Source organism: Lepidochelys kempii, chromosome 11 (assembly GCF_965140265.1).
Source record: "Lepidochelys kempii isolate rLepKem1 chromosome 11, rLepKem1.hap2, whole genome shotgun sequence".
NCBI classification, from domain to species: domain Eukaryota; kingdom Metazoa; phylum Chordata; order Testudines; family Cheloniidae; genus Lepidochelys; species Lepidochelys kempii.
The window spans coordinates 47,661,872-47,784,709 of NC_133266.1; the positions used below are offsets into that span (position 1 = coordinate 47,661,872).

The 122,838-nt window shown below is 39.5% G+C and overlaps 1 protein-coding gene across 4 annotated transcripts; it reads right to left on the bottom strand.

The window, feature by feature from the left end:
* Positions 1–2,738: 2,738 nt before the first annotated feature.
* NCKAP1 (NCK associated protein 1) lies at positions 2,739–115,345 on the bottom strand. Of its 4 annotated transcripts, none has more exons than XM_073306094.1 (32): positions 115,076–115,345; positions 91,852–91,869; positions 90,532–90,642; positions 77,251–77,337; positions 76,956–77,012; positions 73,397–73,539; positions 73,217–73,307; positions 72,036–72,173; positions 70,951–70,999; positions 68,845–69,001; positions 67,099–67,155; positions 62,153–62,249; positions 61,873–61,979; positions 58,998–59,130; positions 54,866–54,947; positions 52,923–52,981; positions 45,544–45,689; positions 40,895–41,027; positions 37,172–37,291; positions 34,398–34,537; positions 32,967–33,098; positions 29,759–29,977; positions 29,244–29,374; positions 28,729–28,826; positions 24,303–24,396; positions 22,496–22,578; positions 21,916–21,996; positions 13,477–13,570; positions 11,729–11,845; positions 8,141–8,250; positions 4,258–4,347; positions 2,739–3,678 (listed from the first exon to the last, which is right to left on the bottom strand). In XM_073306094.1, the coding sequence occupies exons 1-32, from the start codon at positions 115,181–115,183 to the stop codon at positions 3,562–3,564; spliced, it is 3,399 nt and encodes a 1,132-aa protein (XP_073162195.1). In that variant the 5' UTR covers positions 115,184–115,345; the 3' UTR covers positions 2,739–3,561. The 4 variants fall into 4 exon arrangements, with proteins under 4 accessions (XP_073162195.1, XP_073162194.1, XP_073162197.1 ...); XM_073306093.1 differs by having other exon boundaries at positions 77,251–77,343; XM_073306096.1 differs by lacking the exon at positions 91,852–91,869.
* Between the last annotated feature and the right edge of the window lie 7,493 nt (positions 115,346–122,838).

Genomic DNA, 122,838 nt, shown 5'->3' on the forward strand with positions numbered 1-122,838 from the left:
AGCCAGTAATGTTTTCACCCAGGATGCACCTGTGGTTCTTGAGTGTGCCTTCTGGAACAGTCTGGCTACAGGCCATGTAAGAGTCTCTGATGCGGCATTTAATCCCCCTTGCCAGAGAATACTTTGGAGGTTTAGTCCCTTTGCACTGAATAAAAACATGAACAGAAAATCTCATAGCCGCTGTGCAATTCAGCTGCATTAACATTGCTGACTTTGTGCCATAATTTGTCAAAGAAGGTTGTTTGCATTGAAAGAGCAATTTACCTTGTTTATAAAAGGCCGTGGAGTTTGGAGCCATCCACGACAGTTTGTGTATAGACAGCTTATGTTGCACACATGATTGTCACACATGCTTTGAAACAAAGAAGTTGCAGTCATGGACTCAAATGTGATTGTAACAGCTTGAAGCACCAGAACTGATTTATCAACCTTCGATGTGCCTATTCTGTTTTTAGAAATCTGGCCAAGGGAATAATTGATTAGAATTTATGCAGTTCTTGCAGAGAGTATTTGTTGTAGGACACACATCTGGTTGGCTCAAGGACTAGAATGCTAGACCATCCTAGAGTAATTCTAGTAGTGTTGAATACTTGGTCTCCTGCAATTGAAGCCTCTTTCCTTACATCAAAGGCCTAACTTGTGGCAAAAATATTTTTTTAGATGAAGGGCATTTAGATGAAATCACATTTACTGCCACTGCTTAAATCATCTCTTTCAGTCAACACTTTCCTTTCAATTTCCAAACTATCCAGTTGAACCATTCTATTTCTTGAAGCAGGAGTCATCCTTGGCTATGTTCATGTCTGAGTGGCGGAAATAATGGCGTTTTTATTGCCATTGCTATCTAGAATTTCTTTGGTGGTTGGGCCATTGTGATGTAATGACGACAATTGATTACGTTTCCTTCCTTATTTTCAGGATCATCCTCCCTAATGTTGGTCTAACTAATAATATGGGAAGGTCTTTTGAACATATTTTCTTTGGTAGGAAGAGGTTTTTGCTTTGTTCCTTTGTGGTACTCTGTCCCACTTGATGTCTGTTCAGCACATTCCTTGCATTCTGTTGAAGTATTCAGGGTGCAGTGATGGGATGATGCTCCTTCATGCCCAAGTCCCCTTTCCTTCACATTGCGAAGTTCAGTGGGCAGGGGAGCATGCTTTCAGTGTTTACTTATTCTCAGCAGTGGTTGGGAAAGTGGTCTTACATGTGGCGAGCCTTCCAGTCTTGGACTAATAATGCTGCCTTGCTGGGTTTGTGAGGTACTGAGGCAGTGTGGTGAGGGAGGTGTGCTCATAGAGAGTGCTCCATCAAGAGTCACAGTCAAGCTGTAAACACCAGAATACTGCCCCGAGGGTCAGACGTTGGCAAGTCTAGCACAGAATGCAAGCTTGTTACCTGCCAAAAAAAAAATTAAAATTTTCAGTAATTTTATGTCTGAGCATTTGCAGCTGGCAGGTGTGTAGGAGAGCCGCTAGAAAGGGTGTGGCCAAACCAGGTATGACTTCTTGGCAGGAAAATTCAGCTACCTCTGTTTACACTGGAGAAGGGACATGTGCAGTAGTTAGGACTAGTGAATGTTAGGATTTAAAATACCATCAACACAGATAAGTTGCCAAAAGACCAGCAGAGAATTGACTAATTATCAAAGCAACCATTAAACATGCAAAATTCCCCTCCCCCACCACCCCATACACAGCTAGGCTACTTCCTTAGCAGATTTTGACAGCAAAGCTTGAGACATCCAGGACCTGTTAATTGAAAGATGGGAGCCCTTTTACCACAAATATACTGTACTTCAACCAAGAGCTATTTAAATTAATATTAGAACACAGAATTTTGATGTCTTAAAACTAGGGTATTTAACCAATAAGTTGCATCAGATCTCCCATCTAACTTCTTCATAAACCAATTAACTTATCTAACATTATGATACTATATAAGCAATATAAAAAGCAACATTTTTATTTCCCTACTTTTAAAAATAGATTGAATAAGTAATCAATATGGATGTAATGAGCGACCTCCTCATTATTTCTATTTCACCCCATTGGCTTGTTTTCCTTTAGACAGAAGAAACCATTGTAACCCATGAGCACACAACAGCTCTTTGATCACAGCAAAAGTTACCAGTGTGTACATAAGTTGTGTCCAAGAACAGGGGCCCTATACAATGTCCAGAGTCAGAGCTGTTGAGAACCACAATCTTTATGGTGCTGATCAAAGAGCAAACCATCTGGTCAGCTTTCAGACTAAATGAGCCAACTCTATCCTGCATGCCAATTTGCATGACTGACAAAAACAGATCTATTATATATCTGTCTTGTTCTGTAATGTTTGATGTCATGGTTTTAGCAGCATTCTCTTAAATTCTACAATTATTTTAATTTTTACTCTTTCTTTCCCTCTATAGATGCAACGGGTGTTGGTATGCACCAGAGATACACTTTTCTTGTTGTACCTTGTAAAATGAAAAGTTGAAGGTCAGTGGCATTCAACTGAGGTTTCAGGTGTTTTTAAAAATTCCTTCCTCTGAAGTTTTTATAGGTTATCTACTCTACCGTAGAGCTCTACACAAAGCTGAATATTAAAAAGTCTTAATCCTTCCAAGTGAAGGGATGATATTTAATCAATTGAGAATGGAAAAGCAATGCACAAGATCCGTGTTAAAACTTGTTGTGCTAGGATAAATTAAGATTTTAATTGTAATTTTACATTAAAAATAATTCACCAACATGTAATACAGTCTAGTGTTTATTGTATGTTATGGAAGGTACACTGGAATTTCAAAAATTTAAAACATATAAAAAGTGGTTAAGGGCTAACATTTTTTTATCAACACCTGATAAATGTGTAAGAACGTTTATTATACAGCAGGGTACAATGGTAGTGTTAATGCCAACAGGGCACCATGAAAGTTAGTCTAAAATTTTTTCCCACTTTGCTTTATACAAACAACATCACTTTGCCTCTGTTTAAGAAGATCGGGAGAGGATTGCTGTCTAAGGATAAGCAGTCCTAGAACATTTTTAATGTTATTTAGTGTCCTAGTACTTAGATTAGTGAATGTTTCAAAAACATAAAGGAAAGTAGAAATGTTGTAATTACTTCACAGAAATGCACATCCAATTCTTGTTTTCAATAAGAACAATAGGTACAGATTATAACTTTCCCTATATGAAATAATTTACACACAGAGGAAAACTAGAACACTATCTAAAATAATCACTAAATACATTTTTCTTCTTGGAAATAAACAAGCAATTATGGTTTTGCATGATCAAATATCAAAAACATAGCAGAAGTAGTGTTTTTCTTTTAAAGATAACCGATACTCTAAAAATAAAAAAAGGAGTATTTTCCATGTGTGTGCAACCTAAAATCAACCAAGCTCATATTGTAGTACAACCATATTAAGAAACCACGGATCAGAAATACAACCTTATGGAAGAAAGTTTATAATCCACAAAACTGTTGGCCAGGCCATAAAGTAAAATAGCTCCACAGTTTACAGGTAAAACTGAGGCAACATAGATGCGTGCTAAGTCTTCAGTCAGTCGATATTTATGTAGAGGCTGTGACACTTTGTTTGTAGACAGCATGGTATGCATTTCTCAGCAAGACATAAGGGAAACAAGACTCCAAAAGATCCATGGTCAGGAACGGAGACTCCTGCACAATCTGAAAAACACCAAAGATGTATCAAGATTCTCTAATGTTCAATGATGAGAATCATCTACATCATTTGATTAATACCAGCCTGCGCCACAACAGCATTTATATTTCTTCGGCTGAAAAGGGAAATACTGCAGCGTGTTCATCCCACAGTCCTTTCAAGTACAACGTTTAAGCAAACATACAAAGCTTTTTAAAGCTAGTTGCAAATATTTCAAACAGGCTTGTGACACTAAAATAAATGCTCAGAGCAGATGTCTCATGGGTTATCCTCACAGTTTAATTTGCACTAATTTACTGTGACATCAATATAGAGCTGTATCCGTTAATCAATTGTGAAAATTACTTGAATACTACTATAACTTTTTCTGGCATTTGTTGACAACACAGAGAAAGATAATACTCAATAGTAAAAGAATTGTGCAGAGGGACGGGAGAAAAAAATCAAAAGGACTTCAGTTCTTCATGTCATTCTATTGTCATGATGTCAAAAAGTATTTCTATTGGTTGATGAGTTACAACAGCAAGGGTGTCTGTCAAAAAGGCCTTTGTTGTTAGGAATAAACAATGAGCATGAGAACTTACCATGTCTAGCAGTAAATAAACAGATTCTCTGTTCCTTGTAGTAGTTTTGTCCGTCTCCTGACCAATTTTCAGTAGACTAGATGATGCAAGCTACAAAAAATTATTAAAAAACGATAAACATTTTAAAATATATATCATATCATTTTTGTGCTCTACTTTAAGTTGATCAATTTTTGCTACTTTTGTTAAGTTTCTTTTAACTAATCTCCCTAACCAGTGTAGTTATTAGTACAACAGAATACATAATGGAAAGGAAGTACCATAACTACATTACAAGCATGCTTTCTGCATATTGTGTTTTGCTCTGCTAGGCATGTGCCTTTTTTGTAGAAATCAAATGTGATTAGCAGTGCTTGACATGCGTATTTGAGGGGAGAAAAAACAAGATTATTGCACAGAATTTCCAGGTGAAATCCTCGCTTTCATGAAGTCAGCAGTTTTGTCACTGACCAATTTTTTCCTTCCAATATGTATGCACGTTTACTTACTCTTCTTGCATGATCAATACAAATAATTTTTTTAAAATTTATCATTCCATATCCTGGTCCTGATGTGGTGGAGAGAGAAAAAAAAGTATCAAATGCTCAAATTCTAATACTACATATAATTAAAGAAATGCATACATTATTATTTTATGACAATGGCAGGTTAAAGTGTAGGCAAACCAAACTACTTGTTTCTGCGATAAAGGCCCAGATACAGCAAAAATCAAAGCCCCCGCTTAAGTCTTTGCAGGATCAGGGTCACAGACTTCAACAAAATATTTTGATCCGAAATGAACTGTTAACTTTATTGTCATGAACTGTAGAATACACAAATAAGAAATAAATTTGTTCAACTTCCAGAAGCAGAATTTTCAAGATTAGTACATGCCAATGAAGCAACAGCCCCATGCCTAAATATCTGCTCACAAATCTAAATTTCTGATTTGGAAATTTTCACTTTAAAATATTCCTGAAGACTGAATCACTGTCCGTTACAAAAAAAGAGTTTAATAATTTGCCAAAAGAAAAAAAAATAAGTCTATTTTTAATCTAAGGTGATAGTATTCACATTTCAAAAAATCTTTTAGAACATTCCCATATTTAATTTCAATGGGCAGGAGCAATTAGGTTATCTAGTACATTCCTTTATCAGAAGATAATTATTTCCCACAGTATATTTTCTTGAGCTCCAGGCCTTCTCAAGCTAACTGTGAAAAAAAAAATTCTTTAAAGAAATTGGAAGACACCAAGTTGAATAAAGTAAAGTCAGTGACTACAGTACTTTAATTACAGTCTGAGCAGTCAAAGAAAACACATGTACCATCTAGATCACATGATCAAAAATGAAATTCTTGCAGCAAAAATGTTTTTATATCACATGAAACTGCACTGTTTTCCTTTGCTTGTCAAGCACATACAATTTGACATGACCATTTTTCATGTTTTGCTACAAGCAGCTGCGGCAGACAATATCCGCTCATGAGGTCAATGGGTTAAGATGCTTTTTTTCCTTCCATAAAGTAACAATGCATTACCAGAAGTGAGAATTTTGCAAAAAGTACTGCCTACTGTACCTCTCTAACTATTAAAGATAAAGACAGATTCCCGCCTCCCCACATTCACACAAAAATATGTTTAATATGCCCAAGTAAGGTTGTCATTTCTGTCCACATTTCTTAAAGTTGGCCACCCAAAAACAAAGGCACTCAAAATCACTGGCTATTTTTGAAAATTTAGACCAGACTATCTACTTGGCCGTCTGTTATTTTAACCGTATGTACCCCTGAAGTACTGAGAGCCAATTTTTAAGTTAAATTTCTATTTTAAAAACACAATGAAGTATGCTAAAACCCAAAACCATAAACCACAGATTTATGTATTTGACAAGTTACAAAGATCTGATCCTAAAGCAGATAAGTGTTGGAGACAGATTTTTGAGCATGATGGCGAGTCAGGTCATTCCAGATTAATCTAGATATACTAAGCCAAAACATTACATATCACAGATATGACCTGGATCTCCAGTTCACACTGAAGGCACCACTAATTCTCTTACACAAGTTTTCTTGGCTGTCTAGAGCCCTATACTCCACCTAATGGCTACTGCACAAACAGAACTTCAATGTCAAAAGTACAATCCAAGAGATACACCAAGTCAGCTAAGGTTACTTGTTATGACAGACTAACATATAATAAACTAAAAGTACAATATATCTTGTGGAAAATCTCTTGGAGCTTCATAAGGATATAAACATTGATTTCACATACACTATACTTAACTGTTTCCGATCTTGCATTACAATCTAGAAGATCATGTACTCTATTTTTAATATATATATACACACACACACACACGTAATTACAGTATATATACACACACACTACAAAAATGCTACATGCGTTTCAGGCTCAAGTTTAACTTTCATGTAATAGCATATCAACTGACCGATGTTTAACCACCTCTTGTAATATCACACATTTAATCTATACACATCTAAGTCTTTGTACTATTCATTTGCATTCTGTGTATCAAAATTAAGACAATTTATAACCAGTTTAAATATAAATGAGAGTAAAATAGTTCCTTAAAATTACATTTTCAATCTGAATTTTGAAAGTATCTGCAGACCACTAAATCAGAGATTAATTTCTTAAGAATAAAGTACAACTATCCACTCTTGACACAAAGTTTAAGAAAAAGGATAGATCTTCAAGAAATCCTTATGGACTAACAAAGCTGGGCAAATAACTGATGTTTTGGTTTGGCCAGCAAACTGAAAAAGTCAGGAAGATAATTAGGTTTAGTTCTAAAAATGTCAGCAAATTGGAAAAGTCCATTTCAGGGTCAGCAAACATACACCCATATACGTCTGAGTACCTTTATAACCTTTGGCCCAGAGGTTACAGGCTTTGCCCAGGATGTGGAACTCCCAGGTTTGAATCCCCACTCTAGAGCAGGGACTTGAAGTCAGGTCTTTCCCTCAAGCTATAGGCTATTCTAGAGCAGGTTGCTCTCAATCTCTCCTGTTGAAACTGCTCCACTTTGTACAAATTTTTAAATAGTCACTGGCCAAAGAGAGTGATGACGATGAGTCTATAGCCTAGTTATTAAGGCACCCACCTGGGAGGTAAGAGATGTAGATTCAAATCCCTCCTCTGAATCAGGCAAAAAGATTAACCTATAGCCTGGTGGTTAGGATGCTCACCTGGGAGGCGGGAAATCTGATTTAAAGCCGCTGCTCCAGAGTGGAGATTCAAACCTGGGTCACCTGCATCCCAGTGCCCTATGCACTTGACTAAAGTTAATAAAGGGGGGCAGGGCGCACGCACACACTCACTCTGCTGACTCTGAAAAACCTTTTTCCAACCAGAACTATTGAGTTGAATTAGCAAATGGTTTCAGATCCACCGAAATGGTATTTTTTGGTGAGTAAACCATTCACCCAAAAAATGTCACCCAGCTCTAACGATTAACCAACTGATTGTGTCCCCATATCTGATTTTCTCCAATTGAAAATGAAAACTGTGAAAACACTACTGCGGATAATTTAGCCTTTTTCTCTTTAGCTTAAGACCAAAGGGAAAATAACTACCAATACTAGACAAAGTACACATATATTGTTATTTCAGAAGCAAACGGATATTGCAGATCAATTGAAGTCATTTCTATTAAAATCTTTATAAATGTTATGGCAACGAAGATTAATGTAGCACTCTATACTATGCATGGGGAATACCACAGTAATATCGGTTTGCAAAGGCAAAATGTTGAGGATTTTAATGGTGACCACTGTACATCTAAAAGCTAAGTCTGAGTTGCAACAGAGGTTTAGGGTTTTGCTTTGGTTTTTTAGGCTGATTTTTGTAGCAGTCAACCCTGGTTATCAAATTGTACATACAGCCAAAAATTCTTTAAGACGGTCTTCAATGCTTCCCTTGTGGATGGTAAATAGGGCTGCAGCAATCTGGTTGATAGCTTTTGCCAGGCAATGTATGTTGTTGCAGTGCCCTAAACAAAAACACAGACATGTTATTATTTCAGCAACACTTCTCAAAACCAAATGATTCTTTGAATGTTTTAGCTGACAGGAACATAATTCGTAACTGCAACAGGGTCAAGGTTTTGCAGTGAACTAACTTGAAATGTGCTAGCAATTGTGGTGAGTGCTTTGGATCTCCGGGCCACATTCAGTAAAAAGCTTACAAAGGAAACATGTTTAGAATTAATACAATGAAATGCACTATTATATTTTACTCCCATATTGCAGGTAAGTCGCATGTAACATACTAAAAATAACAGAGGTTTATCACAACAGAGGCCCGTCTTATGCAGCCATTGCAAGGGTCATTAAAAATCACAAGGTGAGATGATTTCAGGTGTTTAAAATATTATATGGATTGAACAGGAGATCATATACATAATCAAAAATTCAAATCCCCTCCCTCCTAAGGGCTATGATTGGGAAAGATCCCAGAGACTCTTGGAATGAAGGGAACAGCTATGTTTTGGAAAAATACTTTCAATTCTGTAAAAATGAAAGATTTTGTAATTAGCTGGGTATATGGACATGTACACACAGGTGTCTTTCAGGTTCAATGAGCACAGGATTTATTCATTTTCCATGTGGTGGTTGTGGGGCAAAAGAGATCTCTTGAATAAAGCAGGGGAAGGACCTCCATTCTAAATCTGGATTTTACACACATCTGGAGAGGAGACCGGTCCAGGATAGGGTGTAAAACAGACTGTCCTCTAAAACTTTGTCAGTAATTCTCTGATAGGTGAACACTAGTAACAGCTTTTGGAGTGAACAGTTTGCATGTCATACCCAAGAGAGATTGCCTCTTCTCTGACTTGAGTGAAATAAGTGAAGAGGCTGTATGGTAGACAGGGAAGGAGAATCTGACTGTGAAACTGGCATGAATGATCTCTGCTCATCTGTCAGCGGGTGACTGGACCAAGTTTTAAGGGAAAACTAATCTCTGGCAATTAGCTTGAGATTTGGCTAACTGTCAAGATCTCAGTCTTCTGTTAGCAGGAGCAAATATGAAGGTTACTTGGGGTCTGACTCTCTGCCAGGAGACATAGAAGGAGCCCTTGGTCTTGGATAAACAAATGGCAGGCACTCAGATATGGCCAGAATATCTTGAAGTCTGTACTTTTGAGATAACATTTTCCCTCTCTTTTCCTTGGCTTGGGAACTGAAGCTAGTTCAACTTTTTAGATGGCCATATCCAGGATCTTGCCAGAGTTTAATGACACTAAAAGGAGCACAGCACGAATGAGATTGAATATATAGCTTACATCCAAAGCCAGATGCTACACTTCCGGATTGTAGAACACAGAAGGGGAAAAAGTGATAAAAGAAGGGACAAAAGCCATCTAAAAAGCATTGTGTCCTGCTTTTAGCTTTGACTAACTCAGACGTAGTCACCCAAGAAAAGGAAGCCCTTATATCCAAGGCAGGCCATGGAGGCAGAGTCCCTCTCTTCAAGGACTGCTTGTCCACCAGGTAAAGGAGATTTGTCCCCCTGACAAAAATAACTCTTTTTTGTTCAGCCTCGAGACTGAGGCATCCACCTGAGCCTATAGCAAATTCGATGCATTTATCCTTCTGCTCTTGTACAGTCAGTGGCAAGTCCCGATATAGACTTTTTTGTGCGCTGGGTAGGATCACTTAAAGGGTCTGGGAAAGTTCATGCACTTCTAGCTTTCCCCACTTTAAAGGGTTCCTCTTCGGGCCATCAGCTTCACCTGACTCCTTGTCAGAGCTACAAAATGGAGGAGTCAGACTGCCACTGGAAGAAAAATTGGTGATAGAGGGTATTTTCTAGTGCAATTTATTTATCAAAATGTACACAAGTCCTGTTCATCTTGGAGAAGTGATCAAAACTACATACAAGCCACTCCACTTACAGAGACTGCAGCTAAGACAGACAGGCCTGTCACCATGACTCAGTTCCCTTCTTTGGTTCTTGATCTGTCTCTTCTCTTTTAGGAGATTTTCTGGTCCTCCCTCCTGCCTGTGCTCTGAACATTTAATCTGGGGAAAGTTTCTAGCCCTTAGTGGTTTTGAAAAAAGCCTCCCAAAATGGAAAGCAATGCACTTTTGTCTTTCCAAATCTGCAGATAACCCTCAGAGCTATTGCTTCAGGCTATGAATCGTTCCCCCTATTCATCTAAATAAAATGTTCACATTTAAGTTTGTCATTAGGCTACACTTAATTTCTGTTCATTACAGATAATCCCAGAAAAGATGGATTTATGTGCAGAGCTCAGACTATTACTCTAGGCTTACTATCTAAAAGTTACAGTGTACATACCTATACACCTTGACGATGAAAGAAAATATGTCCCTATCAAGGAAGTTAACATTGTTGAATTAAACAGAATCTTGAAATATAAATTTCTACAAAAATGTGTGTACACACAGTAATACAAGGCAATTGCAATCTTAGTCTGCACACTTAATCGTTGTACTGCACAAGTGACCAGCTATGCCCACAAAGATCTGAAACATGGGATCTTGTGCATCTAAATTATTACATAATATATTTTCTTTAATTTGAAATTCAAAGCTTTAGAAATTTGGGGCTTTCTCCTGCTGCTTCTACTAATTCTGGGAAAGCTGGGGAAGGAAATGATTGACAAGCTAGATGTCCTATGTTAATTAAGCTTTGTCCTGTGCAGGATATAGAGCAGATTCTGGTAAAGACAAAGAAAGAAAACTTAGTGGGTCAAGTGAATGGACACAGACTCCACATATTCCTATTGAAAAGTGATTTGTGTGTGTTTTGGAGCAGTTTTGACAATTTTTTCTATTAAACTTAGTTTGAAAGAGTTAAACATTTTTTTTGTGGATTACAAACAAAGAATTTCCTTGAGGCAAAGATCTTTATCTTTTAATAAGAAAGGAAAGTAGCAAAAATTCCTTAGACGATGATTCTACTTACAATTCATTCCTTCTAGATTTAAAAAAAAAAATTTTTTTTTTAGTAGCTGAGATATTAAACCATTAAGGCATATGAATAGGCACAAATCCAATGTAGCAGTAATAAATTAACAGTTACTAAAACAACACATATGCTAATCAATATAAATTCTTAGACTAATCAAAATGGAAAATATGTTTTAGGTCATCTGCTTTGTGTGCGAGTTAAACGTTAACTCCTAAAGTGCATATTTTAGAACTGCATCTAGTCTTCAAAATTTCAAGTGGATTATATTCATTTTTAATACATCATGTTTCAAAACAAGATTAAGGTAAATGATTTTAAAAATTTCTAATCATGTTTCTGTTGTGATTTAGATTCAGTTCAACCTGACTGTTAGAGCCATCCACCATAAAGCATATGATAATAAAATAAATACATTTTGCTATTCCAAAGAGCAAGCATTTGAGAAAAAAACGCTTAAAAGATTAATAATCAAGGTATTTCAACAAGAACATATTCAGACCAAAAATGTACCACCACCAAATAAATAATACCTTCAATGGCAGGGCTATATTGAGACATCACGTTACTGGCCAAAGTTGGCAAGGACACTGCCACAAAGACCATGAGAAGGCAGGCAATTTTATATTCTTCTTCTGGACTAATATTTTCTGAAAATAAGAAGAAAATTCTTCAATTTAAAAGCTACTCTGAGATTTATCCCATGACAACGGAGCAGAAAGTTGCCTTTTTGGTCTGTCGTAATTCATGTCACATTTTCTGAAATATTATTGCCACCACCTTTAATGAGACTATAAAGTTAAAAAAGTCAAGTAGTGAATTGCAGTATCTAGCACACTATTAAAGGCCAGCATGTATTGACTAAGTGATGATAGTAAAAAGAAAAAGGAGGACCTGTGGCACCTCAGAGACTAACCAATTTATTTGAGCATAAGCTACAGCTCACTTCACTGGATGCACTCGATGCATTGTTAGTCTCTAAGATGCCACAAGTACTCCTTTTCTTTTTGCGAATACAGACTAACACGGCTGCTACTCTGAAACCTGATGATAGTAAGTCACTCCATCCAACTGCAGAAACAGATGGGAATTAAAATACAAGACCCCAACACCAAAAGGAATGAGCTAAAATAAAATGCTATGTCCTGTTCACACAATTTAACTCCTTCATAGTTACTGGGGTAGGTTGTACTAAAACTACCAAGGGAAGAGAGATCGGAATCACACAAACTTTAAATAATATTTACTAATGACATTTTAAAAAGCCATTCAGGCTGTTTGAACCCAATATGTGATTTAATATTAAAATAATAGTGATAAATGTCTTCAGGAACTTAAACGTATTTTTGCCCACCTCAAAGCTACCCCTACTAAGAAAATGGAAAAAAGTAACTTTCGGTATGATCTCTAACGGTCCATGCTCTATAGACATCCAGCCAATAGCAAGAACAAAGCAAATAAGATGTATTCATAGATTTGTGTTACCACAGTCATCTACTTTTTCTTTTGAAGGGAATAATCAAAGTGTTTAATAAGAAACATAGGGAACAAAATGAATATCTGCCGAACAGCTTTAAGAATTTCATTTATTTTTATGCCTCTAAAAGGATATTTATTGTGAGTCAAAAAAATGGGAAAACTGGAAGGATTTGCAATGGCCCTTTAAAACAAATGTAACAATTTCAGATTCTATGGCAACTTGTCTTGGATGCTTTCACAGGCATAATTTAAAATGCTTTCCTTTGTCTGCTTTCATGTTAATGTTTTGCATAAAACACAACCTTCATATATTTCATAATATTGGTTTGTTAACTGCTTCTTAAAATCTGACATTTTTAAACATTCATAGTAGAGAGGAAAGGATTTAATAGTTACTGTGCATCAGAAAATAGACTATTTGCCTTCTGTTATCCTCAACACACAACCCAGTATCTTCCTCTCCTTAAATGAATCCAGTTTTTCCCAAAGGCATTACATTCACCCACCTTTCACCTATTATCCATTTCTAGAGCAGTTTCCCCAATGCAGCTGGCTCACAAAACTCCAGGCTACATATCAGTGCATTTTATGCAGCATGCATAGCAAATGCTTAAGTTCCAAATGAAAATTCACCTGGCAATATACGTGGCTCATCTGAGGCAATACAGAAGAGCCAGTAATCCACCAACAGCTCTTTGCTTACTACTGCAAATATCTGCACGTGTTTCTGGATTTTTTTAACATCAAAAAGAGTCAGAGTGCATTGCTAAATATACTTTTGAAAGATTATATGACTTGTTACCTGATTTTTGGGAAGAGAGTGCTACAACCAAGGCAGGATCAATCTCACATGGCAATCCAGCAGCAGATGACAGCTCATATACATTCATTGCCACCTGAGACACAGAACAGTAATTATTACAAGGTGAAAAACACCAAATGTTCTCTAAAAATCTCATTTCTGAACACAGCTGTACTGAAATGTTTAAACTGCAGAGTTTGAGAACACTAGGGATTTCAGTCTCTGAAATATGATAAAGAACCTTTGGATTTGTATTATGTCTAACCTACAATGAACAGCTGGTTCAGCACTTGGTTTGCTAGGAGGTTATCATTTCTTGCTGTCAAGGCAAACAAGGTTTTTGTAACTTTCCTCAACTGCCTCCAGCACAAACATCTTAGCATCCAGTTAGCTCTTCTAACTGAAAGGAAAGATGCAGAAAGTAAAGCTAACAAAGATGTAAGCAATCAGATCAGACGTGTCAAACAATGTTTTAAAAGTATTTTAACAAAAACACAGCCAATTAAGACCATATGTTGATGCAGTGTTACCAATTAAATGCACAAGAGTGAGGAAAAAAGTTAATGGTCCTATAATAATGCTAAATTAGGTGAACATTTTCAAAGTGACAAGGGATTTTGGGTACCCAACCTACGACATCTTATAAGGGTCCTTATTTTCAGAGAATGAGTATTCAGAACTTTCTGAAAAATTAGGTCCACATAAGGTGTCTCAAGTTAGGAACCCAAAATTCAATAGTTACTTTTGAAAAATCTTAGTCTTAGAATGCTGTACATCCTATATATTTTATATTTAAATTAGTGATTCACAACTTTGTTTTTGTTGAACACCCCTGTGGGACAGATTGAAAGGTAAACACCCAGGTTCCATACTCTTTTACATCATATTCTGAAACATTTGCCTTTTTTCCTGTTCATTCTCTCTCTCATTCTTTAAAACCCCTTTAAAAATATATTTATTACCCTTCACAACTCTTGTACAATAGCTAATTTTTAATCATGGAGGCCAAGAACCTAACAAGATTAAAAAAAGAATTAGATTTTTATATGCTGAATGAGACTATTCACAATTAAACTTTTATTTTTTTTTAAAGTATTTTTTTCCTCAGAAAGACACATTTTCATTCTTCTGGCTTAAGCCAAACAATAGCCAATGTGGGAAGAAACTCCCCCTTTGGGCTGGCTACTCCATAAATGCCCACTACAGAGTTCCTGGCACCCTGCTCTGAAGCATCTGGTACTAGTTATAGAGGCCACTGGACCAGATGGGCTTCTGGTCTGATCCAGTGTGAAAGTATCCAGTCTCCCAGGAGAGATTGCATATTTTTCTTAGAAGCTCAACCACTTCATTTTCAGGTACTTTCAGAACTTCTGCAAGTAAACAATCCTGCTCTTATTAGTTTGTTCCCCTCTCATTTATCTACCTGTTCCAGCACCACCTCTTTTGATATTTCAACGTCTGGAAGTACACCTCATCTTTATTTCCTAAAACGAGAAAGCATCTTCCTAACATGCTCTGTTGTGAAGGTTGATACAAAGAAATCATTTAGCTTCATTGCAATGTCCCTTATCTTTTTAATTGCCCGTCTACGCTGGTGGTTGAGTAGGCCAAACATTTTTCTCAGGAGCTTCCTGCTTTTAATATCTGTTTAATGCATTTCATATTGTTTTTGTGTCATTCAGTATTTGCTCTTCTAATTATCTTCTAGCCTTCCTCATTTTTAACCTTACATATTACTTGCCATAAGTAGTTTATGCTCCTTTTATTGGCTTCACGAGGAGGGCTGGATCTCCATTTTCTGAGACCTACCTCTGGTTTGAATAACCTTTTGAACCTTGCCATAAAACCATGTTATTTTTTCCTTGCCTTCCTTTTTGTTGTTGTTTATTGGTATACATACCTTTTGACATTTCTGCTGTAAGCCACCTTTTTAAAAAAAAATCTGGTGCTGTAAGGTTTGACATCACAGGATTTACTTATGGTTTACTGGATTTGTACAGTTTGAAGGAAGGCGATAAAGTGGCACAAATACCTTTCATTACAAGCAGATGTATTAATAAAGTACACAGATTTGGCAAAGTTACCCTATAAAGTGGCCACCTTTTACAGTGCTCCTTAAATCTTAAACACACTTAAGCTGTAAAGCTTCTTCTCACTGACCACAAGTGTTTATCTTTACCCTTAATTGATACTAGTTTGGTTAGATAAACAATACTTTGTGCTTCTTCAGCTAACAGACACAGGGTTCTGCAGTGAAGTTTCCTGCTACAGCGAACTCCTATAAATCATACTTTCCTTTTCTCATATTCATATAGGAATGACATGTGTGAGAAAACCACACCCAGTTTATTCTTCTAATGATGAAATGTCTATGGCTGAACATTCAGTTAACAGAGTACATCATTTATAAACACCTAGAGGATAATAGGGTTAATAAGGAATAGCAAACTTTGATTTCTCAAAAACAAATCTTGCCAAACCAACCTAATTTCCTTTTTTGACAGGGTTACTGGCCTAACAGATTGGATGGAAGGGGGCCGATAACATTTGATTTTTAGTGAGGCTTTTGATACAGTCCCACATGATACTCCCTAAGTAAACTAGCGAAATGCAGTCTAGATGAAATCGCTATAAGGTGGGTGCACAACTGGTGGAAAGACCAAACTCAGAGTAGTTATCAATGATCTACTTTCAAACCAGGATGGCACGTCTAGTGGAGTTCCACAGGTGTTGGTCCTGGGTCCAGCATTGTTCAATTACATTTTCATTAATGACTTGGGTAATGGCATGGAGAGTATGTTTCTAAAATGGGCAGATGACCCCAAGCTGGGAGGAGTTGCAAGCTTTTGGAGAGCAGAATTAGAATTCAAAACAATTTTGACAAACTGGATAACCGGTCTTAAATTAGCAAGATGAAAGTCAATAAAAGTAAGTGCAAAATACTTCACTTAAGGAAAAAATCAAGTGCACAACCACACAATGTGAAGTAACTGGTTAGTGGTAACTGCTGAAAAGGATCTGGGGGTTATCACAAATTGAATGAGTCAACAGTATGAGACAGTTTAAAAAAAAGGCTAATATTCTAGGGCATATGTAAGACACAGGAGGCAACTGTCCTGCTCTACTTGGCACTGGTGAGGCCTCAGCTGAAGTACTGCGTCCAACTCTGGGTGCCACGCTTTAGGAAAGATGTGGACAAACTTGACAGAGCCTGGAGGAGAGCAGGTTTAGAAAAACTGACCTATGAGGAAAGGTTACAACTGAACATGTTTAATATTGAGAAAAGACGACTGACAGGAAATCTGATAAGAGTCTTCAAGTATGTTAAGGGTTGTCATAAAGAGAATGGCAATCAATTGTTCTCCATGTCCACTGAAGGTAGGACAAGAAGAAATGGGCTTAATCTGCAGCAAGGGAGATTTATGTTAGATAGTAGGAAAAACTTGCTAATTATAAAGGATAGTTAAGCTCTGGAATAGGCTTCCAAGGCAGACTATGGAATCCCCATAACTCAGTGGTCCCCAAACTTTTCAGGATCACGCCCCCATCCCATATCTGTCCGCACCCCCACCCAGCCAGGGACACAGCTCCAGGGTTGAAGGAGGGACATGGACGAGGTAAGGCAGCCGAGGCTTGGGCCACAACTGGGGTCAGGGCTGGCATCCGGGGCAGGGCCAGGAACGGAGCTGGGTGGTGCTCCCTCCCCACCCTCCATGGGGGCTGGCCCAGGACCCAGCAGTGCCCCCTCCCAACCCCGCAAATGGTCTTCCGCACCCCCTTTAGGGGGCACACCTCACAATTTGGGCACCTCTGCCATAAATGGAGATTTTTAAAAGCAGGTCAGACCAACACCTGTCAGGGACAGTCTAGTTTTACGAGGTCCTGCCTCAGCAGAGGAGGCTGGGACTTGACTTCTAGAGTTCTTTCCAGTCCTCCATTTCTATGATTTCCCCTTGCTACATTCAAGAAAGGCATACGTTGTACATACCCTTTTTTGAAGGGTCAAATGGAAGAAACAGTTACTAACCTTTCCATAACTGTTGTTCTTCAGGATGTGTTGCAAAGGTGTATGTGAGCTCCAATGCATAGTTTCCGAGTTTTATACTTAGCAGTATTTGTTGGGGCGGCAGGAGTGCCCTCTGCTGCCTCACACTGTGCACAGGCATAGAGCGGAGCTGCCCCTGATCCTCCTCAGTTCCTTCCCACCGGAAAGACTGACAGAGAGGGGACAGAGGGCAGGTCATGGAATGGATATGTGCACCACATCTCTAAGAACAAAAGTTACGGAAAGGTTAGTAAGCGTTTCTTATTCTTTAAGTGATTGCACGTTCATGCCACTGTAGGTGATTCACAAGCAATCCAAACTGGAGGTGGGCTTGGAGTCTATCTGAATACGGATCGGAAGATCAGTCGTCCAAATCTGGCATCGTCTTTAGACTGGAGGGAGATTGAGTAGTGAGAGGCAAACATATGACATGACGACCAGGTTGCCACTTTGCAAATGTCTAATATGGGGCGTGGGCCAGAAAGGCTGGAGAAGCTGCTTTGGACCTAGTTGAATGACCCAACAGTATCTGGAAGCATCACATTAGTCAACTGGTAACATAACCAAATTCAACTGGATATCCAAGATGAGCTCCTTTGACTCAGGATACTTGGCAGCCTTTCATTCTGTCCACAAACGTGATGAACAGCTGTGTCGAAGACCTAAAATGTTTAGTCTGGTTCAGATAAAAAGATGGAGTTCTTCTAACCTCTAGAGCATGGAGCCTCTCCTCACCTTTATGACCAAGTTTTGGAGAAAAAGGCTAGTAAGATGATCTCTTGGTTAATATGAAAACTGGAAGCCACCTTAGTAAGAAACTTTGGGTGAGGATGAAGGTAAACTTTGTGTGGAAAACTGTATATGGAGGATCTGATATTAATGCCCTCAGTTCCCCCAATCTCCTGGCTAACGAAACAGCCATCAAAAATGCCACCTCCTAGAGCAATGGGGAGAAGGTCACTAGAGGCTCAAAGGCGGAGGAGTCATCAACTTTGCTAAGACTAGAATCAAGATAGTCATGGGGGAACAGGATACTGAACCTACGGAAATAGTCTGAGGAGAGACCAGAGGATTGCAACCATGAAGACTGTTACACAGTGATGGTCAGGCTATGTAGCGAGCCACAGAGTCCAGCCTGCACAGCTGTTCTAGAAACAACTCTCTTCCACTACAGCCTGAAATTATTGTTTAATATAATCTGGGAGCTTGCCCTTAAAACATCACAAATGTATCCCACAGGGTAAAATTGTAGCGCCCCAACAGAGCTTGATGGTTCGCAGTATGAAGCCATAACCTCCTGTGGAATAAAGTTTCCTTCTGAACAAGTCTAGTTTCTTAGAAGCCTCCTGGGGTTGGCGGGCGGGGGGGAGAACAGTGCCTGGTGACCCATTTGCTGCAAGTGCCAGGGAAGATACTACCAAGAAGTCAGGAAGGGGGATGACTGTAAAAATGTTTAAATCCTTAAGAGGATACACAGTACATTCTCTCCACTCCTTTTGCAATAGGTGGCAGGGACAATGGGGTCTCCCAAAGAACCTTAGTAGGATCTAGAACAGCCTTGTTAACAGGCAGAGCTATCCTTAATGGAACCACTGGTATTAAAATGTCCACAAGCCCAAGGGACTTTTCCTCTGGATGGATGGCCAAAGCCAAAGCTATCATTCTCAACAACTCCTGCTGGACTTTGTGGTCATTCAGTGGTGGGGAAATTGGATCCACCAAAACAGCCTCATCGGGGATAAGGAAGAAGATACCAATGGCTCTTGGGGTTGATCCTTTTCCAACTCTTCTTGGGGTAGCTCCTGAGAAGGGTCCTGTCCCTGCCTGGTGCTGGGGCCAGTACATAGGGTGGACTGCTTATAACATCAATATTCTTCTCAACCAGCCGAGGAAGCAGGTTGGGAAGGAGATGGGGATGCTCCTGATTGAGGGGGAATCCCCACAAGTTCCATAAAGGCTGCTGATATGGCTTTAGCCCCCAACTGTGCACAGACCAGGGTTCCTTGAAGTATGCACCCTGCTGGAATTGAAGCTGAAAACAGGGTGGGTAGGCACACACAGAGGTTACTGGACATGTCCAGGCTGAGACACACATAAAACGCACTTCAGAATCCAAAGAAGAATCTGATTCTTCAGACCATGCAGGTCTGCCCCCAATCAGTACCGGTGAGGTAGAGTCAGATTCTGGTGAAGAGGATACCTGTGAAATCATCTGCAGCTTTCCCTAGATGGTACCATTTTTAATCTGTATCCTAATTGTTGAATCTGACGGTCCCACAATGGTGTGGCTCTGAAGCTGTGACCATTGGTGCTGATGCTAAGAGAATCTTGAAGTGCCAGGGAAGATAGTACCAAGAGATTCAACAACTCTCTTTCAGCCACAAACTCCTCAGCTGTAAATGGTACCAGGAAAACATTCTGATTTTATGGCACCGGAATCTGATGCGACAATGATGAACCTGGCATACCGGGAGTCAGTCTCACTGGGCCTGAACTAGGCTTTGGAGTCAACAAACTCCCATTTTGAGGCTTGCTCCACGAAGTGTCTTCTTTTTGAGTGCATCTCCGAGTACTTGGTAGAGCTCGAATCTCTTCGCCTCCAATCTTGAGGTGCCCAGTACAGAGTGCTTAGATGACTTGCAGTACCCTCTTCTTGGCATTGGTGAAATTGATCCATCTCTCAATTCTGTCAAAGCTGGAGGAGCACTGTTGACTGATGCAGAAGAGCTCGATACCCAAACTGAAGAAGAAGGTTCCGATGGAAAGTACTTAAGTTTAGCTGCCCTATCCTTTTTGGATCAGGGCTTAAACCCCTTACAGATACTGCACCTGTCACTAATGTGAGCCTTCCCCAAGCACATAAGACAGCCGGGGTGCAGGATACTAACTGGCATTGGTGTACCACAAGAGTATTAGGACTCGAAGCTCAGAGAACGAGGCGTAACTCTGGTTCTCTGACATAACACTGACATTGGTGCCCAGATGGGAGCTGGTGTCAAACAATCATTTTTCTTCTTTTAAAATAAATACTAAAATAAGTTAAACCACACAATTTACTCTAACACAAATTCTTAGTACAATATCTACGACGAGCTGAAGTCAGGACTTGCACAGGCATGAATGGCACCTCCAAAAACCATCACAGGGAACAGGAAGGACTGAGGGGGGTGGAGTGGCTTTGCCTTTTATGCCTGTGTGCAGTGCGTGAGACAGCAGAGGCTTCGTGCCACTCCAATGGTACAGCTAAGGGAAAAACTCTCACAATTGTGTGCTGGAGCACTCACACACCTACAGTGGAATGGACATGTGCAATCACTCAAAGGACAGGCATCTCTTATACCAGAGCAGTCCATATGTACTTCAAGTCTGGTATGCGGCCTCTCACAATAGCCCCTATCAGGTCCTTAAGGGGAGAATATCCCCTATAATGAGCAGTCAATTGTGCAATGTGATAAATTTGAGGTACTCTGACCCTGCTCATGCCTTGAAGTATGAGAGTTAATTATGCCTGTTATAGAAAAATAAACAAGTATCTTTGGTCAATATTATCCAGCTCCTTTTTATATCTAGCTATAGTACCGGACTTATCCCCTTGTCCAATAAATTAGCATAAAAAGCAGGGATTTATCAGTTTTCACTATACCCTACATAAGCTCATACTTCAATTAACCTTCTGTCTAACTCTTCCCTTTTCAGGGCTAAATAATCCTCATTTTTGCACTTCTCTCTCGTACACATAATCCCATAAGTTCAAGCCATTTTTTAGCCCTTCTCTGGGACTTTTCAATTACAGCTACATTTTTAAAGTGAGGAAACCAAGCTAAATGTAGTTCCCCAAATGATGCCATATCATTTGCCAAATAGCACAATAGGCTTTGTACTTTTTTATCCTTTTAAATAGATCAAACATCCTCCTTGCTTTGACATTCCCCCAGTTTGTGGCAGCAATCTTCAAACTGTTGACAACTTCACAGCTTCCTGTCAACTCGAAATTCAGACTATTTTACTAATGTATTTATTCATTTGCCCTTTGGCTTCTATCCCCTAATGTGTTTAAACCAAAAGAAGTTTCCGCCTTTTACTAGCCAAAAGAACTTCGTGTCATCAACAAGTTGCATCAACAAATCATTACTAAAACAGGAATGGTCCTTTTTCTGCTGCTTAACCAATTTAAATCCTTAATGAAACTTCGCTTTTTAACCCTTTGTTATATACTTCCATAAAGTCTTATATGTGACCCTTATTATCAAAAACTTGGAACACTAAGAGGTTACATAAACACAATAGCATAAATTCACAGTATATTCTTTGTTTCTGGATTTTTCATATCAAGTTAATGATTTTGCCCAATATTTTTAAGCCATAAAAATGACTCTCTCAACCAAAAACATTACCTTCATGTCAGTCTCCCTTGGAATGTGATCCTTAAAGTCTTCAATTGAACTTACAAGGAAAGGAATGTGGTAGGATAAGACCTAAGAGACAAACAAATATGCAACTAGAAAATTCTTTCAATAAAAATAATCTTAGACACTAACTTATTATGGATTTACTTTACTTTGTCATGCGTTATTTTATGCATATCAGATAGTTTATTAATCTATGAGAGAGTTGGAGGCATAATATATTCAAAATTGAGCCTAGCATTTACCAAGCGGACAAGCGCTTTTAGACCTTATTAAAGTTGAAAAACACATGCTGACACACTGTCAAAACTATCGTACAGATTCTAACAGCAGCAGCAAAATGGTTTTGAACAGTACCCAATGAATTCTCTGAAAATGCCTATTTCATCTTGCAGAACTGGGAATCTTGGGTTCAGTATGTTTCTGCACATACGCATTTTACCCACAAGGCAATTTATTTTAAGTTTAGTTTTATTTTTAAAAACACAAGACACCTGAATGCTGAGACATTTAAATATAATATTCATTCATCTTAACGTCATGCAGAATAAATTTAGTTATTTCTTACATCTCTAAGTGCTTCCTGTGCCAATGACCGAAAAGACAAGATTACGCCAATAATGGTCATCCTCTTCAGAACACTGTCAACAGCTGAATTAGAAGAAAAATAGTGAACTAGAACAGCATTTCCCAAACTTGGAGTTCTAACCCAAAATGGAGGTCACAAGGCTATTGCAAGGGGATTGTGAGATCAGCTAGTTCCTTGCTTTCAGAGCTGGGCAGCTGGAGAGCAGTGGCTGTTGGCCGGGCACTCAGCTCTGAAGGCTGTGCAAAAGTAAGGGTGGCAACACCCTACCACGTGACCCTGACTTCTGCACTGCTGCTGGCAGTGACACTGCCTTCAGAGCTGGGTGGCTGGCGAGTTGAGGCTGCTGGCTGGGTACCTAGCTCTGAAGGCAGAGCTACCACCAGCAGCAGCACAGAAGTGAGGGTGGCATAGTATAGTTGCTTAGCTCTGTAGGGATCCGCACTGATGCCGTGAAAGCTATGTCCAGTACCAAAAAGGAAAGGGGATCATCACATTCTGAAATATTTTCAAAGGGCGGCCCAGCAAAAAAATATTTAAGAACCCCCTGAACTAGAATATATCCCAAGATTTACAAAACAAGCCTTTTCAAACATTTTACCCCAAATTAATATCAGTAGGAAAATATAGAAACAACTGGAAAGTAGGTGACATTCTAACAAAGGCATAAATCACAAGAACTAAAATACACCTGACAATTGTTTTTCGTATGTAGCTGATATTTGTATCTGGCAATAAATGTATAAACTCCTATTGACTACTTCAAAAGAATGAGCTTGTTTACACACAGATGTCAATGTCTGGATGTAAACACTCTTCTCTGCATAGTTTAAAATGCCCTAAACACCCCTGTTTTTCTAAAGGAGTGGTGTGGAGAAAGTGAATAAGGAAAAGTTATTTACTTGTTCCCATAATATAAGAACTAGGGGCCACCAAATGAAATTAATGGGTAGCAGGTTTAAAACAAATAAAAGGAAGTTCTTCTTCACTCAGCGCACAGTCAACCTGTGGAACTCCTTGCCTGAGGAGATTGTGAAGGCTAAGACTATAACAGGATTTAAAAGAGAACTGGATAAATTCCTGGAGGTTAAGTCCATTAATGGCTATTAGCCAGCACAGTTAGGGAAAGTTGTCCCTAGCCTCTGTTTGTTAAAGGGTGGAGATGGATGGCAGGAGAGAGATCACTTGATCATTACCTGTTAGGTTCACTCCCTCTGGGGCACCGGGCATTGGCCACTGTCGGTAGACAGGATGCTGGGCTGGATGGACCTTTGGTCTGACCCAGTATGGCCATTCTTATGTTCTTAAGGATGCAGCAATATACCATGATGGAATCCTATTTGAAACAGGTGCATCCACAAAACTCTTTTCAAGTTCTACTCTGTATGCATGTACTTCTACATGCCTGTACTCTGAAGAATTATATTTATGGCTATTAGATGTGACACTTGGATGACAAGATCTGTTTCAATGCATGACAGGTCCCCATCCTTGACAGAAAGGCATCATATTTTTGCACCCCCCGACACTCCAGCTTTTCATGGTCATATCCAAGTGTTTATGCACTAATTTACACTGAAATCTCATTTTGTTTACACATGAACAAGCCAGATAATTTTTAAAATTTAATCAGTTCACATACATTATGAGGAAACTCTAGTGAATGAAATGTACATTTTAACGTTCATGTACATTAAAATCAGAGGATATTTTTCACAATGTTGTTTTATTTATGCAGACAAGTGCAGGGACAAAAAGAAAAAGGAAAAGAATATTGTTAGTTACCCACATGATAATCTTTTAAAGAGTGCTGCCATCTGGTCTGGTTTGTCAAAGCTGGTCCTCATTTGTGTTAGTACTTCAACATTCTCCACCACAAGTTTCTAAAGAGAAGCAAGACCTCAGGTCAGCTGTTCGTTAAAAAGATAGGTGCGTGCTTTAGGACATTTCAATCTGGCAAGCAGGAAATCAAGCTCATGAAATCCAGATGTTCCCACTATCTTTCTTCTGAAGGAACTACAGGGTTATTCTGGTAAATCCTGATTGTACACCAAATAGAGCTCAGAATGACCAAGAGAGGAAGAAAAACTGCTGATAGGAAGTTGGGGGTTGGACTAGATGACCTTTTGGGGTCCCTTCCAACCCTGATATTCTATGATTCTGATATTCTATGATTTCAGAAGAATGTGCACTTTCACAACGTGAGTTTAATGATCTTAGAGTAAAACTTCACAAAATAAACCTTGTATAAAGACGCACACTACTAATTATATTTAACGTCAATAATATTCTAATTATTCACATCTCAATAGCTTTTTTCTTAGAGCCGCCCACTCCCTTGCTCTTTTCACAAGATGTATGCTTTGGTGACAGTTGGACTGCAGTCAATTTAGGAAGCCTCCTTAACTGGAAAGAAATGTTTCTCACAAATTTTGACTGCTTCACATTTTAGTATAAAACAAGAGAGTTTATTTTTTTAAAATAATCTGGTCCTCATAAATTATTCAAACGTTAAGTAACGGTGCAGCTTTCCTAAGATTATTTTCTTTGACTCCGATCACAAAACAGAGTATTAAAGAAAAAGGAATATGAAATTGTTTATTTAAATCCATGCAATTTAGTCTCAAGCAGTAAGTCAACTTTAAAAGAAAGACAGAATTCTTCTGCATGTCAAACACATTTTGGCTAAAACAATACGTAAAGGAAGTGTTTTTCTTTGATCCTTAAATAAACACATATGAGCTAGAGATCTCTGTAGCAAGTAAGTGTAATAATTATTCTCCAAATATATAAATTATAAGGGAGCTGAAGGACTATGAAGCTGCATAACCATAGCTACAAATCTGAACCTGTTGGATCCAACAAGGCATTTTTGGTACCACCTGGTAAGACACTTATGCTACCTCAAGTCCTCCACCACAAGCAAGAAGTGGTTATTTTATTCTTATAAAAAGGGAAGCTACAATAAATGAATGATAATCCATTCGGATGTTTATCTTTAGAGACAGAATATTGTCTTACACGTTAATTGAGCTTCTTACGGAGAGGCCAACCTCCATGTATCTCTGCACACTGCTAAGTGGAGGAAAGATTATGCCTACTTCTCCCTAGACACCACACACTAACTTTTTAAGAGTCCATTTGGTGCTTTATGCCCCTGAAAATATGGCCAAAGCTGGAACATACATAAAGAAAATGGGAGAAGAAAACAGGAACACAGAAGAAGGGGACACTCTGGATTAGAAGAGAATAAGCAGTCTCAGAATAGCGAACATGGAAAACAAGTGTCCTATTGGTGCAAACTTCTGCCAATACAGATCAGCTACTGAGTAGCAGTAAGCCACAGCCTAAAACATGAGGGGGAAAATGATACCTCATTAACAGGAGTACACAGAACTATAAAAACTTTTGACTTTTCATCTGTACTCTAAAGAGAAGATGAACTCCATGATTCTACAACCAAAGCAGGCTCATGAAGAGACTGCAAGTTGTATCCAAGCACATTTGGGGAAGGGAGATGTAAGGCTCAAGTAGTGACTTTTCCCAAACATCTTACAAGAGGCCTTATAAGTCTTCAAATGATGTAAGAAACAGGGTGAAACATTAATTGGTAAGCATGGAAATTCAACAACAGATTAAAATAATAATGTAAACACTGAAACAATGAGACACAAATACCATAGTATTACTATATGCAACTTGACAAAATTGTTACCCATCCCAAACTACCTGGCAATGTTGTTCCACTGCGGACTTCAACTAGCACCAACAACTGGGTACTACAAACTTAAAGGTGTTTGTGAAGGCCATGCCCCCATGCCCTCAGGCCTGCCTAGGGACTCTGGGCTCCCCTCCTCCATACTGGAGGCAGGAAAAATAACAGAAGGGAACCTGCCTCAGTGTCTTGCAGCTTGTATACTCCTTAACCATGCAATACTGTGCCCAGGACCAATGTTCAAATAGCCAATGGGTTACAGGGACCTCAAATGGATCCCTTATAATCTACCAACTGCATTGTAACTGCCGAAGTTGCGACAATGGGAAGGTAAACACCGAAACCACCCTGGAAGTCTTCCAGATGGAAGGTGAAAACCCATACAGGTCCTTTTCCAATTCTGCCATCTGGGTAAAATCCCATAATTGGCGATCAGCCTACCTCTAGGCATCATAAAAGATCTAGTATACCAGTTCAAGGATGGGAAGGGTAAGTCTGAAACGGAGCCTCAAATGGCTACTCAGCTAGGCAACAAGCAGTAGCCACTTCAGTTCCTCAGATAGGAACTAATATGTTGCCAACTTCACTAACCATTAGTAACAGCAATGGCTCCAATGCCCTGAACCAGCATGAGATACCCTATCCTTCTCCCCAAGCCATGCATCATGAAGAGGTGAAAAGGAGAGAAGTACCCCACACACATGCCAAAGAACAGTCTGAATCAGTGGCATCCCAGCACTCCAGGTGACACCCCCAGGGGGGTTCAACCAGTCACACACACACACACAGTTTAGGGAAATGGGAAAGCTTGCAATATCTCTTCCTAACTTCATATTTTCAAGGGTATCATACATCGTAGCAATTCAATGTCACTGAAATTCACAATAATGAAGGAAAATGCATATGACAGAGGAGAGAGAATGAATGAGAATATATATAGATGTGCACACACTTTAAAAGGGTTATGGTATTCTGAAAGGATTTTTTCAAGGACAAATGTAATGGGAAATCAAAAATTCTCAAAGAGCTTAAGCTGTTTGTTTTTAAAAACAGTAAGTCAGCATCCATCATCAGGCAATATGTTCCAAATAAATGCAAACCCATCACTAAAGTGGGAAAAAAAACCTGAGTGGGACTCAATATGTTTACTAACTTGCTACTAAGTCCATACATTACAATATTAGAGGGTTTAACAACATGAATAGCACAGATTTCATAGCCCACAGTCTATTTGCATAAACCAGCCACTGTCTGGCAAAAATATCAGAATAATCTTATTAGATATTTTTAAATGTTCACCTAACAAGAGTTAGTATAAATATGTATTAAATGTACCTTTCCACTATCAGTGTTAATTTTTGTGAATTTGATTGCATATGTAAGAAACTCCTTGAATACTCACTTATAGTGTTAATTTCCATTCAACTTTTGCAGAGCACCACACTAGATTTATTGCCTTTGCTTCAGCAGCAGATGCACCCTCCCCTTTTAATCCTCTCTCTCCTCTTTGCCTTGCTGTGGGGTGGGAGCACTGACCACCTGCAGCAGCACCTCTACCCTGGCACCACAATACTAACACTAGTTGTGGAAGGGAGGGCCGGAGAACAAAGCCCACCATGCATTCACTCCTGCAGTACTGGCTCCTGTCCCAAAGGGTTGTACCTGGCTCCTGCTCTAGGCATAACAACAAGGCGCAAAAGGTTGCAATGCTGTTCAGGTTTGCCCTGGCAGCCTGTGTGCCAGATCACAATGCCAGGAGCGTGGAGCCAGGCCCAGACCCATGGGACAGGTGCTACCACTGCAAGGGTTTCTGTGGATGTAATTATTCCCATGAATCCTGACTAAAGCTGCCCTGGCTTGTATAGTAAAATGGTAACAAGAGGTCTTATTTTTTAAAAATAGAATCTTTCAAGTTGTACTTAAGATCACTTGGGTCTTAACATTCAGTTGGAAAACACCGTAATAATGCAGTCCCAAAGCACTCAAACTATGCAAATCTCTGAGGACAACTTGCATTTGAGCAGGTATTTCATCGACTTGAACAAAACTCAGCATCTATTTTAAAGGAAAACCATTCAAACTGGAAAGGATAATTCTTTCAGTCAAAAGAAAGATTGACTGAATTCTTTAGGTCAAAATTCTTTAGGTCAAAAAATTAAAGACCTAAAAATAGCAAAGCAGAAAATAAAGCCTACTTGAAATTAAGTGCAAAGTGAGCAAGATATGCTAATATAGCAGCAAATTCATAATGTTAATTGAAAGGAAAAGGCTCTTAGAAATGTGGTGTTTTGGAGTAGTCCAACCACTGAGAGAATATGATACAGAGACATGCTCAAGTGTACTATGTGTTCACAGATGATGGATACGAATGAGAAAAAAAATCCCATCTGTTTTCAGTTTTAGTGCGGTATGGTAATACTCAGTGAATAACATGCAAAGCATAGCTCTTGGGCACTATAAATAAAATGTGCCTAGGGAAAAAAAATCAAAATATCATTACCTTAAGTTCAGCAACCTGTGAGGAAATGTGCCACATAAGACTTTCACTTAAGAACTTCATGCCATATGGTCCTAGTAGTTCTGAGAGGGCCCTCATTTCTAAGGAAGAAAAAACAATTGTCTTTATGTTGACATTTATTTTGTCATGATTTAACAACCATAATGCATGTCGCAATACCATTCTATCAGAGCAATCTCAAAACTGGATACAGGGTAAAGCTTAAGTTATAACAACACTGGGGTAGTAAGTTCACTTACTACATTTACTTACAACAAATCACATTTGTCAAATCACATAGCCAGTAATTGTTTCAGCAAGAACAAGAAAAAATTTGGTACTTTTCCCCCTGGGTAGCTAGGAGAGAAAACATGAGAAAGGCAAAATTCTTCTGTATAATAGAATATTTCTCTAAAAACAGGACTGGTATTCCACAATCTCTCTAAAAATCTTAGTCTCCAGCACATGAAAAACAGCCCTCACAAGCAACATCTAGAACCATGTCATAAAACGTTTACCTGATATGTCGGAGTATTCTTCAGCATTAAACGTCAACTCATTTTCTGTGGGCAAGTTCACAAATGCCTTCATTGCTGGGAAATATGCTATATGTCCATTGCTGACTTGCCTTAGTAAGGTTTCCAAATACCTTAACAGAAAAAAAAAGTCACGTAAAAATATTAGTTCAATGAGAATGATACCATGCTACACATAATATTTACAAAGTTTCATTGTTCTGCAAGGGTGAAAGTCATCCTTGTGCAGAAGTCCTATTTCAATGGCTTAACTGTGCCTAGACCTTGTCCTGCCTTCTGCAACCAGAAGAATTTCACCTTCAGTGAGTTTTTAGACTGTCTTTTAAACAGCTATTGGGAGAAACAGTAAATCTGTCTTGTTTGAAACTTGCAAATTTGCAAGTGTTCATGCTATACATAATCCCAATTTCCTAATGCAGGCTATTCAGTTTAATTAGATTTTAAGTGTATTTAAACGTAAAAAAAAGAGCTCACAATAGATGTTAATACATTCTTACCAATTTGTGTACAGACTGGTAATAGTTGGCTCCCCATGACTATCCAAATGCTGGGTTTGCTGAAGAAGAACATTGTTAAATACTCTTGTTATGTCAATCTGCACATAATTTTCTATTGATTGGAGTACTGTCATGTAGGCTCTTACACTCGTTAACAGCTCTGAAGGTTTTGCAATCTCTTGTGTTGCTTGATTATACATAGTCATTCCAACAATTGACCTTTTAAAGAGAAAAGAGTTACCTTTGTACTTTAATGAAATTAAGCAATAGTTAATTCTTCCTGCCTGTATAAAGGATTGGGATTCAAACTTTTAGCTGAATATCTCAATGAGATCTAAAACATGATAGCAGCACTTTTCAAAAAAAGAAATCAGCAGGAATACTGTACTCGTAATACATGTTCTCAGATACAATTGCATGGGAATTCTTAACACAAACACTTAGTGAACACTATGAAGACACCCAGGGAAGTATGGTCTATCATCAAGTGAATGACCCATGAACTAGAAGATTTAAACCACAAGTAATTTGGTAAAGAAAACACTTTAAAAGGCTCCCAAAATACATCTGCAGGAGAGAAACTAGCTGTAATTATCTACCACATAAACACATACTTGGGCTTAAAAGGAAGCACCAGCCAGTTAATCTATAACCATTCTCAGGAGCACCATTTAGGACAAATTCTTTGTACAAAGGTGCTGTTATAGTTTATGTCCATTTCTATATATTTTTAAAGGGTTTAAAATAAAATTTATCATTAAAATAAGCACAAAAGGAAATTTAAGTAACAATAAAATTCAAAGTAAAAGAATTAACTCATGCTGGGGCCTCAGATCAGCTTTTGATCTAATTTACATGCACTGCAAAACAAAGACAACCTAGCATATTAAGAATGGACAATTTAATTTCCTGAATCAAAACATAATGTATTATGTTAGAAATGGAGTCCTAGTAAAGTGCAGTATTGTTTTCAAGACTAGAACATATCTATAATTAGTCTGTCAAATCTAATTTTAATTGTCTCATTTAATGGATCTTCTACTACTTCTCTTAGAAAACTATTACCACAGCTCACTGTTAGGAAGTTTTTCCTGATATTCATTTTTTAAAACAGATTAAAAGATACCACTTCTACATAAGGAAGTGTTAGCCTACTGGGCTCCCTTCAACTGTGTTAGCATTCACTATTTTAGTTCTCAGGACTTCTCAATGGATTCTGCATAAGCATTTCTTGGTTATAGGATTTTAGCCACAAAAGTGATTTTTATGTCCTACTAAATTGTCTGAAAAAACACACAACACTTAAATAGTGCCTTCTGTCCGTAGATCTCAGAATGCTTTATATAAGGAAACGATTCTGTCTCATATTCCATGACTTTCCGGGACCTCTGTGACTTCTTCTGTGGCAGGTCTGCAGCAGCTATCATCTCAGGGCTGCCAGAAGAGCAGCCGCCAGGGGGTGGGGGGAAGGCAGCACACCAGAACTGCTGACTGTAAATTCACGGGCTTTTGTGAATTTTTGTTTATTGCCTTCAACCTGACCCTGATTTTTACTGAAAATACCCATGACAGAAATGTAACCTTAATCATTATCCCTAATTTACAGACAGGGAAACTGCGGTAAAACTTGATTTGCCCAAATTTACACATTAAGTCAACAATACTAGTCATGAACCATATATCAGACTGATTCACAGTTCCATGCTGAACCCTCTAGAGGGCAGCTGTCTGCTTAGACCCTGATCCTTCTCCACTCCCATTGACTTTAATGGGCATAAAATGTGCTCAGTACCTCAAAGGATTAGGCTTTTATATAGTAAATAGAGTCAGAGAGCTTGAAAAGTAATTCAGTATTTTGGTAGTCATTGTAGACTTAAAGATTATAATTACTCACTCAAGTTTGTGTTCATAGTGATACACGTTATGAAGGCAAGACAAGAAGAGCTGGGCATGAAATGACTATTTTAGCAGAATTGAAGTTTATTTAAAACCAAATGCAATATTTTTGTTTTGAAGCAAGTGACATTTATTGTTGAAATGTTTTACTATATATTTTTAACAAGTTTGCCTCTGATGCAATCTTTCTTATTTCAGGAAGTTTTACATTACAAAATAAAGCTGGCATAGCAATATAAGCAATAGTTCAATCACAAAAAGAAATATACAAGCTTAAAGTAGTAAAAACTAACATGTTTATATAGGATAGGAAATCAACCCTTGGAATAAAGAAACTGCAGGCCTCTGGAAGAAATACCACTTAACATCAAAAACAGAAAAAAATGAAGACTCTGCAGTCCCATTTCTAACTTGGGGCTGCCCTGAGTACCCCCTCAAAACCATCAGTCAGCATTTTTGTGGACTTACTACCCACCCACAGGCAAAAAATAAAATTACAGAGAGCACTGTGATTTAGGGTCTTAAACCCAGGACTTCATGAAAAGTCAACAATTTTTACCCTTTATGTCACCAGCACTTCCCAGTGTATCAAAAGAATGTTCTAGACAAAAGTGTCCTCAAACCATGTCCTGATCAATAGAGACCCCCTAAAACCTTATGTGAAATACAGAAGATATAGTTAGAATCTCTACCAAAGCTTACCGCCAGCCTGATTAACAGGGATGGCTCTTACAATGAGAAATTCTCACAAGAGGTTGAAATTTTCCTTTTACTGCACCCACTTACTACAGGGAAAAGCCAAGCCAAGAACCCACCTAGTTGCGCATCAAGCAACCATTACACCAGCACACAGCACTTATTTTAAAAAGGAAATGTAAGAAAGTTTCCTTTTAGGCTCCTTGCCAGGTCCTGAGTTCATATTTCTAAGTCCCCCCTCCAAACAAACACCAGAAACAAGGTTCAGCACTGCAGGGATGTGCCACTGTGAAGAGAATCTCTGTACTATTAGGATTTGTAGTCATGGACTCCTATGAAGAATATGGAACTAAGAACTCAGAATCTGGGAGGTAAGTGGAGGAAATTTATTTTCAAATATTTTGTTTTAAATATAATTTAAATTTCAAAAATGTTGTATGCCTATATATGTATTCCAATTGATTTGGAATCTTGGTTCTCAGAATTTGCTATTTTAAAGCTTTGCAGTTCTTTGTTAAAAGCAGTCTTGTGAAATAGATACAATATTTTTTGTTCTAACATTAAAAATAATTCATTTTCCTTGGAGAAGTAAAAATTTAATTTGGCCGTCACTTACTTGGTAAAACGGATTTCCAGGTGAGATGTTAAGTACTCCCTTGGGGTAAATGTATGTTCCCAGACAACCATGTTTGGTACGTAATTGATTGAGAAGCAGAGCTCAGAGAGTGCAGTGTGCAGTTTGTCCAGGCTTAAATAAAAATTGACACATATTACATAAGAAATTACAAAAGTTTTTCAAAAAAACACAAGCATACATTATTACTGGGGAGTGTTACTGACAATTTTTCTGTAAGTAAGATCAACTAGTTCTGCCCTTTAAAAACAAGTTACCAGTGTGCACTAATCATATGAGGAGGCTTTTCACACCTAGTTAATTTAAAATCAAATTTTGGGAGAAAACTGGCTAATGCAGGATGCTACGGTGGTGTGTTGCTCTATACTGTGCAGAAGAGAAAGACTGTTGCACAGTTCACCAAAATGAAAAATTTCTTTAGGAGGTTTCTTAACTTACGTTTTGTAACCCAACAATCACTTCAAGAGACTATATGTCTTTTAATAACTGGAAGTTATTAAAAAATTCTTAAGATTAAAACTAACTAACTAGACAAATTCTAAGTAAGCCTTCTCCCTCAACCCCTCCACTCATTTAAGGTCAGGCTTGACAAAGCCCTGGCTGGGATGATTTAATTGGGGATGGGTCCTGCTTTTGAGCAGGGGGTTGGACTAGATGACCTCCTGAGGTCCCTTCCAACCCTGATATTCTATGATTCTATGCCAGCCACCTGATGCCCCATTGTTGACTGTGGCAGCAAGCTTTCCTTCACAAAGTGCACACACATACTCAGGACTTCCAACTGTAATGGTAAGCACTATTACTTACTTTCCATCGTTTCCCCTCATCCTGGTATTTTTGTCCCCTTTACCATATGCACTCCTCTCTTGCTGTGTTCCTATCTCATTGCTTTTCTAATAGTTTTCAACCCCTCATGGCAGCTGCTATTCAGAGAAGTTTACCTGACAAGTCTGGGGTTCAAAGGATGGAAGGAGACCAACACGCTTGGTAAGTGTCTCAAGCTCACTTTATTTAGCTCTTCAGGAAATCAGATGGTAGTTTGGTGGCAATGTGCAACTGACACTGCTCTCCTGCCCCACAGACTAGCCAAAATTCTGAGTGGGGCAGAACTACCAGGTGGGATTGTGCTGCCCAGGAGAGAGAATGCTGAAGGGGCAGATTAAAGGATGTGTAAGCCCCACCTTCTCCACACAGCCAATGGGGGGCGGGGGGAAGACGACAGACAGACAGACAGACAGACACAGACTCCCTTCCCTTTATTTACATGGCTGTAAATTTACTCAAAAAAATGAAAATTGAATTACTAGTCCTAAAATTAACCATGTAAATCAACACAAAGAAAATATCAATGTTTACACAAAATGATTGGGGAGAATGCAGGAGGAGAAAGTAATGGCATGAGAACGTGCTTACTTGGTCACCACCAATCTGTTTTTCCTCATGCTTTCTACTCCCGGTTTCTCCCTCTCTGGTTCCCCTTTCTTTCCGGTCTGTTTTTTTGACTTTTTGTTCACTGCTTGACTGATTGTTTTGGCACAATGCTTTGGCAGCAGCTAAAAGAGGATGAAAAAAAATCTTAGACACTATTAGATTAAAAATAAAGCTATGGTTCAGGTGGAGTTTTCAATCACAAAGAAATGCACACTTTACATATTGTTTAGTTGAGTATACAATTCCAGCTTAGGAAAGTTCTCCACCCCATCCTCATTCACTTTCAAGATATGCCCAAAAGGAAAAACTGATTAGGAATACAGCTATGAAAATGATCTCAGAGTGATTAAACACTTAGAGAAATAAACAGAAGAGGATAAATGCCATAGAGTAATTTGATATATATGAAAAAAATCTGTGTGTATTTATATAAAGAGATGGGAAAATAACTTGTTTTGGTTCACTAGCATTTCTGAAAAAAATTTTAAAAAAATCAAGGGTCAAGCAAAATGAAAATTAAAAAAATAATTGAATCAGAAAGTCAACAAAAAATTCATTTCTGGTGAAGAAAATATTTTGTTTGACCTGGGCTAGATTCACAAAACAGCCAAAGGAGGAAGTGGTGATGATGGTGCCACCTCCCTTATAATGTACAGCAATGTACAGCCCAGTGCTTAGGGCACCCACCAGGGTGTGGGAGATACCACATTAATTCACCCCTTCTGCCTGACGTAGAGAAGGGCTCTGAAGTTGGGTCTCCCACCTCTCAGGAGAGTGAGTTTAAGTCCCAGAAAAAGTATATTTTGGCTATCAAATTCATGAATAGTTTTGGGTTGACCTAAGCGGTGCTTTTCAGTGAATAAATTATTATTAGTCAAAAAAATTTCACCCAGCTCTATTTGTATATAGATGTGCACACAACCGCAAGTTTCTTGATGGGCTCTGTAGATTTCCCAGATGTATCATGAACTATTAACCAATGCTAAATAAACAGCAGCTAGTGTACACACTAAAAAATAAAGTAAATTTTCAAGACACTTAGCACAGGGCTGTGGAAAATTTTAGGTTGCAACCAACCTGTAACATAGCATAATCTTATTCCTAGTAGATTTCAATCTGTTTTTTCTCATGCTTTCTACTCCCGGTTTCTCCCTCTCTGGTTCCCCTTTCTTTCAGGTCTGTTTTTTTGACCAAAGATTAGATATTTGCTTTTCATGTTATTTATTTCCCCATCACCACCAAAACCCTCTTCACCAAAGTGCTGGCCTTACCTTTCCCACATTAGGCACCTCTTCCTAATCAAATCTTTGACCAAATAATCTCTTCTCTCTTCCTATACTTCCTAAATATAGTCCATCAAAATTACTTGCCAAATTCAGATTCTCCCAATCTTAGAGCACCTTCCTTCCCCAATCAACAAAGCAACAGCCCGACAACCCTTCCATATCTAAACCTATCCCTGATCTTGACACCCCTAAGTCTATATTATACACAATTTGCAATACTGGTCTCAAGTTTGGTGAATTACTCAAAACAAACTGCTATCCATGTAAAGATGTGTTGTCAGTCAAGTTTTTGGAAATAAAGGTGTGACATGGTTTGAGTGTCAATTATGCCATTACTTCCTGTTCTTAATGGTGATTTTTAAAAATTCCCTTCCTTCTCATTACTCATTGCCTCCCAAACCTCCACTATCGATCCCCACCTTTGGAAAGCCTCTCTGCAACTTTTACTATTAACACTTTCTCTCCGCCACCACAATGAACAAAGACCACACAACAGCCTTTTAAGCAACACCAATCCTATTGTGGCAGCATAAGTCCTCTTTTTGCATAAATCACAGTTTATAAATAGAGCCCTACCAAATTCGTGGCCGTGAAAAACGTGTCCCAGACTGTGAAATCTGGTCTTTTGCATACTTTTATCCTATTCTATGAAGACTTCCTGGGGAGAGACCAGCATTTCTCAAACGGGGGGTTCAGACCCAAAAGAGGGTCGCACGGTTATTAGAAGGGGGTTGTGGTATTGCCACCCTTACTTCTGCACTGCCTTCAGAGCTGGGTGGCCGGAGAGCGGTGGCTGCTGGCCAGGCGCCCAGCTCTGAAGGCAGCACCTTGCCAGCAACAGCGCAGAAGTAAGGGTGGCAATACCCTGCGATGACACCCTTGCTTCTGCATTGCTACCTTCAGAGCTGGGCAGCCGGACAGTGCCGGCTGCTGGTCAAGGGCCCGTCTCTGAAAGCAGTGGTGCAGAAGCAAGGGTAACAATACCATCCTTACTTCTGTGCTGCTGCTGGTGGTATCGCTGCCCTCAGAGCTAGGCTCCCGGCCAGCAGCTGCTGCTCTCTGGACGCCCAGCTCTGAAGGCAGCGCCGCCGCCACCAGCAGTGCAGAAATAAGTGTGGCAATACCGTGACACCCCCTCCCGGCCCGAATAACCCTGCAACACCCCACCACGACCACCCCTCTTTTGGGGCAGGACCCCTACAGTTACAACCCTGGGAAATTTCAGATATCATTATTTGAAATCATGAAATTTACACTTTTTAAAATCCTATGGCTGCGAAACTGACAAAAATGGACCATGAATTTGGTAGGGTTTAATTCAATACTTAAGCATAATCACAGCTGAAAAATAATGATGGATAATATTTATTTTAAATCCAACATTTACAGTGTATGTGGAACTGAACTACAAGCTTCTCAGAACTGCCTCAAATGAATAAAACCTATTTATAACACAAAATTAATTCTCACCTGGTCACTCAGCGTACACTGTTCTGTGCAAATATCTGTGATAAGATTTCGAGCCTGCTTAGCCATTTCATCCAAGAACATGTTACACAAGGAAAGACTGCGATCTCCAATATGATGTCGCTATCAAAAAAAAAGAAAATAGAAAAAAAAATTGTTTTCCAAATTTCTGCCAATCCTATAATATACCTGCAACAGATCTATGTACTGCAAATAGAGGAGTTAGGACTAAATTCCTGGTCTTTTAGCTCCAAAAATAAAACTTCCATCACTTGAGCTAAGGGAGATATTCCCTAGCTGCTGCAATAGTAACACAACCCTTATCTTCTCCTCGACCGGCTAGCCACTAGAGGGCAGTGATTCCCCGGTACGTGCTACGCATGAATGTACGTGCACATACTACCAGTATATTACATACGGCTGCACTACTAAACAGTTATTTTGAGTGTGGTTAATAAAGGAGACTGGTCAAAGAAAGATTCTCCATATCTTCTTTCCCTCGTCCACCACAAAAAACCCCACAAAGTTAAAGAAAGTGTTTTTAAGCAGCTAATTTAAATTTTAGCACCTCCTTAACCAAAAGGTTGGTTATTACAAGTCAAAAAACAAAAATCCCCAAAAAACATTTTCAAAGGGCATGGAAAAACATGAAAAAACTGAGTAACTTCCTGGAATTGTCAACTCTTCTTTTCCATTGGGTTACCTTTTGTTCATATCCAACAGCAAAGAGGTTTTTGATTTTATTTATTTATTTTATTTTAAGCACTTTGAGTACTGTGCAAATCACTAGAATAATCACTGACTGGTGGGAAACAACCCATGTCTGGTCGCTAGAGCTGAAAAATAAACCAGGAGTAGCTGACAAAATATACTGGAAGAAAACAGAATGTGACAAGCTTTATTCTGATACTTCCTCTGGTAAACAGATTATTCTCTCTGAATTATCAATGCTATTGAAGCCAGGAGAGAAGACACCCAATTAAAATGCTCTGTGACTATTTATTTAAAATATAGCCATAGTTTAAAGTGGGCTAGGTCACACATGTTTACAGACAAACATCCGCAATAACATACTGCTGAAGTAGGTCAACTGATGGCTAGGGAACATTATAAAATGTATTTAAACAAACTGTCTAATGCCCGATATTTGTTAAAAACAAATGAAATTCCAGCATGGGCAATGACGGATCCAACACGTATCTGAGACATCACATGTTCAGAGCTTAAAGTTACTGTCAACATTTAGGCATGTAGGAACACATGTAAGCCACTTTGACATTTCTTCAGTTACATACACCATTCCTCAATAGTTGCTGAAAACTGTCAAAGCCAGTGAGTGAGTCAGGGGCTACCAATGTTGCCAATGGACCCGCACTACTTACAATGGGTATTTTTTGTCAAAATTCCCTAAGTGCAGAGTAAACTTTAATTTAAACGCTTCTGCCCCTTCTTCATACATCAAAGCAGCACATATGCCCCCTTCTCTCACTACTTTTTGCAGATCACCTTTAAGTGATTAGCCTCAAAAGCACTGCAGTCTAGTGGATTAGTCAAGGATATGCACATCAGAGGTCCTTAGTCCTTATAGTTCTGGCACAGATTAGCTGGGTATGCTTGGGAAAGTCACTCTGTTTCCCTCATCTGTAATATGTGGATAATGATATTAATCTCCTTTTAGTGGTGTTCAGAGGCCTAACTAAATATTTGTAAAAAGTTAACAATGCCAGCCAGAAGAGAGATGAGTAGAACTCAAGTGTTCTGGGTTCCCAGACCTGTGCTTGTTACGTTAGGTCATGGGGCCTGTTGGGATGTTGGGGAAGTAGGGAGTGAACAACCACCACCACAGCATTTGTTAGGCCTAGCGAACTTCTGAAGTCCACACAAGTTTGGAGTACAGTGAAGTTCTGCATAGTGGCTTCAACATTTGAAACAGAACGATAGACCTACTGTGCTTGTACATCCCAAACACACATTTTAAACCACAGATCAAACAAAATCTTACTGCATATCTAAAGAAACTTACAATATTCACAACTTTGAAACTAGTGAACCAATTCACACCTCTCCCTAGGCTTCAGAGCCCAAGCCACAACAGCTACACAACTATTCTTAGCACTGCAGCGAAACTCCAAGTCTGTAGACCCAGGGTCTCAGCCTCACTGCCATGGGATCCTGCTTGCTGTGTAGGCGTACGCTTAGTTCACTTAAGCCACCGAAAAGATTCGCCATGCAGCTCTGCTGTACGCAGCTTGTCGGGATTTAGCATATTTGGTTTTTGCTCACCACAGCTCTAGTATTATGCCTCAATGAAAACCCTTCTTTCACTAGTCATGTTTACTTTGTAACACTTACAGTACCATTATACAGTACAATATAGATTAATTTTTCAAATTGGTAATTGTGACCAAATTATACAATTAATGCACTAAATTCAAGCTGTGTGTTAGCTGTAGTGACATTTTCTGGCTATTGCTAAATTTACAGTAACTACTATAGAGTAGACAGCAACTGAATCTCTTTACTGTTCCTATAAATTGTTCTGAAAGACACTTCTTTGTCTTGAATGGAAATTTTCCTGGAAACTTTTTTGTGGTTCTCCAATGTAAATAAAGTTTGCAGCTGTTTAAAGCTGAGTGGAAAGAGGAAAGAGTGGTATAGATATAGTGGGAGAAGGAGTTTAACGTTTAAATAAGGGAAATCCAAACCATGCATATTTCAATAAATCTCTTTTATTCATTTAAGTGTTTTCAGATTAGTTCTGAGCTGTACTAAGGAATACTTCTACTGGCACCAAACAAGGAGGGACAGATCCATCCCTGGTGTAATTCCAAAGTCAATGAAATTTTACGAAGTGTATTGAAAGATATATTTCATTATAGCATGAAAATGTAAAGAATTCCGTGAGAATAATCCTTGCTTTTCTTTATCATTCTATCCAAAGGTAGGTCACAGCGTAATGAATGCTTACATAATACTATAGTTCACAGTCAGTGCCGTACAAATATTGTTCAGATAAATTGTTATAATTTATAACATAAGGCACAGAGATATCAGCTGCTTGTTTCCTTTTTCATTATATGGATACAAGTTTTTAAATGTTTACAAACTATTTATAAGACCAGTCTTTACATTTTAAATGGACATATGGCAGCAATTAGCATCCATAACCAGATACTAATGATATACAATGCAGGAACCAAACAGATTAACCTACTCACTTCAGTTCATTCCCCTTGCCACAAACCAAAATATTTTTAGATGAATACTTAATTTTCAATATTTTATTTTGCCAAAACTTAAGTTATTTAAGAGAACTTTACAGAAGCTGATAGGACAATGGACTAGTAGGGAAGAGACCTCGGTATTACTCTACACTCCACCATTAACCCACTGAGTAACCCAAGGAAAGTCATTTAACCCCTGCACCTTAGTTTCCTTTTCTTTGAAATGGTAATAATAATGCTCATATACCGTGGTAATGAAGGGCTAACATAACTGCTAATTATTAATAAACCAACATGTGATCAACATCAACAATATTTTGCTTTATTCCCACTCAGTCTGAATTTCTGTAAACTAACGTAATGGTATTACGGACGCATCATTTCAGTGATGCATCAGTACGGTGTGCTTTTTAAGTGCTAATTAGCTGAAAATTTTTTAAACAAGGCAGTACAGATAATTAATTTCACACAAGAACATCTACATGAAGTATTTTGAAATTACCTCTTCTGGACACAGCTCATGGGTGCAGCTCATAAAGTGGGTGCAAAGCAGCGGGAATGCAATTGAATACCTCGACTGAGAGGGCAGCTCCAAACACTGCTGAAACATCTTCTCAAAAGCACGACTATAAAAACTGTTCAGAAACAGAAGTTAAAATTTAGTATTAATGTAATCTGATGGCTACCTTTTGGCAAACAAATATTGTAAACACTGCCAGAGGCTGTAATGCTGTCTTCATGTACTCAGATTAACTCTAATGATTACGGTTGGATTTCTAACAAAACATAGTTCATCTGACAGGTAAGAGTGAAAGTGTGCGTGCACACATTTAGGCAAGGCTTTACAGCTATGTATTCAGTCTGTATTTCTCAGCTATGAAATACCGTATGATTTTTAATGCGCCAAACAGCTTTTTTTTGTTTTTAGATGTACAACCCTATATTTGGCAATACTGAAACACATATTGCTTGCTTATGCCCAGTTTACCAAGCAAATCTAGCTCACTCTATCAGTGACCTCTTTTCTTCATTTACCATTCCCCAACGTGTCATCTGAAAACTTTATCTGTAGTGATTTTATGTTTTCTTCCAGGTCATAGATAAAAATATTAAATAGTGCTGGGGCCAAGAAGTGATTCCTGAGATACCCCTGTTCAAGGATTCCCTTTTTTCATTACATTTTGAGATCAGCTAGCCAGTTTTTAATCCAATTAAATGTGCCATGTTGATTTTGTGATCAACCATAGTACCCTCTTACATGATATCCATCAAAATTACTATAATTTTCCCCACTGTCCGCAGAATCGACTAAAAATTATTTTATTTCCACCAGAGAGATTCTTTAGTTTTTATTGTCCCATTAATGTAGGCATGTTCCATCAAATAAAATGTCCTTGTTAACAAAGTGATTCAGAAGTGCATAATATCAACTTAATTTGGTCCTCAAGGCATTAAACTAACAAAAGGGAAGGGTGAAAAGAGAGTTTAGCACAAAATTGCTAGATGTCAAGAACAAAATTAAGCAAGGCACATAAAAAGAAGAACTTCTATACACTAATGCTAGGAGTTTTGGTAATAAACTAGAGGAATTGTTCACCTATGAGCATAAAGTCAATCTAATTAACATTACTGAACACTAGCAGAAAGATTTGCAAGACAGAATGTTAAAAATCAATTGTTATAACCTATTTAGGAAGGACTGAGCGGGCAAAAGAGGAGGGGAATAGCATTGTCAGAAATGGCATTACCCGTTTCTGAGTCGCCGACAACTCAGAAGCAAAAGATCTTGAATACTTATGTATCAATGCATTAATAGATAAAGCACAAGATCGGGTAATAGCTGGTGTCTGCTACAGACTACGAAATCACAGAGAACAGGATGACTGGCTCCTTAAAGTTACAGATGATAAATTTAGAACTCAAAAAGTGTTGCATCCAACATGGGAGGATTCCATAGTCATGTCTACACTGCAAGTAAAAGGTGAAATCTGGCTAGGCCTGGCGATACCAGCGGTGTAGACATGGTGGCATGGGCTTCAGCTCAGGCTAGCAACCAGACAAGCCCTCAAGAGATTCTGGATACCTACTCTGGTTGCTAGCCCATGTTCCAACATGACACTGGACCTATCCTGCTACTGTTCCCAATGCTATCTAGATTAAAGTGTTAACACAACACAAAATAACAGAACAGCCAATATGGGTTCGGATTAAGAATTAAATGTATTTAGACATACATACACACACATACACATACATACACACACAATGTGTGCCCCCCAATCAACATGGGTTTATGGAAAACAAATCTTGTCAAAACTGGATTTTTTTATGAGATTACAAATTTGGTTGATAAAAGGTAAAAGGGTTGACTTAATTTACTTAGACTTCTGCAAGGTATTTGACTTGATATAACATTTAGAACAACAACAGATGGACACCAAATCAACAGAACAAGTTAAATAGATTAAAGCCTGGCTAACTGATCGGTCTCAAAATGTAATTTTAAATGGCAAATGTTTCAAGTGGGGTTCCCAGGGATCAGTTCTTGGCCTGATGCCATTTAACATTTTTATCTATGATCTAGATCAGTGGTCTCCCAACTGGGGCGCGCGAGACGATCCCAAGGGGTGCGCGGCAGTAGCGCGGCCAGACGGCACTCCGACGTTTTTTTCTTCGGCAGCAGCTCCGCACGTCCACGGCTGGCGTTCCCCTCCGGCGGCCCGCCTGCAGTAAGTCTTCCGTTCTTCTTCCTCCTGCGGCAGGTCTTCCGATCTTCTTCTGTTGGCGGTGCACCTGCGGCAGGTCACCCTGAGGGTGCGCGAGCCAAAAAGTTTGGAGACCACTGATCTAGATAGCAATCATAACTGAAAGTTTGCAGATGACAAAGGCTGGGGGACTGGTAAAAAATGAAGATGATTCTTCACAGATACGGAGAGCTCTGGCTCACTTGGTAAGCTGGGGATAAACAAGCAATATGACCTTAATATGGCCAAATGTAAGGTCATGTATCTAGGAAAAAAGAATGTAGGCCGTATCTACAGGATGGAGGACGCTATCCTGGGAAACGACTCTGAAAAAGACTTGGGCATCATGGAGGATAATCAGCTGAACAAGAGTTCCCAGTGCAATCCTATGGCCTGAAGGACTACTGTGTACTATGACCCTCAGATGTATAAATAGGGTAATACTGAGTTGGACAAAAGAGGTGATATTACCTCTGTATTTGGCACTGGTGCAACTTCTAATACAATATTAAATCCAGTTCCAATGTCCACAATATAAGAAGTATGTTGAAAAATTGGAGAGGATTCAGAGAAGAGCCATGAGAATGATTAAAGGATTGAAAAACATGTCTGACAGCGATACATTCAGGGTCTGTCTACACTGCAAGTTAAGGGGCAACAACAGTAGCGTACATACGGCAGCATGGACTAGCTTCCCAAGTACAAGCCTGCTGGGGAGCCTGAGATTACATATGCTGGTTGCTAACCTGTACTGCTACACCTACACTACTACTGTTACTGATGCTAGCTAGATTTAAGCTAAGACAACTATGCCTACTCATGTTACAATCACACCTCCACTTGCAGTGAAGACATACTCTCAAGGAGCTCACTCTATTTAGTTTATCAAAGATAATATTAAAGGATGACTTGATCAAAGTCTATAAGCACTTAAATAGGGAACAGAAATTTGATTACAGGGTTTTTCAATCTAGCAGACAAAGGTACAAGATCCAGTGGCTGAAAGTTGAAGCTGGACAAATTCAAACTAGAAATAAGACACATTTTTAATAGTGAAGGTAGTTAACCAATGGAACAACTTACCACTGGTTGTATTGGATTCTCCATTGCTGGATATTTTAAAATCTGGAGTAGACTTTCTCAAACGTGCTCTAGTTCAAGCACAACTACTGGTCTTGAAACAGAGATTAATTCACAGAAGTTCTATGGCTTGTGTCATGCAGGTCAGACTAGAAAATGACTTATGGTTCTTCTAGCCCTAAAATCTATAAAGCATTTCTAATGTAACTTTTGCTCTTGAACCAAGGTTTTGCTTCAACTTCAGTGCTAATTCTAGTCACTTTGGATTTTTGGGGTGGTGGGGGGATGGGAGATACAAAAATAAATACTGAACTTAGCTATTTCTAATTAACACTCTGAATAAAAGCATTTCTGAAGGAAATGTAGGGTTTGAAGCACCAGTTCAAGTCCAAGTTTTGGACTCCTGATAAAATGTATCCTTTACCAGGCACTTGACGCCAGACTGATTTTATAGCAGAGAGAAAACATGCCTTGTTTTCCCCTTCTCTTGTACACCACACCCCAGATTTGCTCCAGTTAGCTCCCCTTTTCCCTGGAGGGTAAAACTGAGTCCTGAAGTTGAAACTGGCTGAGTCCTGAAGTTGAAAATGAAAGTGGTTTACAGTCTTCTATTTCAGAGTAGCAGCCGTGTTAGTCTGTATTCGCAAAAAGAAAAGGAGTACTTGTGGCACCTTAGAGACTAACAAATTTAGTCTTCTATTTGGCTCCCACAATCCAGAAGCAAGTGCTATTTCTCAATTAAAATAGGGTGAAATATAATTTACAATCTGTAGCTGGTGAAAAGCCTTTTTCCAACTTCCATACTACTGTTCTGAGCAAGGGATTTTGTTTTTAAATACTATAAAGTATTGTGGTGTTAAATACAGCTTACTTTGGGAGGGGAGGGTATTTTTTAGTTGACACTGATTGATGAATTTTATATAGTATAATATATTTATTAGCCAGGATCCTTACGATAAATGTATTGCAAATCTATTAATAAGTAAATAAAAAGCAGAGTTATCGCCTGCTTATCAGCTTTGTATGAGAAATGTACATGTTGAAGGGCAAACTCCATATCAGCTAGGCAAATGATGGATAACCATGGGGACTGCTGTTGCCCTTTAATGAATCAAAGCATACGTCTGCTATACGGATTTTCAATGAGGAACACAACAAAAATCACTGCTGGCTAAAGTCACTGTAAACAGAAAACCAGGAACTATCATCTACTCTCCCATTGCTGGATCTTCCTAGATGATATGCTGTTTAAAAACTGCATGTGTAAGAGGCTTAACATAACCAAAGTTATAAAGACAAAGCTTCTAGAGTCAAATTAATGACATACCAAAATATAGAAAGGTCTGATGTTTCCACCAGCATCTCCACCAAGGAATCTACCATTTTTGTGTGGAAAATAATTGTGTTCATCATCTTTCCAAGTTCTCTGTGGTCTGCAAGACTAAGTGAAGCCTTAGACACACTGGTGTAGGCCTGTAAGGACATAACAGAGTAAGGACAATAGTTTAATAACATTAAGATTTTTATATCTATAATTAACTCAGTCAGATAATGTGGATATGTAGTTGTATATAAGTTATTAAACGTCTCTTCAGCCCAACGCAATTTTAAAGAGTGGCTGAAGCACGTATATTACCCATGCTTTTTAAAAATATCAAAGCTTGGAGTAAATCCCTGTCTTCATCCCACATCCCCCCCCCCTTTTTTTTTTTAAATTTAGAACCCACAACACTTTACAATCAAATTTCCATATGAAGGGGTTGCCATCATCTCCTGTTTGAAGGCATGGTATGACAGCAACACGGGGGTAAAGTTTCTGGACCAAGCAGTACTGTCACAGCAGAGCACAGAATGTTCCCGCAGAGCTACTGCTAAGCTACCATCTCGGAGCCAAAAGTATCCTTCCGCTTCTCTGTCTCTTCCCTTAAACAAATCAGACTTTTTGGAGAGGAAAGTGTAGACTGAGAGAAGATATCAAGTTGTACAGGAAAAAGAGCATGGGCCAAGTCGTCCGGAAGCGGTGTGTGGATGGAAACCAAGAATGAATTGGAGGTTAAGTGCATAGGTGTAGTTTGACTTCTATGTTTGGAGGGGCAAGGGGGGAGGTAAGGTTCAGCAGGGTAGAGATTCAAGTGCAGGGGGCTCAACAGGGGAGTCTGGGTGCATGGGTTGATGCGGGAGGTCTGGGTGCAGGGGGCTCAGTGGGGGGGGGGGGAGGTCCGGATGCAAGGGTGTTGGGTGGATGGGGGGGGTAAGCTCCCCATACAGTGACCTTCCCGCTGCAGCTGAGGAGTGATGGGGGCATAAAGCAGGGGAGGGATGCGGTGCTTCATGCAGCCAGGGAGGCTCCTGGGGGTGGGTCTGACCCGGCCCCAGCTGTTCCAAGGGAAGAGGAAGTCCCGTCCTCCCAACCATGCCCCAGCAGCTGAGCCAGACGCAGAATTCCAATTCCCACAGGAGTCATTCACTCTGTCACTCACCTGGGCTGTACACTGCACAGACGCTTGGGCAGCAGTTCAGCCACCTGCCTCTCCTAGGTCGCAGCTTTCCTGCCCTTCCCAACACAGCCCATGAGGGAGAAACTGACCTGCTACCAAACGACACCTGGCTGACCCCCTCCACATTCCTCTGTGCCTCCCATTAGGCTGAGGAGGTGCGGGGGCGAGCAGCAACTCCAGGTGCTCTGTGCCTGGTCAGTTTCCCCACATGGGCTGTGTGGTGAGTCAACAGGAGCTGCTCCCTGCCCTCCCCTTATACAGCCCACATGGGCACAGTGACCGGGAGGCACAGAATGTCACTGTGTCGCCCTGCCTCCTCAACATTCCTCCATGGGGAGGAATCAGGACTAAGGGAGAAATCTGAGCATCCCCCTGACCCCACCCACTCATCAGCTCTGAGATGTATCTAGGATGGGGGAGGGGTGCCCCTCTATGTCCCCACAATCTCCACCCATAGGTAGGTGAGACTATAGTATGGGCAATTGGTTCAAGATAGGCTTTGTCTTTACTGCAAAAAAAGGGTGTGGGTTATATAGCATAACTAACGTACATTAGCTATCTCACAGTAAATTCCTAGTGGACATAAGACACTGATGGTAGTTCATTCCGATGTGAATTTGAGTCTGAGTTCTTGTAATGACTGGAACCTATCCTTGGGCAGATTATTTTTTTTCTGATTTGGAGTTGATCCGGGCTCCTGTTAACTATCATCTGCAATTTGCATAAGTGATTTTTTCCTAGCTTATTAGGCAGCCCAGCTAGATGTACAGGGATACAGCATATTCAAGGCTCGTTGCTACCTCCTGCAGTAATCTGCCTCTGATCAGCCAGTCATCTAAGTATGGGTAGACATGGATGAAATGATGAAGGCAAGTGTTACTATCCTGAATCTGAGGAGGCATATATCTGTTCAGTCTTCTGAGTCTAGGATAGGACAAAGATTCCCCTTTCTCTTCGGAATAAGGAATTACTGGGAATAAAACCCTCTCCTCCTATTACTCTACACAGGAGCTGTAGAGAAGTTCGCAAAGTATTGCATTTTTTAAGGCTTGTGAGGGGGTCCCTGAAGAGGGATCGGAAAGGGAGATGAGTAGTCAGGAGGGTGTACAAATGAATGGAATAACTACAGGTGATGACATCCAATATCCACTTGTCTGAGGTGATACTGGACATAGCCTGATTGAATGAGGCAAGGTGGCTCCTAAAGGGTTATATCTGGCAAACAATCCTGATAGTTATTTTTTTCTCAATTCAAGTAATTTTAATAGATTATAGTAAATCTCTTTTACTAAACCTTCACACAGGTTGTCAATTTCAAATTTAATTTTATACAGGTTTATTTTTAAAAATATACCTGTATGTAATTTAAAATTTAAAAACATTAAATTTAATTTTTTAAACATTATCGATTTGTATTCGCCCTGAATCAGAAAAATTGCGAACTATGGCCATTAACAAGGGGGATGAGTCTGGCCCGAGTTGGGCAGGGTTTAAACCCTGATAGTTTGCAGTCTGCCATGGTGGGAGGCCCAAGGCATCTACCCCTGCTATAAATACTGGAAACTGAATGAAGGGGGTGGGAGGTTTTTTTTTGGGGGGGGGGGGGAGAGGAGAAAACGGGGAAATTTACAAATCAAAAATAAGGAGGGTGAAGACAGATTTGCTTCACCAAACAGTTTGGAAACTGGTTATAAGCTGGCCATCAGGAAGTTTAGACCTGAAATTAGACGAAGGTTTCTAACCATCAGAGGAGTGAATTTCTGGAACAGTCTTCCAACGGGAGAAGTGGAGGCAAAAAAGTCATATCTGGCTTCAAGACTAAGCTTGATAAGTTTGTGGAGGTTATGGTATGATGGGATAGCCTAATTTTGGCAATTAATTGATCTTTGACTATTAGCAGTAAATATGCCCAATGGCCTATGATGGGGTGGGATCTGAGTTATTACAGAGAATTCTTTCCTGGGTATCTGACTGGTGAGTCTTGCCCACATGCTCAGGGTTCAGCTGATTGCCATATTTGGGGTCGGGAAGGAATTTTCCTCCAGGGCTGATTGGAAGTGGCCCTGGGCGGGTTTTCGCCTTCCTCTGCAGTGTGGGGCACAGGTCACTTGCTGGAGGATTCTCTGCACCTTGAAGTCTTTAAACCATGATTTGGGGACTTCAATAGCTCAGACATAGGTTAGGGGTTTGTTGCAGGAGTGAGTTGGTGGGATTCTGTGGCCTGCTTTGTGCAGAAGGTCGGACTAGAAGATCATAATGGTCCCTTATGACCTTAAAGTCTATAAGTCTGAAGCTCCATAGGAGTAGCAGGTCAGATGCTTGCTGGGTTTTGTCTCGTTGCTACAGGTGGCAAATCCCAACTCCTCCTCAGGGAGGAGTTGCAGTCAAATTGCCTTTTATGTCTTAGCACTAAAAGACACAGGTTGCATGCACAGCCCTGATGGACGCTGCAATTCAAAAAAGCCCACTTCGCACACATCAAGAACCTCTCTCTCCTGCTAACTATACATGTTCTTTTGCAGATGTAGGGAAAGAGTAGATATGAGGAAGAGCTGGACCCAATTCTGCCAGCAGTCCCTGACCGAAGATGTTCAAAAAATCAGAGAGGCTCAACCTCACTCCCTGCTCTCAATGCATGGGCATAAGCCAGCAGCTTCCTGGGCTAGTAGGCTCTGCAAAACCAATCTCTTGCATGTGATAAGAATCTGAACAACGTCCATTTGAAAGCCTGCTTATTAGTAAAAGAGGGAACATCTCAGCCAAAACAGTATCTCAGCTTAGTCTTTGGACAGTGCTTGGTTAATTCTAGGAATGCTGCTCTTTCCCGATGTCATTAGCATATCACCTGTAGATCCTGCCTTCAGTCAAGAAGTGGAGATAGGAGCTAGAAATGGAACAGTGGATCAAAGCATTAATACCAAGATTGGTCTGTGCTGAATAGCAGTCCTGAAGAAATTACAATCTGAAGGCAGGAGTGAATATGACAACAAAACACAACACAGAATGCTTCATGGCGTAACACTTGCCAAAGTTTCTGAAAGAGCAGAAGGAAGAATCCAGCCATACATTTTATTGCAAGGTCACTCCAGGTGCATGTGGTACTGTGAGGTGAGGAGACAATGTGAAATCAGAAAAGAAGCTTGAACAGGCATATAGGAAGAGATGGAAGCAGAAATGTAAGAAATGGGTGGAGGCATGAACAGTTTTGAAGAAGCAAAAAAGCAGCTTGACTCTGCAAAGACTGAAAAGGATGGGAGACAATCATCCTCTCCTGCATCTCCAGCTATTAAATGAATTTTACAGTTTTAAATCCCAATTAGGATTCTACTATAAGTTTCCCATTTTAAAAAAGCATAGGTGGGCCAAAAGGGACCCAAGACAAGGCTAGTTCACTCCAAATTTAACCTGATAATTTTTCCTGCATTTGTTGTGTATGTAATTCTTGATGTATAGCATTTAAACAAATGCTTCAATTCACTCCTTAAAAACAAAAAGACATCAGCAGGATAGTACTCATGAACAGTCTTCTAACAACATATCAGTGACTGATGGATGGAAAACAAATGGGTAGCAAAAAAGATTTCAGTTTTGTGCTTCTAAATGGTAGCTATAATCAGAGTTTTAAAAAAAAAAGGTCTAAAAGCTCTGACAAATGTCATGTACTTTCCTTTTTAACATGCTAGTAGTGATAGTCCAACTCTGTTGAAGACAATGGCAGAACTCCCATGAAGTTCAGTGGGGACAGGATTTCAACTTAGATGTTTTATGGAAAATTTGATATTAGGATATTAGGCTTTAGGAAAATCTGCCTATTTAATCACCATACCCAACAAAATCTCTAATCACTCTTTTCTGCTTTCCATTTTAACTCTATAAATATAGTCTAATCTCAGCACAGTAAAATAAGAAATGGTAAATTCTGCTTTGTTTTTGCTATTGTTATAAAGTACACAATGATTACTCTAAGTAAGATATGAGAAACATTAACTTTCTTTATTTTTCAGTTTGCGCAGCCCACAGCACTTTTTGAATCATAAGCCGTGTGTTTGTGTGTATTTTCTTGCAGCAATTGGAGAGACACTGTAAAACGTAGAAAAATGATTAAATAAAAATTGGCAAGGAAATTCAGGAACAGTGTAATAACCATCTAACTTTTAAAAAAATGATTAGATTTCAAGTTGTCAGTGCCCCCTTTAGCAGACAATATTATAGTTACTCTCTTTTTTCATATCAGGAAAGGGTGAGTTACAAAGCAGGATTTACAGTATGCCTGTATGAAATTCATGTTTTACAGAAAAGTGCTGAAAAAATGCAAGGCAAGAATTATCTGTCATCAATGGCTGACAAGTTATTATTACTTATATTAGCTTCCATTTATATTTAAAAATAGATGGTACCCTTCCATTTAATGCACTACAGGAGAAGAGTCTGATATGTAATGGTATTCAGATTTATGCTTAATTTTAACTAATAACAAAATCTAGGGTTCCCCCCCCAATAACCAATTTTTGTTGAAAGCGAAATATTTTTTTAAATAGGAGTTTTCTTATTTCTATCACAACAAAGAGTTCATTTGAGGATCTAATACCTCAGATTTGGCTACTAATGTTCTGTTGAAGAGACCTTCCAGTTCTTTTTAAAACAAATATTGCTGCAGCTCCCTGCAATTACAATCAGAATGTGTTACTCTGCTACTGTTGCAGATGTTACATGCGAGAAAGTTAATTTAAGAATTTCAGACACATTACATCTGTAGCCAAAGATTTCCTGGGCCCAAATCCAAAAAGATCTTTGAGCATGTGTTTTATTTGTGAAAAACAGTTACATTAAAAGGGAGATCATGTTTTTCCAATCCTGTCTTTACAGCTTCTTTGCACAGCTGAGGAAAACCAGGCACTTTATGCTATCTTAAAAATACTTTCCCAGAAAGATGACTGGCCTGCCACTTGACAATCTGGAATTTTGCTTTTCTTTCCAATAAAACACTCAAGAACAGGAATATTATTTTGAATATTATTCTCTTAATATTTGGAAGTCTACAGTGATTTTGTTTCAGAGTAGCAGCCCAAACCCCATGTCTATGCCAAATTTCATTCTACCTATCTCAATATTCTTCCATGTCAACAATGCACAGTATTTTTTGCTTTCTTCCTTAATTGGTTGCGTGGTATGGCAATGTGATGCTTAAACAGATGTCACATTTCAGGCAAAGGAAAGCTCTACCTATGCAAAATCTGTATTTCAATTTACATTTGTAAAAGTAATTTGGGGTCTACTACAATTAAGGGTGTAATAAAAGACAATGAAAAGTACGGCCATACATTGGCAAGTGACTATGTAAAAACAGCAGTCATTCAACAGATTTGTTTCACTGTGTGTAGTCAGAATTGCATCTACTTACTCTACAAACATAAATAAGTTTTAATTATTTTTTAATCCTGTTAGCACTGCAGGGCCAATATTACTGGGACGGAGCACGCTGTATTCTATTTTGGTTCAAGCACCAGATTTGTTAACTAAGTTCTAATGGTAGGGCTAAATTCTGCCATTAGTTACATCTGTGCAGACTCATAAGAGAAAAGTTGTACAAGTGTAAATAAGATCAGAAGGTAACTTGAGGAATCTGTATTACTGGTGATAATGCAAGAGCCAGAAAAAACACAACTTTCAGATCCAGGGTTGAATTTCCAGTACTGACATTTATTTGGCTGGGGGAGGGGAGGGAAGGGAAGGAGTTTGGAACTAAGGAACCTTTGAAACAAACACAGAACACGATGACATGTTTAGAGCCACTTTTCAAAGAACAATCACACTCTAAGCTTCCCTTATATTTTACTGATGTGAAAACCACTAAGACAATACTAGATATGCTATTTATATTGATTATCTCAAATGCAATCAATGACCAATCTAATGGAATATAATACAGTTATATACAACGACACCTTGTTAATATAGCTGGCCATGCAACAGCATGAAGTATTTAGACACTTGAGCATCTAATTTTTTAATTCTCAGTTAAAAACCTTATGATTTTCTTTCTGATCTGTAATAAATTTTATTTTGTAGCAGTATATTAAGTTGTCCTCCTTTCAATATCTGTCACTCACTTGCAAGTTAAACACAGTTAAACAGGCAATAATAGATCATTTAAAAACAAGTAATTCCTTACAACATACATGCAGAAGTACATACATTTAAAACTTACCTGCAATCTAAACCAATCTAATCTCATTCCTCTGAAGTCAAACACCTCTCCATCTTCAACTGCATCAGAAAAAAACACAGACTAAAATAAAATCTTTAAAAAGTAAATATGAACACAAAAATTCAATCATTTTTCTAAGGACAATTTTAATACCAAGGTTCTTAATGTACACTTCCTTTAGGACAGAGGTGGGGAAACTACGGTCCGCGGGACTGTCCTGCCCAGCCCTTGAGCTCCCGGCAGGGAAGGTTAGCCTCGGCCCCTCCCCTGCAGCCTCAGCTCCTCACGCCGCCAGTGCTCTGGCCTGCCGCTCCTGCCAGACAGTGCGGCAGACTCCAGCCAGGTGGCAGGGCTGCAAGCTCCTGCTGCTCTGAGTAGCACGGTAAGGGAGCGGGGGGGGGGGGGGGTTGAACAAGGGGCAGGGGGTCTCAGGGGGCAGTCAGGGGATAGGGAGCAGTGGGTGGCTAGGGGTGGAGGTTCTGGGGGGGACGGGGACCGACGGTCAGGGGACTGGGAACAGGGGCAGTTGGATAGGCGTGGGAGTCCCAGGGGGCATGTCAAGGGGTGGGGGTGTGGACAGGGGTCGGGGCAGTCAGGGGACAGGGAGGGTTGGATAGGAGGTGAAGGTCCGGGAGGGGGGCGGTGGTTAGAGGGAGCTGGTCCCAGGAGGGGGCAGTCATAGGACACGGAGAGGAGGGGGGCATTGGATGGGTCAGAGGTTCTGAGGGGGGCAGTCACGGAGCAGGCAGTGGGAGGGGTCGGATAGGGGACAGGGGCCAGGCTGTTTGGGGAGGCACAGCCTTCCCTACCTGGCCCTCCATACAGTTTAGCAACCCTGATGTGGCCCTCGGGCCAAAAAGTTTGCCCACGCCTGCTTTAGGAGAATAAGGTTAGATTTGGTCTGATAATTTACTTAAAATTATTCCAACCCAGCGTATATGATCATGCGAATAAAACTGACTTTGAGTGGATAAGCATTTATATGTATGAGTTATGAATAACACTTACTTTAAATGAAAAAGTGGGACTACTACCAGAAAAACTGTAACAGTTTTGTCAAAGTTGCAGCTACAAAGGCTTGTGTGTCTATCCTAAGCCTGGTAAATGTATGATAAGGACCACATAGCTGCTTTGCAGACCTCTTCCTCACAGCCTAACAGGTGAAGTTGCCTCTCAAGGAATGGACTCTGGTCCCCTCAGAGTAAGAAAAGCAATAATACAATACACTGTTACCCTAGATTGTGCGCACCGACAATGGTAACTAAAGATTAAACATAAGGAGTCCCTTACGTTAACAACATGCCGATCAGACATTGAATTTATAGTAGTCTAATTTGACATAACACTACATGACATTGCTCTAATATGCCCACTGCGTAATAAAGATGATGTTCTGCCCACTGTGCATTTTACAGAGAAGACCAAGTAATTTTTAATACTTTCAACGCTCTATTATCCCACTGTTTTTCTTCCTCCTCTTTCACTTAATCACTTTGATGCTGTGTTGTGGCATTCCAAATTCTGTGAACTGAAATCAGTGGAATACCATGACAATGTATGTGCAGCAGCAATGAAAGTGCATTTTGCCTGATTTAAGTGTTTCACTCCTGCTTAAGATTCCAGGTCCACTCTTTCCCATTTATAGCTGTGCCAGCAACAGCAATGTGAAACTTACTTGAATACTAATTTCTGAAAATCAGAGATCAGGATTCCTTCCAATAAATTTCCCTTTGCTGAATGCGCACTGATGTATCAAGCAGATGGGGCTGTACAAAACAGGAAGCAAACAGGAGGAAGAAGAATGGAGAGTAGCAGCCACCATACAGAATGGGATTAAGAGAAAAGATCTCTGATCCTAAAACACCAGAAAGCCTGAGCTTCAAAGTAATAGAGACTAAGCTCCAGTCCACTTTTGCTTGAGCTCTTCATCTGAACAGACTTACCTTGTTTCACACTCAGGGAAGTCATAGTGTTTACAAAGGAGGACATGATGATTGATTCATCTTCAGGGCACACTGAAAGATTCTAAAACAATGGAAACACATTAATGGCTTCACAGAAACAATACCAAGAATAATCAAGTCCACAAATTTAATAAATACACACCAGAGTGGCTTTTTAAAAAAACTTCTTAAAAAGTTAACTTTAAGAACAAGAAAACAGTTTCTCTAGAGGAAGCCTTAATTTAGAAGACTGGCGCAAGTGGTTCTGGAACGAATAAACTTTTCCAAGCTGTCCTCAGCCAGTGATGAGAAAAAAATATTAAATCCATTTGCAGCTACATAGGGATTGTAAGCAATACTTTAGTGAACAGTGCACTGTTATGAGCATTCTAGGTAAAGCCTCCACTCTCTATAGCCTAGTCATTCAGGCAATAGTCATTACACATTTTTCTGTTCCTAGTATTTTGCTGATCTAGATGGACACCTGACCTCTCTGCATGCAAAAGTTAGACCAGGCAAGCTGCAAGACAGACTATTAAACACATGACCACACTAGCTCACCACCTTGCTTCCCATTAAATCCTACTTCAACTATGATTTCCACATCTAACAGTTCATGAACCGACAGTTAGATATGATTTATACCATTTGTTTTCAACCTGGGGGTCCACAGACATCTAACATTTCCAAAGGGGTCCACACCTCCATTCGAAATTTTGTAGGGGTCTTCAAACAAAAAAGGTCAAAAACCACTAATTTATACCATTTGGAAGATGAGATATGAAGATTTCAGAAAATATAAAAAGTACTGTTTCTCAGAGATAGCAGCTGTTGTAAACATTAAGACCATATTGCAAAGACTACGTATATAAAAATTACTGTTTTGGTTAATTCTGATTATGGTCAATATTCTTGGATTTTCAGACATGGAGTTTCAAAAGATACTGGATCTCACCACTTAATCACTTCAACCTATCACTGTGTTTTTGGTATTGGTCAAGGACTAAAAGTACTCAACCCGGTATTATGATCACTTCCTCATTTCATGGTTCATCTTAATGTACATTTGTACAAAGAGCTCAGAGGTCATTTACTGTGTCTAGGAAATCATCTCTCAGGGTTCACGGATGTCAAATTCAGAAAAAATGTAATTTATACCATCACTTCAGAGCATGTAGTTATGAAGAAATAAGAGTACAACTTTTATAGTTATAACTTTTCCAGATAATAGATAAGAATGATTTGATGACAAGTGAAACATATATAAGCAGCAAAAAGCAAGTATTTAATTGCTAGAAGCAATTAAATCATTCCAAATCAGTGTAACTCCAAGTATTCACTTAGTTTTAAATAACAATTAAAAAAGAATTAAAATGTAAATAACTCTGGACAGTTATTGTTACTGTTTTACAGTATTAAGTTCAATAATTAAAACAGAATTTACACCACTTACAATAATTAGGTTGAATATCTACAATCTAATTAAATAAGAAATGAATGCACTCATGTGGACAGAAGTACAGATTAGCAAAATGTGAGCTCCCTCTACTGGTCACACAAGAGTAAAGTCTAAATACACTATAGATCACCATTCCATACCTTGGTCATCCTCTAGGTGCAGAGAATAATTTGGCTAATATTGTGTTAATCATATTAATTTCCAGTTGCTTTGAGCTTTAAAAACAAAACAGTTTTCACAAGATACCAATTCTATTCCTGGCAAGTTATTTTACATAAACTCAAAACTTGTCTGCTTTGCCTGCTGCTATGGAAATATCATTTGCTGAATGTTATCAGCATATTTAATACTATCCAAAAGGTCCTGGCCTTCAAGAATCACATAGTGAAGTCTGATTGAGAGCTCTGTTGCTTAGCCTGCCCATGCCCCAGGCAATGATGAGTTAAAAGTCACTTTCCAAATAAATAAATATATATATATAGTTAGTGGCTTTCTTGATCTGAGAGTTTTGAGCCATCCATGCTCTACCACTCTGGTTTGCAGCCGTGGCCGCTGGTATTTTAGGTGTAGCTACTCTGACAAAATAAATGGAATTTTCTTGTGATATCTCTGCATTCTCTGCCCTCCTGGCCCATCCCAAGCAGGCAAAGGTGCCTTACAGGCAAGAGATATGACACTAGTGAAGAACCTCATCACCAGTCAGTTACATATATTTCAACAAACTCCTGTTGAGCAGATGGGAGAACTTGAAGCAGCTACCTTGAAGCACTGAACCTCTTTATTTCTACCCTTTCAGGAGCTAGTGAAGACAGGGACTTTACTTGGGAGATGATGTGCCCAGGTGCTAGGATATCAAATGTGGAGAAACCTTCAACCTAACGGGCTGAGCACTATCATACCCAGTAGGGATGAGAAACAGATCTCTCTCAGATAGTAAGTCATTATCAGCATCTTGGAACACACATTTCTCCTCAGATTGGCCAGGCTTCTTATCTATGAAACCATGCAAGGTGTATGTAAAAGTCCTTCCCTATGAAATAGCAAAGGTATTCATGGATATCAATGTCCATCTCCATGGTACAGGGGCTGTCTCTTGTGTAAAAAAACAGTAACTTAGTAGGTAGAGGTATTGCAAAGAGGTCCATATATTGAAGGTAGCCCCAACCACCCCTCTGAGATGGGGAGAAATCAGTGAACTTTGTGAGCATGTTCTCCTTTGCGGTCAGCAATTTCTTTTGAGACATTTGCAGTTCCACACCTAAAATTTCCCAACACAGAAGACAAAATGTCTCTCCTTGCTCTCTGAAGTAGAACATTGGTATGACACTCAGAACCCACTGAAGTCAATCGGAGTTTTGCTGTTGATATTGATGGGGCCAGGATTTCACTCTACTTGAACTGGAACCACATTTTAGAATATCAGGTGTGTGAGAGTCCTAAGAACATACACAATCCTTTTGGGGAACAGTTTTGTGAAGAGGGATTCCTAGAGAAACCAAGTGACATAAGTGCTGAATCCCTCTGCATGTGCTTTCCACTCCATAGTGAGTGCTTCCACGTTTGCCACAACTGTGAAGCCCGTTCCCCCTGCTGTAAATTACCCTCAAGCTAAAACAAAAACATAACATTAGGCCCTTGCTCAAAAAAACCCAAAACCACCACACACACACCTCTCACTAATCATTATCACCTCATCTCTTTTGGGAGCGGAAGCCAAATAGAGAAGATTGTGGCAAAGCAACTTCTGACAATACCTTGAGTCCTCAGATTTCCTTCACATTGGCCAATCTAGTGGTAGGAGTGTGAGTGAGAGATTCCACCGGCATAATTTGCCAGCTTCTTGCTGATAATGGAAAGAATCAAGAGTCCACAAAGATTTTATCAGATCTCTCAACTGTCTTTGATACTGCTGATTATGAAATGTTGCTGGCATGGTTATGGTACCTATCGGTGGATGGATGGAGTATTTCTGGAGTGGATCCTGAAGTTAATGTTGAGTAATGGGTTCATCTATCCCAACAGCAGGCTTATAAGGGGAGCAAGAGGGCTCCAGTCAGTCTCTCCCTCCTATTCAGGATGTTTGTGAAGTAGTATGGGCTAAGGTGTCTTCATTATGCTGATAAACTACATCTTATGACTACTCTCAGAGCAGCAACTGAGGGCACTGTGCTGCTTCCCAGAGATCTCATAAAGAAGAAATAGCACAAAAGAAAAAAAAGACTATCAAAATCTTATCAAAAGCAACTTACTGCTACTAGAGGTATTTGTGTAGTCTAGATCCTGTCCGTTCCTTTTTCACACTGATGGAAGCAGGAATGTACCATGCACTGGTGAGGTGGTTCAATAGTTTTACAACTCTGAAGCTACAGGAGTTCTTGCCAGTCACTTGATGAAAGAACACAGCCTGGAATCTTAATCTATTTCAGTTTGTACCTTTAGGTGAATATAGATTTTTTTTTCACCAAAAGCTCAACCTCTATAGCACAAAGCAGAACCATGAACTATTTGGTTTGTTTTATTTTGCAGAAGTTATTATTTAAGCAGCACAAATGCAGCAAAGTTTTATACAACGTGAGATGCATTTCTAGATGCCACATCAGACAACAACTAAACAAGCTCTTTGGCAAACGTGCAGATGTGTTTATAAAAACAAATGAACAAACAGCCCCTCACCTGCACAAGTTCATTTAAGACCACAGCATCAAAACCTGAGAGATACTGCACATAATATCTCTGCATCACCGGTCCATATTTTCGCACATGAGCTCTGAGCTCTTCCATGTAGAATATCAGTTCAGCTATGTGCCTTAGGAAGCAAAAAAAAGGAAAAGTTTACAAATACAAAAACATACCCCTCTTGAAAGAAGTCAAGATAGAGCCCTTTCCACTAGAAACACTTGTTTACAAAGGATTTAGAACAGTATATTGGCCTTAAGCTTTCACTGTTTTCTTTTAAAAAAAATTATTTACTAGAGTCTTTCAGTGAGAAGCGAAAACCAAGAAAATATTGGTCTCGCCTTGTAGATCTGAGTTTCTGTAAGGAGGGACACCAAGAAGACAAAGGGTAAAAAACACAAGGCTCTAGCCCCAAAGGAACGTTTTTAGATCCAACTCTATTCTCTAAAGAAATCCTCCCTCTCCCACTAGCACCCCAATTGAAATGTCGGTATCATCTACTAATCAAATTGATTAATTCTGTGAAATATGACTTAAATAATAATTATAATGGAGAGGCTTTCATACTGGAAGTTCTACCTACTAAAAATAAATCAGTTTACAAGATCAAAGTCTCTTTATCTGCTGGATGCTCACTAGTCTGGAAACAGGCTATGCCTAGCAGTACCCACAACGAGTGATACTATACAAAGAACTAAGGAGCAGCACTATCTTAGGGCCTGTCTACACTTGAAACACTACATCGGCACAGTTGCAGCGCTGCAGATGCATTACCGGAGCACTTCAGTGTAGAGGCTCATTACAACAATGGGAGGGGTTCTCTGATGAGCGTAGTTAATTCACCTCCCCAAAAGGCAGTAGGTAAGTCTATGGGAAAATTCTTCTGTCAACCTAGCACTGTCTACCCCGGGGAAATTAGATCATCTTATCCAACACTCAGTCCGACTCCCACAAGTGATGGACCTGGGTAGACTTAATTTTTTAGCCTTAGACCTGGCCTTAGACTATGGCTCCCAGCATTGTCTGAAAACCATACCTGTTAATGTGCTAAACATCCACTTAATTTCAAATGAAGCTGTGAACTGATTGCCAGGTAGTTACTTGATAGATTTAATCCAGAGATTTTCTGTTCTACCCAAAAGGTAGTGATTTTTCTGGACACCCAACACGAGCTCAGTATACTTCTTTAATACATATGAAGAGTCACTCCGATAGGATATGAAGGCCTCTCCTCACACTTGGAGCTACAGAACAGAACAAAAACTCTGACCTGCAAAAGCCAGATGGCGAAGTACTAGAATTTTAAGGTCCTAGTCTAGAATTTTAACTAGACTAAACCTAGGTTATGGCACATGTGAATAAGATAAGCACAACATATGTTAATGGTAATATTTCTGGTTCTAGGAGAACTACTGTCCAGCCTGTAAATAAATGATGGTAGGGATTATCTAACAGCCACCTTATTGAGGGAACATTAGGAAATTCCCCACACTCCTGTCCACGGAAACAATCACTATGAACGGTTACCTAAAACAAGTAAATAACACAAAGATTTGAGAAAAGGAACGTGAGCCCATGCAGCACTGTATTTAATCTCCATCTAAGAGCTACCCAGCAAGGGATTTATGACAGGTTCTCCACTCCCCTCAGACCTGCATAGTGAAGGGTGACACACACAGTGGACAACATTCACAGAAAGGCCTCTGATGGCTCCTCAAACACTGAGCGCAAAGGGTTTTTGCATACCACAGATGGCACAGGGTTAAGTTGTACACACTAGGGTAATTTCTCCTAGGTAAGTTAATAAGTTTAAGGTGAATATCCTTCTTGGTATTAGTATTGAAGAGATCTGACAGCCAATATTGTTAGAAGTTTTCTTTTCATAAACCAAGCCTTTACATGTAGTTTTTCTAGTATTCCACAGACTCAGCATATAAGATTTGTTGAAGGAAAAATATTAGGATTAACAGCTAATGGGTGCCAGCATGGTGTTATTAGGATCAGATTTTATCTAGTTTTCTCTCTCTCAAAACCTATGGAACCAAGTGAATGGGATGTATCAGCTGACTCTCCCCAGTGGATGGAGAATAGATCACTGGTTGAATCACAGGGTTTCCTATTCTAATTGTAAAACACAGAAAGCTCGATCTTCACTGTTGTGAAGAGATTCATGGTTAGCTTGCTCTACTGATAGCAAACCTTCAAGGAATTTTCCAGTCAGTTTTTACTCTCATGGGAGAAGAGATTCGCAGAGATTAGCTAGTCCACTTGAAGACAAAGAAGTTCCTGGATTGGCTACTAAAGAGAGCTGGTGCTGTTCCCCCGAAGTCCATCAGAATCATTTCTTTATTCAGGTCTCCTGCTGCCACCTTGCTTGTTTATGTATGGCACTTTGTACAACTGGATTAGGGCTATCTGATTTAACACTAGTCACTTGAACTTCTCCATAGGATTGGGGTATTAGTAATTTTACAATGCAAGATAAATTTAGAGCTAATTTCTATCTATATAATTTTCTGTTACATTGCTTCAACAAAAAGTATAAGCAGCTGGTTTACACAAACCAAGGCTAGTCAAAATTTTTCCATCTGAACTGCTTCCAAGATCATTTGGGGTTTTGACTAAATTTTTAATGAAAAGCATCAGCTGTCTGCCCCAAGTTTTAAGTTTTCATCAAAAAGTTCCAGTTTTTGGCTAAAATTTCAGGGTTTAGTAGTTCAAAGAAAAGTTGAAATTTCCACTTTTCTGAACAGCCCTAATTCACACATACATCCACAATGATTCCTGCACAGATCATCTTACATTCAAATATATTTTCCCTGTTAATTCTGCATAAAGATTTAAAGTACCACACTAAATATTGTTAACCTACTTATCTATGAAGTCATCTGCACTCTTTTTAGGCATGTTATCTGCATGACGAAGAAGCCAAATAATTTCATCACGAGCAAAGGATAATGCCATAAATACAAAAAGTGCCTGGAAAAGGAAAAATATCAATTAGTTCCTAAAACAAACACCTTATATGTATAGATTTTACCTTTTTTAAAGTAGAATTTTTTCCAAGACATGTTAAAAATTAGCTTATTGTAAGAAGTTTGAAAGAAAATGTAATAGGCTACATACCCATCAAATATAACTACTGCAATTACCTTGGGACCTAACAAGCCTGGCTGATCGGACAGGACAGTAGCTAGTTCTTTCAGTGCAGACCGTAAAAACTTGCGTCTTTCTCTATGCATTGATCCACTGTATTAAAAAAACAAAGATTGAAATTCATCAATCATCAATATCTACTCTGAGTCACTATAAAAATGGGTTGGGGGAAGATTTTTATTTTTAAATTAAATGTTTTGGTCTTAATATTTACAGTTCATATTTCACCAACGTCAAAGAAAATTCAGTAATTGAAAGAACAAGGGTCAGACTAAAAATGTCACCTCCATTACTAATACTTTAAATCACTAAGAAGTTTAATAATCTATCCTTCACAACTCACTTTTCAATTTGTATTGCACTCAGGTTTCTAGCCAGTTACTTTGAGTTTTCACGCATTAGCATAACAATGCTATAGCGTGGAGATTTCAAAAAATGCTGGGGGAACGCGTAAATTAAAAAAATTGTCCCTTGGAAATTTGAACATTTATTTTGTTAAATAAACCTAAATTTGGGGCATAAACTACCTGGTTTCCTTGATGATGTATCATTTATAAAGCCTTACATCCCCACTGAATTTTGTCAACAGAAAAGTAGCAGGAAATTATTTTCAGGTATTTTGTGTCTTAAAATGAAAAAAAAAAAAAAGAGTTGAGTTTTTAGAAGTCTAATTTGCCTTTAAAAGCCAAACCTGTAGATGGCTATTAGGGTAACCAGTGTACGGGTCTTAAGTATGATATGCTCCCATGTATCTGAATGCCATGGGGAACACTGAATTTTTGGCTAACCTAGGGGTTCAGATAAATGGAAGTGTTATTTTGAGGTAGATTTTAGCTGCAGACTGCAGAAAAGGTCAAAGCACAGCTAGGAGTGGAAGGCTCAAAGAATCATTTGGGGCGCTGCTTCACTCAATTGGCTTCTGTTGTTGCCCTTCTAGGCTATGAGACAATGGCAGCACTCTGTCCTTCCCCCCATGTACCCCACCTGCTCTGTGACTGTCTGGGTCCTCAGGCTGCCTCTGACCATCTGTGGCTGGACATGGACCCACAGAGACCCCATCTGCTCTGTTCTTAGGAGGGGTGTCCCTGGTTGTTTTGGTAGGGTTTCATGGAGCATTCCTCAAAGAGAGGAGGAGGGTATAAAATAAGACCTATACATTATCTCTTCTCCTCTGTCTACTCACAGCAGCAAGACTGTTTCAAAGACAAAGAACCATCACTGAACTAGAGGGGAATGGTCTTTCCAGGTAGTATGGACTGCTGAAAGTTTTGGGTGAGAAAAATTCTTTTGCTTTCAAATATTATTTAGATTAGTAACATTTAGGAAATAGCCTGCGTGTTTTATCTTTTGTAACCAATTCTGACTTTTATTCCTTTACCACTTCTCACTTAAAATCTTTCTCTAGTTAATAAACTTCTTTTATTCGTTTATCTAAACCAGTATGTTTTGATTTAAGAGTTTGGAGAATCTCTACTCAGGTTAAAAAGGCTCGTGCATATTCACTCCCTTTGATGAAATGATGGACTTTTAATCATACTCTGTTCGGGGCTAAAGGGGTCCTGAGCAGTGCAAGATGCACATTCCTGGTGTGCAAGGCTGTTGCCTTGTTCTTGACTAGCTAGGAGAACATTGATGCAACTCTGCTAGGAGTGACTTTCCATGCTAATGGCTGTGTGTGAGCAGAGCCTGGAGAGGCTGCTCGTCACTAGCAGAGCAGTGTAAAAGGCACCCGGGGCTACAGAGTAGAGGGGACAGTGGTTCAACAGTCCAGATTATACCCTGGGAAATGTCACAGCAGTACCAGGGCAACTGCCTTACAGAAGTCTAAGTATATTACAGGAACACTATTACCTTATCAACCAAACTTGAAATCTCTTTAAAAAAATCATCTAGTTAGTTTATGTCCAAGCTGATTAGCATTTATTATATTACCCTTTTAATTTTTTTTTTATTAATCAGGTCCTGTATCAACCACTCCATTATCTTGCTTGGGATCAATGTCAGGCTGACAATTACAGAGGTCATCCTGTTTACTCTTTTTAAATACTGGCACAACATTGCTTTCTTCTAGTCTTCTGAAACATCCCCAGTTCTCCAAGGCTTAATGAAAATCAACATTAACAGTCCAGTGAACTTCTCAGCCAGCTTTTTAAAAAAAGCTCTTGGATGCAAGTTGCCTAGAGCTGATGCTACTTTAGTAGCTGTTGTTTAACCTTTTCCTAAGATACTAGTGAAATGGAAAGAGTGTTATGATGAGACTACCTCATCTTCCCCACCCCACAAATACAGGACAGAAATATTTAACATCTGTGTTTTTTGTAGCATTAGTAATAATTTTACCATTTCTATCTAGTAATAGACTAATACTATTGCTAGGATTATTTTTGTTCCTAATATACTTTAACTACTTTTTGTCCTTAACTCTACTGGCCACAGATTGCTCCTGGTTCATAAGAACGGCCATATTGGGTCAGACCAAAGGTCCATCAAGCCCAGTATCCTGTCCTCTGACAGTTGCCAATGGCAGGTGACCTAAAGGGAAAGAACAGACAGGGCATGGATCACTTGATGATAACCTGTCACCCAATCCCAGCTTCTGGCAAACAGAGGCTAGGGACACCATTCCTGCCAATCCTGGCTAATAGCCATTGATGACCTATCTTCCATGAACCTATCTAGCTCCCTTTTGAACCCCGCTATAGTATTGGCCTTCACAACACCCTCTAGCAAGGAGTTCCAGAGGTTGACAGCGCGATGCATGAAAAAATACTTTCTTGTGTTTGTTTTAAACCTGCTACCTATTAATTTCATTTGGTGGCCCCTTGTTCTTATATTGCGAGAAGGAGTAAATAACACTTCCTTATTTACTTTCTCCGTACCACCCATGATTTTATAGACCTCTACCATATCCCACCTTAGTCGCCTCTTTTCTAATCTGAAAAGTCCCAGTTTTACTAATCTCTCCTCAGACGGAAGCCATTCTATACCCCTAATAATTTTGGTTGCCCTTTTCTGAACCTTTTCCCAATTCCAATATACCTTTTTAGAGATGGGGCGACCACATCTGCATGCTGTATTCAAGGTGTGAGCGTACCACGGATTTATATAAAGGCAATATGATATTTTCTGTCTCATTATCTATCCCTTTCTTGATGATTCCCAACATTCTGTTCGCTTTTTTGACTGCCACTGAACATTGAGTGGATGATTTCAGAGAACTATAATTGCTTTGCTTCTCTGATCAGTTTTCTACAGTTCCTACCTTCTGATTTATATTCATTACTATCAACTTCACCTTTCTTCCGTGTGTGTGTGTGTGTGTCTCTCTCTCTCTCTCTCTCTCTCTCACACACACACACACGTTTGTTTTATAGCTGCCTTCATTTCTGCTCTAAACCACATTTTTTAACCAATATGGCTTTCCTCCTGAATTCTGGCTTTTTGGGTATCTACGAAAGTGTTCTTAAAAATACCTAATTCCTTCAGGCAGAGCTATGCAGTGCAAACAGGTTGGGGTGCACTGGAGAGTTGGACCCCCCTGGCCAAGCTAGGGGGTGCTGTACCTGTCTCCAGACACCCCCGCCTCTCTCACCTCCACTACCATCCATCCACATTTATTCGCCTCCCCATATGACCTCAACACCCCCCTCCCTATATTCCCCAACACCTCTCCTTTCTCAGAAAGCATTCACATATAACATTTTCCCCCAAATACTTTGCTTATATTCCCCCAAAACAAAACTGCCACCCATGACTCAAATTACAGTAACTCCAAGGCAAATCCTTTTCTTTTAGGTGAGGGCTTGTGATTAATTTATCTTTAGATGTGTTAACTAAAGGGTGACTTCACAGCAACCAAGAGGTCTGTGATGCTTTTGGGATGAGAGGGAGGGAGGGGAGCTGCAACTCTGGAACCCAAATTTGAATCACTAATGCGATCATGAGCCACCATGAGGCATATCAAATTTCACAGCAATCTGAGTAGCCATTTGGATTTTAGAGCACTTACAAAAGTGTAGTTTAAAACATAAAATCGTGGGAATGGAAACCATCTAGCTATTTTTTGGTATTGATGTATGTGTATTGCAAAAAAATATACATTTTCTTAAATACAGTTTTCCATTTGGATCCCTCAAATACAGAATGGGTGTCATGCACTACCTTGGGTAAAACATTATAGATTGAGACTATTTTGACCCACATCACATCTCTAGCACGAGGCAAAAAATAAATAAATAAAATAAATAAATAAAAATTTAAATGGCTAGTATTTTCCAGGGGTTATATCTTCAGAACTCCTGGCTCAAATGACTCCAAATTTGGATCACAAACTTTACCTTGCACCTCCTGAGATGCACCAAATTTCAAAGAAATCCAACTAAACATGTCAGTTTTAAAGGACTTAGAAAGGTCCATCTCCGAACACGGTCATGACGCAACTTTAACTGTAGTGGTGCTCCTGTGCCACTGTTAAGTGTTTACACAGCTACAACTATTCAAAAATTAAAGTTTCACATTCCATGTTTTATTTACAATAGTTTTACTCTTGAAGAAGCTTGATGGAATAGTGAATGCAAAGATATTTTGATCTGATATAATATGAAGGAGAAAAACTCAATTCCCATAACTGATTTTGAATTTAGGAAAACTTCATGCACAAAAATGTCAATTCAAAGACTTTGTTCAAGTAAGGGGTTGGTTTGTTTGTTTTTAAAACAGCAGTAAACAAGAACATACCTCTCTCAAGCAGGAAAAAGAAAACAAAGCTAAGAACAATAAGCTTAGTAAGACAAGGATAGCTCAGTATAAAGTTCCATTTAAATGCACTCATGATATAAAAAAAATTCCAGTTAACATTGTTGGTTTTAAGCTTTTTACAAAAGTAAGCAGTACTCAAATCTGAAAAATCACAGTATGCTGTGGTTTTCTACAAGATACTTACGCATGTGATACAGCGGCTTCTTTGCACTCTCTTATGTCATTAATCCGTTTGTTGTAGCTGCAAGAAAAACAGTAGTAAAATGTCAACAAGTATTGGTAACAGCCTTAGCAATAGCTAGGGCCCTATACTTTCTGTAGTTCCACAGCAAAGGGAATTTGTCTTTAGCAAACAGCCCATGTTGCCCAAGGACTACCTTGCTCTGGTTAATGAGATGAGCCACTGGACAGTAACAGGAAACACCCATCCTTGATCGACATTTCAGTTTTCTGTGTTTTTACATATATTATATGTATTCTTTAGCCTTATTTGAGAGACCTTTAAAAATCATTAAAATGTATTGTGATGCTTCCTTCCTCACTGTGAAATACTGAATTTCAATATTTTAATGGCTGATATTGCAAAACCTGTTGCAGACAGCTGTAGCTTGCAAATAACTAAGATTCCTCATCCTCCATACCTTCCCCCCACACCACCAGAATCCCTCCTGTTTATCAGCATGGATAGGGCACAGTGATCATGACCCTCTGACACCTTTTGAAAACCCACAGAATACAGTTACATTAACTCTTGCTGCTTGACAGATCAGCTGCCAAATCATGTCTGAACTGACATGAAATAAAGAAGGCAATACTCAGAATAAGAATCCGTCAGTTCATGCACTGAGAAGAAGCAGTCTATGGTTTAAGCTAAGGCTATGGCTATACTACAGAGCTTACAGCAGCACCAATGCTATTGCAGACACTTCCAATGAGAGAGAGATCTCCTGTTGACTTAATTACTCCTATGAGCAGCAGTAGCTACATCGGCGGCAGCTTTCCCACCACCGACATAGTACTGTCTACACCAGCACCTAGGTCAGTGTAATGTAGGTTGCTAATGGAGGTTGCTAATGGGGTGGCATATTCACACTTCTGAGCAAAATAGCTTATACCGACCTGAGCTATAATGTGTACGTAGCCTAAATGTTGTCAATACTGAAAATCTGCATGCAGAACTTTCATCCAGCAGGTAGATGCATAATTCTCTAATCAACTGTTCAAGCAATGGTACATTTAAACAAAATCCTGGAACACACTATGTAATTTTGATCCAGCCCTCTACAGATGTATGTACAAGGACTAAAAGCATTCCAAAAACAAGTGCTCAATTTAGGAACTAAAGCCCAGTTTGGGATGGGGGGGCTTGTTTTGTTTTTGCATTTCTAGTATCTCTGAAAGATGAGTACCTATGGCAAAAAACTTATCTAACAAATTATCAAATAATATATACAAAAATCTATGTGTGTGTGTATGTGTGTATAAAATAGGTTTTCAGTAAGTGCCAATTTTTTAGATAAAATCTCTACATTTCATTGTATTTTCAGTACTACTTAACATGATCTTAAGATACATGTAACATTCTAAACAGTGAGGGATTAGAAAAATACATTCAGAAAAAAAGGAAAACGTTTCTATTTTAGACCTTCCAACCATGCAACAGCTCACCTTTGCAAAACTGTCATGAAAACTTACAAGCTCCGGACATAAAATTTGTTAATCTTTTTCCATAATGGTGATAATGAAACAGCCATGAGAATTTATCCTCCTACTTCCCCTCCAACAGTATTTCCATATTGTAAAACTATTAATCAAAGCTGTTACATAATTCTCATACTGACAGACAAATTGTTATTCTAGCCCTGTGCTAACTCCATTATCAGCAATGAAGACAGTTTGCTAACACAATACATTCATGAAAATACCATACCCTCTTATGTTCACAAACAAGTCTTCTGCAGCTTTGTGAATATGGAAAACTTCATCTCGAAATAGAGACAGGCAAGAACTGCTTTGAAGAGCGAGTTTCCAAAGGTTCAATGCTGTAACATCACTATTCAGGATTCCATGGCACAAAATAAACCCAACTTCAAAAGAAAATTCAAGATGGATGTAAAATATCACAGAGCAGAAATACAAAGACAACATGAGAACCTGAACTACTGAATGGACTACTGTGGCCAATTGCCAAACCAATAGTTTTTAATATATTGATTTCATGTATAGGTTTCAGAGTAGTAGCCGCGTTAGTCTGTATCCGCAAAGAGAACAGGAGTACTTGTGGCATCTTAGAGACTAACAAATTTATTTGAGCATAAGCTTTCACGGGCTACAGCCCACTTCATCGGCTGCACAGAATGCAACATACAGTAAGAAGATTGTATATATATATATATATATATACACACATACAGAGAACACGAAAAGGTGGAGGACATAAAATCACGAAAAAATGAGCTCATTTTTTTCTCCTGCTGATAATAGCTCATCTTAATTGATTAACCTCTTACTCCACCTTTTCGTGTTCTCTGTATGTCTGTGTGTATGTGTATGTATACCTATCTATCTATATCTTCTTACTAAGGTGCGACAAGTACTCCTGTTCTGATTTTATGTATAGTTGTATATGTGACACGGTCTACCCAGGTGTCAGCTCAGGACTGGGCTGCAGGCTAATTCACAGATATGCTGAAAGAAATCAAAGGAGGAATGTCAAAAGGTATTGTAGTGTAATCAGGTCAATTAACTTGTGTAAACAGTTTAGTTCAAAAGAAATGTTAACAATATTGTCTTCACTTATCTATAACCTGTTGATTTCTATTGTATTACATTATGTATACTCATGTAACTAATTAACCCTAGATCAAAAGCGTATATTAGTGTTAAGATGAAAATGTACTAAACTAATGAAGGATTGTTGTTTGCTATTACTAACATTTCCATTTATGTATAACCCTGTAACTAAAGTTACTGCTCAAAGAAACCTTGTGAAATGTTAATGAAGGACTTAATGGCTGTAACAGGAAATGCTAATTTCAAAGCAAGGAGCCAGGCAGTGAGTAGAAACACTTGTCAGAGAGTGTTATCTGAGGAAAGAAAATACAAATACTGATTCAGAGGAATGATTCTTCATCTCTGGACTGCTTGGATTCCAAAAGAGTAGAATATCTGGACAAGAAGAGATCCCCAGAGTTATTCTGGGTAACCCTGAAAGACTTTTGGAAAACTAACAGATCACTACATCTCTGATATCATTTTGGATTTACAAACTTGGTCTCACCTTTTAATGTATTTTGCCTGCTTTAAACTATCAGTAACTCATTTCTTTTCTTAGCTAATAAATTTTGAATTAGTTTACTAGAGAACTGGCTGCCAGCATTGTCTTTGATATGACATCCAGAGTACCAAACTGATCTGGGGTAAGCGATTGATCCTCTGGGATTGGAGTAACCTAATGTGATGTGATTTGTGGTTTATGTGACCATTATTCACTAAATCCAGTTTGTCTGGGTGGCAAGATGGGTAGGAGAGCTTATGGGGACTGTCTGTGTCTCCATGGTAAGACTGATATAGTGCTCAAGGAGTTCACATTTGTTACTGGTTTGGTGAAATCTAATTATAGAATATACCACCAGTTTGGGGTGTCGGCCCTGTTTTCTGACAGTCTGACCTGAAATTGGCACTCTCAGTTGCGAGCCACTCTAGATAGCATAACAGTATACGCACCTTATTTTCTAATATAGCAACGAATGACCAAAATGTCATTGGTATGAATTAGTTAATGGCACTGCTTAAATTATCACTAATAAAAATAACTCAAAAACAAATGTACAGTCACAAAATATATGCTACAAACTAATTTTTAAAAAACATACAAAAGCATGATATACTGTTACTGTATAAATTAAAGGATCTATAGGGTCTAGTCAAGCCACATTCTACAGAATATAATTGCTTTAGTACAGCATTCTGAAAACAGGCACTTTATAGAAGTAAAACAACTTAAAAAAGCACACTCTCTTAAAGTTGTACTTACAAATAATCCATTTTTCCATTGCATCTAGAGAGAGGTATTCACATGGCATCTATTGGAAAGAATAATTTGTAATAAACTAATAATACATAGTAAAAAAAAATTTCTAATGAATACATTTTTACAGAATATAGCTTTTTACACAAAAGCAACAACTTAATAAGGTTTGTCCTCACAAAGCCTGTCAGGACATATTACCCTAATATCAAGAACAAAGAAGATTGCTTATGTTTACTAAATTGCTTTTAATTTAGCTGATGCTTAAGCATCAATAAAGTCTTACATATTTTACAGAGACTGAACTCTTTTCAGGTACAAAAAAGCCTACTGAGTTTAAAATCAGTTTCTAATTCCTGGTAAGTGTGACATACACTTTTGTCTCAAGTCTCTTGAGCAAAATGATAAACAATTGTCAGTTTTTTATAATCTCAAAAAAACCCAACCCCACATTAGCATTTAGGAAATTAAATTTCCAGCGCACAAGGTAACATGGAAAATTAAACAAACCAATGCAGAACCTTTTATAAGGATATCTAACTAATATTTCTTAGTTAAGATTTTCAAAAGTGACTAGTAACTTTGGGTGACTATTTCTGAGTGCCCAACTTGACACCTAGAAGGGGGCTGATTTTTTTACAAAGTGCTAAATGTGCACCCGAAAACAGAGGCATCCGAAGTCACGGCTCACTTTTGAAAAAATCTTGAGTCAGATGTTCCGTCTGTTTCCCTATCAACACCCTAGACAGGATATAAAAATTCTATCCCCTGCCCTCCCCACCCAATAAAATGCACAATATTTTCCTTCAGAGAAAAATTACCAAGAACTGGGGACAGAAGTAACGTTACGACAAAGGATGTCTTACAATTAAATAGGTAATTAATTCCATTCTGCACTGCAGGTGTAAATACTTAAGTGTAACCAAAGTGATTATTAGCTCAAAAATGGCCTAGAAAAGCTAAATTCTAGACAGCGAATTAAACAGTTTAATCCAATAATATGTAATCCTATATTAAATATTATACAATTAAATTATTTCACAGAAAAACTCATTTAATACTACTGTATTACTCAAGGTAAAATGTCATACTGTGTCCGACTGTGCAGGATTAAGCATTGTACTCGGGGCACTGATGAGGCTCAATAGTTGTGCATTCCGCCACTGGTCAGCTGACAGATTTCTTCGGGGATAGACCATCTGGAGTGAAATTAGAGCATCTGAAAGGGACTAGGAAGTAAAAAAAACAATATTTAGTTAGAAGAACTCTGCAAGACCAAATGCTTTGTTTAATTTAGCAAATATCTAAGATATGTACTTCATTGTATGTCTTCTTGTACAGTAATAATATCTAGACATTGTTAGAAACTGTTCTACTTTATTAGTACAGTATTCTCTTTTAATAGCAACCAGCCAAATACTTGCTATTTTCAGCAGCTTGAACAGCTAATGACAATGGCAACCACCATGAAATAATTGCTATTTTGAGCAGCTTAAACAGCTAATGTCTGATGCTGGCCTGGATGTAACCTTGCATAATAACTAACTAATCACTAACCACTTGGTATTTTACATCCATTCTTGCAATAATCACAATTGTCTACTAAAATATTTGAGGCTAAACACTACACTAAACCCTAAAGCCAGTTTCTGCTCACACAGAAGAAATGAGGTACTGGTTTTTTAATAATGGAAAACTAGAAAACTGTTTTAAAAATACAAGGAATTTGGGTAGATGACATTAAAATAAAATGAAAAGACAAGGGCAGAGGATTTTTATTTTACATACATGAGTGAACAAAAATAAAATTGGATTTATCAAGTTTTTCATTAGTTCACCTAAGCAGCCAGTTACTCTGGTCCTGCCAGCCAATTCTCCCCTATAGATTAAGCTCACTTTTTCCATCTCATCTAAAAATTCTATAGGGCTGGGTCTTACTGTGTTGATGTATGAAGGCAGCACACTGGAGTACTCAACCTGAATGGGGTCTCTCGGCTACCATACTACAAATGAACAGTAAGTTGTATCTCTGTTACACAGTCAAAAAGCTTAACCAGTTTTGGTTTAGTTTTTTTCCTGGAAGGCAGAGGGGTGGTTTGGCGAAGTTTATAAATTGTCTCACTCTATTTATATATCTGCTAAATCAACAATTTAATTCCCTAGAGATTTTTTTTTTAAAAATAGTAGTCTTATAACCTGTAAATTTGCTTTCACACACATGCTTCTTTCAACCAGCAATGATTATGAACCTGTGAAAAGTATTCAAACATACCTTGCTGTGAGGTACAAATTCCTCCATCATCTTCTTTAAAGGATTCTCATAATCCACAATCATCTGGCCAAGACGTGGATATTCTCTATCACTGAAAAGCACAACAAATAATTTACCCTGCTGTAGACAAAATCATGTAAAAAAATAAAAAAATTTTAAAAATACACAATGGATTTTTACCTTGCTCCATGCGTCATTTCATGAGCATAATTGTACAATCCAATGATTGCCTTCCTTTCCTCAATTCGAGACAGCAGTATCATTAGTGTTGTGTAGGTTATAATCAAATCTAGGTAGTTCTTTGTTAAATCAAAGTTTACAGTCTAGAGATAAAGTACAAATGGGTACAGGGTTTTTTCCATTCTGAAGACCTTCAGTAGCAAAAATATTATTATACACATACATGCTCCAGTGAAAAAACCTAAATCATACTCAAGTATTATTAGCACTTAATTCTAGTGGTTTTTTTATGCCAAAAGTGTAGGTCTTATTTTTCTTCAACGCTTATGAACAAGCTTAATTCAAGCACTTAAATCAGTGGGACAACTCAAAATGCTTGAAGATAAGCATATACATCTTTGCAGCATCAGGGTGTTAGTGAGTACCTGTTATATTCTGTGTAAGGAATGAAAAAAAACCTGGAAAATAATTTTGCTCTGAAATTACAAAACAATCAATCAAAATGTGAATGTGTTTTGCCTTACATTCTATAAACTTTATTGTATTTTAAAAGTTGGCCTGCAAAGGACAAAAATTTGGCTTCTACCACCATTTTGAATCCTAATGACATATAAAGATCCCCTGAAAGGGTTCATCTGTGCTTTTTTGTTACATTATAAATCCAAGTTTGCCAGTCCTAAAAGACTAATGACTACTGAACCAGTGAAATGACAACATTATAAGTGTCAAGAATGAAAGCCAAAATTAAGGACAGCCATACTGGGTCAGACCAATGGTCCATCTAGCCCAGTGTCCTGCCTTCTGACAGCAATCCGTGCCCAATGCTTCAGAGGGAATGAACAGAACATGCAATTTTACCTGAGACATCCCCTGTTGTCTAGTCCCAGCTTCTGACAGCTGGCCGTTTAGGGACACCCAGAATATGGGTTTGTGTCCCTGACCTAACAGCCATCAATGGACCTATCCTCCATTAACTTCTCTCATTCTTTTTTTAATCCAGTTATACTTCGGGCATTCACAACACATCGTGGCAATGAGTTCCACAGGCTGAATGTGCGTTGTGTGAAGAAGTACCTCTAAGTTTGTTTTAAACCTGCTGCCTCTTAATTTTAATCAAGTGACCCCTAGGTCTTGTGTTGTGTGAAGGGGTAAATATACTCCCCTATTCACTTTCTCCATAACATTCATTATTTTATAGGCCTCTATCATGCCCCCCCCCCAACAGTCTACATTCCAAGCTGAACAGTCCCACTCTTTTTAATTTGTCCATAATGCTAATAATTTTGCTGACCTTTTCTAATTGTAATATATCTTTTTTGAGATGAGGCAACCAGAAAAGCATGCAGTATTCAAGGTGTGGGCGTACCATAGATTGATATAGTGACATGATATTTTTGACTTATTACCTACCTTAATGGTTCCTAATATTGTTAGCTTTTTTGACCGCTGCTGCACATTGAGCAGACATTTACAGAAAACTATCCACGATGACGTCAAGATTTCTTTATTGAGTGGTAACAGCTAATTTAGTGCCATCATTTTCTATGTATAGTTGGGATTCTTTTTTCCAGTGTGCATTACTTTGCACTTATCAACACTGAGTATCATCTCCCATTTTGTTCCCCATCGATCCAGTTTTGTGAGATCCCTTGGTAACTCTTCACAGTCAACTTTGGATTTAATTATCTTATCTTGAGTAATGTTGTATCATCTGGAAATTTTGCCATCTCACTATTCACCCTCTCTTCCACATCTTTTTAAGAATATGTTGATCAGAGCAGGTACCACTGCAGACCCTTGAGAGACCAAGCTATTTCTGCTCACCACCGTGAAAACTGATCATGTATATTCCTACCCTTTGCTTCCTATCTTTTAATAATTTACTGATCCATGAGAGGACGCTCCAGCGTATTCCATGACTGCTTACTTTGCTTAAGAGCCTTTGGTGAGGGACTTTGTCAAAGGCTTTCTGAAAGTCCAAGTAGACTATACTCACTGGATCACCCTTGTTCTCATGCTGGTTGACAACCTCAAATAATTCTAATTGATTGGTGAGGCAGAAGCCAAAAGGAAAAGTTGTAAGGGAAATGGATTTTCTTTTTTAGCTTTTTCTACACTGGAATTTTAGCCACTAGTGTAGCTGCACTGGTGTATATAAAGGAAAGAGAAAAAGAAAAATGAAACACCATGTGACACCAGAAATATTTCTGTTTTCTGAGGATCAAGCAGCTCCAAGCATTCACCTGACAATAATTAATCAAGCAGACAATAAACTTGTAGAATCAGTGCGACAAGAGATATGTAGCTGTGTATCATTAGTGGCTGACAATGCTGTAGCCATTGATCAAAAGTGGTTTTGTTAAAAAGTAAGCTGGTCTTTAATGCCTTGGTAGTTAAGTTGTGGGCATAATAAAGATCCACAATTTAAAATAAAATTAGCCTGACTAGGTCATACACAAGCCTACAGTCACAAAACCATGCTATAAATATGTAACAAATTTTTTTGTTAGTATATCAATTTTCTAGCTTGTGACTATTCTAAAGCATATTAAAATTCTGAAAAGTTATAAAAAGAAAAGGAATACTTGTGGCACCTTAGAGACTAAAAATTTATTCGAACATAAGCTTTCGTGAGCTACAGCTCACTTCATAATGACCAATGAGGAGACAAGATACTTTCAAAGCTGGAGGGGGGGAAAAACAAAGGGTCTGTCTGGGTAATGCTTTTGCCGGGGACAGAACAGGAATGAAGTCTTAGAACTTAGTAAGTAATCTAGCTAGATATGTCTTAGATTATGATTTCTTTAAATGCTGAGGAAATTAGCTATGCTGAAAGGAATAGAATTTCTTGTCTTTGTGTCTTTTTGTAACTTAAGGTTTTGCCTAGAGGGATTCTCTATGTTTTGAATCTAATTACTTTGTAAGGTATTTACCGTCCTGATTTTACAGAGGTGATTCTTTTTACTTCTATTAAAATTCTTCTTTTCAGAAACCGAATGCTTTTTCATTGTTCTTAAGATCCAAGAGTATGGGTCTGTGGTCACCTATGCAAACTGGTGAGGATTTTTACCAAACCTTCCCCAGGAAGTGGGGTGCAAGGGTTGGGAGGATTTTGGGTGGAAAGACGTTTCCAAACAACTCTTTCCCAGAAACCCGGTTAGATGTTTGGTGGTGGCACCGAAAGTCCAAGGGCAAAGGGTAAAATAGTTTGTACCTTGGGGAAGTTTTAACCTAAGCTGGAACTTTTCATGCAGGTCCCCACATCTGTACCCTAGAGTTCAGAGTGGGGAAGGAACCTTGACGTGAAAGCTTATGCTCAAATAAATTTGTTAGTCTCTAAGGTGCTATAAGTACTCCTTTTCTTTTTGCGAATACAGACTAACACGGCTGCTACTCTGAAAAGTTAGTTATACTTGTAAATGTATGAAAATGGTGAAGGATTTTGCAGAAACTGAGTAAACGCAAAAAATATTTCTTTTCCTACATGTAGTTACCATTTTTAGTTTCTAATGGTATTTGAAAGCTTATTTAAAATATTTTGTAAAAATGAGAAACTTACAATATCAAAGAAGACTTGGCAAACATCAATAGTATTCAGCAGCTCACAAACATGGTCCTTACAAAAGAAAAATTCTTTATTTTAGTTTAGAGATCTTAAACAATTATGTTAGTATATACTGCCAAAGAAATAGAACACACTGAGTCTATAAAATACAAAACTAGAAAAGCAGCTATTTCATTATATACGATATACTACTGCAAAAATAGATTTGATAGGAGACTTATCTGATGACACATGAATTACTGCAACATCAATTCTCATAGTCATCTGAGTTGTATTTGCCATGCCTTACCTTAAATTCCATAACATCAACAAATGTGAAGTAATACAAAGCCAGATTCTTCAGAATCTCTGATTTTTCCTTCTGTAGCTGAGCAAGCTGTTGCTGTAAAAGAAACACAAATGCATGTATGCTGTTCTCACCAGATCATTAAAAAAAACTAGCTAGAAAAAAATGACAGCAATAAAATACCTGTGAGGCACAGATGAACCACTAAGCTTGCTATGCAAGAAAATATACGTTTTTCTAAGACTGAGGTTCTTTTGCATTCATTTGGGTTTTTTGTAGACATACAGTAATAGAAAACACCGAAGACTGACCACTTTAATAGCCACTGGCTATTATTAGTTTTAAGATTAAAGCCAAATTAGTACACATTAGTATTGAAGTCATTGTTTAGTGCAGCTAGAGACAAAATTGGGAAAATGTTAAGAAAGAAGTGTTATCATATGTGTAATTAGCAAAGGAACAACAGTAAATGAGCACAAGTCAGTATGACAAAAATAATGACAGATTACTTGAGGTGGGAGAAAAGGTGGCAGAATTTACAAGTTTTACTACAGAAAAAACAATATGCTTTTAAATTCTGAACTTACCAAAAAGAATATCCAGGCAAAGCCACGTTAAGCATGCAAAATAAAATGTAGATACAAACATAAAATACAGTAACGGTTCTTTGACCAGTTCTATATAAAACACAATACATTAAAACAAAAGCAACAAAAACAACAACAAAGAAATGAAAAAGAAGCAAAACACTAGCATTAGACACTGGTGGATAAATGGAAGAGGCAAATGTGAATACAAAGGCATAAAAGTAATTCGCATTAACTTTTTTTAAATTGAGACAATGACAGCTAGTTGTATTTTCAAAGAATATTTTTCACTGATTTCCAGGCTTTTCCAAATTAACTCTAGCAATGATCATAATAACTAAATAACTGTAGCTCACAAGAAGAACAGAAAATTTGTTGTCAGTTACTTAGCAGATGCTCTGTTCACCTATATTACAGCATTTCAGGGGGGGGGGGGGGGGGGAGACAGACAGACAGACATGTTTTGCTGCAATTCCATCCGATCTCAAACTAAGCAGGGTTTGAAGTTACCAAGGTATACAGTAGGTATCACTGCAAGTGGCATTGGTGATTCAGCAAATTACTTTTCCCTCTAACTCTACTGAACCAGTATCCCAATACTGCGTAAAGAAGATAAGATTAAGTACAGCTGGAGGTGCTATGGGGATGAGACAAACTATGGTCCTGGGAACCTCCGGAGTTATTGGAAATCCCATAGTGCTTTTTTGCATAAGAAGAGAAGCAGATGGCTGTTACATTCAGCATACAAAATTCCTTCTTCAGAACAGCTCTAAATCGTCATGGAAGCATTTGTTTCATTTCAGCAACAAATAAAGATGACTAATATGCCCTAGGACCCTTTGGGATGCTCTAGGCTATACTTAAAGCAAGATATTAAAAAGCACAAGATGACAAGAAATATGTACTCTAAATAGCTTAGAATACAATGGTAATAACTTTAATTTTCAAAACAGAAGCTTGAAAACAGCTAAAAAAGCACAGCTGATATTATGCAGCATCTTAGTCATTTACTTGGGTTTTCAGCACTCAGAAATGTGGGTGTAGTTCTTTCCACACCCGTGCAACCAAGTTTTTCCACTACTAATTTCTAAGCAGCTGCTGAAGAGCCATATTTAATGCCATCTTCAGTGTCAGTTTTGTAAATGTAGTTGATTTGCATAAACCTATAATGCTCATTTAGGAAGCTTTGAATATTTCTGCTTTCCAATAAATAGTATAGTTGTATACACTTTGGAGAGCAGAAACAGAGCAAGTTCAAAATTTCAGAAAGAACAATTTCAACCACAGATAATCATAATGGCTTCTTGACTGAAACACTACAAAAGATATTTCAAAATATTTTAAAATAGTTCAAAATATATAAACAAGGAGAGAGTATTTTTGAGGAACAGAGCATGTAAAGTAATAGACTATACTAGGGTTCAACAGTAAGAAGAAAAATGCAAGGATTTTAGTACAGAAGTTTTAACACAAAAAATTAAGAAAAAGTCACCTGCATCTATTACCTAAAGTTTTCATCTATCTGATGTACAATCATGTTGGACGAAGAGCTTTGAAGTAGTTAGCTACTGGCACAGATTTTAATGCTATCAAAGTAAGGTCAATGCTAAAAGTTTTTGGGAACTGAACCCCTTATTCTTTAGTAGCCATTCATGTTTTGATTGTCCACTTCGAAGTCTGATGGAACATTTGTGCTCCATGATTATGGAACTTTGTTCTACACTAGGAACTTCTTTTCGTGATAGTGTGATTCATCTTCCTATGCTAAATGACTAGCTAGTCATAGGAAAACATTTTCCTGACCTCTCTTTTTTCCCCTCCTACTTCAAGCAAGTGACTAACTAAGGACACAAAAATCACACTCTTCCTCTCCAAAATGCTTTCTTAGGGCACTAGATCAGCTGGACTGCTCCTATTAAGTCTCTGTGGTCAAATTAACAGATTTAAAATCCAGAAGGGAACATTATGATTATCTACTCTGACCTCCTGCTTAACAGGCCACAGAACTTCTCCCAGTAATTTCTGTAGGAAGACCCTAACTTCTGTTTATTATCTGCATTTCCGCAGCACCCAGAAATCCTCATCACAGACCAGGTCCACAACGTGCTGTACAAACACAGAAGAGACTGTTCCTGTCCCAAAGAACTTACAATCTGAGTATAAGACAAAAGACAACAGACTGATACAGACAAAGACGAGAGAGTACAAGGAACCAATGAGACTATATTGGTCAGCATGACAGACAGCGGTCTAAAGACACCAACAAGGGAACTATTTTCCAGTTTTTTAGTGGCATCACGGTAAAGGAGAGTTTTAAGGAGGAATTTCAAAGATGACAATACAGTAACTTAGTGGATGTTTACAGAGAGCTCCAAGCATGGCGGAAAAGCATTAAGATACTTGTCTGAAGATTTAACATGTGGGCAGTTGAGGCTGACATCATGAGCCAATTTGAGACAGGAGCCAATATTCTGATAGTGATCCAGGGTTGAGAGTTCAATCCTTGAGGGGGCCATTTAGGGATCTGGGGCAAAAATTGGGGATTGGTCCTGCTTTGAGCAGGGGGTTGGACTAGATGACCTCCTGAGGTCCCTTCCAACCCTGATATTCTATGATTCTAAGTTGCTCCAATGTTTAAATTACCCTCACGTTAAAAGTTTGTGCCTTTTCTAGTTTGAATTTGTCTAGCTTTAGCTTCCAACTATTGGAACTTGCTATGCCTCTTTCTGCTAGAATAAGCAGCCATCTACTATCAGAAATCCTTCCCACATAGGTGTGACAGATATGACCAACACAGGCATATACTTAAGACTATTGCATCGACTTTATAAATGTTATCTGCACCTTTGTGAGTTAGACAGAATTGTAACTCCATGGAGGAGGTTTGCTGAACTATAATCAGTGAGAGGCAATTACTGCAAACCCTGGGACCAGTATAAAAGTCTAATGAGGTACCATTAGGAGATTTGTGCACGTATTAGGTAAGACCAAGCCTGAGGGGAGTAAGAAAGGCTTCTGGTACAAAGGGCCAGCCTAAACTGACTGCATAGGCTTTTGATCAGAAAACTGACATGAACCTTTAACCAAGAGTGCACACTGCTGAAGGGTCTGAAGGACTTTGACACCTACCAGATCCCCAACATGGAAGATGGGTGACCTCTTGTAAGTTTAATATGTGTTTTGACTTTGTTTTATTATATGATTTCTGTAATGCTTTGGTCCTTAAATAAATTTGCTCTGTTTTTTGAAAGCTGTTGGTAAGCCACTATCATTGTCCCTGGAGAAACAGCAAAAATGCAGGTGCCGAGCTAGGTCAGATCTGTTGGGAAATACAGAGTGCATGGCAAGAGAAGGAGCAGGCTAAATCCCCAGTCTGGAGGGAGAGAGTCATGGGACTTTGCTTATACAGGCAATGCCTTGATACTTGAGACCTAAAGGGGGCAACCCTTGAGGAGACCACCATGGAGTCAAACGTGCAGTTACCCCAAAACTGTGACAGTAGGACTTAGACACCACAATTCAAATTACCTCTTAACCGCTGCAATCTTTTTAGTTTATCCAAGAGCTTTCTTAAGGCTCTCAAGTCGAAAATACAAAAGACATTTAATGAAGTAAAGGACATACCGGAAGTACGCAGAAGACATTTTCAGTGGAAGGCCCCATACCACCCAAGTTCTCCCCAGTTGATGCAAAACATCTATTCAACCAAACCTGTTTAGTAACTGTCAAATTATTTGGGGTAAGGTGGTATGCTCATGTTTTAGACATATGTTTCTGGATACCTGAACAGTTAGAATTACAGTGTTGACTATGCAGTGTAGCCACAGCCATGTAGGTTCCAGGATATCAGAGAGAAGGTAGGTTAGGTAGTATCTTTTATTGGACCACAGTGTCTGGAGTGGCTCACGTCCATGAGTGCTTACCTCTGGGCAGACACCCCAACCCCTGGTGGTATGTTCCATAGTAAGATTTCACCTAGCCGGTGACAAATGATAAATGACAAGTGATAAATGGCCACTTACACCAAAAATCACAAAACATTCAATTGTCTCTCTTGCCGACGGAAGTTGGTCCAATAAAAGATCTCTCATGCACCTTGTCTCTCTAGGGTTGGACTATGAAACAAACAAAATAGACATTTCTATACAGTACATATAAAATCAGAAATTGATTTTTAAAACACAAGTCCAAAATATTTTCATAACTATCTTTGGTAGTCATCCTCCCCTTTCCCCACTTCATACTTCTCTCCCCTATTTATGCTGGTCTACCACACAACAACAGATGAGAGAAAGGTAAAATGTTATGCTAAAACCACAAAAATTGGAAGAGGGGACCCTCCAAGACAAGGAAAAACTGAAATTAGATGTAGGTCACTTTTTAAAAAACTGACTAAATTTCAGAAGTTGATGAAATCTCTTTTTAAATACCCTTGTGTAAACAAAGCAGACAATATGTAAATCAGGTGCTAAACACAATTGCAAGTGAAGTCAAGATAGATGGGAACATAACACCATTAACTGAGCAAATAGTTAAACAGAATATAAAACTTTGATGATTTAGTGTAACATTTAAGTACAAGAAATGTATTTACTAACTACACTGAAATAAATTTCAGCTGCAAGAACTTTGCTATTCAACTGCAATGGCATAATGAACATTATAAGCACATTCTAATCCCAACAGTGACAGGCAATCTAGATAGCTGGCACCTAAGTAGAAATTAGTTCAGCTATCCAAGACTGATGCGTCGTCTTAGTACTGCAGAGGAAAAGCATTACAAATCATGGGTGGGGGTAGGATAACAATCATGTCACTTTAATCTGCAGCAAATTCGAAGTGCTACATCAATAGACTTTGGAATATCAATTCCAAGTCAATACTAATTTGGCACTTCAATCTACACAAGTTTATCCAAACCTAAGAAACAGAGACTATTTAGTTACATGTCTGAGGAAGAAATGATATGCCCCGGGACAGGGCTTCATCCTAGAAAAGGAGTTTTATCCCATGACCATTCCTGATGTAGTTGCAATTTATGTAGTACAATGCCAAGCTCTTTGCAGTTATAAGGCTGCAATGATCAGTCTGGGAAAGAGGGTTTCTCATAGCTGTGAGAGATACAACACTTCACAGAAAATGGGTAAAGAGAAGCAAGTTTTTGGTAAACTCAATGTTAATCCTTTTGACATTTTAAACCGCAATTGCTTCTTTCCTAGAGAGCAGCCTGTCCCAGCCTTTATGTTATATGTGCATATTGATTATTGTATTGTTTCCTCATGAGCAGGAAACTTTTCTTAAAAACAAAAAACAAAAACAAAAAAACCCACTTCTTGGAATTTGCCAGTATGTGAGGTAGCTAGGTAAGTTACACTCTGAGCCTCTCACCCATAACCCAATTTTTTTTAAATGATATTTGAATTACCGCTATATATGCTAAAGTACTGGAAAAATTTCACTAATTTCAAAATTTCCCTTTATGCATTGTGTCCCCTTCAGGGTATCTTAGTGGTAAATCTGAAAAGCAAATGGTTGGCTGAAGGGATACATATTATTCAGGTAAGTGCTTTGTACAAGAAAAGATGTGTTTATTAAAAGTATCTATACCTCAAGAAGTTCAGTTAACATAATGGCTACTTGGCAACTATACAACGTTGTTTTAAGTATTGCATTGAACATAAAAGCATGTAAATGGCTAGTCAGTACAGTGTGATAACGTCTTCAACTAAGTTAGATCTCTGGATGCCTTACGCTATGGCTTTGACCTCCTATCTCAGACTGATGATCACTGTTATTCAAACAGTAGATCATGAAGTGGAACAGAAGCTACATCTCTGGATGTCTTATGCTAGGGAGTTGGCCTTCTGTCTCGGACTGATCATTGTTATCAAACCAGTATGTCATGAAGTGGAACAGAAGAAAAGAGAATCACCTAGCTCAGCGGTTCTCAATCAGGGGTACACAGAGTTCTTCGGGGGGACATCAACTCACCTAGATATTTGCAACAAGCTACATAAAAAGCACTAGCAAAGTCAGTACGAACTAAAATTTCATACATTGACTTGTTTATACTGTTCTATATACTATTCACTGAAATGTAAGCACAATATTTATATTCCAATTGATTTATTTTATAATTATGTGGTAAAAATGAGAACCTAAGCCATTTTTCAGTAGTAGTAAGCTGTGACACTTTTGTATTTTTATATCTGATTGTGTAAGCAAGTAGTTTTTAAGTGAGGTGAAACTTGGGGGTACGCAAGACAAATCAGACTCCTGAAAGAGGTATAGTAGTGTGGAAAGGTTGAGAGCCACTGACCTAGCTGCCCAAACAACAGCATGTGCACTGAGATCTAAAACTGGAAGAAAAATCAGTAGTGGTGACAAAGGAAGTGTGACATCTTTCAATATTTTGCATCTGTTGTCAGAAATGGGTCTGTTCAAGGGATGGGGTCATTATTCCACTACTATAGTGTAACAAGAATATGAATGATATACATCAGTAATAGTTGGCATATTGAAATCCTGCTTACTTATTCAGATCAATATTTTTAACAGGTTTCAGGAACACTACATCTCAACTGTCTTAAATTACTGAATCAATTTAAATGATTAAAATGATTAAAAAGTTAAATTTAAAGCTTACCTAAACACATGGTAACTACCATTTTGAAGAAGAGAAACTATAGCAACATTTTTAGCACCCACTCACACACTCTTTGCCCCGAAATAATATATATATACACACACACAATCCCATCAGGTTATATTCCACAAATTTCAAGAAAGTGGCCCTATGCCAATCAGGCTGTAAATCTTTTCTTGCTTGTCCTTGAATCTAAAATAACTCTACCCTGTGGTTCTGGTAAGCCCCGCCCCCTCTACTGTGTTATGTAAGAAGGGTAAAGGCAGAGGAACAGCAGAAGCAAGCTGTGAAATTGCCTTCTAGGAAGTTAGGTGTGTGCCAAGAACGATTAACTTCATTTTCCACTCATACAAGATGGCTGCAAAGACATATGCTCACAGCTATTTAAAGTCATAGGAACCATTGAAAATTACACAGGTATTTCTATCCTTGGCATTTCTAATATATCAATTAAATAAAGTTGTGTAACAGTTTACTAAGCTGCTCACTTCATTAGTTACTGGATAAAGTCTCAATGCATATTGAAATAAGGACACTCTCTCTATAAAAGACTTTCCAATATAATCAATAGGAAACTGCTTTCCAGTGAGTACTGTTACCAACTTCGAGATCCCTTCAATTTCCTCAATTTGAGAAACAATGTGAAAGATGTCAGTACTTATAAGGATTTCCCCTATGCAGTTTAGCAGAACAGCATGGAGACTGGATCCATTACACACAACCAGATACAGAATTAAAGGGATATCCTTGGAGGATCATTCAGATCCCACCTTGACTCCACAGGAACTTGGGGAGAAGCTATCAAAAGGAAGCTAAGCTTCAGTAGGTTCGTTTTCCAATGTCATCAGTTTGGTGGCAGGTCTTCAACCTGCACTAAGGGAGTAAAGAGGACAAGTAAAAATAAAGCCATAAACTGCCATGCTTTTGTGGGGGGGTGGGGTGGGGGTGGGGGTTGTAAAAATATACAGGGCTAACTTTAAAAAAAAATAGTTCCCGCATTTAAACACCCAAGTTGCCGAGTGCTGAGCTCTTTCGAAAATCTGGCCCAAGAAGACCTCACCCCACTACAGTGGAATTTTGCTTTTGAATTCAATGCAGCCAGGATTTCACCTGAAGGTCTATCTACTCCAACGAACTTTTAAAATATTTGTAATTTCAGTCAAGACACAGGAAAACAGAAATACTGAATAAAATTCAATCAGAAAATGGCATTAGTTATCAGCTTGATATACAACAGCAGTTAAAGTAAGTAAGATAGGCTTGTTTATAAAAGAGACTACTGACACACCCGACAGTATACTCCAATACGTGAAAAATCATGACGACTGGTTATGGCTCTAACATCTAGAGACTCAAGAGTATGAATTTGCTTGTTCAGATCAAATGCAACAAGTAAGGTTCCCAATCCTACATCAGGTCCTGTATAACTGTCATTCTTGCATGGCTTTGGAGAGGTACAGTAATTCCTGTATTAGGTTCTCCCTCACACATCACTAACTGGGCAGTCATTTGAAGCTTCTCACCACCCGAACAATTTACTTATATTTCCACTAGGAAACTGTAGTGTCATATATGCAGGCTAGCCTAACTACCCACTGCTAGAGTTCGTAGTATATCATTACTGCCAGTCTTAAAAGGGACATCAAGTAGAAGGTCGATGAATTTTTAAAAAATAAGTTAAGACTAACATATGTTACACATACCTCAGACTCCCCATGCCAGTTAGGTTTTTTAATCATATTTCTTTTATCTGCTGCTGTGTAAAATTCCAACAGGATTCTGACCATAAAGGCAAAACTATTAGACTACTTGAAGATGCTGTCAAATTCCCACAAAATGTGGGAATAAAAAAATAATTCTCACTAATCTTTATTATCGTCTGTTATATACAAAAAAAGATGAAAAATGTTCAGGCAGAAGAACAATTTTATAATTGGTGTATCCTTTTAAAAAGCATGCCCAATAAGCATTATTTTTTCAGCAAACTAACAATAGCTTCCAAATATTGCCCAAGTCTGTCCAAGGATTTTGAGTCGTATCTTTGACCTTCATAGTACTGGATTAATTAGGTGTTTTTTTCTCATTCTAACTGTAGTCAATATAAAGTTGTTAACCCATACTGACATGGGTGATTAGCACTTAGTGATACCTGACAGTGTATGAATTATTTAACACAGCATGCCAAAAGTTGAAGTAAGTGGTAGGAAACCAGCAAATGAATAAAGAAGTTTCTGAACAAAAATGTAAACGTTATCAGTAGTCAAGTTAAAAAAATAAAGATTCACAACCATCTCAGCAGCTTCAAAAACTGTCAGTCTTATATTCAAGACATTCCCATCAAATAAAATTCTATCTAGTGAGATAGAAGAGCAGAACACTGAGTGAGACATTCTCAACGCTGCTAACTTTATCAAAACTTTGAAATGACAACAATTTAAGTCAGATTCCAGGCCTTTCAGCAGCTCTTCAGAAACCCTGTCTGTTCGTCTTTGACACCAAAAAATGGCAAAGATAATTCAGAGACTATGCCATTAAAAACAACTGAAAAGCAGACAAACTTGAATTGCAACCTTCTTATTCTATCCTTGCCTTCCTTACAGCACACAGTGAGGAATTCACTGCAGCCTTTCACCTTGGATCCACTAATCTAGAAAGACTAACTCTCATATCCACTTGATGCTGCAAATGAAGAAAGAGCAACAACTAAAGGATGAATTAAAAGAAGTAATGACACTGAAGTAAGGTGACTGGCTGAACATGAAAAATGACAAAGAAAAGAGTGTTTCCACTTACTGCTATTAATTCTGTGTCTAAAAAGAAAGGCATAGAATATTGTGTCCAAATAGCTGAAGATGCCAGAGAGACACATGCAAAGAAGAGAGATTATTTTTTTCATTGTGTAAGAAAATGCCAAAAGGTGAGTACAGGTTCCTATATTTCAAGCATTTCAAAGTGAAGATCTAGATATCTGTACCTAAAGCATGTTTCTAAAGGAGGCTGTATCACAGTTCACTGCATCAAGATGGTGGAAAAAAATGGAATTCAGAATCATGAGTTTTAAGACCCCATACTGCTGTTCATCTAGTTCAGCATCAATTGTGTATTTTTAGTACACTTCAACTGACTTGATTAAAACTTTACATATATTATGGTAGGTACTGAAAATGAGAACAAGTTGGTAAGCGATTAGTATCTAAGGACAGACAGAAAAAGTGGTAGGCCTTACTAGTTACTGGACTGAGTATCAAATTCTTAAGTTTTACTGAGAAATATATGCTATTTATTTTGAATTGTGTGAATAAACATATTGCACAGTGAATCAAATTATATGATTCAGGATTCATATTGTATTTGTTTAATGAAATATGTGGGTTTTTCAATTTCTCATTTTGTCTTTAATCTGAATTACAGGAATGGGTGGGTGAGGTTCTTTGCCCTGCAATGCGTAAGAGGTCACACTAGATGGTCATGGTGGTCTGTTCTGGTCTTAAAGTCTAGGAGTCTAAAAGTGGGTTTTTTCTCAGATTGTGAAAACAAAACCACCAACATGAACTGAATGCTCATGATTTTCTGAGCACTCAAACCTGCTCAGCTGGCAATTTCATCTGCTGACAGACAATAGCTGTATCAAATTCAAAGGTCTGGATGCACTGCTCTGAGCAGTGGTAATTGCTACACTTGAAACTGGAAAAATTCAAGTCTCTACGAAAAACTGGTAGGAACTCTTATTACATATGTTAAGATCACGTAACTGTTGTCCCTCTAGTAATGCTCAATAGTGTTTTACTTAATGGTGTTTCTGTGCCAGTGAACTCCTTGTCCCTTGCGGGTCTCTGAACATCTGCTTCCTTAGCAGAGAAGCTCGTCAGTGTGCTCTGCGACTGTAATGTCCACTGGCCCTTGAGTTGGGAGGAGTGGGAGAGAGGACGAGGAAGGAGGGAAATCTGGCCCCTTCCTGCTTCTCACTGAGTCAGACATTCTTAAATTTTGAAGAGGTTTCATTTGTGAACAAAAAATAGCTTCTTCAAAATAAGGGATGCATTGCATCCATCATGGAGACTTGATTTTGGCCTCCTTAGGTCCGTGTCTTTATGGTAAAAACTGCCTTTCTGCGCCTCTGAAGTTTCTGTATCACACAGATGTGAAAATATCAATTAAAAACTCACTTCATAGCCTCCAAAATTAATTGTAGATCGGTAACTGCCTGGTGTTCTGCCATAGAGGCAGAACTTCTGAAGGTGAGAAAAAGTACAAACTACTACTAGAGCAAGAATTAAATGTCCTTAAGCTCTAGACTACAGATTCATCTTTAGAAGACGTGTGGAGTGTATATTATAAATAATGTAATTTTCTTTCAGGGATATTGAGAAAAGGATGCATAATTTATTTTCTCCATATACAGCCATGAACCTCACCCTAAAATCATTAGAGATTGTCACAAAATGGAAAGTCAACAAGTTCAGATTTTTTACAAAACTGTGCTTGTTAAAATATTTCAACCTGCTCTAATCTACATATTTGATCTTCAGAGAATCAACTTCTTAAGAATGTAACACTATCTAAAATCTAATCCAAATATACCCAGGTATGACAATCCACAGAGGCTATTTGCAAGAGTGTTTTAACTGAAGTTCATTTCTTGTGCTCAATACCTAGCAATGTGCCATTTTATTTTTAATAGGAGATGAGCTGTAATAAAAAGTTGACAATTATAGAGGTTTCACTGGACCTGGTTTAAGAAAAGTGTAGGTATATTTTTACTTTTTACATAAGTCTAAGATATTTTTATGTTACTGAAAGACAAAAATTCAATACATGAAGATAAACAATCTTAAGAATTGTAAATAATGCAAACATATTCAAGAATACAAAAGAATGCATTGTTGTGCTTAAATAAAAGTTCCCTTATTTAAAAAGAAAATGCACTTTTATCGGTTGTTATTGGCTTTGCTGGAGATATTACTTGGGACCACTAGCTACTGTTAGTACAAACAATAAAAAATAAGAACTAGATGCAGCTTAAGGCTGCCAAAATGGAAACTGCAGAAATAGGAGAACGCTCAAAGTGAGCCTAAATAATTGTCTTGAAAATGGGAGTTCTCAAGCAGCCGTGCAAATAGTTGCATACATGAAACATGCAAATCCATTACCTACCTCCCTTTCCACTTCTGGAAAGAAAAAAGCATATAAAGAAATCTTCCCCATGACTTTACAATTCTAAACAGTCACAGAGCAACCAATGTGTGTAGATCTTTCCACTCCTAACAGAAATCACAGCAATCTCATACAAGTCTCTCTAAAATGTTAGAAGCTAAATTCAGCAACACTGGTACAGGATCTAAAATATACTTCCTTGTATCAGCAAGCTCACTATATGTAAGCTTGGAGGGGGAAGAACCCTTCCTTTGGAAGAAAGCTGGGGTTCCTACTATTGCACTCAATAGGGATTTCTACTGTGTATGTCGAAACATCTTTAATTCACACAGGGACTGACCATACACATTCTACTAGCATGAGTATCCGTGCGGAGCAACTAAATTGTTAAAACTCCCTTCTGTCTTGGTTGTCTCAGTTGTGTTGGCCAGTCCTCTCTCATAAGTAAGGCTCGATTTAGTCCTGGGTACTTTTAGTAAAAGTCACGGACAGCTCACAAGCAATAAACAAAAATTCATGGCCATTGACTTGTCCATGATTTTTACTAAAAGTACCCATGACTAAATCTTTTTTTTTTCCTCTGGCAGGGGGAGGGGTGGCCACTGCTCAGGAAGTCCCTGGGGCCAGCCGCACTAGTTAAAGCAGGGAGAGCAAGTCTATTGCAGTAAAAAATAAACCTAGAAGTATAGGTTAATATATTCTTTTCTTTCCCTGTTTAGACAAACAAAGGCATTGTCACACTAGTTGGACCAACAGTCCATCTAGACAGGTAATCTGTCTCCAATAGTTGTCAGCAACAAGTCCTTTAGAAGAATGTGTAAAACCCCTACAAAGCAGAGTTATGCATCAAAAGGTTTAAGCAGACTGCATATTTACATAATCATTTGGGTTACTTACATTGTTGTTGCGTGTTTCTACAGCTGGAAACTTTCTGACTATGAATTTGACAGCAGATTCCAGGTTTTTGTCGATGAGATATGATGGTTTTGCTTTGGGGTCCCCACATGCCTACAAAAAAAAAGGGGGAGGGAAGTGAACTAAAAATACATTCATTCATCTTGCTAAAATTAAGTATTTGTAGCAAGTCTGCAGTCAGAAACTAGAAAGACTTATTGGGTTTTAGTGAGCAGGTGATAAAATGAGTAGGCAAAGTGCAGGGATTGTCACAGCTGGAATATGCAATGGGAGACAGTACAGAGATGCTCTTCTACTGAAAAAAATGCATGGAAGTTTCAAAGCAGTTAGTGCAGAACAGCAGTGATGGGAAAAAGCTCAATCCTAAAAGAAGAAAAAGATATTTTACTTCTATTCATGGTTTGAGGTAGGGTTGTATTCATCTGAAGCTAATAAACTGTTGGAAAATACAATCATATCATCATCTGTAGAGGAGAGTGCTGGGCATATTAAATGATTAGTGTAACCTATGTAAAGAAAAATAGGAAACAACCTGTATTTAAGTTTCTCTTTCATTGTATTCTGCAAGATAGTTCTCCCTCCTACAATTAAGCTACCAATATTTGCCTCATCTAAAGAAAAGGACTATTTCCAATAGTTAGGAGCATGTTAAATCTACTCGGATTGTAAATTAAATTTTAATTATTCCCTTGACCCTAAGCAAAATTACAGTACTGCTGTCAGCTGTACTTTAAAAACAGCACTTCAAAACAATTATACGAAATATAATACATGGTTCTTAAGTGAAAATGTGAACTCTAAAGTAACTGATTTGGCCACATCAGCAGTACAAAGTTCTCTGGGCAACCAACTAATCAACCACCTTCATCAGATGATGGTGATCCTTGTAAACCTAAATGAATGTTTCTTTAGAAACTTACTACTATAAACTTCAGTGACAAAAACTGGATAGAGACCACTGAGTAATGCTGTACTGTTTAAGTGTGTGAGAAGTGTAATTAAAGGAGTGTTATCTACAAGACAAAATATTGTGCTCAAACTGTACTTCCATTCAAATATTTACAGTTTAATATTAATATTAATTAATCCATAGGGATTTATACCACATCTGTGTCTCATGCAAACTAAATCACATGCTATGTGCTTCTACACAAGATAGCGACCTAGGATGATAGCTCATTTTAATACATTTCCATATTGATTTCTATGGCTGTCGTGGGTTATAGAGACAGAAGTCATGGAGTATGAGACTGATCTGAAAGCGGGCAAGCGGGCAGAGGGAAGGTGAAAAGCTTTGCAAACCTTCCAAACTTGTCCTTGCTGGGAAAGCATTGTAACAAAGAGAGAAAAAATTACACATAAACAAAATATTCTCAAACTCTGGCATCATTACTTTTAAATGAATTAATGCACTTATCTATCTTCAACAAATTAAGGTTATGGCTATATTTAACATACTTTCTACTAGATTACCATTCTAAATACACACAAACTATTACATTATTCTGAGTGCAATACATGTTGCATCACCTTAGTTCCCACATATTCTTTCCAAACCGAGTTTGGGAAGGGAGTGGGGTTAACAAGAGACAGCACATGCAACTATAAAAACAGGAGAAAGACTGTCAGTTAATTTTACATACCTGAAAAAGAAACGGTAGCCAAGAATAAAAAAAAAAGTCATTATAGTATAATCCTAAAACTCCTGCTCATATTACAAACAGACTTTCTGGAAAACAACAGACTATGCCAATATATCTACACCTGAGCACCACAGCTGCTAGTTGTCCTGTGGAGAACAAATACAATACTAACCTTTCTTGAACTGTCACCTCGAACTCTCTACAATACTTCAAAAAGTAGTTACAATAAAACTAAAAAATTGAATGCCTATATTTTTAATTAGGAACAATACTTTTTGCTTCAATAGTCTCAGAAGCAAGCACTACAAGTAGAAATTTATTTAAGCATGTAGAGAAGCAGTCCATACTGTACACATCCTTTAGTTTTAAAGTTATTTTTCCATTTTCAAGAATGAAAGCTATTATATTACTGTAAGGCAAGAGAGTCAAGAAAGTAAAAAATCCAAGCTTTCAAATTTAGGATTCAAAACCTGAGAGGTTGTCATGGGTTCATCTGCATCTCAGTTTAATTTATGAGTTCTACTTTCAATCATTTCACATACATATTCTTTTTTTGTCTGAAGAGAGGGCCAGAGACTAAGGGGCAGGTTTTCACTACCCGCCAGATCGGTGCGTAGTGATAAATCCCTGAACGCGCTCCCCATCGACTCTGGAACTCCAGCTCCCAAGAGACGGAAGTGGAGTCGACAGGGGAGCGGCAGCGGTCGACTCGCAGCCATCCTCACGGCCAGGTAAGTCAACCTAAGATACACAACTTCAGTTACGTTATTCGCATAGCTGAAGTTGCATATCTTAAGTCAACCCACGCCCCCCAGCATAGACCAGGGCTAAGAGCCTTTTCTTCAGCTAGCGACCGAGATCTCCGATCCAAAGTTACAAAATACACAATACTAATATCAATTTTAAATTTAATAGATTCTGTAGAAAAAAATGTGTAGTCCTTTTACTCAGTGCTGTAACCTGAAAGTAACCTCAAAATTTCTCCTTATGCATACACTGCAGCTTAATCACATAATTTAGTGCCTGAACCAAAGCCCACCTAAAGCCAATTTCAAAACTCCCATTTACACCAATGGGCTTTGGATCTTACCATTAGCCTTTAAAAAATTCTTGTTGAAACCTTGAGGCAGAGGAGGGTAAATACCATTTTGTAATCCTGCTAGCAAGTATTTATTTGTTGATTCATCATCAAAATATATGAATTGTAAGCTTTTTTGGAAACATTTTGTTTAGAATTTTCAATATTTAATCTGTGGTTAGATACTCAAAAGAACTTTTCAAACCTGAGTGATTCCTTTGAAGACTAACAACAACTTTTTTAAAGGGCTTCAATTTCAAAGTTTTCCACATTTTCTTTCCAGAAGCTTGCCTTCACTTTCTGAAGAGAGGTACATGGGGTGCTTTGGTGAGGATGAGACACAATCTGTGATGTTCAGAAGAGGGTAGAACATAGCAGCTTTGAGAGCATTTCAACTACATCACTTGCTTGCTGAACACTTCAATGGGTAACAAGATATTTTATTCCTTACCTACCTTTTCCAATATTCCAGGGATCCGCCTGAAAGTCCACCTAAGAGCCCCAGCAGTTGATTTGGAGGTAGGAGACTGGCTGATGTGACTACTCCTTTGGCAGCTGCATAGCAGCCTAACAGCAGGTCCATCAACACTTAGCTGGCTGAGGGCCCATTTAGTGTCTGTACCAGCAGCACTTCCTCAGAAGCCCACCGGAAGGAAAGGGGAGGTATCAGAGAAGATTTCTAGGCCAGCTGGTGGGGAAACAGCTCTTATTTTTGGTGAAAAGTAACAGCAGATGCATTGGCCAGAAATATTGGCTAAGAAGGGATCAATACCAGCCAACAGTTCAGCCTAGACAGCCTCTACATATCAGTGAAATTAGCATGTATGTAAACTCCACTGATACTGCAGCTCACACACAAGTTGTGGAGACTGTGTATTGAGTCAGAAGATGCACTAGCTTCTTTACTAGTGCCTCCTTCCCCACAGAGTTAGGGCTTTCAGGAAGCTTATAGGGAGAGCTGACTTTTCCTGTCCACAAGAACAAACTGTTCTTAACCAGGGCATTCCCAGGTTCACCAGCCTCCCTGAGCTAGAGTCCTCGGATGAGGTAGCATGGTGAATCTCTTATTACTCCCAGCACTGTTCCAGCAAGCAGCAATGTAAGATGTAAAGCTATCTTTAAGTTACTCAGGGCTTGTTCTACATTTCACAGATTCTTGCTCCGAAGTCCTCACCACTCACTGAGGCATCCCCAAAGACCTGGTTTCAATCAGGAGGAACAGGAAACAAGTTTAGTTTCTTGAAAGAAAACAGAGATACAAAGCTTCAATTTAAAAAAAAATTGTACTAGCAGAGTGTTGGACTACACAGATTTAGCAAGTGATTTTTGGAGAGTAGCCACATTTTAGAAGATCATATGAAAGCAGACAAAAATATGGAATCTTTAAGCAGGCTTCCACAATGCATCTAGATTGATGGTATCCTGTGTGTCACTTTAAGCTAAATACCGTCCACTAGCATCAAGTTCACTACTGTCAGTTTTAATTTAAACACTACTTTCACATATACTATTTCTTACTCTTATAGTGAGAAAAACAGGTACCATTTTCTTCTAATATGAGACAGGTTTGAGTCATTAAGCTTTCATACTGAAAACTGAGTTCTATGCGAAGCATTACAGTGAGACCTCAACCTGCAGGGAAAGAGGCCTGAAAACACAAAACTTCTGACTACTTTTCCCAAATCATCATAAAACTGAAATGTCTTCAAGATTAGAGCACCAATTCAACATTCCAGAACTTATGTTTACCTATGTTAACCCATATGATTAGGTGACCAGTACTGTCATTGATAAGATCTGCAAGATATGGAGATACAGATGCCCAATTAAGCCAAGTTTTGTTTAACAATACAACCAGAAGATATAAAAAGTAACCAATATTGTAATATCTCGGATTCATATATTTCTAAAACTGAAGCTTTTATTTAGACCGAATCAAAGACTAATGTTCACCCGTTCAAGGAAATACAATGCACCAGACTAAAGGAGTGTGTCAATGCTTAAAGCATCAGGGATCCTTCTCTCTTTATCATATACTTTTCCTTCCTTTCTCCCATGCATCATGGTCATTGCTCAGTAACGGATCTACTAATGCCGCTTCCTTCTTTCATTCAGAAATGTTTTACACAGGACAACACAATGACCACCACTCTTCCCCTGGGTGAAAGCAAAGTATCTGCACAATTCCCAGACCCCCTGTTGGCAGATGGAGCAAGGAAGCAGATGGAGCAAGGAACCAAGCTTGGTTACCAGGCCAGCCACTACTGAACGAACACATCTTTCATCCATTTGTGTGACACCACATGCAACTTCATTTCTGTACCCTTCCCACACTAGACCTCTTGTCACACTCCCAGAATTGTCAAAGTTCTGCACCCATGCAGCTCATGCCCAGAACATTCACTCCACTACCCAGGAAAAAAAGAGTGAAACTGAGCAGTCCTATGCTAGTGTCCCCGGCTGGTGCTACTGTCAGTAGCAGAAGTAACAGTAGAATATTAACTGGATGGGGTAGTAAAAAGAGCAAAGACAGGGATGATGAAAGCAGCACTCAGAATAAAAGTCCAAGTAAATGGTGGGTATTGTTTGTTGGCTAATACAAGTGCAGTGTTAAGAATCAATCATAGAATATCAGGGTTGGAAGGGACCCCAGAAGGTCATCTAGTCCAACCCAAACAAACTTAACACCTCTTTTCCCCACTGCAGCAACCAGGGACACTATGGTGCAGCGTATGCCCAGTCTGAGGATACTTTGCACTCTAGCAATCACCTTAGGTGAACTAAAGAAGCAACATTAATAGATTTCAGTAGGAGTAAGGTTTAGTCTGCCTAAAGGTAACCACAAACACCACACAGCCATCTATTCTCCCCTTAACACCTCAAAAGAGGGAAACCAAAAGCAAGAGAAGAAAGGTTATGAGAGGGAGAAAAACAACTGGAGTAAAGGAGAAGTGAAAAAAAGTGAATACCAATTTTAGAGGAAGAGGAAGATTTTTTAGATACCAGTCAAATCAAAGTTGGATGTAAAATTTTTCAATCACCCATTTGACTGTATGGTGCTGAGAGTAGAGTCCAATAAAAATTAAACATTTTGCTCTTAAATCAAAAGCACTTGATCTTTTTAAAGATTCAGTGTCTTTAGATGGATGCTCTTCAGCAAGCTGGGGGTCAGAAGCCCTCAGGGGGTCGTCAGGTTATTCAATGGGGGGGAGAGGGTTGCGAGCTGTCAGCCTCCACCCCAAACCCCGCTTTGCAGCCTGCATTTATAATGGTGTTAAATAGATTCACAAGTGTTTTTAATTTATGAAGGGGGGGATCGCACTCAGAGGCTTGCTATGTGAAAGGGATCACCAGTACAAAAGTTTGAGAACCACTGCTCCTCAGGCTTGATACCTGGTTAGATGCAGATGCCCCATTCTTAACTAAGTGCAATGCAATGGTGACTTTTCAGCACTTCCAAAAAATCAAATCAAGACCTTAAAAAAATATATATATTACGACTAAAGCAGCATTCCTGGAATACATCATTCAGAAACTATGGGCTTCCAGCTGCTTCCGAGCTGGAATACTATGCTCAAGGAATCTTCAGCAAGTCATTTCCAAATTCTCTTTTATGCTACTTGCTGTAACATAACTATGCTGGGAAAGATGATGCAACACAAGCATCAAGGTCAATACATAGACTTGCTATTTTAGAAATAAAGTCTCATTAAAATAACAGATACTAGATTCCTATTAAGTTTCAGAGAAGGGTGGATTTGATTTAAATCATGATTTAAATCACTAGCCAGGAAGACTTGAACTAATCATAGATTTCTACATAAAAGTGCATTCTTGTTGGTTGTTATAATACATATTCTTCACAACTCCGAGATAGATGTAAGTTTCATTTTTAGAAGGTACATACTATACATTTTTGAAGTGATTTATTTAGAAAACTTTTCAGGTTAGTTTTACAGCTATATCAGAAAATGAATGATTGTTTGGTTATTTCATTTACCAAAGGTAATTGAAGCAGATATTTACGAAGTCATTGGGAGGTAAACTATCTCCAATTCAACAGGCTAATCATTAATATTTGGAGGATTTACTTGCCATGGCTTATTAGGAGGAGAATTTTTTGAAATTTTGCACTTTTAGAGAGGTAAGGGATTGACTCGGACACAAATTTGCAGAGGGACAATAGGGTTGAGGTCTGTTATTTCTCACCTCTATATATTATTTATTTAAAAACATTTTTACTGTTAACAAGCATGTTATCTCTGAAGACAAATCCAGTTTGAGAACTGCAAAACTAAGCATCTCTGATGGTATCTTCTAGACTGAGCACTGAGTCCTATTGGGTAGATAGAAATATTAACCTAAATAATCTATACAGAAGCCCCTGGAAACCCATAAGATTGGTCCCTAATCCATGAACTACCGCAACTCATTTACAACACTTTTCTTAAATATTACATGAATATATTGTCTCATACTACAGAATTAAAATTTATAATCCCTATTCCATGATGAGATATCTTTGAGCTATAATGTATCTTAATTAGAACTATCTTTAGATAGGTTTTTTCCTTAAAAAGCATTTTATAAAAAAAGTGGGTTTTTTTTAAAAAATCATTGATTTTTATCCATCATTACAGCACATTTGTTTCCTCAGCAATCGATACTAGGATGGTAGTTTGCCACACTTCGTGTTCTCACTTAAGATGAAGATTTTTCCCCATGATCAAATAACATCGCAACCAACTCTGGAACAGCGTCAAAAATTATATCAAAGAACCATAGGATTTCAGTTGCTACATTTTCATTCCTAGTTAATGTGTGCTTTTAAAAGCAAAAGCAGATAATTTTAGTTTGATGTCAGACAGCCTGAACAAGTGCTATATAAGCACAAATTGTCAAATGGAGTTTAATTTGGTGAATAAAGAGACACCATCAAGTCAAGTATTTTTAAAATGTGTTTCCTTATTTGTTAAGAAAAGCTTAGACAGTTTTGAACAAAGAACTTACTTTACTCCATGCTACTTGATTCCTTTTTATTACTATATCTCAGTCTGGATAAGGAAAACAAACAAGGCAGTTTCACTTCCTGGTTCACATGCACTAGACAATACTGCAATATTTGGGTAGCAACATTTGCAAGGAAATGTCTGTTAAAACTCTTAAGTTGTGGAAACTGCTATATTTTTAAAAAGTAGTACTTTCTAGAGGGTGAAATAAAATCCAACGTGATTGATTTTGAAGCAAAATACTCCAATAATTTGGAGAGAGAGCGCACGATATCCAGGGAGAGGCTCTTTTGTCTGGAATAATTACACCATTACAGTAAGAGTTAATTTAGTTACAGCAAAAAACAAAACCTAACATATTTTACTCTACTGAAAAGATCAACCAAATTACTGTGTGTGGCCATACAGGTCACACAATCAGGTCATCATCAGACAGGATCAAAGCAGCTCACATATACAAGACACCATCAGTCTTTAAGACATGGCAACATAGTCTAGTGGATCGAGTACTGAATTGGAAACATGGTCTATTCCTGTTTTATGTTGCTGACCTGCACACATGTCAAGTCTCACTCACTGGGTGGGAGACTCACTCATTAGCATGTTAACTCTCACACACACCTTCTTAAGACTATCTCACTCATTTTGAGTAAATATATAAAGATAAAAAATATTTTTACTCAGGTGCTGAAAGAGATAATACATCTGGGGCCTCAGACATGGGGCTTAGAGCTTGGAAAGCAGCTTGTGTACTGCGGTAAGCATGGAGACTACCAGCCTGTGTTCTATATGCCGCAAGAGGAGACAGGAGGCTACGAAGTGTGTGTGTGTATTTTTTTTTACCTGATGGTCAAAAAAATATGAGTTCATCCAAAAACCAAGCAGGACTTGATTGAAAGTTTACAGGTTCTGCAAAATACAGTTCAAAATTTAAATCACAGTGGATAAATCAGGGTGGATTTGATTTAAATCAAATTGATTTAAATCACGAGTCAAGAAAACTTGATTTAATCATGGATTTCTACATAAAAGTGAATTCTTGTTGGTTGTTATAACCTTAATACATATTCGTCACAACTCAGAGATAGATGTAGATTTCATTTTTAGAAGATACACACTATACTATACATATACTATACAACCCTGGACAGAAATAGGAACTTGAGGGAAAAAAAAGCCTTGCCTGCTGCCGGGACAATGGCCTTGAATTTGTCCCAGGGTGGATAAAAATCAATGATTTTTTTTAAAAAAATGTCCATTTAATTACTTTATTTTTATAGTAATTTAATTTTAATTAATTTAATTAGTTTATTTTGGATTCTGATTATTTAAGTTTTGCTGTAAATGTGATATGAGCAATCATATACAAACCAAATATTTGTAGAGTGTTTTTCAAATGGATGATTATGACAAGGCGATAGGCAAAATAAACATATTGTTGTATTGATAAAAGTTTTCTTTTTTTGTTAGGTTTATATAAAAACAGTTTATTTTTGAATATTTCTCTTGTTCTGTCCACTGACTCCGTCTAAACCAAGGGTTAACAACTCTGGTCCCCAGGAATCTCCAACCATCCAGGTTTTTATTCCATTCAACAAATAATTGTTTTTATGAAAATCCGCTGGTTTGCACTGCTTATAGAATCTTCACATGCCCTAGACAAGTGGTCCCCAAACTTTTTACCTCACGCCCTCCTTGCCTCTGTCCACACACCCCTTCCTGAGACGAGGCTGGGAGCAGGGCCACGGCTCCAGGAGGCAGGGGGACGCGGACAAGGGTAAGGGGGCTGAGACTGGGGCCTTGGTTTGGCAGCCAGGGCTCCAGGGCCAGGAGTGGAGCTGGGCGGTGCTCCGTGGCGCTCCCTCCCAACCCCGCAATGGGGGCTAACCTAAGCCCCAGCCACACACCCACAGTGTTCCTCCAGGGCCCCCCCCCCAGGTGGGCGCATCGCACAGTCCGACCTAATTTAATACTAATCAGGACATTTAAGTGTTTCATATGCAATATTAAACAGCGTACATTTTAAACAAACTATTAAATACTGGTTGGACTGAAAACCTGGACTACTGGATGCCGCCAATGACCAAAGATGAGAGTCCATGTCTTAAGCAATCATTTAACACATGACCTGGAAAGTCTCACCCTTTGGCCTTGAATCTCACTCTTTGGGGCTTTAAATCTCACTCTTAAGGACAGCCAACCCTTGGCATCTCTGGATCTGCTGCATGACCCTGAGCAGGCCATTTGCCTTCTCTGAATCTGTCTCCCCCTCTTCCCCGCCTTGCTAATTTAGATTGTAAATGTAAGCTTCTCAGGGCACAGCCCAATTCTTAATATATGTTTGTTCAGTCTCTAGCACAGAGTTTCAATCTAGGCTGGAGCCTTTAGGGCAGGGGTGGGCAAACTTTTTGGCCCAAGGGCCACATCTGGGTATGGAAATTGTACGGCAGGCCACGAATGATCACAAATTTGGGGGCCAGGGTGTGGGAGGGAAGGCGGGCTCTGGAGTGGGGCCAGAAATGAGGAGTTCAGAGTGCAGGAGGGGGCTCTGGGCTGGGGCAGAGGGGGGTGTGGGCTCCAGCTGGGGGTGTGGGGTGGGGCTGGGGATGAGGAGTTAGGGATGTAGGATGGTGCTCCAGGCTGGAACTGAGGGGTTTGGAGGGTGGGAGAGTGATCATGGCTGGGGCAGGGAGTTGGGGCCCAGGAGGGGGGCAGGCTCCAGGCAGTGCTTACCTCAAGCAGCTCCTGGAAACAGCAGCATGTCCCCCTCTGGCTCCTACGCGGAAGTGTGGCCAGGCTGTTCTGCACGTTGCCCCGTCCACAGGCGCTGCCCCTGCAGTTCCCATTGGCAGAGGTTCCTGGCCAACAGGAGCTGTGGGGGCTGTGCTTGGGCCATGGGCAGCGTGCAGAGACCCCTGGCAGCCCCTAAACGTAGGAGCCAGAAGGGGGACATGCTGCTACTTCTGGGAGCTGGGCGAAGCCACTGCGGAGTGGGGCCAACCCCCAACCCTACTGCCCGGCTAGAGCTCCAGAGTGGGGCAAGCCCCAGACCCTGCTCCCTGGCAGGAGCTTGAAGGCCGGATGAAAACATCTGAAGGGCTGGATGTGGCCCCCAGGCTGTAGTTTGCCCACCCCTGCTCTGGGGACACCCTAACAAATAACATTTTACAATTAAAAATACTCAGTTTTGAAATATTCCAGTGCAATTTGAGAAAATGCATAATTGTGAACAAGGAGATAAATGCATCGAGGATACATTAGAGCAAAGGTATAGCAAATTAATATTATGTTGTTTCTACAAGTTAGAAACACTTTTTTTCCCTACTACCCCCTTCTCCTCTTTTTGGATACCTTAGTCCAGCCCATTCCCCTTGCTCCAAATGATGTAGAAGGGAAATATCCCCAAAACAGGATCTTTGTATTAGTAATGAAGGTGCATATTTCAGTTGGCCAGAAGATAGTTGGCAATTACATCAGTATACACTCATGTTCATTATACTTCTATTCTCCAACAGAAACTACACATCTGTGAATGTTCCTGAACTAAAGGGTTATGCTTGGGAGCACAGCATGTTCTCACTCCTACATTAAACCATCAAAAAAACATTCTTGCTTTACTTTCTGAATGCAATTTTAAAGGCAAATATTGTTATTGAATGTAGCTACACTGAGACCCAAAAAACTAAAATTATCTTTTGATCAGTTAGGTAGTTATCTCATCTATATAAAGAAATCACAACAATGCATGAAATAATCTGCACTCCAAAATAATGAACTATACATACGTGATTGTATTTTTAGCAATAGCAGAATACTTGCCATCCACTGAGGCTGCCTTTATTAAAAAAAAATAGTTTAAGAACTTTAACATAGCTTCAATTGCTAAAGAAATCACTCGTGTAAGATAAACAGGAACTAAGCCCTATGTTTAAAAGTATGTAAAAATGGCATAAAACAAGAGAAATGGTTAATATGTGAAAGTAAACAATTGGACTGACACAGTATCACTCTGCACTTAGGATCTGTAGTCTGTGCCAGAACCAGTAGATTAACCACATGTTGATTTAACCTTTAATCTAGTAATTGTTGAGAGAATTACAGAAGGGCTCCACTACCTTCTATTAAAAAAATACAGAACACAGAGTGTCAGACTGTTACACCTAAAACCGTGCATATCTTAAAATGAACATTTAAAAAACACAGCATTCAAAGCAGGACTTCTGAACATTTATACAGATTGCTCATAGACATCTAGGGCTAGAACCACAGAGAGATTTAGATGCTGCATCATTCAGTGTTGCAATACCTAACTTAAAGGAACCTTGTCACCCAGTGAAATCTGCAGCCCTGAGCTAGACTCCTAAGCTCCCAATACAATACCAGGGGAAGAGACAGGTGCCTAAGAAAGAAATCCACAAAAGCAAACATGCTGAGCAGGAAGCCACCTAAGCTAGTCAATAGGAAATGCCAAGGAGAGGGGTATGGCTAAGCCCCATTACTCAAAGGGAGTTAGGAGCTGAAGGCTGGGTCAGAGGGAAGCACCTGTCTCGTCTTGGGATTCTCAGCCATGAATTCTCTCCTGGAGTTAGGCTCCAAAGACATTTTTAGTAAGAAATGCCAGAGAAGGAGATGGTCATGGAATCCCCTTTGTAACTTTTATCCCCATGGTAACTACTAGAGCACTCACCCATTATGAGAAAAACAGGTTCAATTCCCCCTTTGGCCTGATAGAAAGAACATATTTGAACTTGCGTCTCACCCCTCTCAGGACGCTCTACCCACTGGGCTATTGGGTATTCTGGGGCCGGTTTCAATCTCTCCTGTTGAAGCTGTTCCACTTCGTATAAATATTCACTGGATCAGAGAATGTGATGACTCTGAAAGCTGAGTGGTTAGGGCATTCAGCTGGAAAGTCAGTGACAGAATCCAGTCCACCTGCTCCAATGCATATTAAATTTATTTATACAGTGGAATGGCTTTAACGGGAGAGCTTAAGAAAGACCTGCTGCTCCAGAATACCAGATAGGCTACTGGTCAGGGCACTATCCTTTAAATTCCTTCTCCACATTAGGCAGAGGGGAACAGAAGCGGAGTGACTGCTTTAACCACTGGAGTAAAAGTTTTGGGGGACCTGACCAACACACCCTTCTCCTGTTTTGGGTGGGTTTAGGAGTGTTCAGATCACATGTACCAGATCAGGACATAAAGGTGAGGCAGATGCCGAGAATGTCTTGTTTGAGGATCCCGCTAGGGTTTAGGCATGAGCTATGTACCCAAGCACCTAGACCAAGGCAACTGTGTGCACGCTCAATGGCAAAGCTCAGGTACCTAGGGAACTTTAATGGTGGAAATGTAGGTGCATAGGGACTCTTGGTGTGCACGGTTAGGCAGCAGCTGAGAAGTGGTTTTCAGGACCTCAGTGCCACCTAAATATTGGACTTTAGCACTTAAGTGGATCTAGCTCTTAGTATTCTTCCTCTACTGACTGCTCCGTACACAAGGATGCTCACAATCCAAACCACAGCCAGATGGTCATATTTCTTGACTACCAGTCTTATAGTTTTCCTTTAAATAAATATGTTGAGGCCAAGTATCCAGGTAAATCAACTTTATACAAAAATATCAGTTAAATGCATATGTCAAATGCCAAACAAACTAAGGGCTGAAAAAGCAATAATCTTAAAATTGCCCTGCAAAATTCTCCACCCTACCCTTGAGAGAGAGGCTGAATAAATCAGTAACTTCTTCAAGGGGCAACGGCTGTGCTCAGTTACATCACTGAACCCACTGAAACCAATGGGAGTAAGAGCATATGACTAAGCATAGAAAAATTTTGCTCTAGAAAGTTAGTTACTACACAGTGGACATATTCTACCCTTGATCTTTGTGGAATCAATCTTCTCTATTATAAAACTGGTTTCAATTACTTCAATGGGAGCTGCAGTTCATCAATACCTCTCAGGTTCATGCTCATTATCAGTAGGATATGTGCTGTGAAGTGAGGATAATTATTCATCTGGCCCATGGACAACAATTAAAAGTGGAAAGCAGCCTTCTTCACAGAGCAAGTATAACATCCAAATTCAAATAAAAAATATACTGGTAAATCCAGATTATTCAAAATTCTAGGATAGCCTAAGGCTTTGGAAATTTGGATAATTGGGATAAATGATAGCTATGATTAAATAAATATGGTAAGAAAGAGGGAAGTAGGCTCTATGAAACTTCATGGAGGTGTCCTGGTGTAAATGAACAACCTTTGGAAAAAGTGGTTAGATTCTATAACAGCTGACATGCAGATTACTAAATACCTATGGACTCTATCTAGGAAGATAGAACTGTCCACAGAGTCAAAAGCTACACTGACAAAGAATGAGCAACGAGCAGAAAGGAAGACTCATCAGATGGACAACTGCAGTTTGTGACTGTAGTTGAAGCCAGACTGGGAATTCATCGAAACAATTAGTGAGAGACATGACCAGAGGAGTTAGTTTCTCCAGCATTTATAAGAATATAAGAAGGGCCATACTGGGTCAGGCCAAAGGTCCATCTGGCCCAGCATCCTGTCTTCCAACAGTGGCCAATGCCAGGTGCCCCGGAGGGAATGAACAGAACAGGGAATCATCAAGTGATCATCCCCAGCTTCTGGCAAACAGAGGCTAGAGACACCATTCATGCCCATCCTGACTAATAGCCATTGATGGACCTATCCTCCATGAATTTATCTAGTTCTTTTTTGAACCCTGTTATAGTCTTGGCCTTCATAACATCCTCTGGCAAGGAGTTCCACAAGTTGACTGAGTTGTGTGAAGAAATACTTCCTTTTTGTTTTAAACTTGCTGCCTATTAATTTCATTTGGTGACCCCTAGTTCTTGTTATGAGGAAGAAGAAATAACACTTCCTTATTTACTTTCTCCACACCAATCATGATTTTACAGACCTATCCTATCCCCCCCGTCGTCTCTTTTCCAAGCTGAAAATTCCCAGTCTTATTAATCTATCCTCATAAAGAAGCTGTTCCATACCCCTAATAATTTTTGTTACCTTTTCCAATTCCAACATATATCTTTTTTGAGATGGGGCAACAACATCTGCCCGCAGTATTTAAGATGTGGATGTACCATGGATTTATATGAGAAAGGGCAGGCTGGAAATAGGAAAATACTAAGATCATATGGAAAAATACAGGAAAACATAAAATGATCCAACACAGAAAAATTACATTAAGGTCTGGTTCTGCAAAGGTGGTACAGTATTGCAAAACATCCATATGGCTTTCCAAAATTTAGGGTATGTTTTTAGTAATTTGCATTAGATTTCTTTGACAATCCCCAAAATGTACAACTAATCTACACAATGCTAATTACAAGATACCCTAATAAGAGATGTAGAAACTCCTGAGCCATTGCATTCTGCTGTATGGCAAATTCATATGCCACACAAGAAAATCATGGGCAAGTGTTCTTACAGTACATATATTTTTTTGCTTAAAATATGCAAAAAAGGCTCAGTCTAAAACTTTTTTAGGAACAGTAAGTTGCACTTTATGTATGAGTGGCCTGAAAGGGACTCATTTAATAGTTAGGCAAAAAGGTAATTCAGAGATAGAGTTACATCATCACCTCTGAATTTCCCTAGGTTTGTCATTTATTTGAAGCTAATTATCAGTTATTAATGTCTAATTTTGAAAAAACCCTGGAGTGGGGGAGAAAGGAGAGAAAAAACAGCAATTCCATTGAAAAGCTATACTGGAAGTTCAACATATAAAGAAACTCTTTACACTATAAATGAATAGATTAAGATTAAAAAGTGATTGCCTTAACATCTCTGGTGAAGGCTGCCACAGCTGACTCATTCTGTTAAATTTCCCATACTGTGTGGAAGTCTACAGTTTATTAATCAACAGGCTTGTTTACTGAAAAAGTCAATGTGAATGAGGGCTTTCATACAAGAACTAAACAAGTTGCTGTGAAAAGTCATCTGTAGGATATGGACAAATTATTTCTCACAGTAAAGCTTTGAATGCTTTGATGCTTCTTAAGAGTTTTGACAAACTTTCTCCTACAATGGCACATGCTTAATTCTGTATCACAGAAGTTCCATGAGTTATTTGTATTGTGTACAATCAAAAGTTCCACCTAACCTACAAATACAACCATGCCAACGGACTCTGTTACACATTTTATCCCCTTCATCTAGTTAAAATTTTTAGCATGGACCAAACCCCTCCATTCTGTAACTGAATCAGGTACATAAGATAAAGCTTTGGTCTTCCTTAAGTCACTGAAGACCTTGCAACGAGGATAGGTGTCATCCATGTGACAAATTTTAATGTTTTAACAGTCTCAGACAGCCATATTTGTAGTGCAGACAGGTTCAACTGTTCAAAATATTTCCTGAATACAAATTAAATCTACTACCTGTCATTTCTGATGCAGGAACTGAAGTCCAACCTAATGTCTTCTAGGACTAGACCAAGACAGAGCATTTGTTTCCCAATCAAAACCACTGACATCAATGGCACTTTTATGTCAAGAATGGCTACAGAATCAGACACTTTACACTTAATTCTGAATCTAATACAGCACAACACAAAAACCTAATACATTTTATATGGTTAGCTCTGAAAAGTTGTAATGTTAGTAAATATCAGAACTGATCAAATAGAAAAGGTTGATTCTACTAATTAAGTATGAGGGCAGCGTGACAGGTAATGAGAAGGAAAAATAGTGGGCTTAAATTGCCACAAAATTTCAACATCCTCATTTAAGTGACTTGTGATCTGCCTGAGAAGCAAAAAGGTTGTTAAAACTTTCTCTTTCGTTCGCAACCACGGACCAGCTCTTTTGGGATGATTTTCAATTTAACGTGTAAATCAAAAAAGGCGCACTAGCTTCTTCAGCTGCACCTGATCATCTTCTGAACATTCTTTTAAAATAACCTTATCGTTACTGTGACTTAAATTAGTCACTTTTGTAGTATCACATGACAGGCTGAATAATGAACTGGGTGTGGAAATGAACAAACAATCTGTAGTTTTGTAACAGGATCTCAAAGTTCTCCTCAATATTTCTAAAACCCATAGTTGATGCAGAATACTCAAATGAATCCTGAAGCACTGCTTGCTGTGGCCCTACCCCAGGTAAGCCACTCCTGGCCCCAGCCTGAGGGTTTGTCTACACTTATGGAGGATTGACACTGTGATGATCAATGCACCGGTGGTCGATTTAGCGGGTCTTTAGACTGGACTTTAGACTGGTCTTTAGACCCGCTAAATCAACCACCGATCACTCTCCCGTTGACTGCTGAACTCCACCTGATCAAGAAGAGTAACAGAAGTCAATGGGAGAGCGTCTCCCGTCAATGTTGCGTAGCGTGGACCCTGTGGTAAGTAGATCTAAGCTACGTCCATTTGAGTTACACTACTCACGTATCTCAAACTGTGCAGCTTAGGTAGACTTTTCCCTTTACTGTAGGCAAGGTAGTCACTGCCCAAGGGTTGGGAAGGAATTTTCTGAAGGCAGTATTACAGCTGTCTTCTGTAGTATCTGTGTTGACTGAAACCCTTCCCCAGCCAGAACTGGGGATTTCAGGGACTCTGGCCTTATATCAAGTGTAAAGGGGCTGGAGCAGAAATGAGAACCTCACCCACTGTCCCTATGGTGTTCCTTCTTAGAGACTATTCTTCCTTCAGCACCATTTATATGCCATATATTACTCATCTGAAAGAATATGTACCTGTAATTATGGCAAAAGTTAAATAAGTGAAAAAGCACTCACTTGACTTATGAGTAAGTGTTGGAAAGATGACAAGTGGTAATAAATCTGCTCATATAATTAAAAAACAAAGCTTTAACAACTCTGATTTTGAGATTTCAAAATGGAGGATGTCATTTACTACACAAGGCTTTAAGCTCTGATTTCACAGTAAGCTCTATATGGGATGTCCCTTTTCCTGCATGCTGCTCACTGTGGGATCAGGAGCCAAGCTGTCAATTTAGAAAGCTAAAAGTAGTCTTAAGTCAGAACTAATATGTAAAACACTTTGTTCTTTGGTGATCCTAAGGCTTAGTTTGGTTATGCTTTTCACAGTCAATACTCCTATTAGGTAAATAAATTTTAATGCAATCCCGTTCTGCTAGTTTCGTATACTAAACTACATATCTAACTTTATCTTCCAAGATGGCCCCTACCAGCCTACAAGGAAATTTAACAGAAGTTAAGCCAATACCAATATTTTAACTCCTATGACTGATCAGTTGTAATAATTACGCCTACAAGTTTACTCCACTTGTGAGCCTAACTGGGAAAGTGGTTAAAGTTTATAAAGTGTCACAGTAACCTATAACAAATGTTGATGGGAAAAGGGGCAAAGCGAAGACAAAGACTAAATTAGTCTTAAAAAAAGAAGGCCTACTGATCTAACTCGAGGACTGAGTTAAGATCATGTCTGGTACATAGGAGAAATGTGGGACCAGAACTCAATGAACCAAAATTGGTGTTTTGGAAATTAGGTGTAATTGGTGAACAAAACAAGGAGGGAATGGGCTATTCCAGTGGTTCTCAACCAGTGGTATGCATACCCCTGAGGGTATGCAGACGTCTTCCAGGAGGTACATCAACTCATCTAGATATTTGCCTAGTTTTACATCAGGCTACATAAAAAGCACTAGCGAAGTCAGTGCAAACTGAAAGTTCATATAATTTCTTGTTTATACGGCTCTATATACTATACATTGAAATGTAATTACAATATTTATATTCCAGTTGATTTATTTTAGAATATGGTAATCAGAAAGTGAACAATTTTTCAGTAATAGTGTGTTGTAACACTTATGCGTATTTGTGTCTGATTTTGTAAGCAAGAAGTTTTTAAGTGAGGTGACACTTGGGGTACGCAAAACAAATCAGATTCCTGAAAGGGGTACAGTAGTCTGTAACGGTAAAGAGCCCCTGGGCTATTTCACCTACCACTCCCTTTTGGAGTCCTTAAAATAAAAGACTTTGGAGAAAAATTGGCTACAGCAACGCTGGCTGACAAAGACAAAAGAAGGGGAAGGAGGAAAGGTTCACCATCATGGCTGCCATTCCCATCATCTCCTGGAACCCCAAACCTTTTTTGCCCTACTCCCGAGAGATGTCCTGACCAGATGAGGCCAGAGAGAGGGACCATGATGACGTCTCCCCATTGCTACTTCCATCAGCTCAATCCCAACCACCACCTGGAATGGGAGTCTGTGTCACATATACCCCACCATGTGTCCTCTTCCTTTCCTACTTTATTTCATTTCTTTCCTATCTAATAGAGAGTCTGGTTACACCAGCCAAGACTATATTTTGCAAAATTAATGTAAGCCTGTGACCAGAAAGGAAGCTAAAGGCAATGCCTTAACCAGACCATGTTAGTAAAACTTTGCCAGGTCTCAGAGTGGTGGTGAAGACCATGTGCTGTGCCTGTGTTTTTCCAGCAGCGAGGCTGCAAGTGAAAGTAACACCAGGGACAGAAATTTCATTTTATGTCTTTGCTGTTTTTTCTTTCCCCTTCTGTGTGGGTCTGTCATTTCAGACTTCAGCAATCACATCTCCATTTCATCTCAACTAACTTCTCTTTTCCCCAAAAAGGACAGCTACTACTATCTTCAATACCATGTAGTTGTCAAACAGGTGGGATTTCTTTCCTGAAAACTCTCTTAAGGTAAAGGGAACAAAGTATCTCATTAAAATGAGAACCCTGTTTAATACTTTACATTTTAAATGCTTTAACTTTTTTCTTCTTTTCCTGTATTTTTAATAAAAGGTTTAAGAGATTCTAAATGGTGTGTTTGCCATGTTACCAAACAGGATAAGGTCTCTGTATACCAAATGCCAAGCCTTGTTTAAAACTGTTTAATTTTGGAAAGTTACAAGGTCACGTTAAGACCTTTAACGCTGTGCCCATTTTTTCCTTCTAATTAAATACAACATCTTCTGACATCTTAAGAAGAATTTTGCAAATCCTGTGCACAGACATAGAAGTTGTACTTTGGAATTGGATATTAACAGCACAATGACAACAAACTCAATTAAAATATTAAAAACACTGATTTCTGATTCCTTATTTTTGGAGCATTATTCTGCGACCTTAACTTTATTATCTTAAACTGTTCTATTGATAGTATGTTGCTCTGACACTCATTAAAATCATTTATTCTAAAACCACAAGAACTTTAACACCACACTGGATTCCATCATAGATTCCGGTCTTGGTTCAGTTAGCTATTCCAAGTGTTTAAATTCACCATAAAATCTTGTAGCAAATATGACCTGGCAACCACACACTTTAAAAAAAACCAACAACAACCTAAGTCTCTAAAAAGAAATATCCCCACTGAAAAGAATTGTTCCCGTGTCACTGCTACCTAGAAATGTAGGAGCATTGACAGAGAAATGTACAGTCTAATCAGTTTATCTTTGCTGCTCTTACCAGAGGCAAAGTCACAAGCAGAAAAGTGTTTGCTTGAGAAGTTTACTTGTGCTTTTTCAGTAGAACAGAGGTTGTGGGAGAGCACTAAACTGTGTTTGGTACTACAGAAAAGTTACTCACCTACAAGCACAATAGCTAAGGAAGTTCTGTGTGAAAAGCTGCAGCACCAGTATAATCCTTTGAGGAACTGAGGAAAGAGCCAGGCTCAAATGACGGGAAGGAACAAGCGAAGAGAGAAAGTGTAGAGGCAGCACATCCAAATTCAGAACTAAGATTGGTCCCAATATCGAGAAGGGTTGGGACCACTGTGCAGACATTTGCGACCCTGCAGAAATCCACTCCTGGTACAGATCAGACATAAAACAGATGGTCCACTAGCAACACACTAGCAGCATCTTACTCCAACATACACCACTTTACTAACCACTCTTCATACTGCCCATACCCTGTGCTCTCACCATAGGGGGGAAGTGAACCATTCACCGGGTACTCTTCCTTACTTCATTTCATTCTTGTCCCCAAATCACTGTTGCGAATCAGAATCCTGTGGGCAGTAGTGAAACCAATGAGAACCACATTAGTTTAGCTCTGTTGCTGGAGAGAACTATGAACAGAGGAAGATAGATCCTTTCAGTGCCACAAGATTGGAGGGAGTAGAGTAGCAGACACAGCGTCTTGGTAGCAGAGAAGGGGAAGAAAAATAGGGTAGTGGATCCCACAACCAGTGCTTCTGTGCAAATTCATTTAAGAGCATTAAGATTTCAAGATAAGTCATCAATTAAACTTTTCACTCATGCACAGTATTCAAAAAAAAATAAGAACATTAGCATGAAAGATGAATGATAATCAAGTTTTGCGTAAAGCATATACTGTAGGTTACATCTAAAAACACTGAAGAACCTGTGACTTCCTTCATTTATTAAAGTTTGTGCTATTCAAGATAGACAATATCAGCTAAAGTTAAATTCAATGAATTCCAAACTACTATTTCAAAAAACAATGTAACGTCAGGAAGTTTCTGCAGACAGGAACTGAAGAGCAATCAACAATTTTAGGCAGAGGGAAAAAAAAAAAAAGAGTTCAATGACATAAAAACTGAGATGTTTACAAGCAAAGATGAAGTACAAACTCAGTCTTTAACCATTCCTGATAACTTCTAAAATTACTTTGGAGCAAATATTTTGTTTAGTGCACGCACTTAAACAGGCAAGAAACTCTTAACCATCCTTTGAACATCCTTATTCTCTAACCAACGATTACAGCAATTTTCAGTCTTATCACTTGATCTACTATCACTTCCTCTTATAAAAACCATCTTAACCATTTCCTTTAACCGCAGTACCACATAATGATTAGTAACTTGTAGTTATTTGAGTTCCCAATTCTCCTCTTGAATATTTAAAGGGAGTTTCAAAACTAAAAACACTAAGATTCTTTCCTCCTGAAGAGTTGTCTGAAAATTCAGCAAGTTTGAGCTTGGTTTCAGACACAGCCTCATCTTTGAGGAGAGGTCTGCAGTCACAAAGAGCTCAGGGCACGCACACTTCAAGCCCAAGATTCATGGGAAACTCTAGGTTCAACCTTACGGAAGCCCAACTCTTCAGCTCTGTGCCGGAACCCCTTCCCCACTACAGTTCACTCAGACACCATGTTGCCATTGCCATTCAGTTACCACAATGATGAATCCTGTTTAAAATATAAATTAAAAAAAAAAATGTAAGTAGAAAAACAAGCAGCTACATGAACTCCCACACAGATTTCTATCTGGGACTCTACCAGCTTTGCAGTGGAATACGCAACATAGAGCTGAACTACCTACATACACCTCCTAAACCATCTAATATTTGAACTTGGGCTATCTGCAGGCATGACTGGTCTCCTCCCTAAAGGTGCAGCAACCCTTGGAATTTTGGACACAATGGACAGTTAAGCACTTCTACCATCATGCCATCTGGAGCAGATACAACTTTAGAGCCTTGAAGGGCGAATACCATAACCCCAAAAGAGCCAAGCAGACCCAGTTACAGTGAGTCACTTTTGGTGACTAAAGCCAGATCTACCCTTAACACTTTTGTCTGCACAGATGTGTCAGTTTCAGGTTAATTTTTTTTTTTTAAGACAACATATGTATATGGGCAAAAGCCTTGACTTAACGCAGACAGTTATAGTAGCAAAGAGTGCTTTTGCCTGTCTAATGTATTTCACTCCCAAACCAGCATAAGATATACTGTCAAAAAATTACTGCCAGTATAATTGTGTCTACACTAGGAGGGGTTTTTTTTGTCAGTATACCTATACCTGTAAGCTCTTAGACTTCACAGAGGAGTATATAAGATAGATTTAATAAGTATCTTGAAGTTATTTTCCCTGAACACAAGGTTTCGCTATTTTACAATAACTTTCTATTGTTATATTTATACTGCTATTAAACTGAAACAACAGAGAACATATCCGGTCATATGGGTCACATATTGGGTTTTTCCCAATACACAAAACTGCAAGCTAAGAGCACCTAATATATATGTTTAGGCCTTGTCTGCACAAGAAATTTGCACCTGTTTAGACTGACTTAGTTAACACAGTGTAAACCTACTCCTAAATTGACAAGGTAAATAAATCCTAAATAAGCATGTCCAACACAGCCTTTTTGCACCAGTTTAACTAAATCAATTAAAAAAACAAAAACAAAAAAACAGCTTCAGCAAAATTGATATGTCTGCATTTAGACATGCCCTTAAATTCTCACATTACAAAACTATTAGAAAGCCACTGTGGCCCACTGTTAAGTTTTAATGTACTCAATATAACTTCTGAAGTAAAAATGCTTCCTATAATGTAGAAGCTATCTGACAAGAAGTGTGTTGCAGCTCATAGTTTAACCAGGAATCACTCAGTTCAGTCACTCAATACCGGTTACATCCTTCAGGGTGATCTGTGGTTCTTTTTTCATGTATCAAATCAGAAGTATTTTTAAAACAATGAGTGCAAAATCGGAGTGTGCAGAATTACAAACTCAAAGAATAGCTTGGGGAATTTAAGGCCTCAATCCTGCACACATCTGCACATCCTCAGAACATAAAAACTACATCAAATGAAATGCAATCAAACTATGCCTTCTAGAATACACTAATTAGATAAAGCAGAATAAACAGAAGTCATAGTAAAATCTTAATTAACCAAAATTCACCCTTTCAATTGGATTCATTCAAACCTGAAGTTCTACCTAGTGTCAGTATGTCATTGTTGAAGAAATTAAGATAACAAAAAGTTTAGAATAAGTCAACAAGAACTCAAGGTATCTAATAGCTGACTAAAAATGGTCACTAAACAGTCTATAAACAAAAAATCTTGCTTCAAAACAAGGTAAACTAAACTTGAGAAACCTTTCCGAAAAGGGAGTGGACATTTTTCTCTACATAAATAATCATAACGTATGTTAACTTCATGCACCTCTGAACCATTTTCCTTTATAAAAAACACAATCTTCCTTCCTTTATTTTTCTAATAAAAGTAAAGCCAAAGTGGAGACTAGCTGTTACTAGTCTTTTAGCACCAAGGAGAACTCAAAACATCTGTTACCACTGAAACCAGCAGCAATCTTTCTAAGCAACCACCTGATCTGCCTCAAACTTGTTGAGATTAAAGTATATTACTTTTAATGAGACCTTTTCTCTTAAGTAGCAAGGAACCTTTGGCAGGTTGGGCTGGGAAGCTGACCCATACTCTCCCTGGTGTCGTGACTCACAAACAGAAAAACCCTGATAGGAAATGCCTGCTTTACACCCTGTTGGGCTCCTCCCAAGAAGTGCCGTGGTCAGACGGGAGACAGTCATTTCATTTCATGGAGCCGGCGGCTCGCTGCCCGCTTCCCTGGGGATTGTGGGTGGTCTCGCAAGCCTTTCCCCCCTTTGCACCTCCCGGGAGAGAAACACCCACCCCTGGACTCCAGAACCCCACAGTTCTGCCCGATCGGCCTCCATCCAGGCGGCGGCCCCGGGGATGCCTCCCCGCGGCGATCTCACCCCAATGCCGAGGCCGACGCCAGACGGGAAGTTTTCCCATCGCGGCTCCGCTTCCTTCGCGGGAAGCCCCGACCCCGCAGCCCCCGCCCAGCGCCGCGGGCCGAGCCTGTGCGGGGACCGGAGCTCTCGCCGCTCAGGAGAGCTCCACTGGGGAGCGGCTGCGCCCAGGGCCCCGCAGCTAGGCCGCGGCGGAGCCGCCGGGGTCCCGCCGCAGGAGGGAGGCCGCCAGGGCCCAGGAATGATCGCGGCGGCGGCGATCCCCCCCCCGCCGTCCCGCCCGGCTCCCACCCCCGCCGCGGGGCCCCCGCACCTTCTTGATGTTGTAGAGCCGGGTGAGCATGCCGATGCCCCGGTCGTTGAGGATGGTCAGCTTCTCCGCCAGCTTCTGCTGACTGGGCTGCAGCACCGAGCGCGACATGATGCTGCCGCCGCCGCCCCGCGCTCCCGGCCCCGCTCACAGCGCCTCCATCGCCCGCCGGCCCCCGCGCCGCTCCTCCGCCCGGCCTCGCTCGCGGGCTCCGCTAGGCGTGGTGGCGGCGGCGGTTCTGCCCGCTGCCCACAGCCAGGCCGGGCTCTGCCCCCGCATCACATGACGCGCCTCTCTCTGCCGCCCCCTGTGGCCGCCGCTGGGAGACGCGGCCGCCTGGGCAGGGCGGGATGGGCTGGTCTCGCTTGGCCGGAGTCCGGCCCCGCCGTCCCGGTCCGGCCCAGCGCTCCACGGGCTCGGGATCAGGGGCCAGGCGGTGACACACCGCTTCAGGGCGTCTATTGAATCGCCTCCAGGGCCGGATTAAACTTTTTGTGGGCCCCCATGGGGAATGATTGTAAAAGACATGGGCTGTACATGGCACCCAGCTGCACAGGTTTTATTGACAGGTTTAAATTGCAGATGGAGGTGGCTGTCATTAGGGTACCAGCAATGGTTGCCTTAGGGCAAAAAGAATACTCTCAAGTGCAGATAAAATAAATTGCTAAAGGTTCCCTCCACGCCAGTGTTGCCCCCAGAGATTGAAATGGGGCGGGGGGGGGGGATTCAAAAATACTGGGAGGAGGAGGGAGGACCAATGAGGGGTGAGACCACTAGGGTGAAGGTGGGCTGTATAACACCATAGTAAAAACTGAAAAATGTTTCACAACCATTGTATTAGCTTTAACTCATGTTTTTAAATCATCACACAAATTAAAATTGGCTACAGGAGCCTACTAAAAAGCACTATATCTACACCCTTCTTGGTCTCTTGTTGTAATTTTGCTGTTAATGAATTTCTCAATTCTCAATGGGGGCTGCGGGAAGCGGCACGGGCCAAGGGATGTGCTGGCCACCCTTCCTGCAGCCCCCATTGACCTGGAGCGGTGAACCGCGGCCAGTGGGAGCTGCGATCCGCCGAACCTGCGAATGTGGCACGTAAACAAACCAGCCCGGCCCACCAGGAGCTCTCCCTGAACAAGCAGCTGCCCTAGTTTGAGAACCACTGCCTTAATTAATCAACTTCTGAACTGAAGTCTTTGCTTCTTCCAGTATGTTTTCAGTGGATATCTCTCTGATTGATACAAGTGTAGCTTCCATTGCTGGACAGAGATCTACTACTGTTGTAGCTGATGCCTGGATAGCATTGTTTAGTGACCCAAGTGGTTTCAACAGTAGATTTACAAGAGAAAATGGTGATTGTCTTCTCTGAACTTAGTAACAAAAGTAGTCCAACAGCCTCACTACTTAGATCCATCCAATCTCAGTAGATACTTTCTAAAGCCAATAATAATGGTTGCAGTAATTTTAAGACAACAGCCAAGGATCACTCATGAGAAAGCCATAGGGTTTTCCCAGGTTGGACTAATTTGAACTTCAGTCCCAGTGTATCTTCTATATTTTACAAGAAGTTCAGTCCTTTTAGACTCTTGCTGAAAAGAGAGTATAATGAAGACAATACATTTATAGCTTTTTAAATGCCTTTTGAAGATTCTGCAGCTCGTACTAGTGCTAGTTGGCATAGATGGCCTTGCAGTGTGTATAGAAGAGATCAGAGTTACACTTTTCTCTGAGCAAAGCGTGTACTCCACTATGTCTTCCAGAGAAGTTTGCTCCTTCAAATGCACAAGCAGCCATCTCTTTCAGGTTCAATTTACAAGCATTAAACTCCTCTAAGATGTGGGTTGTCAGAGATGCAGCCAATGTGTCTTTTATAAACTGAACATCTAGAAATTAATCTACTGGCCTACGACTGACATCAAGATAACGTATGCAGTGACTTAATACTAGACACCCATTTGCATCGTTCATTCATCAGCTATGTGTGCACATTTTCCGAATGCGGTGAGAGAGTTCTTCACTTTTTCAACTGCTAAGTCTTTCACTGTTGCAAATGACAATGCACTTCACATTGGCCTCCAGCTTGTAGCGTGTGGTATCTCTTGCTTAAAGAGAAAGTATAATGTGACAGCCATGTTTGTTTGAATAAACTGTCTTGTGTCTCCAGCATTTTTAACAGCCTTGTTAAGTACTTCTAAAATTGGCTTTGACAATGACTGGCTTATATGGCTTTCTGCATGTCAGTGCAGTCCGGAGGACTGGTGTTTCATATAGTTCGTCAGCATTGGCTTTGCTGATCAGTGTGGCAAACCAAGCTCATCCAGTTTTACTATATAAATCCATGGTATGCTAACATCTTGAATACTGCATGCAGTTCAGGTCACCCTATCTCAAAAAAGATATATTGGAGTTGGAAAAGGTACAGAGAAGGGCAACTAAAATGATTAGGGATATGGAACAGCTTCCATATGAGGAGAGATTAAAAAAACTTGGACTTTTCAGCTTGGAAAAGAGAGGACTAAGATGGGATATGATAGAGGTCTATAAAATCTTAACTGGTATGGAGAAAGTGAATAAGCTTCTTCACATAACACAAGAACTAGGGGTCACCCAATAAAATTAATAGGCAGCAGGTTTAAAACAAACAAAAGGAAGTACTTCTTCACACAGCACACACCCAACCTGTGGAACTCTTTGACAGGGGATGTTGTGAAGGCCAAAACTATAACAGGGTTCAAAAAAGAACTAGATAAATTCATGGAGGATATGTCCATCAATGGCTATTAGCCAGGATGGGCAGGAATGCAACACCATGCTCTGAGAGCCTCTGCTTGCCAGAAGCTGGGAGTGAATGACAGGGGATGGATCACTCAATAATTGCCCTGTTCTGTTAATTCCCTTTGAACCACCTGGCATTGGCCACTGTCAGAAGACAGGGTACTGGTCTAGATGGAGCATTGGTCTGACCCAATATGGCCGTTCTTATGTAAAAATTAATGATAATATAATAAAAATGTTTAGTACAGAAATTCCCCATGATAACAACCTCTCAAGATAGGAACAATGTGAGATAATGACCTTGGCATATAATGCATTTTAAAAATCTTGGCCTATTAGGAAATGTATATTTATATAAGTTTCTCAGTCACAAATCTAGCATTCTGGAGCAAAGTCACTAAAACATAGTCCAATAAACAAATGTTCCTTTAATGCTCCTCCCTTCTCTCTCTACTGCACCCCACTCATAGTTGTTGTTCTTGGTCAGTGAAGACCCAGAGTTCAGAGCTGCTTTTGCATGAGTTTACCTCCCACCCTGGTGGGGACTGGGGAGGACTCCGGGGGAGAAGGCAGCTTGCTCATTCCTCCAGCTGCTCGCCACTCACTGCAGCTGCTCACTCTGGCCACTGTTGTTTGTCGTGCCACCGTTCACTCCACCACTCCATCACCGATAGCCCTGCGCCATCACCTTTTGCTGCCACCTGCCACTGTGACCTCTGCAATTTGGTCTCTTGAGGTTCCACCCAGCTCTCAGTGATTTCAGCTCTCAGTGCAGGAACCTCACAGCAAATGCAGGCTGAGCTGTCTTTTCCACAGAAATGCTGTCTTGCAACAGGTCTAAGCACTTAGACCTGTTTAATAGTGACAGCTTTAGTGGTCAATTAACAAAACAAAAGACTCTCTATGGAGTCTAATAAGCTCTATCTTTAAATAGAGGAGAGGGGCAAGTCAAATAGTGCTTGTGACTCTTAGGCATAGCCCATACCACCAGGCAAAACCCCATCTCTCCCCCCGACCCATCCCCCAGGCTCTGCTATGCAAACCCCTTGCTTAGCGAGTGCAGTTCAGTTGAGGGTGACCAGTGCTTAATTTGTAACGAAACAGGTGCCACGGTTCAAGCAAGTTTTTTACTTTCTTAACTGATGAACTGGGGCTATGAACTGCCAAAAATAGAGGTGCGAGACTCAGTGCTGGCAAAAATTAAGCATAGAGGGTGACCCCTTCAATTAGGAGAGGCTAAGTATAGTTCTTCTGCCCTTTGCTCATACAATAAGGATAACAACATTTCATGACCCTCTCATTCAATACTAAAGTGATTTGTAACCCATCACCAGCCAAAATTGATCACTTAGGCAGCACAGCTCTGTCTGCTGAATACCTAAGCAAAGTAGGGAATTTATGTAAATACAGTCTGGTCCTGAAGCCTTCCCCCTCCCCGCCCCAGCTCCTCACTGGTTGTCAGGGGACAGCTCATTCAGACCTTGCTTACAAATCATAATTTGAAATTATAAGGTTGGCCAACATTGACGAAATGAATGTGCCAACATTGTCAGAAAAAGCAACAGCTGTGTGAAGAAGCTAGCCTTTGTTCATACTTTTAAAACCTATTATACTTTTTCAGATAAAAGTTTTTATCATACGCTGTATATGCTTTTAAAGTGTGTACTAATGTTTCAGTTTCAATTCAGATTGCCAACCAATAACTAAATTGGTAACACTGCATGTAACTAGCTGATCACTTGGGTGGTGGTGGGGAAATTCAGCGGTATAAGGAAATCCCTGCTCCAGGCAGAGAGGCACAGGACCAGGACCAGCTGTGCCCCCAAAAGACCGGGCCAACCCTCCAAATATAACCAGACCCGCATCCCACTCCAGATGGAACACCCCAAAGTGGAACAGATGCATATCCCTCTCCAGACTGAACCCACCAAACTGGACCACCTTCCAGCCAGAACCAGATCAGACCCCTCTATGAACTGACGCCTCTCAACCTGAATCTCCCCACTGCCTACCAGAACAGGGCTCCTCCAAAATCTCTGTTCCTGAACCAGACCCCGCACCCCGCCCCGAATCCCCAGGCAGACCACTCTCAGGCCCCCAACTGCAAAGCCACCCCCTGCTGATTTGCCCCGTTCTCCTCCGAACCAAACTGAAACAGGACGGCCCACACCTGGCTGCAGCTTGGCCAGGTGCAGCTCCCCACTGGGCCTGGAGCATAGGTGGGCCAGGGGAGCTCAGAGGGGCAGGAGGCTCAAATCTCCCCCAGGGGTGCTGGGGTGATGGGACTCCAGCTGCTCCGCAGGGCCTGGGCTGAGGAGGCTTACATGGACCAAGGAGCACCCACTAGTCGGGGTGACTGGCTCCTGTCTAGCATGGTCCAGGACCCCCACGGTCCCCAGCCTCCACATCCAAATGATGGCGGGGCCAGGGTGGCTGCACGGGGTGGGGGACTCCTCCCACTAACAGTGCCCCAGGCCTGGCAAGGGCCCAAGAGCACAGGGAGGGGGTGAGGGCTGCAAGATCTGCATGCAGGTGCCACAGGGGAGCCCAGCTGTCTGTGCAGCCCAGCTGTCTGCCAGAAATGCCAGACCCAGGCCTGTGAAGCCCCCCCGCAGCCACCCCCCACACACAGCCACCCCAAGTGGTATGAGCCGTGTGGGAGGAGAAGGGGTGAGACATGCCACACTGCCTCTGCCTGCTCTGCTCAGGGCAGACACCTGCTGCCCTTACCCCACACACCTGACCTGGGATTATGGTAGGGTTGCCAACTTTCTATTTGCTGAAAACCAAACACCCTTGCCCCGCCCCTGCCCAACCCCTTCTCCAAGGCCCTGCCCCCATTCACTCCATCCCCCTCCCTTTGTCGCTTGCTCCCTCCCACCCTCACTCACTCGCTCATTTTCACCAGGCTGGGGCAGGGGGTTGGGGTGTGGGAGGGGGTGAGGGCTCTGGGGCAGGGTGAGGCGAGATGAGGGGTTTGGGGTACAGGAGAGGGCTCCAGGCTGGGGCAGGGGGGTTGCTGACCAGAGCCACCAGGGTCCCTTTTCAACTGGGCATTCCAGTTGAAAACTGGATGCCTGGCAACCCTAGATGATGGACCCCTTCCCAAGTGTGAGTCCTGTGCTATGGAGCCACTGGCACCTTTATAAACCCTCATCTTCTCTTCCAGCAGCAGCCCAAGTCCCCAGTAGCCACAAAGTATAAATCATCCCTCTTCCCCCCTATAGTATGAGACTGGATTAAAATAATGAGTTGGAGGGGGGGAGGTTAGAGCTGTTGGCTCCATGTTCCCCCAAGCTAGCAACTGACCCTTTTTTTAAGAAGAAAAGATGAGATTGTCACATAATCCTAGTACTCCAGGAGCTGGGGCCTAGAGCCAACACACCAACCATTGCAAGCTTCACTAAACAGCTATGAGAATTAGCAACACTGCAGTCTTTCCCTTTCCTAGTCCAGCCCCATGGTGCTGGCCTCCTGGGGTCAGTGAAACTCAGAACCATGAAATCCCCACTTGAAGAGTCCCCCAACATAATTCATGAGGTGCGGGGTAGCTGTTGCACTGAAAATGGTATGGCAACAGGTACCTAGAAGGTTGTTGGTTCGGCCCCAGCTTCCGGTATCTAGTCACCTGATAAGTTAGACCCTCACCCCACTCCCTCGGGTAAGTAAAAACTTAACCCAGGATAAGGTGCAAAACAAACCACAATTTATTGAGGAAAGTATATAGAAAGTGGGGAAAACCAGGGGGAAAAATAAACAAATAACAAACACCTCAGTGGTTCAACCATGCAGGGATGACGCCTGGCTCCCAACTATCATTGGCAACACTATGGGTTTTCTAAATCCTTTTATACTTGCAGATCCTGATGGTAGAGGCAAGCAGAGGATGGACAGCAGCTGATGTCCTTTGGAACCAATCACCAGGCAATCAATGGGCTTTGGACCTACTACTGTCCCAATGTATCTTGTACAGGAAGAACAGAACAGGTGTTATGGCTCAGGATCACTCCTCAATCTTCTTCAGGTAAGTGGTGCTGGTGTTGATGATCCTCGACTCCTGCGCAAAGTAACTGTTCACTGGCTGCCTCTGTGATGGACAGCGGCGGTTGTGCAAAAATTCTAAGGCTCTGGATTCTTCCGGAGCCTTCTCCCCTTTTCCCGCCTTTTAGGGAAAAGAGCGCCAGAGTCCGTAGTGAAGGGCGGCCAATATGGAGTCCAAGCCATAAATCATAGAATATCAGGGTTGGAAGGGACCTCAGGACGTCATCTAGTCCAACCCCCTGCTCAAAGCAGGACCAATCCCCAATTAAATCATCCCAGCCAGGGCTTTGTCAAGCCTGACCTTAAAAACTTCTAAGGAAGGAGATTCTACCACCTCCCTAGGTAATGCATTCCAGTGTTTCACCACCCTCCTAGTGAAGAAGTTTTTCCTAATATCCAACCTAAACCTTCCCCACTGCAACTTGAGACCATTACTCCTTGTCCTGTCCTCTTCTACCACTGAGAATAGTCTAGAACCATCCTCTCTGGACCCACCTCTCAGGAAGTTGAAAGCAGCTATCAAATCCCCTCTCATTCTTCTCTTCTGCAGACTAAACAATCCCAGTTCCCTCAGCCTTGCCTCATAAGTCATGTGTTCCAGACCCCTAATCATTTTTGTTGCCCTTCGCTGGACTCTCTCCAATTTATCCACATCCTTCTTGTAGTGTGGGGCCCAAAACTGGACACAGTACTCCAGATGAGGCCTCACCAATGTCGAATAGAGGGGAACGATCACGTCCCTCGATCTGCTCGCTATGCCCCTACTTATACATCCCAAAATGCCATTGGCCTTCTTGGCAACAAGGGCACACTGCTGACTCATATCCAGCTTCTCGTCCACTATCACCCCTAGGTCCTTTTCCGCAGAACTGCTGCCTAGCCATTCGGTCCCTAGTCTGTAGCTGTGCATTGGGTTCTTCCGTCCTAAGTGCAGGACCCTGCACTTA

Excerpts from the sequence above, each read along its gene's own strand:
- NCKAP1 (XM_073306093.1), bottom strand. The coding sequence starts at position 115,183 with ATGTCGCGCTCGGTGCTGCAGCCCAGTCAGCAGAAGCTGGCGGAGAAG. Across the intron at positions 33,099-34,397 it reads AACAGATTGGTGGTGACCAA|CCTGGACAAACTGCACACTG; the intron begins GTAAGCACGTTC and ends TTTTTATTTAAG. Across the intron at positions 29,375-29,758 it reads ACCAGTCTGTACACAAATTG|GTATTTGGAAACCTTACTAA; the intron begins GTAAGAATGTAT and ends TTTTCTGTTAAG.